Consider the following 122,798-nt stretch of genomic DNA (forward strand, 5'->3'; position numbering starts at 1 on the left):
TATTTATATACTTACTAAATTTTAAAGGTTGGTCTATCAGCTACTGAGAGAGGCATGTTTAAGTTCACCACTGTACCTATGAGTTTATCTTTTCTCCTAAATTATGCCAATTTTTGTTGTAAAGTGATTAGTTACCAGGTACAAACAAATTTTGAATTGTTTTCTTTCTGGTAGATTTATGTGGTTAGCAAAATCAAATGTCTGTTATTGACTCTATTAACATTTTTTGCCCTAAAGTTCATTGTATCTGATATTACTAAAAGTATACAAAGAATATCTTTTTCTATCCCGCTGCAATCTTTTTATATTCTTACATTTAAAACTTGTATCTTTTAAGGAGCATATAGTTTAGTGTTGTTTACTTATTCAGTCTGGAAATCTTTGTTTTTTAACTTGAATATTTAGTATATTCATAATGCAATTATTGATAATATTGCTTTTATATCTACCAACTATTTGTTTTCTATTTATACAATTTGTTTTATGTTTCACTGATCAAGTATCTTATTATTCTAATTTTCCCTCTCTTAACTTGTAAGGTATGTAAATACAGGAATAGATGTATATATTTTATGTAGCTTCATATATCTAAATATATTTACATATAGATACATAGTTATGTTTATAGATAGGTATAGGTATAGTTACACTATATATTTCTATTTATCCACACACATACTATATATATTTATATATACATATAGTTACCTCAGAAATTACTATATGCATCCTTTGAAACTTAGACTTATTATCATCTCATATAATAGTTTTTACTCTATTTAACAATGAGAAAAGTTATGATTTTTTAAACTTCTTTTAACATCCTCTGACATTTTGTTACTATTACGCATTTAATTCTCTACATGTTAAAATCCCCAAATATTGCTATTTAGTTTTTATTATAATTTTTTTATATTTATACATGCATTTTCCAATATCACTGATATTTTTCCTTCTCACATTTTTGTTCTTTTGTCAGGGATCATTTTACTTCTGTCTTAAGAATCCCCTGTAGTGTTCATTGTAATGTTTTTGCTGATAGTAAATCCTGTTTTTGTCCATTTGAAAGCTCTTTATTTCTTTTGCAACTATAAATAATAGATATTTCTAAAGCAGTTATTTTCTTTCATCATTAAATGTGTCATTACACTGTCTTCTGGCTTCCATCATTTCTGTTAAGGAATCAGCTGTCCACCATATTGTTACTGTTTTAAAAGTAATGCATTTTTTAAAAAAGATTTTATTTATTTATTCATGAAAGACACACAGAAAGAGAGAGAGGCAGAGACACAGGCAGAGGGAGAAACAGGTTCCATGCTGTGAGCCTGATGCAGGACTCAATCCTGGGACTGCAGGATCATGCCCTGGGCCAAAGGCAGGCACCAAACCGCTGAGCCACCCAGGGATCCCCTTTCTCTTTGCATACTTATAATGATTTTTTTCTTTCATTTTCAGCAGTTTGATTCTGACGTGTCAAAGTGTGGCTTTCATTGTATTTACCTTGCTTGGACTTTATACACTTCTTTTTTTTTTTTTTTTTTTTTACTTTATACACTTCTTGATTATATTATTTATCTCTGGTCAGATTTATACAATTTTGGAAAGATTATCTTTTGAAATACTAATTTTTTCCTATCATTTGTCTTTTTCCCTTCTGGAACTCCAATTTCTTATATGATAGACCTTCCCTGAAACATCAGTTAAGAAATATGTTTCCAGAAGAAGGAAATGTAACCTAAAAAAAGAACTTCAAAGCAAGAATCAGTGGTAAATAAAGGAGCTGACAAATATTGGGGTAAATATGAATAAGAATTTATACATAAAGTATTATAATTATTATTTACAACTTATTTAAAGTATTTTGAGAGAGGGATAAAAATACTGATTAACATTCAACTTTCCAGAGTCGCATGTGTGTGTTTAAAATGTACGACTGCTGGGATCCCTGGGTGGCGCAGCGGTTTGGCGCCTGCCTTTGGCCCAGGGCGCGATCCTGGAGACCCGGAATCGAATCCCACGTCGGGCTCCCGGTGCGTGGAGCCTGCTTCTCGCTCTGCTTCTCTCTCTCTCTCTCTCTGTGACTATCATGAATAAACAAATAAAATCTTTAAAAAAATAAAATAAAATGTAAGACTGTTTATTTACAAGGAGAAATAGAACAAAAGCTTTAAAAGTGTTATTGGGTTTTTAAATAAAACAATCTACTAAAGCTTGAAAGGAGGGGAAAATGGAGCACAGAGTAAAAGCAGATAAACAGAAATCACAAAATAAGATGGCAAAAATAAATGACGAATATGTCAGTTAAACTGAATTTGGCAGTTAAATAATGCAAAATATTTAATGCAAAATAAAAACTAAGGTTGGATTCAATAAAATGAAGCAATATTCTATTTAAAAGAGACACATTTAAAATATGAATATGCAGAAAGATTATAAGTAATAAAATATATACCATGCATTCAGTAATCAAAAGACATTCTACTGCAGAAGTCAGCAAAATTTTTCTGTAAAGGGCCAGATAAATATTTTTGGCTATATGTCACAACTACTGAACTCTGCAGGTGTAGTAAGAAAGCAGCCACAGACATTACATAAACAAATGAGCATACATGTGTTCCAGTAAGACTTTTATTTTTTACAAAAACATGTGATAGGTCATATTTGGCCAATGGGCCATAGTTTGTGACCTTTGGTCTATTGAAAAGTCATCATTATGGGCCTAACATATATACTAAGGAATATTTTAAGATACAAAGAAATAAATTAAGATATCATGGTTTTATAAGAAAAATTAATCTCAGAATTTGGAATAGGTATTCAGTAAAAATAGAGGAAAAGGGACTAGCAAAAATGGTAGATAGCCTGAATTTTTACCCTCTTCCTCATCATTAACTCATCATTTCTTCCCTTTTCCCTCATTCCCACCTCATACCAGTTCTAGACAAAGTAAAAATTAGGACATAGGCTTAGAGAGTGATTTCAGACAGCAGAGTTTATAAGACTAGAATCCCCAAGACGCATATGATGGAATGTAAGTGATCTTACTGGCTTACAATTCTGGGGCAGTGTTTAGCCAGCCACCTTTACGATATCACAGCTTGTGATAAAAGAGATTCCTAAAACTAACTGACTCCACAAGCATCCATGGGTAATTATTTAGGAAAAGATCAGAGGACACCAATACCATGTATACTTAGCATTATAATAATAAACTATAAACCCTGTGTAAAAGTTACTTACTGTCTCTTAATTATCATTTTTACCACTAGGTGGCCTTCATCCAAAGTTGTATTTACCCAGGAAGATGGCTTAGAAGTTGCAAACTGACAAGGCCTGACTCTCACCCACAAACGTGTTTTGATTGGCCCAAGATGTTTTCAAAAATTTGTAGTACTGGTCTATGTTTAAGATTCGAGAGTTCCATGTTATAAAACTGTATTTCTTGCCTCTCTACCTGCCAACGGCCGGTAGAGACTGACTCTACCAAATCCTTTCTATAAAGAGAGCATGTGTTCTCACATGAGGCCCTGCTTATTTTTTTCATCTTGTCTGCTTTAATCACTTATAATCCCATCTGGCCTCTATAGTTGTTTAGCTGTGTGATCTGTACATTATAGTTGTACCGGAAAGTCTCAAGCAATAGCTATTTATTCAACAAAACCAAACCAAACCCAAGAAAAATATAACTTAATACTGAAGTGTATTTCAGAAATATAGATGTAAAGTCAAAAGAGAAGAAATAAGGCAGAAATTAAGATCTGGTTACTACCTTATGGAAATAATACTGAATTAATGAAAGTAAAGGAGGCTTAGAGCAAGGTAAGCAGCAAGACATCATAAAAAGGTAAAAAACCAACAGCATACAGCAAATGTCAGTTGACTGAATCCAGTACTGAGCTAAGCATTTGATATAGATTCATGCATTAAATTCTTAAAATCATTCTATGAGGTGTGTTGTTTCCTTCATATTATACAGATAAGAAAGGTGTGTCCCAGAGTTTACATAACTTCTCCAAAGTCAAACACAGTAAGTGGCAGAAGTCGGTTTAAGCCCAGGTAAGTCTGAAGCAAAGGCCAAGCTTTTAGTTTCTACTCTAAGGCCCCTGCTGCAGAGAAATTATGTGGTAATTAGGTAGGCATGTAGTTTGGTTTGCTTTGCCATTCACACTGGATCTTTGTGAGCCCTAAAACTGGTTATCCTGATTTTCTCTGTTGAGTGACATCATTCCAGAAGGCAGACAGTTAGGAGTGCCCCTCTGTCTTCTCCATTTTGAAGAAAAGAAAAGGCTCCCTTTCAGGTAGCGCCATGGTCCATCTGGATGCAATCCTTCTTTTCCTTCTCTCTCAAGGATTCTCCTTCCTGTGAGAACTCCAAAACACCCAGTGATGCTTACCCAGGCTGAAAGAACCAGAAAATCTGCTCCCTCAGTGGCAGAGGCCATTCTTTTTTTTTACAGTTGCTGCCACACGGTGTCGCTATTGAAACACAGGGAACACAGCCACCCAGGTAGGGTTCCTGCTGCTTCATGTTGTTGCTGAGTCCCGGACAGGTGCAGTGGCAGGAAACCACTGCAAAAAAAAAAAAAAAAAAAAAAAAAAAAAAAAAAAAAAAAAAAGCTTCGGTGTTTGGTGACCTACAACCACTATTGCCATCCATCATTTATCCACAGGGAGAAGAAAACTCTCCTTAGTATCCTTTTCCACTATGATAATTCTGCGCCATTGTAGGCCTGAGTACCCCCATGACTTCAGTCTTATTTATGAGACTAATTGAGTATACATATAAAGACATTTTTACAAGATCCACACTAAATTTCTGGGGTGGTTGAATTTGGAGGGATTTTTAGTCACAGCCATGTAATTGCTTACAATTACCACTCTACCCTCCTACCTTCTTTACTAACCCCTAATGTGAAAGAACTTCCTCTCTATCTTTGTCTCAATGACCATCCCCTTTTTCATCAAAAGTAGAACAACATTCCTTTATGGCAACACTCGACCTTGTTACAAAAGTATGGTTCATCTGGATTCAGTGAACTTTATGCCTATTAATCTCTCTATTGTTCAATAGAATTACTCTGCTGGATTCAATCACCTTGGCTTCAGAGATTTGATGTGGACTATTTGAAGCATCCTCAGTAGTTCAATGCCAAGTGGATGATCCCCAAATCCCTTCTTGGTAAAAAATAATTGATGTGATTATTATTTGCCAACTAAGAGCTAGGGGAGTATGCTGTGGAACAACAAATGATATTTAAATGAAGTTTCCATTTCTGCAAAATATTTTTCTCTTATAATTCCACTATATGCCAGTGTTCTTACTCATGAAAATATTTCTGTATCTTTAAGTACAGATATGAGATAAAGAGTAAATATGAAGAAAATGCTGAGCATGGATTTGAGGATCATCAAACGATTAGATCAGAAACAACCTTGGTAAATTTCCATTTTGTTCTGGACATAGAGTAATACAGACATATATTCAACCGTCAACTAATCTGAACAAAGAGAAATTCATAAATAACCCAAAGTCAAAGTTGAAATAAACTATGCATCATCTTCTACTGCTTCCCAACTCCCTTCTACCAACCTAGAAGCAGCCTATCTCCAAGGTTTGGCTCAAATTTCCCTAAAGCCACCATCCTTGCTCTGGTCCTCTGGGGAAAGGAGAGGGAGGTCTAGTGAATATTGGTGGCAATAATAACTAATTACTGTCTAATTTCTGAGTCCTGCTTCATTATCCTTTAAGTAGGAATTCGATTACTCTATCCCATTGTAATTGAGAAGTACCTGTATCCTAATCTCTGATCTCCCAGGAAGTAGAACTGCATATCCCCTCTAGTCAATCAGTTCTAGAAGTAATTAGCCAAGGAAATCATTTTAAAAAATTAGTACATTGATTAATTTCCCTAGGAATTAAGAAAAATAATTTCTTGAGAAGTCATATATCTTTAAAATGGAGGGTATTAAGTAACTAATACTTTTTACATCAATGATACAACCCCTCCCAAAGCAAAAAGGGAGAGTTTAGCATTCTAGAAAGTTCTTATAGACCATGATATTCAAAGTTTGATTTTTTTCAGTTACAGATAAGGAAACTCATTGTTATCAACATTAATTTTCTCATCTGTTAAATGAAGGGCTCCAAATGATTTGACCTCAATTGCAGGGTTAGTTACTGGGGTGGAAAAAAAGTTCCTATCTAAGGCACTTTCTATTACCATACATTGCATTAGAACTAATCAGTCATTGTCTTCTAAAACCACTACCCCCCCCCCCCCCAGAAATCAATGATATTCCACATTAGAATTCCAGGATACAGCTTTTAGAACATTTGGCTGGAGCTGAGAAGGAAAGTTGCTGGCATTGCGGCTATTCTTTTGTGGTTTACAGGCAATCCAAACAACAGTTGTGTGCTGTTATATTTCAGTTCTCAAAGACTGGTGGGATCCCATGTTATGGTATGCTTAAAATAAAAACAGAGAGACCTCCTTTCTGAGGCTGTGGGATGACATGCAGTTTTGTGCCACTTCATCAGAACTTGGGTCTTTTGACCAGAGCGTTTATTACAAAGTGCAGTAAAGCACAACACAACCACAAGAGAAACATTAGAACTCTCTCTCCCTTGTGAATTAGTCTAAAGAGATTTTCCTTCAGAAATCACATGTCTGCCTCTGTGCTCACTATGCCCTACCCTCAGTCTCACTGAATTAATCTTCCATAGGCTTCTGCAAAGAAAAAAGCCCCACTGAGTTGGAAAGCAGGGAAATACACATTGTATAGCCTTTTTCACTGAATATCTACCCTTCTTTGGAAGGCAAACTGTGTTATCGAGTTATCTTTAGGAGTGAGAGTTGGGTTGGAAGAGATGCATTCAGATTTAGTTCCAGTGAATTTGAAGTAGAGGACAGAACATGTAAACAAAGATCTCCTTTGGTGACTGGGGAAAAATTGAGCAATATGTTGGAGTTAGAAAAACTGAAATAAAGGAATTTATTGTGTGGGGAGTTAATTCACATACACACAGAAGGCTTCTGAAAGTCTGTCACTAGCTTTCCAATCAGTTCTTGTACCACCCACTGGTTTAGGTTCATGATGGCCTACTTTGCATCTCTATTCTTTTTCTGTGACCCTGAGACGGTAAGGAATTTCAATTTGCCCTTTTTAAATTTTAATATTTATTTTCCCCTTATTCTTAAAAGAAAAAAAAAAAAGAAATGTCGCACTTGGCTGGAACTTCGATTACATGGTTGCCTGAGGCTGGGTTGGAGCTGGAAAGTTGCAAAATAAATCAAAACAAGCTGTGTTCTTGTGTTTCTAAATTATTAAACATTTACATTTGACTGGTCAAACAGTGTCTTTTTCCTAAATGTATACACCCTTGATTGAGCGGCAGAGTTTGGTGTCAGTAATTTGGAGGATACCTCATTCTATCAGAAGGCATATTTTAGGCCCCATTCAACTAAACTTTGCTGATGGAATAGAAAATTTAACTACAAGGGTGGACTTTTTAAAAAATTTATACCCATAGAGTACATAAACACTCTAAACCAGCAAAGCAAAGAAAATGATGTGTTTATGATGCTAATTACTGAACTTCACCAGCTCAGTCTAAGATATATTAAAAAGTTGCTTAGATTGGCAATATACCTTATTCCATTAAGCTTTAGCCTTATTTTCCCCCTAAGTCAGAGTACCAACCCAGAAGGAAGAGGCTAGAAAATCTGAATAATGTTATAAAGTGATCTAATAATAAAAGAATGTTTAAAGCAATTTCTACTCTAGGGTCATATGCTTTTTAGATTGAAAAAAGTTCACAAAGCTTTGAAAGATGACAGACCTGTAACCAAAAGAAAAATGCAGTATAGTATACTCTACTTCCTGTGTGAGTTGTAGGGGATAATATTTAAGGGTACAATGGAAAACCAAGTTAAATGCTAATAATCTCCTCTGGAAGAAAAATCATTTAGATTATCTACATCTTTGTTACCATTTTCCAAAAACATTTTTGTGAATATTCTACAATTTGCATACTTTGCAGATTGAGAAATATAGTGGTTATCCACAATAGTTAATGAGAACAACCCAAGATTTCCATTTTTTCCGTAGTGTTTCAAAACCTCTAGGCTAAGTCATCCTCTCTTTGACGTATCTTTAAACATTACACCTAGTATCAGATTATTCCATCACATAGCATTTTGTTAAAATATACTGAAACAAGTACATAATACGATATTTCCTGTGGTACAATATTCCCACCTTGCAAATGTTCCCACTAGAGACCACTCATAATCACATTATGTCTGAGTGGTGATTGAGGGAATGTCTAATAGATTAACTTTCCCATTCTCCTGCATAGTCAGCTCTTCCCAGGCTCCCATTAATGGTTGTTTTTAACCAGATTTCTCTTGAATGATAAAAGAGGCAGGAATCAGAAAAGTTGTAAATAGATAACCACTGTGCTACTTTATCCTCCAGTATTTTTTTTTCAAAGATTTATTTATTTATGATAGACATAGAGAGAGAGAGGCAGAGACACAGGAGGAGGGAGAAGCAGGCTCCATGCTGGGAGCCCGACGGGGGACTCGATCCCGGGACTCCAGGATCGTGCCCCGGACCAAAGGCAGGCACCAAACCGCTGAGCCACCCAGGGATCCCCTATCCTCCAGTATTGATCTAGGGTATTGATGAAGATTGTTACATGGGATAGAAATAATTCTTTGGGTCTTCATCTTCTATCCCGAAGCCCCAAAACCAGTCTGTCCCATCTTGGTCTGAAGAATGTGTTCAGGCCTTAGAAATCATAGATTTCAATATCCTACATTCTTACCAACACCTCCTGACCTTCTTGGAGGATCTCCTTATCTTTACCCTAGAAACGTCCCTCTCCTCAGTTCTTCATCTTGTCTCACCCAAGTGTCCCCTCACTAGTAGCTTTCCTACCTGCCCTGAACCTCATGATTGATCTTCTCTACCTTTTTACAAGCCCCTTGGGTTTACCTATACTCTATTCTCCTGCTATCCACTCTGCATACTATCTGACCCTTGGCTAAAAGACAAGGAATAATCTACTTTTTTTCCTACTTTATCTAGGGGACTTAGCCCTTAATTGAACAACTCTGCAAACTGATAAAACCTGACTTCTGGGCTCTGACTTCACAAGTCACTGGCCTTCTATCTGCACTTTTATTAGCTAACGTAAGTTTCCCCTTTCATTCCATTCAACGATTCTTCTTAATATAAACCGTGACTTTTCTGCCATTAAATTCACAATATAACTTGTCCTCACATATCTTCTCAATGTTAAATTCTACTCAGAGTATATTCAAAGCTTTCAATGGTTGGTTTGAGTATTTTTAATTTTTTTTCTCATTCTGAATTTTCCATCCTATCTGCAAATTTATTTATCACCTATCCAGTTTTACCTTCTTTCCTTTGGTCTAAGTTCTCCCTACTTAGGTGATGGGCAGCCACCCAGCCCTTGACCTCATGCACTTCCTTCTATCATCCACTGTCTCTCTTAAATGTTTGATCACTTCTGTCCTACTTGCTCTTTTACCACCCTTCCTCCCCACAAAAAGCACCATAATTAATGATCCACAGGTCCTAGATTGAAGGATGAGATGTGCAATGTATTTGCCATTCAGATCTGCTGAATTCTGGCTTCCACTCTCAGCACTCCATTGAAGTTGCTCTTGTTGGGAGTCCATAATAGTATTGTCACCAAATAGTCATTTTTAGTTTCTATCTTACTGGATCCCTGTACTTTATGTAACACTGTTAATGCTATCCTTTTTTGAAATGTGTTATGCCATTATTCTCCAAGACACACTACTTTCTTACTTCTATCTCCAATTCTATGGGTGAATCTCTTTCTATCACATATTCTTTAATTTTGGATTATTTTCTCAGCCCTCTGCCCATAACCATGGACAAAAAAAGTATGTAAAGTTAACTCATCCTATGCCATTTTTAACTATCATCAGTATGCTTTTGACTTCCAATTCTATATTTCCAACTCAACTTCCTCCCCTTCTTGAGATTTTCACTAGCTGGCTGGACCAGTTATTAATTTTTGAGAGAATCTAAATCTAGTATTTCTATAAGCAATCTCTTCCTACTGCATTCTTTCCTCAAGCATTTTTACATAACCTAATATGCACTGGCTATACAAGCAGCCACCCAAATTCAAGCTTAAAGTCTGCTGTACCTTTTAGCTCCTTATTTCCTCACTATTTATACCACACTCTTAACTTAGTCGTGGATTATATCCCAAATATTCTGCTACCATAACTCTCTTCTCCAACTATAGTTTCACTGCCAGGGATCAGGCTGCCATCATAACCCTCAAGGAGATGCAGAAGATGCCTACATACCCTCTTTGCTACTCATTTTGTCCCTTCATTTTCATTTTCCTCAAAATTTCCAATCACTCTTCTTAGATGAAGACTGATTACATCATTTTCATGCTTAAGACTCTTCAGTGAATGCCCAGAGAATAATGCCTGGGCAACTTACTGTGGTATTTCATGCTCTAATCCTTACCTACCCCTTTAGCTATGAATGTCAGAACACCCTCCTTCAAACTTGCTGCTGCTGCAGCAACATGGGATGGATGGTATTTTCCACATTCTTAAAATTTTCTTTCTTTGTTGCTTTCACTCACATTGTATCTTTTTCCTTTTTTAATTTTTAAATTTTTTTCTTTTTCCTTTTTTTAAAAGGAAGCTTTATAAGGAGACTATCCTGTAGAAATTGTATTGTAAAAGATTTCCATAAACAGTGGGAGTTAGAGGTAAATATTCTTTTTACTTTTGTCCTCCAGTATTCCATTACATGCCTGCCCTCTATTATTTTCTATAAATGTAGCTATTCAGCAAAAGTTTGTCCATAGTTTTTGTGAGACTAATTTCCCCTACTGGACACACACACACACAGTGACATGTAATTTTGTGTCAGTTTTGCAGTTATTCAGCAAAAGTTTATCCATCGTCTTTGTGAGACTAATTTCCCCTAGTGTATACATATAGTGTATACACACACACACACACACACAGAGTGACACATAATTTTGGCACACACTGAATCTAATAATTATTGAGAAGTTATAATCCTCTTCTGAGTTGTCTGCTAAAGTCCAGATCCTTCAGTGCTTGTGGGAGGATGCTAAAAATCATAAGGACCAAAGAGAGAAGAGAAACTATGACAGATTTCCAAGGATAAATGTCCCTGCTATAGGTGAAGAGAGCATGTATCCCTAGTTCCTTCCCTCTTCCCTAATGCTGGCCCACTTTCTTATTGTTATGCTGTGAATTTTAACAGCATTGGGTGGATCCTGAAATAAGGACGTAATGCAAAAAAAATGGCAATGAGAAGAGGGTTTTGCTTTTGTCTTAAAGATTTTATTTATTTATTTATGAGAGACACAGACAGAGAAGCAGAGGTATAGGCAGAAGGAGAAGTAGGCTCCCTGTGGGAAACCCAACGTGGAACTCAATCCTAGGACCCCAGGATCACGCCCTGAGCCAAAGGCATATGCTCAACCACTAAGCCACCCAGGCATCCTGAGAAGAGGGTTGCTTGTATATCTTGGTCTAAAATGTATTCCGTTGAATCAGATTTAAGTGTTGTAAGGAGCTGTTTTCACCTGAGACTTATTTGGATAGGTTATTGTCTTTGTAAAGGCAGGTAACAACAAATAGGACCTGTCTTTGCTTTTATTAAGCTTCTCTTATGTCTCATGGGAACAGTATCTGCAGAAGGAGTCTCTCTAACATCTTTTGCCTGAAATTTCCTACCTCATTCCCTATATCAGATGTCATTTGTACCTGTCTTACACTTTCTCAGCCTTATCCCTGATTTTAGCCATGTTATGGCAAAAAACTCTGTGAACATTTTGTCTCATGACATACTAACATGACTAATACCTCAGCTGCCCATGCTCCCTTTTCAGGACTTCTCATTATTGCAGCATAGGACACAAAAGACCACTCTGCATGAATACATTTGCAGACCAAAAGCTCAGGTATTAGTAACCTGTTGAGGAACCCTCAACCAATGGGGATCAGGAAGTGATAGATAACAAATGCTCTCTGTTACTCTGCAGGAGGATAATCCTGATAGGCATCTACACACTCTTTAGGGATCCAGCCCCAGGAACTCATGAAATGATTTATAACATATGAGCATGTAGCAGTACTACCTGTGCCTAACAAAAAAAGAGTGATGGAGACTTTTGCTAAGAATCAAGTTGGTGCCATGTTGGCAAAATAAGAAGAATGGTGGGGAAAACTGCATAAAAGAAAACTAGCTATTAGCCACCCCATCGGTCAGTACATTGCATCCCTTCCTTATAGTGAAAAGAGGAAGACTGCCGTAAAACATGCTATGTCCACAGAAGGCTAGCAGGGAAATGCAAATAAATGTGAGCACACAACAGTAATCACAATATTATCTGTGGGAAAACTACAAAGTAATGGAGTTAAAAGAGTAAACTGAATGAAACTTTAGAAAATGTATAAATGCAGACAGCTGAAGAACAAAAAAGGGCTCTTAGAACTATTAAAAGGACAATCCAAAGATTGAAAGATAAAAATTAGGAAAATCTCCCAAAGAGCATGACCAAAACCCAAAAATGAGTGGAAAAATGTGATAAAAAAAAGGATCAATTCAAGAGGCCTAATATCTTAATAATAACAAATTCATTAAAAGGGTGGAAAAGAATGAAAGAGATAAATTATTAACAGAGTAATCCATTCAAAGTTCTTGAAGAAATTTTTCTCAAATCAAATGTCCCACAAAGTATCAGGCATGACAGGTAGCCTTTCATTCATTTAATATTATACTCAATTAATATGTTAGTAAGTAAAAAGGAAAATATTAACTAAATTTCTTAAAACACAAAATAATAAATAAATTTGAATCACTATTTGTAACAAATGTGCCATCTAAAATAGAGACATGGTATATTCATTTTTGAACATCAAAAACTTTCAGAAAACTAATCTTTCAGAGTTAAACTAAAACTGCTATGGCAAATCAAATTTGCAGTCATTTTCATACAACCTGGAACTAAGCGAGTTTTTACATTTTTAAATAAAAACAAAACAAAATTAAGAATATATGACAGAAACCATATGTGGTCCACAAAACCTAAAATATCTGCTACCTTGGTTTGCTGACCACCTATACTAAGCATAACGATGAAGGTTATATGCTGTCCCTCCATTATGCTAGTCTTCTTCAAGAACATGAAAGAGATTCTAAAAGACTCCATCACTAAGAAACTGAGAATCTTAGATTTATGAAATGTCTAAAAAGCTTCTGCCAAGTGGACACCATGGGGAGTTCCAGTACTATGGATTTGGTGATGGGTTTGTTAGTTACGTGAGAAACCACTTAGGGTTGTCAAAGGTCCAGGAGCAGTGAAGGGGTCAGTAAGGAATCAGAAAGAACATACTTTAAAGACATTCACATTAAAAACATAAAAAATGTGCTGTGCTGACCAATCAACATATCCTGTTTATATAAACTGATGTGATTTGTACTAAAGTCATTGATGTATGGATGTCATGTTTCAGAATTTCTGCTGCTTCTGTAACTTTATAATTTTCACACATATCTAAGAATGAAAATTTTGCTTATTTTGAGGCAGTCTCCTCATAGATTTGTGAATTTCTGGGCTTAATATATTGCAGGTCAAAGATTTTCTTGTGATGTGGTAGAAAAAAATCTTAATGCAAAAGGAAATGTGGCTTTGGGCTGAAGTTTATAAAGACCTAATTCAATAGACCAACTTCCCAGATGACCCCAATAACCCCTGCCTCTTGGTAGTCACACTCTGTGTAACGCCCTTTCCCAGAATGAGGGCTGAACCTCTGACTTGTGTCTAGTGAGTAGAATACTTTAACTGATTAGGTTACAAAAATGATGACTTCTGTCTTACTAGCAGACTGTCTTGCTGGCTTTAATGGCAAGATGGCTGAGAAGATCACATCACTAGGAACTGGGAGCAACCTTTGGCCAACAGCCAGGGACGAACTAAGTAAGGCATTTAGTACAACAGCCAGTGAGGAATTGATCCCCATTGGCAACGGTCAAAACAGCCTAGAAGCAGGCCTGCCCCAGATGATTGTGGAGATGGCTGCCGACAACACTGTGGTTATAGCCTTGTGAAAATCCCTGAGCCAGAGGACCCAGATTGTCTAAGCTCAGATTCCCCCAGTAGAGACTATAAGATTTCTGTTTTGGGACGCCTGGGTGGCTCAGTAGTTGAGGGTCTGCCTTCAGCTGATCCCGTGATCCTGGGGTCCTGGGATCGAGTTCCACATCGTGCTCCCTGTGAGGAGCCTCCTTCTCCCTCTGCCTGTGTCTCTGCCTCTCTCTCTGTGTCTCTCATGAATAAATAAATAAAATCTTTTTTTTTTTTAAGACTTCTGTTTTCAGGCTCTAAGTTTGGGTGTGATTTGTTACACAGCAGTAGATGACTAATACACATATCATAGGAAGAAAATGTTTTGCATGTTGTTCTAGGGCCAGTTTGTGATTCTGCCAGCATCTCAGGATGGTGAATATTCTATAGTACTTATGTGGGGCTGTGCCTACACCAAGTCTTTAGTTCAGTTACATTCTGCATCCAGACATTTCTTCCTCTTTGACTTACCCATTTTTCATATTACTATAACCTACATATCTAAGTATAAAAAAAAAGGGTCATCTCTAGTTTCAGTAGAAATTGATTTGTCTTTTTGAGAAATGAATTAGTACCTTGCCACATACCCCTTACCAAATAACAGATCCTGTGATAACTACATTTATTTTAGAATACTTTGTTAGTCTTTAAATAAATGATTAGATAGTATTATCAAATAATAGTCATTCAAAACATATCAATATTAAAAATGTTCCGTAATTTTTTACTTCTCCAATCATATATTTGAGAGGTAAATAGGAAACATCTGGCAGAAAGATAATATTATTTTATTCTTCTGTTTTAAAAAAATGAAAGTCCACAGCATGAGACTTTTTCACATTTTTGCTTTTTAGATCATATTTATGATCAGTTTCATATCCTTTAAATTGATCTTATTTAATGAGATTAAAGCTGATTAAAATTTTTATTTAATGATATGATTCTGCAATTTGTGCAATATAACTTGTGTGATGGAGGAGAAGAATGGCCCAGGGGCTACATTAGAAAACACTAGCCATGGGTTGATGATTGTTGAAGCTGCTGGTGGACACATTATACTATTCTCTCTACTTTTGTATGCATTTGTAATTTTCCATATGTGTGATGAACTTCTATATAAATATTTCATCTCTCCCAAGGATCTTACTATAGTATTATGTGATTTTTTTTTATAAAACCACATGATGCTTTCAAGTTTTTTGATATACCAACCAGCAACACAAACATGTTTAACATTTTCTATTTCCAACAGGACTGCTCATTTTGAAGGAGACATGCTGTAGAGACAATTTTAATAATGACAACTTTTAATAATGACTAAATTTTATTGGTGACTACAGACATTATGCTACATGCTTTACATGAATTATTACAGTCGAATCCATACTATCCTTGAGTGGTGAGAAGTTACTAGTAACTTACCTGTATAATTTACTTAAATAAGTTACTAGTAAAACTTATACGTGAGAAATTTATCTCACAGGTTGAATATAAGTCAGAATCCTATGAAAGCCAGTATACATTCTAAAACACTGTATGCTATACTGTGGCATTATTTTTTCCTATTGTAATGCTTCTCTGGAAAGTTCTTTGATGTCCCACCAAGTTTGGTATCTTTTCTTTAAATACTTAATAAATTGTGCATCAAAATATTTCCTGACACAGATTCTAGTAGATGTTTATAGTTTATCTTTGAAGGGTAAATAACATAAATGAGTCAGTAGCCATTTTTCACTGAGATCCTGCTTAGGGTGGTATTAGAAAATTATAAAACTGAATAGTTTTATTTATCATTGGTTAAAATTATAGTCAACATAAGAGACCACTAGCTTTCAAAATAGTTAAAAAGAAAAATCTGAAACAATAAGAAGATAGTTTGATATGAGGATCTGTAGAATTAACAGCAGTGGGCAAGATATTGAGAGAAGCTGGAAAATAGTTAAGCCCCATTATTCTGTATTCTGATATAAAATTTTTGACTTTGCTTTTCCAAGAAATTTTCCTATGGTTTGCTTCTGCATGACAAGAGACTAGAAGACAGGGATGTTTATTTTGTTTTTGTGGGACACTGTATTGTCATTGTTTGTTTGCTATAGTTACACTTACTCATTACCCTTGTAGAATTCAACCCACAGTCTGTGATGTCACTGATGTTGCTATAATCAACACAAACGCCAATACAAAATCAGCCTAGATCCTTTAGGAGTTAAAATAAGCATTTGTCAGCTTTTTCTTTCTTGCATATATTATGACAGATTTGTTTTTAAAATACAACATAAGTTCTCTGACTTTCATCTCCACTTAGTTACTGAGCTAGCTGTACTAATAAATTATCTGGGTTTGGATCTTGGCCCATATTATACTCTATGGCCATGGGAAAGCCTCTTTGCTTTTCCCAATCTCCTTCTCAATCAGTAAAATGGAAACCCAAGCCTTGATTTGAAGTTACATGGCATATGGCATAAGAATCATAGTAAGTGCTCAAATAAAGATCATTTCTTCCCTTCATATAAGAGGCAGGTTGATTTTCCTTTTGTTTCTACAGAAACTTTTCTTTTAAACAAATAATAACAGTATTTCATGAAGAATTACTTGGAATTCTCATTTAGTTAAAAGATGACAGTTAGGAAGTTCAATATGATTACATTATTTTTACAGAAGATGAGGCAGAGGGGAAAGTTTATGGGTATGTATATCATCCTCAAACTTAGAAAAGATTTAAGATATCAACTAGACATTCCTTACTTAAAAAGTATGTTTAGTCAATGGGATAGTTATTTCTAAAAACATGTTACATTATTTGTAAGTTGAGTGCTCTACTAGTTTTTTTCTCAGAAATATTTCCCTATATTAGCTCAGTGTTTCCAAACTTGCCTGATCATGAGGCTCTCCTAAATTAAAAACCGATGTTGAGATCCCCTCCCCTGGAGAGGCTGATACATTAGAGCTAGGGCAGACATCTGGACATTTAACTGTTGCCCCAGGTGGTTCTTATGCTCAGGCAAAGACAGGAAAGAGTGCATCTGCTGATATTCCCATTTTGCTGATTGGGGAAAAGTGTATATGTGCAAGTCAACCACTAAAATTACATTTTTCCTGTCATAGTACGCGTAAACTCACTGATTCCTCAGAGTTAACAGTGAGGTAGCAGCCTGCAGGTCTAAAAACTTAATTACAATGAAGGCTTAGACGGTGATTTTGCCTCAGTGTTTTGAGCCAGGGTTAGATTTCAGAGTTAATATATATGTTTTCCAAGCAATTCCCCTCCTCAATGTTTTCTCGCTGGCACACTGAGGATCTCTCTTCATCCTTCCCATCCTCCTTTCTTCTTCCTTCTTTCCTTCCACCCATCTAATCATCCATCAAGTAGGCATCAAAGTAGAAATAAAGACTAAGAGAAACTGTTTTAGTCTTTCTGGGCTGCTATAACAAAATACTATAGATTAGGTGGCTTATAAACAACAGAAATTTAGTTTTCACAGATCTGGAGGCCAAGAAGTCCAAGATTTGATTTGATCTTGGACAGTCATCTTTTCACTGTAACCTCATATGACAGAAGGGGCTAGGGAGATCTGTGGGGTCTCTTTTATATGGGTACTACTTCTCTCATGGTGTAAGCACCTCCCAAAGGCTCTAGATACCATCATATTGGGCACTAGGTTTCAATATGAATTTTGAGAGAACACAAAATCCAGTCTGTACCAGAAGCCTTTGGCTTCAGTGTCACAGTAAAGTAGGGAGACATGCTTGCCAAGATCAGATCAACATAGAAGGCAGAACTAAGAGAGGAAGACAGATAAAAGGGGGTGGAGAAGGAGTGGCAGGCTGAGGGAAACAATATATACTCTCTGTCAAGTTATTTTGTCCCTCCCCTCCATTCAATAACACATTTATGCACCAATTATCAGTCTGATTGCCCTTTATAGTAACAGTCGTGTCTAAATGCCATAATTTTGCCTTGCCAAAATGCTAGAAAGCCCTAAAGAACAAGGCAGCCTCTATCACTATATCTGCTGCACTACTCAGTAGAGGACCTGGCACATAAAAGATGGTCTCATGTTTTTGAAAAATTTAAAGGGCTACACTGTGGAAGGAGCCTCAGTGTCCATCAAAAGATGAATGGATAAAGAAGATGTAGTTTATGTATACAATGGAATATTACTCCGCCATTAGAAACAACAGATACCCACCATTTGCTTCAACGTGGATGGAACTGGAGGGTATTATGCTGAGTGAAATAAGTCAATCAGAGAAGGACAAACATTATATGGTCTCATTCATTTGGGGAATGTAAAAAATAGTGAAAGGGAATAAAGGGGAAAGGAGAAAAAAATGAGTGGGAAATATCAGAAAGGGACACAGAACATGAAAGACTGCTAACTCTGGGAAACGAACTAGGGTGGTGGAAGGGGAGGTGGGCAGGGGGTGGGGGTGACTGGGTGACGGGCACTGAGGTGGGCACTTGACGGGATGAGCACTGGGTGTTATTCTATATGTTGGCAAATTGAACGCCAATAAAAATAAATTTATAAAAATAAAAATTAAAAAAAATAAATAAAGGGCTACACAAAGTGATTCATGTCATTAAATATAAAATAAAAATGTTAAAGATTATCTGTGCCTACCTGGCTCCCAATTTCCACAATCCACTCTCTCCCCATGACCCCAATATTATGGTACTAGAACAAATTGTAACTTTGTCCACAATCCACAATTCCTTCTCTTTTGCTAACAGTATGCTTTGGCAGTATCTCACTTTCTGACCTTTTGCTCCAATTCTTATGACTGGACTTCTATCTTATTCTTTGTCCTCTAGAACATTTCTATGTAACCTAACTACTACCTCTCCAGGACCTCTGAGATAGGGTTTAGTCTTTGTTATGGGGTTGAATTATGTCCCCTATGAATATATGTTTAAGTTATACCCCCCCCAAATCTCAAATATGTCACCTCCAAATGTGACCTTATTTGGAAATAGGGTTGTTGCAGATGTAATTAGTTAAGATGACGTGTTACTGGAATAAGATGGGCCCTTAATCCAAAATAATTAGTGCTCTGATAAGAAAAGAGGGTTGCCTGGAGACAGATACCTAAGGAGAGCACCATGTGATGACAGAGGCAAAGATTGGAGTGACACAGTTGCAAGCCAAGGAACACCAAGTATTGTGGCTATACCAGAACCTTGAAAAGGCAAGGAAGGATATTCTCTAAAGCTGTCAGAGTGAGCATGGTCCTGCTGACACTTTGATTTCAGATTCCTAACCTCCAGAACTGTGAGACAACACATGTCTATTGTTTTAAGCCACTCAGTTTGTGGTACTTGATTAGGGGAACCCTAAGAAACTAATGTGGTCTTGTGGCTAGTTTCTTTGTAGATATTACAGGAATCACTATGCATACACCATCAGAACACCCCTAACTAAGGGATATCAGGGTGAGAATCCTGCACTTGTAGCAGTACTCCTTAGGTATCTGCTGGTCAAAATATCTTTTCTCCAACTTCCACAATGATTCTGTTCTCCCAAGTATGTCACAAATTCCATGGGGGATTGGTCCTACAAAATATTAAAATAGTGTCTCGCCATATATCAACACGTTTTTTTCCTTGCTCATCTTTAATTAGCAGCCCTAAAGTTAGAAGAGCGGAAAGAAAGCACACAAGAAAAAAAACAACAAAAAGGATCACCTACATGACAGAAGGCCTAGTCAGCCAAGGATGGATTTATTTGTAATTCAGTAAAGAGCTCTGTCTGTCCTCTACTTTTTCAAAATGTGATATGTAGAGATTCCTAACTCTGGGAAATGAACAAGGGGTAGTGGAAAGGGAGGGGGGTGGGAGGTTGGGGTGACTGGGTGACGGGCACTGAGGGGGGCACTTGACAGAATGAGCACTGGGTGATATGCTATATGTTGGCAAATTGAACTCCAATAAAAAATGTGATATGTAACATTTTCATGAATAAGTGTGATTTCAAAAAAAAGAAACACTGCATCATTTTCTTTGAAAGAATGGAAACTATTATATGTAGGGAAAATGGTAAATGTTGCATAGATGTGAAAAATCACAACATATCTTTTTTAGAGTAAATCGAATGTTCCTAGTGAAGCTGATAAATTGATGGCTCAGCACATCTGGGGACTTGTTTACTCTGGTTTGCAATTGTCCTTGCCACAAAGGCTAAGTTTTGCTTTCTCATGGTTTGCAGGATATGAGAACATAAAACAGATTTTGTAACTCCTGGGTCATAGAAATCTCCTCATTTTTATATATAACTATAAAACTCTTAGGACTATGGAATACTTTCAGTTTGTGTATATGTGTGTACATGCAAGGGTGTACACTTGTGTATGTGTATTGTGGTGGTGGTGGGATAATCTTTTTTAAAAAAGTGTTGAATTATATCATAAACACACATACAGATGTATACTAACACATTATCCCAACCACACTTACATCCTGCTACATGCTGTAAGAGTAAAGAATTACTTGAACTTGAATATTATAGTAAATTACTCTTTCATGTGACAAAGAATGTGGTGATAAAGAAACCAAAGCAATTCATGGAGAAGCAATTTGTCCCACCTGTGAGAACTTCCTCACAGTTTTGAAATAAACATGAAATAAACACTAGAGATGTACCCTACAAATATTTTATACTGAGGAGGAATTTTAATGTGATTTGGAGAGGATAAAGCTAGGATTATCAAATATTTTTTAATATGTCCTGACATGAAACCCCCCCCCAAAAAAGAGAGAAGTTCCTTATTTGAAGATTGACTGAAGGATACCATTTTCACTATAAAAGCTGAACACAGAGGCACCTAGGTGGCTCAATTAGTTAAGCATCCAACTCTTGATTTTAGCTCAGGTCATGATCTCAGGATGGTGAGATAGAACCCCGCATTGGGCTCTGTGCTGAGCACGGAGCTTGCTTAAGATTCTCTTTCCCCACTGCTCACACTCTCTTTCTCAATTGATCAATCAATCAATAAAAGCTGACCACATTCTATTCTATACATTGTAGGGTTGAAAAACTGCTTGAAAACTCCTGAAAAATGGAAGCTCAAAAAAACATAGAAGCATGTATATTAAACTTCAGGTATAGATACTAGTAGAATGTCATCCCCATCAACAAATTTTCTTGGGTGAATTATAGGTAAATTGTGAATGTACTACTAGTCATGTTTGAGAAAAGATACATGGGTAGGGAGAAGTAATTGAAAAAGGGAGGATAATGATATTGTGATAGGTGGATATTTCAAAGCCTAGCAATGTAAAAAACTTAGAGTTTAAAGTAAAATGGAATAGAGAACTAGAAAGTACCTAGCATATAATGATCATGATTTCTTGGAAAAAGATGGTGAGTCAAAGCATATGTATGACCTCTCTCTTCTCCAATGACATTCTTTTAAAAGTACCCAGAAAGTATGTGTGTGGCGAGAGAGCATAACCTGCATTGTTAGTACAAGAAGTTGATAAGAAATGCCAGCCCCAGAAAGCAGGCATTTGCTAACAGCTATTCTAGATAATGAAATCTCAAGATTATATATTATACACAGTGCCAATCAGACCATATTGGAACAAACAAATAAGCAGAAATGCTCTGAATTCTAAAAATGTACTTTAGTTATGAAGCAAAGGCTGGAAGTAGGGTTTGAAAGACTGAGAGAGACTCAGACCAATGTCCTTGCCCATAGTGAAGGGAAAAGTCAGGGACCACTGGGTAGTAAAGTCAGATGCAGCAGAGGATTTCCTGAGTAGCAGGCAAACAGGGAAGCAGTTCTAGAGAAGTGTTTCAGGCAAATGCCTTGTTGAAGTCAGACCCCTGGGAACAGGCATTTACTGAGAAAAGAAGAGCATGGACAATGTAGCAATGACTTTGAGGTATGGTTTTCCCAGTGATCAGGGTTTATGGCTAATATATTCAAGAGCTTCTTGGTAAATTAAACATGGGACTGAGTATATGTGTAGTAACACCATAAAACAGGCCAACAGGAAAGGACTGTCTTTCCCAAAAGACAAGGCTGTTTTACACCTAACAAAGAGGCCTGTGTACACTAGGGCTACATCTGGCAAGGTAACTTTACCAAAGAGGAAATGAGTGGATGGAAAAGGACAAGGACTAACAGATGCATCAATGGTCCAGGTCTCTTTCCTACCTGTCCAGGCAATGCTGGAGAACTAAGAGAATGCCTAAGATAGCATCAAAATGGAAAATTAGAATCTAGGAAGAATCCACTCACCTGAGAAAACCAGATCATGGTAGAAAACTCATTTAAGAATAAGTAATGAAAAAATATCAGGCTATGGAAAATGTTTTGTGGCTTAAAGAGCATCTAAGAAAGGATATATAAGTGACTAAAGAAAACAAATTTTTTAAATAAATTTTTATTTATTTATGATAGTCAGAGAGAGAGAGAGAGAGAGAGAGAGAGGCAGAGACACAAGCAGAGGGAGAAGCAGGCTCCATGCACCGGGAGCCCGACGTGGGATTCGATCCCGGGTCTCCAGGATCACGCCCTGGGCCAAAGGCAGGCGCCAAACCGCCGCGCCACCCAGGGATCCCAAGAAAACAAATTTTTTAAGAATACCTTTTCAGTATTAAAACATCTTCAAGGAATTACAGAGCCCTTGTGGACTCTGTATACAGAAGTACTATATACTTCTTTGATCTTACCTTTTGCCATACTCAATCACTTCTGGAATTCCATCCCTTGTCTGGTAATAACAAAATATCTGTCCTACTCCATACTGGGGTAGTGTCAGAGAAGACCCAGTGAGTAGTTAGATACTCATCAATTGTGAACACAACTGAAATGAAGTGAAATTTGGAATGAAAAAGATAGAAGTCTTAGCAAAGAAATAGAAGATAAAAAGTAGTAGAAACTTTGTAAGTGAAAAACACAATAACTAATGGATAGACTCAACAACTATCAATTCTGAAGAACATGTAGAGAAAAGAGATTGAAGAAAACATAGATAATTACAACTCTGTGGATGAGTCTTACACTGCTGTAATCAGAATCCTGGAAGATGAGGAACAATGTATGGGGCTGAAAAAATGAGAAAATAAGGCTGAAAACTTCCTAAGTTAGGGAAAAAAAACCTTTCTTACAGATTTTAGAGCTAAGGGGATCCCAAAGAGAATGAGCCAAAAGAAATCCATACCAAAATATGTCATAGTCAAACTTATAAAAACTAAAAACAAAGAAGAAATCTTGAAAGCAGTGAGAGAGAAGTGACACCTTACTTTTAGGGGAAAAACAATTCAAATGGTGGTAGATTTCTCATTAGAAACCAAGGAGGCCAGGAGGAAGAGACACAGCACTTTAAAGAGCTGATAGAAAATAACTCAACCTAGAATCCTATATCCAGAGATATTATCCCCTTCAGGAATGAAGGGGACATTGAAAAACTATTATATGAAGGAAAACTAGAATTCATGCCAGTAGAATTATTCTCAAAGAATGGCTAAAGAGGTCATCAAAACAGAAAGGAAATGATAGAAGGAAGAATTTTGGAACATCAGAAGGGAAAAAAAGAATAAACGAAAATATAGATAAATACCATAGATTTTCCTTCTCCTTCTGAGTTTTCTAAATGATTTTTGCTGGTGTAATCAAACTATTTGTAACACCAATGTGGTTTGTAACACCATCCACATTGGTGTTATAAATGTATAAAGAGGAAATACTTAAGTCAATTATATTATAAATGGAAACAGTAAAGGGATGTAAAGAGAAGTAACTTTTATACTTCACTCAAAGTGATAAAATAATGACACTAATAGATTGTTATAAATTATGTATAAATATAAAGTACTACCCGGAGAAGCCACTATAAAAGCTACACAAAGAAATATACCTCAGGGTACCCTAAACAAATAAAACTGGAACCCTTAAGAATGTTCAAGTAACCCACAAGAAGTCAGGAAAAAAGAAAACAGAAAAAAACCAACAACAAACATAAGACAGAAAATAATAGACTTAAGCCGTAACACATCAACAATTACATTAAGTGTAAATAGTCTAAATATGCCATTCGAAAGGTAGAGATCAGCAAAGATTTTTAGGAGAATAAAAGGATAATAAAGAAATACTACAAATAAATTCTTTTTTTAAAAAAGATTTTATTTATTTATTTATTTATTTATTTATTTATTTATTTATTTATTTATTCATGAGAGACACAGAAGAGAGAGGCAGAGACATAGGCAGAGGGAGAAGCAGGCTCCATGCAGGGAGCCCGATGTGGGACTTGATCTCAGAACTCCCAGATCACATTCACCTGCTGAGCCACCCAGGCATCCCTACGAACAAATTCTATACTCATAAACTTGACAATTTAAATGCTATGGACCTATTCCTTGGAAACACAAATTGCCACAACTCAGCCAGTTTGAAATAGTTTTCATAGTCTATAACTATTTTTTTCATAGTCTATAACGATTAAAGAAATTGAATGCAACTTAAAAGAAATATCCAGATCCAGATGGTTTCTCTGGAGAATTATAAAGCTACACAAAATAACACACTGTGTTTTCTGTATAAAGATAGACATATAGATCAATGGAGTAGAATAAGGTTTCCAAAAATAGATCCACATACGTAGAGTCAATTGATTTTCAACAAAGGTGTCAAAACAATTCAATATGGAAAGGATAATTTTGTAATATATTATTCTAACCATATACATTGATGCATAAAGATAAATCTTAAATGTCATATTGGGTAAAAGAAGCAAATAGGAAAACAAGCAGTTCACTTACATTATCTTCAAAAGTAGACAAATATTAGTTTAAAAAAAACAAAAAAAACATTAGTTTTGTTAAAGGATACAGACATAGATAGGAAAGAAAAGCAGTAAAAGTTAGGAAATAAAGAATTAATATAAATTCTTGTACATTAACTATCACTAAAAAGGAGCAAAGGAGACTAATCCAAGAAGGCCTCATAGATAGATTATAAGGCATGATGATATTCTTTTTTTTTGTCTTGATATTGGTAAAGATGTAGACATTTTATAATTGTTCTTTAAACAGAATGAATATATTCTCATATACTTCATTATTAGAATGTTACATTTCTCTGCATTTAAAAAACTTGGGGTGCCTGTGTGGCTCAGTTGGTTTAGCATCTGCCTTCAGCTAAGGTCATGATCCCAGAGTCCTGGGACTGAGCACTGAGTTGGCCTCCCTGCTCAGTAGGGGACATTGCTTCTCTCTCTTACCTGCTTGTGCTTTGTCTTGCTATCCCTGTCTCTCTCTCTCAAATAAATAAATAAATAAACAAATAAAATCTTAAAAAAATAAAAAAAACCCTTAATGATAGCCATTAAGGAACAGAAATACAAGCTACAGCTTCCAAATTAATAAAGGGGAAAAGGATTATAGAAATTTTATTGATTCAAGGCAGGGGAAGATAAAATATGAAAAGACACAGCTGAGATTGAAAACAAGATAAACATCTCTCTGGACCAGAAACTGAAAAAAGAAAAATGCAAGTGGTCAGCAGGGTTACACCAATAGGCCTGCAAGGCTCTGGGTGTGGAAGCAGTCTGGGATTTTCAGCTATGTAAGGTAACATACAAGAAAAAGATCCATCCAAGACAAGAAATTAGAGAGCTAGACTCATGACTTAATGCCGGATATTGGGGTGGAGTTGTGCTGGTCATGAAAGGGCACTGAGAAGAAAAAAAACCCAACTGTGGTTGCCCAATACAGCATGTGGCTATAGCTTTTAAGAAGCTTTGGGCATAAGGAAATGGGAAGACTTGTAAACAACCTCATACACAAGAATGGAAACCAACCACCTGCTGGCTCAGATCTTGATCTGCTTTATGTCTGTGTCACAGAAGAATGTGAGCATTAACTCATTGTATTACACAGACCTGGTTCTAGACTGGGAAACCAGATGGTTCTACTGGAGGCAACCTGAGACAAAGAGACTGAGAGACAGAAAGGGAGAGTGAGAGAGACCTTTTCACTGCAAAAGAAGCTGCAAACTGAATTCTAAAACATATAAAATAACAAAAGACAGTCAAAAAAATTACTAATCAGAATGTTTTGGGTATTGGGAGGCCTGGGTGGCTCAGTGGTTGAGCATTTGCCTTTGGCTCAGGGCGTGATCCCAGAGTCCTGGAATCGAGTCCCACATCGGGCTCCCTGCATGAAGCCTGCTTCTCCCTCTGCCTATGTCTCTGCCGCTCTCTCTCTCATGAAAAAATAAATAAAATATTAAAAAACAGAATGTTTTGGGTTTTGAACACACCTGAAAATAAAAAGGAATTCTGACACAAGCTATGATATGGATAGACCTCTTAGATGTTATGCTAAGTAAAATAAACCAGATGCAAAAGGACATATGATTCCAAGTGGTATCCAGAATAGACACATAATTGGAGACAGATAGTAAATTAATGACAGTCAGAGCCAGTGGAAGGAAGAACGGGGAGTTATTGTCTAATGGTTATTGAGTTTCTGTTTGGGCTAATGAAAAAGTTTTGGAAATAGCAGTGATGGTTATATAACATTGTGAATGTAATTAATGTCACTGAATTGTACTCAGAAATTGTGAAAATTGTAAATTTTATGTTACATATCACAATAAAATAAAATGCATTAGGCAAAAATAGAGCTATAGGGAAAGAATACACATCCAGTTACAGTGGGGAATGGTTACATGCACTTTATAAAATGATAGAGCCAGTGAACAAAAATTAGAATACAGTACACTTAACAGAATTAACAACTTGATTTCGTATATTTACACTCCTGTGTATATAACGATTGCTTCAGAGAAACATATAAAGTATATTAATGTGTAAATGGAATATTTAGAAAAGCTGCAATGCATAGAGTATTCTTTGGTGGTATTTGGTTAAAAATCATTAGCATGTAAATTATAATCTTTGACTATAATACAATAAAATTAGAAAAAAATTAAGATTATTTAAAAGCCAAACTTCCTTTAACCCTCCATATTTGAAACCTTTAAAATATAAAGAGGATATCATAATAGAATAATCATAAACGAACATCTATGAAAGTACTACATATCAAAGTTCATGAGATGCAGTTAAGTGGGGTTTAGAGTTTAATGTATATAATCAACTGTATATATTTTAGAAATGAGATGATTTAAAGTTAAGTAGTTCAACATTCAAATCAAGACATTAGAAAAGGAACAAGAATAATATGAAGAAAACAGAAAAAGAAAATAATAAACATGAGAGCAAAAATCAATGAAACAGAAAATCAAACAAACAAACAAACAAACAAGAGGGAATTCACATTGCCTTTGTTTTTGTTTGTTTCAGGTGCAGGATTTAGTGATTCTCCTTTCCGGCAACTCTCACTCAGTTTGTTCTCTATAGTTAAGAGACTGTTCTATGGTTTGCCTCTCACTTTTTTCCCTCTATGTTCATCTGTTTTGTTTCTTAACTTTCAAATATGAGTGAAATCATATGGCATTTGTCTTTCTCTGACATATTTTGTTTCGCATAATACTCTCTAGCTCATTCCACATCATTGCAGATAGGAAGATTTCATTCTTCTTTATGGCTGACTAATATCCCAGTGTGTGTGTGTGTGTGTGTGTGTACACACCAACCACATCTTCTTTATCCATTCATCAGTCAGTGGACATTTCGGCTCTTTCTACAATCTGGCTATTACTGATAATGCTGCTAACAATATCAGGGTACATGTATTCCTCTGAATGAATATTTTTGGGACACTTGGGTGGCTCCGTGGTTGGGTGACTGCCCTGGGTTCAGGTTGTGATCCCGGGATCCAGGATCGAGTCCCTCATTGGGCAACCTGTGAAGAGCCGGCTTCTCCCTCTGCTTATGTCTCTGCCTCTCTCTCTGTGTCTCATGAATAAATCTTAAAAAAAAGAATATTTTTGTATCCTTGGTTAAATACCTAGTAGTGTAGTTGCTGGATCTATGGTAGTTCTATTTTGAACTTTTTGAGGAATCTCCAAGACGTTTTCCAGAGTAATTGCAAGTTTGCATTATCACCAACAGTAAGACAGTTCCCCTTTCTTTGCATGTTAATTTTAGCCATTCTGACTGGTATGAGGTGATACCTCACTGTAGTTTTGATTTGATTTTTCCCAGATGATGAGTGATGTTGGGCATCTTTTCATGTCATATTGCCATTTAACATTAGTATGCTAGTTAAATCAATAAGAAAAATAAACACGTGATGCAAGAATTGAGAAGAGCCAAAACTTTCTGTTTCAGATTCTATTATTGTCTATATAGAAAATTCAAGTATATCTACAGATAAACCCTTAGACTCAGTAAGAGTGATTAATGATATTTCCAGATACAAAGAAAAGAATCTATAGTATCCTCATATATGTCCAGTTATATATTAGACTGTTTCTACTATTAGGGTAGTAGAAAAAATATTCCATTTATAACAGTGACCAAAATTTATGAGTGTCCAGAAAAAAAATCTAATGAGTTTTTACAAAATAAACCACACACACACACACACAAATAAATAAGCCACACAACATTTTTGAAGAATGGAAAAGAAAACCTAAATTAAGAGGAAAAAAATAGCAACTCCAAAAATTAGAAGCCTCTCTAGAAATTCTCTTTAAATAAATATACAAATTAAATATAAGCACAAAATCCCACCAGACTTTCCATTGGATACTAATAAAGAACCAAAAATCTCAAAGGCAAATTTGATAAAAAGGAAGGGAAACATGTTATGAAGCAATAGACTTTAAGACAGTCTAGTATTAGCTCAGGGATAGATAAATCAAGCAAATAAAATAGAAATGAGGACTACTCAAAATAGTGCATATATATATATGCACTATATATATATATATATATATATATATATATATATATACTGTGTGTGTGTATATATAATATATATATACATATACACACATACACAAATACATAATGACAAATATGTGCAAATGGGTTGACCATTCAAAAAAAGAGTCCAATTGGCTATGAATATAGAATGAAATTATATTACTACCTAATATAGAGAATAAACCCTAGTTGAATAAATATCTAACTGTAAAAGGCAAACTAATGTTTTAGGGAAAAAAGATAACTTCTTTATGACATTATTGATATTGATAATTTTTATTTACAGTGCAGGTAAAGACTTGTGATAAACCAAGACTTTAAGGTAAAATGACTGTCCACCACCATCTTTTAGCAATTCTATCATAGCAACACTTTTATTTTTTTGTATAATTTTTTATTGGAGTTCAATTTGCCAACATATAGCATAACACCCAGTGCTCATCCCGTCAAGTGCCCTCCTCAGTGTCTGTCACCCAGTCACCTGATCCCCCCGCCCACCTCCCCTTCCCCTACCTCTTGTTCGTTTCCCAGAGTTAGGAGTCTCTCATGTTGTCACCCTCACTGATATTTCCCACTCATTTTCTCTCCTTTCCCTTTTAATCCCTTTCACTATTTTTTATATTCCCCAAATGAATGAGACCATATAATCTTTGTCCTTCTCCGATTGACTTACTTCATTCAGGATAATACCCTCCAGCTCCATCCACGTTGAAGCAAATGGTGGGTATTCCTCATTTCTTTTTTTTTTTTTTTTTTAGTATTCCTCATTTCTAATGGCTGAGTAATATTCCATTGTATACATAGACCACATCTTCTTTATCTATTCATCTTTCGATTGACACCAAGTCTCCTTCTACAGTTTGGCTATTGTGGACATGATCGTAGCAACACTTTTAAACATATGGCCTTTGACGCTGCCGAGAAAGGGAAGTGGGAAGGTGATAAAAGCTCACCAGCCTTTAGCTGGCTTGGAAATAACACCCTACTGGCCATGATTAGTCTCAATTCAACTTCAGGGAAGCCTGGGAAATGTAGGGGTGCACTTGGAACCTAGGTTGTAGGAGTGACTAATACCTGGCTCTTCCACAGGTTATTGATCTATGATTTCTATATTTCATTTAATCAAACACTTATTACTTTTCTATTGCTGCTTCAACAAATTACCAGAAACTTAATGCCTCAAAACACCCCAAATTTTCTGCATTGCACTTCTGGAGGTCAGAAGTTCCAAATGGATTTCACTGGTCTGAAACCAAGATATTGGCAGGGCCATGTTCCACTGGAGGTTCTATGAAAAAAATAATTTTTCCTTGTCTTTTTGATCTTCTAGAGGCTGCCAACATTCCTCAAACCACATCCCTGACCAGCAATCAGATAATTTCAATCTCTGCTCCTATCATCACATCTCCTTCTCAGACTCTCACATATTCCTCTTTCATTTGGAAGGGCCCTCATGATTACACTTAACTTAATCACATCTGCAAAGTCTCCTCTGCCAGGTAAAATCACATATTCACAAGCTATGAGCATTAGGATGTTGACATATTTGTAGCACCATTATTCTGCCTGCCACACATGGTATGATTCCATTTTTGTAAAACATACAAATAACACACATGAACACACACATAACTGGAAATTTATATGCACCTATAAATGCAATTCTATATGTGTAAATAGGATGTTAAATTTAAAGATATGAGATTGTCTTCTAAAAGAGTTACCTAACTGTATTCAGAATTTGAAATAGGGTAAGTAAAACTCGTTAAAGCTGAGAGAAGATTTTAGAAGAAAGAGTTCTTTAGAACAAATTATACATGTTTGTCACATATACAGCAAGTGGAAGGGTACAGGGTATTTTAGAGGATACTAACCTTTCTCAAGGAGGAGTCCTGTAAGAGCACTCAGAAGGCATGATATAAGTTCTATGAGAGTTGTGCAGTTGGGTGTCACAGAAACCTAATACTTGGCAAACCCCCAGGACTCTAAAGGAGAGGGGCTGCAGCTATCATGCTGGAGGTGCAGAACAGAGACAGAGAAACTGGGCTCTGCTGGGAGCCTGCTAAACTTACACTGCCATGGTGCAAAGGATGCAAGAATATTTCCTGTGGATCACAATAAAAAGGAGAGAGCTAGCCTCTACTTGTGAGGTTGACCTTGAGATGGGACCCCAGAAGAACATCAAAATGGAGTGCATACTAAAATAACAGAGACTGAGGAGTAAGAAACCCAAAGATAAGAATGCATTACTAGCCTTATGGGAACTTCAAGTCCATATGTGTAAACAGGATGTTAAATTTGGAGATAAAATAGATGTATATTCCAAATTATTTACTAAACTATATAGAGAATTTGAAATAGAGAAAGTAAAATTGTCAGTGAATGAAGAACACACAAAGAATACCCATGCTCAGGAGTGACACCAGTATGATGGTGAAATAGGAAGGCCCAGTCCTCTGTTTTCCCACAGAGACACCAACTCAATAATGTATAGGCTAAATTGCCTTTGTGAGAACTCAAGAAACCAGGTAAGAGTTTGCAGCACCCCTGATGTGGGCAAAGCCAAGAAGAGCCACATGAAATCTGGTAAGAAAGTTTGTTGCATTGACCTACCATGTCCCCTCCCCTTCTGCAGCACAGAACAGCACATTGGTAGAAAACTTCCAACTTGTAGCTTCTCCCTAGGGAGACATAGAGCATGGAACATCTGTCACTTTGACTTTCAGAGGGCTGTTCCAAGGACTAGTTTTTGTCTTACTTCACTCAGCTCTGACAGGAACCAATATAGTTGGGATGCCTAGAGGCTACTGAGAACAAAGGCTAGCATGGTGGCTTTTTCAACACTAGGGAGACTACACTACCATAGACAGGAATCAGGGAAAGCAAAATATTACAAGTTCCTGAAAAAGAAACAAGGTCAAACTTCTTTAACATAGAAATTACATGTACAAGCCTAAAGAAGTCACATATACATAAGAGAGTTGAGATATTCCAGAATCTCTAGTCAGCTTCATTGCTGAAAATCTTCCCCTGTACAAAGTCAGGCCAAAAAGACTGAGAAGTGGTGTTTTTTTCAAATGTCCCAATTTCAAAAGAATCACATGATATACCAAAAAAAAAAAAAAAAAAAAAAAAAGGAAAAAAAAAAAAAAAGGAAAATATCCAGAAACCAAACTTAGAAAATGGGGATCTAGAATTCCCCTGGGAAGCCATCTGACCCTGGACTCTTGTTTGAGGTGAGATATTTTTTATTACAGCTTCAATTTCTTTCCTGGGTATGTGTCTGTTCAGGTTTTCTGTTTCTTCCTGTTTCAATTTTGATAGTTTATACATCTCTAGGAATGCATCCACTTCTTCCAGATTGCCTAATTTGTTGGCATATAGTTGCTCATAATATGTTCTTATAACTGTTTGTATTTCTTCAGTGTTGGTTGTGATCTCTCCTCTTTCTTTTTTTTTTTAAGATTTTATTTATTTATTCATGAGAGATACACATAGAGAGGAAGAGACACAGGCAGAGGGAGAAGCAGGCCCCTTGCAGGGAGCCCAATGTGGGACTTGATCCCAGGATCTCAGATCATGACCTGAGCCGAAGGCAGATGCTCAACCATGAGCCACCCAGGTGTCCCAATGATCTCTCCTCTTTCATTCATGATTTCCCTCTCTCTCTCTCCCTCTTTTTTTTTTTTAATTTTTTTTTAAATTTATTTTTGATAGTCACAGAGAGAGAGAGGCAGAGACACAGGCAGAGGGAGAAGCAGGCTCCATGCACCGGGAGCCCGACGTGGGATTCGATCCCAGGTTTCCAGGATCGCGCCCTGGGCCAAAGGCAGGCGCCAAACCGCTGCGCCACCCAGGGATCCCTCTCTCTCTCTCTTTGATAAGTCTAGCCAAGGGTTTATCAATCATGTTCTTTCAAAGAACCAGCTCCTGGTTTCTGTTCTACTGTTCTTTTGGTTTGTATTTCATTGATTTTTGCTCTATCTTTATTATTTCTTTTATCCTGCTGGATTTAGCCTTTATTTGCTGTTCTTTTTCTTCCCTTAGGTGTATGATTAGGTTGTATATTTTGAGACCTTTCTTGTTTCTTGAAAAAGCTTTGTATTGCTATATACTTCCCTCTCAGGACCACATTTTTTGCATCCCAAAGGTTTAGAACAGTTATGTTTTCATTTTCATTTGTTTCCATGAATTTTTAAAATTCTTTAATTTCCTGGTTGACCCATTCACTTTTTAGTAGGATGTTCTTTAGCCTCCATGTATTTGAATTCATTCCAGATTTCCTCTTGTGACTGAGTTCAAGTTTCACTCCATTGTAGTCTGAAAATATGCAGGGAATGATCTCAATCTTTTGTACTGTTTGAGACCTGATTTGTGACCCAGTATAAGAGATCTATTCTGGAGAATGTTCCATGTGTACTAGAGAAGAATGTGTATTCTGTTGCTTTAGGATGGAATGCTCTGAATATATCTGTAAAGTCCATTTAGTCCAGTGTGTCATTCAAAGCCTTTGTTTCCTTGTTGATCTTCTGCTTAGATGATCCGTCCATTGCTATGAGTGGGATGTTAAAGTACCCTGCTATTAATGTATTATCAATGTATTTCTTTAATTTTGTTATTATTTATATAATATTATATATATAATATTATATATATTTATATAATATTTATATATAATTATATATAAATATTATATATAATTATATATATATAATATTTATATATAATTGGCTGCTCCCATGTTAGGGGCATAAATACAATTGTTGTATCTTCTTGTTAGACCCTTTAATTATGATATAGTGTCCTTCCTCATCTCTTATTACAGTCTTTGGTTTAAAATCTAATTTGTCTAAGGATTGCTACCCCATTTTTCTTTTGATGTTGATTATGTCATTGATGATAAATGATTTTCCACCCCCTCACCTGCAATCTGGATGTGTCTTTGGGTGTATTTTTTTTTTTTTTTTTTTTATTTTATTTATTTATTTATTTATTTTTATTGGTGTTCAATTTACTAACATACAGAATAACACCCAGTGCCCGTCACCCATTCACTCCCACCCCCCGCCCTCCTCCCCTTCTACCACCCCTAGTTCGTTTCCCAGAGTTAGCAGTCTTTACGTTCTGTCTCCCTTTCTGATATTTCCCACACATTTCTTCTCCCTTCCCTTATTTTCCCTTTCACTATTATTTATATTCCCCAAATGAATGAGAACATATAATGTTTGTCCTTCTCCGACTGACTTACTTCACTCAGCATAATACCCTCCAGTTCCATCCACGTTGAAGCAAATGGTGGGTATTTGTCATTTCTAATAGCTGAGTAATATTCCATTGTATACATAAACCACATCTTCTTTATCCATTCATCTTTCGTTGGACACCGAGGCTCCTTCCACAGTTTGGCTATAGTGGCCATTGCTGCTAGAAACATCGGGGTGCAGGTGTCCCGGCGTTTCATTGCATTTGTATCTTTGGGGTAAATCCCCAACAGTGCAATTGCTGGGTCGTAGGGCAGGTATATTTTTAACTGTTTGAGGAACCTCCACACAGTTTTCCAGAGTGGCTGCACCAGTTCACATTCCCACCAACAGTGTAAGAGGGTTCCCTTTTCTCCGCATCCTCTCCAACATTTGTTGTTTCCTGCCTTGTTAATTTTCCCCATTCTCACTGGTGTGAGGTGGTATCTCATTGTAGTTTTGATTTGTATTTCCCTGATGGCAAGTGATGCAGAGCATTTTCTCATATGCATGTTGGCCATGTCTATGTCTTCCTCTGTGAGATTTCTGTTCATGTCTTTTGCCCATTTCATGATTGGATTGTTTGTTTCTTTGCTGTTGAGTTTAATAAGTTCTTTATAGATCTTGGAAACTAGCCCTTTATCTGATATGTCATTTGCAAATATCTTCTCCCATTCTGTAGGTTGTCTTTGAGTTTTGTTGACTGTATCCTTTGCTGTGCAAAAGCTTCTTATCTTGATGAAGTCCCAATAGTTCATTTTTGCTTTTGTTTCTTTTGCCTTTGTGGATGTATCTTGCAAGAAGTTACTATGGCCGAGTTCAAAAAGGGTGTTGCCTGTGTTCTTCTCTAGGATTTTGATGGAATCTTGTCTCACATTTAGATCTTTCATCCATTTTGAGTTTATCTTTGTGTATGGTGAAAGAGAGTGGTCTAGTTTCATTCTTCTGCATGTGGATGTCCAATTTTCCCAGCACCATTTATTGAAGAGACTGTCTTTCTTCCAATGGATAGTCTTTCCTCCTTTATCGAATATTAGTTGCCCGTAAAGTTCAGGGTCCACTTCTGGATTCTCTATTCTGTTCCACTGATCTATGTGTCTGTTTTTGTGCCAGTACCACACTGTCTTGATGACCACAGCTTTGTAGTACAACCTGAAATCTGGCATTGTGATGCCCCCAGATATGGTTTTCTTTTTTAAAATTCCCCTGGCTATTCGGGGTCTTTTCTGATTCCACACAAATCTTAAAATAATTTGTTCTAACTCTCTGAAGAAAGTCCATGGTATTTTGATAGGGATTGCATTAAACGTGTATATTGCCCTGGGTAACATTGACATTTTCACAATATTAATTCTGCCAATCCATGAGCATGGAATATTTTTCCATCTCTTTGTGTCTTCCTCAATTTCTTTCAGAAGTGTTCTATAGTTTTGAGGGTATAGATCCTTTACATCTTTGGTGAGGTTTATTCCTAGGTATCTTATGCTTTTGGGTGCAATTGTAAATGGGATTGACTCCTTAATTTCTCTTTCTTCAGTCTCATTGTTAGTGTATAGAAATGCCACTGACTTCTGGGCATTGATTTTGTATCCTGCCACGCTACCGAATTGCTGTATGAGTTCTAGCAATCTTGGGGTGGAGACTTTTGGGTTTTCTATGTAGAGTATCATGTCATCGGCGAAGAGAGAGAGTTTGACTTCTTCTTTGCCAATTTGAATGCCTTTAATGTCTTTTTGTTGTCTGATTGCTGAGGCTAGGACTTCCAGTACTATGTTGAATAGCAGTGGTGAGAGTGGACATCCCTGTCTTGTTCCTGATCTTAGGGGAAAGGCTCCCAGTGCTTCCCCATTGAGAATGATATTTGCTGTGGGCTTTTCATAGATGGCTTTTAAGATGTCGACGAATGTTCCCTCTATCCCTACACTCTGAAGAGTTTTAATCAGGAATGGATGCTGTATTTTGTCAAATGCTTTCTCTGCATCCAATGAGAGGATCATATGGTTCTTGGTTTTTCTCTTGCTGATATGATGAATCACATTGATTGTTTTACGGGTGTTGAACCAGCCTTGTGTCCCAGGGATAAATCCTACTTGGTCATGGTGAATAATTTTCTTAATGTACTGTTGGATCCTATTGGCCAGTATCTTGTTGAGAATTTTTGCATCCATGTTCATCAGGGATATTGGTCTGTAATTCTCCTTTTTGGCGGGGTCTTTGTCTGGCTTTGGAATTAAGGTGATGCTGGCTTCATAGAACGAATTTGGAAGTACTCCATCTCTTTCTATCTTTCCAAACAGCTTTAGGAGAATAGGTATGATTTCTTCTTTAAACGTTTGATAAAATTCTCCTGGGAAGCCATCTGGCCCTGGACTCTTGTGTCTTGGGAGGTTTTTGATGACTGCTTCAATTTCCTCCCTGGTTATTGGCCTGTTCAGGTTTTCTATTTCTTCCTGTTCCAGTTTTGGTAGTTTGTGGCTTTCCAGGAATGCGTCCATTTCTTCTAGATTGCCTAATTTATTGGCGTATAGCTGTTCATAATATGTTTTTAAAATCGTTTGTATTTCCTTGGTGTTGGTAGTGATCTCTCCTTTCTCATTCATGATTTTATTAATTTGAGTCTTCTCTCTCTTCTTTTTAATAAGGCTGGCTAATGGTTTATCTATCTTATTAATTCTTTCAAAGAACCAACTCCTGGTTCTGTTGATCTGTTCCACAGTTCTTCTGGTCTCGATTTCGTTGAGTTCTGCTCGAATCTTTATTATCTCCCTTCTTCTCTTGGGTGTAGGATCTATTTGCTGTTTTTTCTCTAGCTCCTTTATGTGTAAGGTTAGCTTTTGTATTTGAGTTCTTTCCAGTTTTTGAATGGATGCTTGTATTGCGATGTATTTCCCCCTTAGGACTGCTTTTGCTGCATCCCAAAGATTTTGAACGGTTGTATCTTCATTCTCATTAGTTTCCATGAATCTTTTTAATTCTTCCTTAATTTCCTGGTTGACCCTTTTATCTTTTAGCAGGATGGTCCTTAACCTCCATGTGTTTGAGGTCCTTCCAAACTTCTTGTTGTGATTTAGTTCTAATTTCAAGGCATTATGGTCCGAGAATATGCAGGGGACAATCCCAATCTTTTGGTATTGGTTCAGACCCGATTTGTGACCCAATATGTGGTCTATTCTGGAGAAAGTTCCATGTGCGCTTGAGAAGAATGTGTATTCAGTTGAGTTTGGATGTAAAGTTCTGTAGATATCTGTGAAATCCATCTGGTCCAGTGTATCATTTAAAGCTCTCGTTTCTTTGGAGATGTTTTGCTTAGAAGACCTATCGAGTATAGAAAGAGCTAGATTGAAGTCACCAAGTATAAGTGTATTATTATCTAAGTATTTCTTCACTTTGGTTAATAATTGATTTATATATTTGGCAGCTCCCACATTCGGAGCATATATATTGAGGATTGTTAAGTCCTCTTGTTGAATAGATCCTTTAAGTATGATATAGTGTCCCTCTTCATCTCTCACTACAGTCTTTGGGGTAAATTTTAGTTTATCTGATATAAGGATGGCTACCCCTGCTTTCTTTTGAGGACCATTCGAATGGTAAATGGTTCTCCAACCTTTTATTTTCAGGCTGTAGGTGTCCTTCTGTCTAAAATGAGTCTCTTGTAGACAGCAAATAGATGGGTCCTGCTTTTTTATCCAGTCTGAAACCCTGCGCCTTTTGATGGGGTCATTAAGCCCGTTCACATTCAGAGTTACTATTGAGAGATATGAGTTTAGTGTCATCATGATATCTATTCAGTCTTTGTTTTTGTGGACTGTTCCACTGAACTTCTTCTTAAAGGGGAATTTTAAGAGGCCCCCTTAAAATTTCTTGCAGAGCTGGTTTGGAGGTCACATATTCTTTTAGTTGCTGCCTGTCTTGGAAGCTCTTTATCTCTCCTTCCATTTTGAATGAGAGCCTTGCTGGATAAAGTATTCTTGGTTGCATGTTCTTCTCATTTAGGACCCTGAATATATCCTGCCAGCCCTTTCTGGCCTGCCAGGTCTCTGTGGAGAGGTCTGCTGTTACCCTAATACTCCTCCCCATAAAAGTCAGGGATTTCTTGTCTCTTGCTGCTTTAAGGATCTTCTCCTTATCTTTGGAATTTGCAATCTTCACAATTAAATGTCGAGGTGTTGAACGGTTTTTATTGATTTTAGGGGGGGATCTCTCTATTTCCTGGATCTGAATGCCTGTTTCCCTTCCCAGATTAGGAAAGTTTTCAGCTAGAATTTGTTCAAATACATATTCTGGCCCTCTGTCCCTTTCGGCGCCCTCGGGAACCCCAATTAAACGTAGGTTTTTCTTCCTCAGGCTGTCGTTTATTTCCCTTAATCTATCTTCATGGTCTTTTAATTGTTTGTCTCTTTTTTCCTCAGTTTCCCTCTTTGCTATCAACTTGTCTTCTAGGTCACTCACTCGTTCTTCCACCTCGTTAACCCTCGTCGTTAGGACTTCTAGTTTGGATTGCATCTCATTCAATTGATTTTTAATTTCTGCCTGATTAGCTCTAAATTCTGCAGTCATGAAGTCTCTTGAGTCCTTTATACTTTTTTCTAGAGCCACCAGTAGCTGTATAATAGTGCTTCTGAATTGGCTTTCTGACATTGAATTGTAATCCAGATTTTGTAACTCTGTGGGAGAGAGGACTGTTTCTGATTCTTTCTTTTGAGGTGAGGTTTTCCTTCTAGTCATTTTGCTCAGTGCAGAGTGGCCAAAAGCAAGTTGTATTGGGAAAAAGAGAAAAAGAGAGGAGAGAAAGAAGGAAAGAAAAGAGAAAGAGAAAAAAAAAGGGAAGAAAAAGAAAAAAAAAACGAAAAAAAAAAAAAAAAGAAGAAAAAGAGAAAGAAAAAGAAAGGAGAAAAAAAAGGGGGGTGGGGGAAGGAAACAAATCAAAAAGCAAAACAAAACAAAAACAAAAACAAAAACAAACAAACAAAAAAAGAACCACCGGGGAGTATCTTCTGATTCTGTGTACTTTAAGTCCCTTGGCTTCTCCTGGAAGTTGTCAGTCTAGCTGGTGTTCTGGGGGAGGGGCCTGTTGTGCTGATTTTCAGGTGTTAGCAGTTGGGGGAGCTGCTGTGCCCCTGCCTGGTGCAGGGCTCAGTGGGGGTCGTTTACCCCGTGAGGCCGCAGGAGGAACAACTCCAGTGGTTGCTGCAGCTCTGGAAACCTGGATTCAGCCCCCGCAGTAACTCCGGAGCTCTCCGTCTGCAGGGCCTGGAGGCTCCGGGGCGGGGCCGCTGATCTGCTCAGCTGGGGCAGGAGCGTCCTTGCTGTCCTGGGCCCTCCCGGCCTCTGCCTGTCCCGGGGGAGGCGGGATCCTGGGCTGTGTCCCGGCGCCCTGTGCTCCCGGTCCGCGCAGCCCCCTCCGTGGAGCCGCCGCCCGAGCCCCTCCGAGCTGCTCCTGGAACCGCGCAGGCCCCTCCGCACGGAGCCTCTTCCTCTGCCCGAGCCCCTCCGAGCTGCTCCCGGGGCCGCGCAGCCCCCTCCGCGGAGCCGCCGCCCGAGCCCCCCGAGCTGCTCCGGGTCCCGCCGGGTCCCGCGGTGCGCGCTGCAGCCCTTAGGGAGCTCGGCGCACTCTCCTGGGCGCGCAGTTGCTGTTACTGTCCCCGGGAGCCCGAGGGCATCCCCGCCCTCCTGGGTCCTGCTCCAACTCCCCGCGAGCCCCTTTCCCCCGGGAAGGTCGGTGCAGCTCCTGCGTCTCCGGGACGGGGCTCTCCTGTCCTGGGGACACTCGCCCCGGCCTCAGCCCGGCTCCTCGCGGGGCCCCTCCCCCTCGGAGGCCTTTGTTTCTTTACTTCTTTTTCCCCGTCTTCCTACCTTGATAGAAGCGCGAACTCTTCTCACTGTCGCATTCCAGCTGGTCTCTCTTTAAATCTCAGGCCGAATTCATAGATTTTCAGGATAATTTGAAGGTTTTCTAGGTAGTTTGGTGGAGACAGGTGATTTGGAGACCCTACTCTTCCGCCATCTTGCTCCTCCCCCTGTCTTTGGGTGTAAAATGAGTCTCTTGCAGACAGAATATTGATGGGTCTTGCTTTTTTCTCTAATCGATACCCTATATGCCTTTTGATTGGAGCAGTTAGCCCATTTACGAGTAACTATTGATAATGGCACGAATTTAGTGCCATTGTATTATCTGTAAAGGCATTGTTTCTGTATATTGTGTCTGTTCCTTTCTGATCTATGTTACTTTTTGGCCTTTTCTTCACTTAAAATGATCTCTTTTAATATTTCTTGCAGGGGTGGTTTAGTGATCACAAATTATTTTGGTTTCTGTTTGTCCTGGAAGCTTTTTATCTCTCAGCTGTATGTTTTTCTCATTTAGTACTCTGAATACATCATGCCAGTCCTTTCTGGCCTGCCAAGTCTCTGTGGAGAGCTCTCCTATCAGTCTAATGTTTCTACCATTGTAGGTTATGGACACTTGTCCTGAGTTGTGTTCAGGATTTTCTCTTCTTTTGTCTCTGAAATTTGCAACGTTCGTTCTCATATGTCAAGGTGTTGATCTATTTTTATGATTTTGAGGAAAGTTCTCTGTGCCTTCTGGACTTGGATGCCTTTTCCCTTTTCCAGATTAGGGAAGTTCTCAGCTATAATTTGCTACAATATGCCTTCTTTCCTTTCCTTTTCTGGAATCCAATATTCTAATATTGTTTCACTTTATGGTATCCCTTATCTCTCAAATTCTCCCCTCACAATCTAGTAGTTGTTTATCTCTCTTTTTCTCAGCTCCTTTATTCTCCAACATTTTGTCTTCCATATCACTAGTTCTCTCTTCTGACTCATTTATCCTAGCAGTTAGAGCCTCTATTTTTTATTGTATTTCATTAATAGCTTTTAAAAAAATTGACTTGATTAGGCTTTAGTTCTTTTATTATTCCAGAAAGGGATTCTCTAGTATCTTCTATGGTTTTTAAGAAGAATTAATATCTATTTTTCTGAAGTGGTTTCAAAAAATAAAAAAGGAAGGAAAACATGCGAACTCTTTCTATGAAGTTAGCATTCCCTTGATCCCAAAATCAGACAAGACCTCACCAAAAAGGAGAATTACAGACCAATATCCCTGATGAACATGGATGACAGAATTCTCACCAAGATACTAGCCAATAGGATCTAATAGTACATTAAAAGGATTATGCATCATGACCAAGTGGAATTTATTCCTGGGTGGTTCAATATCTGAAAATCAATCAATGTGATACACTATATTAATAAAAGAAAGGAAAAGAGCCATATGACCCTCTCAATAGATGAAGAAAAAGCATTTGACAAAGTACAGCATTCTTTATTGATTAAAACTCTTCACAGTGTAGGGATAGAGAGAATATACCTTAATATCATAAAAATCATACACAAAAGCCCATAGTGAATGCCATTCTCATTGGGGAAAAACTGAGAGCTCTTCCCATAAGGTCAGAAATAAGACAGGGATATCCACTATCACCTATATTATTCAACATAGTACTACAAATCCTAGCCTTAGCAATCAGATGAAAAATAAATCAATAAACTAAGGGTATCTGAATCAGCAAAGAAGTCATGATACTCTACGTGGAAAACACAAAACACTCTACCCCAAAATTGCTAGAACTCATACAGGAATTCAGCAAAATAGCAGGATATAAAATCAATGCACAGAAATCAGTTGCATTTTTATACACCAACAATGAGACAGAAGAAAGAGAAATTAAGGAGTCAATCCCATCTACAATTGCACCCGAAACTAAGATACTTAGGAATAAACCTAACCAAAGAAACAAAAGATATGTACTTAGAAAATTATCAAACACTAATGAAAGAAATTGAGGAAGACACAAAGAAATAGCAAATTGTTCCATGCTCATGGATTAGAAGAACAAAAATTGTTAAAACATATATACTGCCTAGAGCAATCTATACATTAAATGCAATCCTATCAAAATACCATCAATCTTTTTCACAGAACTGGAACAAATAATCCTAAAATCTGTATGGAACCAGAAAAGACCCTCAAATAACCAAAGGAATATTGAAAAAGAAAACCAAAGTTAGTTGTATCACAATTCCAGACCTCAAGCTTTATTACAAATCCATAATCATCAAGAAAGTATAGTTCTGGTGCAAAAACAGACACATTGATCAATGGAACAAAATAGAGAAACCAGAAATGTACCTTCAAATCTGTAGCCAACTAATCTTTGACAAAGCAAGAAAGAATATCCAATGCTAAAAAAGTCTCTTCAACAAATGGTGTTGGGAAAATCGGACAGCCACATGCAGAAAACTGAAACTGGACCATTTTCTTACACCATACACAAAGATAGATTCAAAATGGATAAAAGACCTAAATGTGGGAAATCCATCAGAATATTAGAGGAGAACACAGGCAGTAACCTCTTCAACCTTGGCCATAGCAATTTCTTGCTAGATACATCTCCAAAGACAAAAGGGTAACAAAGGCAAAAATGAACATTGGGACTTCATCAAGATAAAAAGATTTTGCACAGCAAGGGAAACAGTTGACAAAACCAAAATGGGAGAAGATATCTGTAAATGCTTTATCAGATAAAGGGCTAGTACCCAAAATCTATAAAGAACTTAACAAACTCAATACCCAAAGACAAATAATTCGATCAAGAAATGAGCAAAAGACATTAACAGACATTTGTCCAAAGAAGACATACAAATGGCTCTAACAGACACATGAAAAAATGCTCAACATCACTTGGCATCAGGGAAATATAAATCAAAACCACAATGAGATACCACCTCACATTAGTCAGAATGGCTAAAACTAGCATGGCAAAAAAAAAAAAAATGACAGATATTGGCAAGGATGTAGAAAAAGGGGAAACTTCTTACACTGTTGGTGGGTATGCAAGCTGTTGTAACCACTCTGGAAAACAGTGTGGAAGTTCCTCAGATAGTTGAAAATAGAGCTACCCTAAGACCGAGCAATTGCACTACTAGGGATTTACCCCAGCGATACAAATGGAGTGATTCAAAAGGGTGCCTACATCTCAATGTTAATAGCAGCAATGTCCACAATAGCTAAACTATGCTCTCCCAGTGAGAGCATGGAGCAGGCACCCAGTGCTCATCCTCACCCACCTCACAGCTCTGGCACCTCTCTGTCGACAGCTGGAGACATTCACAAGCAAGAATGTACTCTATAAGAAACATGCCGGGATTCTCCTGAGACAGATCTCAAGCCCAGCAGTTTCTGAAATAATGTTCACTGAGTTCTATACTTTAGAATCCAGTTCACTGGATTCTATACTTTTATGTCTTATTTATATAGTTCATTGACAGATCTCCCAAAAATCTATAGGTAATTTGAAATTAAAACTAAATGGCACCTGCTCACACTGGCAGCCAAATCAAAAAACAAAAACAAAAACAAAGAGCTCAGATGTCCATTGACAGATGAATGGATAAAGAAGATGTGGTATATATATATATACAACGGACTATTACTCAGCCACCAAAAAAATGAAATCTTGCCATTGCAATGATTTGAATGGAAGTAGAAGGTATTATGCTAAGTGAAATAAGTCAATCGGAGAAAGACAATTGTAGAATTTAAGAAACAAACAGAAGATCATAGGGGAAGGGAGAGAAAAATAAAACATGATTAAATCAAAGAGGGAGATAAACCATAAGAGATTCTTAATCATAGGAAACAAACTGAGGTTGCTGGAAGGGATGGGGGTGGAGGGATGGGGTAACTGAGTAATAGATATTAAGGAGGGCACATGATTCAATGAGCACTGGGTATTATATAAGACTGACCTCTCCAACTAAAAGTAATAATATGCTATATGTTAATCAATTGATATTTAAATTAAATTAAAAATTAATTAATTGAACAAGGAAAAAAAGAAATGAGAATCTATGAATTAGCTGACGAAGAACCATTACAAATAGCAATTTTAAAGATGCTTGATAAGCTAAAAGAGAACACTGATGGAAAACTAAATAAAATCAGGAAAAAAATGCATGAACAAAATGAGAATAATTTCTTTAATGAAGAAATAGAATATACTGAAAAGGGATCAAGGAAAAATTCTGAAGCTGAAGTATACAGAAGTAGAACTGAAAAATTCACTAGCAGGATTCAAAAACAGAGTTGATGAAGCAGGAGATAGAAACAATGAACATGAAGATAGGTCATTTAAAATTATGAGTCAGACCTAACACTGGGGAACAAATAAGGGATAGTGGAAGGGGAGGCGGGCAAGGGGTTGGGATGATGGTGACTGGCACTGAGGGGCCACTTGATGGGATGAGCATTGGGTGATATGCTATATATTGGCAAATTGAACTCCAATAAAAAATAATATACAATTATATGTCAGAATTATAAGAGAAAAAAGCGTGAGAAGTGATAGGAGTCAAGGGACTTACGGACATGATCAAAAGAGTAATGTATGCATTATGGGAGTCACAGAAGAGACAGGGAAAGGAACAAAGAGTCCTTTGAAGAAATAAAGGCCAAAAATGTCCCAAATTTGAGAAATAAAATGGATATAAAAGCTCAAGAAATAAAAAGAACTCCAAATGGGATAAATACAAAAAGGGTCATGCAAATTGTCAAAAGTCTCAAAGAAAGAATGTTGAAAGCAGCAAGAAAAAAGTGACTCATCCCATATAAGGGAGCTCTCATGAGATTATCAGTGGATTGCTCAATAGAAATCTTGCAATCCAGAGGGCTTAGGATGATATATTCAATATGATGAAAGAAGAAAATTGCCAAACAAGAAAAATGGCAAAGCTGCCTTTCAAAAATAAAAGAGAAATTAAGCCCTTCCTAGACAAATAAGGGCAGAAGGTGTTCACTGATCCAATACCTGCCCTACAAGAAATGCTAAAAAATAGTTCTTTGTGTTGAAGCAAAAAGACATTGGATACCAATCTGAAAACCTACACAATTATAAAACTTTCTGGTAAAGAGAAACATATAGGCAAACATAGAATCCTCAATGTCAGCACATAAATCACCTTTAATTCTGGCACAGATTTTAAGTGACAGAGGCATTAAAAATAACTATAAATCTATGTTAATGGATAAACAGTATAAAAATGTAATTTATTACATCAAAAACATAAAGTGAACAGAGATGTAAACACAGAGTTTTTGTATGCAATTAAAGGTAAATTGCTATCAGTTTAAGACAGATCGTTATGTAGAGGGGGGCAGGTAGAGGGGATTAATAGTAGGATTAAGAGTACTTTATCTTGAGGAGCCCCGAGTAATGTACAGAATTGTTGAATTACTATATTGTACACCTGAAACCAATATAATACTGTAAGCTAAATATACTTTAATTAAAATTAAAGATAAATAAAATAATAAAATAAAATGGATTGTTATAACTTTAAGATGTTTTTTGTAATCTCCATGGTAACCACAAATAAAATACTATAGAAGATACATAAAAAGAAATGAGAAAGGGATCAAAGCATGTAACTACCAAAAAAAATATAAATGAAACACAAAGGAAGGTAGTAAGAGAAAAAGATGGACAAAATAGTTACAAGACATATGGGAAACCACTAACAAATGGCCATAATAAGTCCTACCCTATTGTTAATTACTTTAAATGTAAATAGATCAAAGCTCCCAATAAAAAGATATAGAGTTATTGAATGGGTTGAAAAACATAAGGTCTATCTATATGATGTCTATAAGAAACTCACTTTAAAATCTAAGGGCACATATAGGGCTGAAAGCAGAAAGATAGGAAAATACATAATGGGCAAAAAGTAAATAGGTGAGGTGACTGTAATTATAACATAAAATAGGTAAGACAGAAACTGTCTTAAGAGATAAGGAAGGACAATTTATTATAATTAAAAGATCAATTCATCAGAAAATATAAGAATTATAAATATATGCACTTAACATCTGAGCTCCCTTATATTTAGGAAAAAAGTTGACAGAATTGAAGAAAGAAATAGCAATATACTATAGAAGGAAATTTTAACAGTCCTCTATATTAAAAGAGGACTTTATTATGAAATGGCTGAAATAACCAGACAGAAAAGCAATATGGAAACAGAGGTCTTGAATAACACTATAGACCAATAAGATCTAACAAGTATATACAACATTATACCCAAAGACAGCTAAATACACATTCTTCTCAATTGCACATGAAACATTCTCCATAACAGATCACATGTTGGGCCACAAAGCAAGTTTTAACAAATTTAAGAAGACTTAAATCATGCCAAAGATCTTTTCCAGCCACAATGAGATGAAACCAGAAATCAATAGCAAAAAGAAAACTGGAAAATTCACAAATACATAGAACTTAACACACTCTTAAACATCCAATGGGTCAAAAATGAACAAAATATCCTGAAACAAAGAATAAAAGAAAACACCATACCAAAACTTAAGGGATGCAGTGAAAACAGTATTAAGAGGGAAGTTTATAACAGTAAACAATTACATTAAAAAAGAAGAAATATCTCAAATCAACAACCTGACTTTCCATCTTCAGGACTAAAAAGAAACAAACTTAATCCATGTTAGTGGAAGGAAGGAAATAAAGATTAGAGGAAAAATAAATGAAATAGAGTAACATTGAAAAAGACAAAACAGAGTTGTTTTTTTAGGACACCAACAAAATTGGCAAACTCCGCTAGACTGAGAAAAAACAGAAGACCCACATAAATAAAATAAAAAATAAAAGACAGGTGCCTGGGTGGCTCAGTTGATTAAGCATCCAACTCTTGGTTTTGGCTCATGTTATAATCTCAGAATCATGAGATGGAGCCCCATGTAGGGTTCTGTGTTGGGTGTGGAGTCTGCTTAAGAGTCTCTCTCCCTCTCCCTCTGCCCTTCCTCTGCTACTTGCAAGGTCTCTTTCTCTCTAAAAAAATTAAAATAAAAGTAAAAAAATAAATTAATAAAGAGGAGATATTACACCTGATGCCATAGAAGTAAAAAGGACTGTGAACAGTTATACACAAACAAATTGGGTAATCTAAAAGAAATGGATAAATTACTAGAAATATAGACTCTAACAAGACCAACTCATAGAGAAAAAAATTCCTAACAGACCTATAATCACTAAGGAGAGTGAATCAGTAATCAAACATCTCCCAAAAAAGAAAACCTCAGAACCAGATGGCTTCTCTGGATAATTCTACCAATATTTACAGGAGAAAACACCAGTACTCTTCAAACTCTTCCAAAAAAATTGAGGAAGGAACACTTCCAAACTCAGTTTAGGAGGCCAGCATTACCCTGAAACCAAAGCCAGAGAAAGACACTATGAGAAAAAAAAACTAGAAGCAAATATCCTTGATTAATATTGGTATAAAAATGTTCAATAAATTACTAGCAAACTGAATTCAACAGGACATTAAAAGCATTCCACAGTGACTATGTGGGATTTATTCCTGAAATGTCAGGATGGATCAACACATGAAAACCAATCAATTTAGTATACTATATTAACAAAATGAAGGGAAAAAAACCCCACATGATCATCTCAATTGATGAAAAATCATACAGCAAAATTAAACACAATTTCATGATAAAACACTCATAAAACCAGGAATCAAAGGAAATTACTTCACATAATTAAGGCCATATAAGAAAAGCCCACATCCAACAGTATACTCAATGGAGAAAAACGGAAAGTTTTTCCTCTCAGATAAGGAACAAGAGAAGGATGGCCATTCTCATCTCTTCTATTCACCATAGTACTAGAAATCCTAGCCAGAGGAATTGATCAGGAGAAAAAAAAAGACATGGAAATTGGAAAGGAAGAAATAAGATCATCTCTGTTTGCAAATGACATGAGCTTATACGTAGAAAACTAAAAAATAAACACAGACACACAGATAACAGACATACAAACGCTGTTGAAATAAATTCAGCAAAGTAGTGGGATGTAAAAACAATACCCCCAAATCAGTTGTGTTTCTATATGTTAACAATAAACAATCCAGAAAGGAAATTAAGAAAACAACCACAAAATTAAAAAGAACAGAGTTTGTAAGTTCTTTTTTTTTTTTTTTTTAAGATTTTATTTATTTATTCATGAGATACAGAGAGAGAGAGAGAGAAGCAGAGACACAGGCAGAGGGAGAAGCAGGCTCCCTGCAGGGAGCCCGACATGGGACTCCATCCTGGGTCTCCAGGATCACACCCTGGGCTGAAGGCAGCACTAAACCACTGAGCCACCCAGGCTGCCCTAAAAAGAACAGAATACTTAGAAATAATCTTAACCGGATCCCTGGGTGGCGCAGCGGTTTAGCGCCTGCCTTTGGCCCAGGGCGTGATCCTGGAGACCCGGGATCGAATCCCACGTCAGGCTCCCGGTGCATGGAGCCTGCTTCTCCCTCTGCCTATGTCTCTGCCTCTCTCTCTCTCTCTGTGACTATCATAAATAAATGAAAAAAAAAAAATTAAAAAAAAAAAAAAAAAAAGAAATAATCTTACCCAAGATGGAAAAAAAAAAGAAACTTGTACACTTAAAACTACAAAGCATTGATAAAAGAAATTAAAGAAGACACAAATAAATGGAAAGGCATCATATGTTTATGAATTGGAAGACTTCATATTGCTGAAATCTCCATATTACCCAAAGCAATCTACAGATTTTTCTTAACAATTTTATTTATTTATTTATTCATGAGAGATACACAGAGAGAGGCAGAGACATAGGCAGAGGGAGAAACAGGCTCCATGCAGGAAGCCCGATGTGGGACTCGATCCCAGGGCTCCAGGATCAAGCCCTGGGCCTAAGGCAGATGCTCAACCGCTGAGCCATCCAGGCATCCCACAATCTACATATTGAATGCAATCCCTATGAAAATCTCAATGACAATTCTTTAGAAATAGAAAAAAATCTCAATATTCATATGCAATCTCAAAGCACCCCAAATAAATCTTGGAAAAGAACAAAGTTGGAGTCCTCACACTTCTTTCATTTCAAAACCTTACAAAACTATACAGTTATCAAAACATAGTGGTACTACATAAAGATAGACATACAGGCGAATAGAACAGACTAGAGGGGCTAGAAATAAACCCTCATGCATTTGGTCATATGACCTTGGACTAAGGTGCCAAGACCACACAATGGGAATAGAATAGTCTTCAACAAATGATGCTGGGAAAACTAGGTATTCACATGTGTTCTATATGGATGTTTCTGTGATTGGTCTGGCATAACCGACCACCTGGACCTCCATATTCATAGGCAGGTTAAGAAATGGTTGTGAGACTCATGCTGTGTGAGTAATCTTGGGAGCCTGGTTATTTAAAACATATGATCTGGCCTCCAGGTCAGAACTGGACCTTCTGTTCTGGATGCAAAGAACTACAAATCTTGTCTCACATCTCCTGCTCCAGGCTGGGCTTGCCTTCCAGAATTGAATGTGGGAGGGCAGTCATATCCATATAGTCCAGGCTACTTGAAAACATAAAAACCGTGATAACATAGAAATGCAGCTCACTCCAAACTGCACGTAGGCAAACAAATGTTTAACTTCAAACCCTGTCATTTGCCTATAAATATTGCCCTTATGGGGATGGTCAGTTGGAAGTCTCACTTGACATGAGGATACTCCACCCAGGCTTCTCAACTGGGACTCCAGCCTGGCTGTTTCCATGGGGCTTCCCCAGCTGATGAGGTTGGATATCATAAGTAGCTGATTTGATGTAACTTTGCCTCATTCTTATTTATTGCCTATATGTAGATTCCTTTCCTCTTCTGTTTCTATTAGGTCTCTATAATAGTAACAATGTTTTCTTTCCTTTTCAAAACCAAAACATGGCTGTTATGAATCTTTGTTGTTCAGAACAACATGCAAAAGAATTTTACCTTATAGTATACATGAAAATGGACTAAAAATGTATTAAAGACCTACAGGTAAGACATAAATCTGTAAAACTGTATTAAAAAAAGCATAGGGGAATAACTTTGTGGCAATTGATTAGACAATAATTTCTTAGATATGACACCAAATGCATAGGCCACAAAAGTAAAAATAGATAAATGTGTGTACACCAAACTAAAAAACTTCTCTCCATCAAAAAAAGTAATCAGCAGAGTGAAAAGACAACGTACAAAATAGAGGATAAAATACTTGCAAATCATATATATGATAAGGGGTTAATATCTAAAATATAAAAAGAACTCCTATGAATCAACAACAACAACAACAACAAAACCTTGATTTTAAAATGTGCAAAGCACCGAAACAGACATAAACAAGTGGCCAACAAAGATATGAAAAAATAGTAACCATCACCAACCATTAGAAAAATGCAATGAAGTATCAGTAAAAACCCCAGAAAATAACAAATGTTGGTGAGGATGTAGAGAAATTGGAACCCTATGCACTATTAGTGGGAATGTAAAGTTTCTCAAAAAATTAAAAATAGAATCACCATAAGACCCAGCAATTCCACTTCTCAGTATTTTTCCAAAAGAATTGAGACAAGGAATTAGAATGCTCTGCATACTCATGTTCATTGTAACGTAATTCACAATAGCCAAAAGGAGGAAGCAACCCAAGTGTCCATTGAAGAATGAATGGATTTAAAAAAAAGTACCATATATATATATATATATATATATATATATATATATATATATATAAATAATGAAATATTATTCATCCTTAAAAAAGAAGGAAATCTTGATACATTCTACAACATAAATGGGCCTTAAGGACAATATGCTAAGTGAAATATGTTAGTCCAAGAAGACAAATAGTGTACGACTCCACTTACACAAAATATCTCAAGTAGTCAAACTCATACAAACAGAGGGTGGAATGGTAGTTGCCAAGGGTTGTTAGAAAGGGGAAATGGGGAGCTGTTGTTCAACGGGTACAGAGTTTCAGATTCGCAAAATGATAAAGTTCTAGAGAGCATTGCACAACAATGTGAATATAGTTAACACTATGGGGTACACTTAAAATTGGCTGAGATGGTAATTTTTACTTTTTTAACCACAGTTCAAATAATACAAAACACCCAAGACCAGAGACCATGAAGCCTTCATGGTCAATAAAAATTAACACTTTCCTACCTACCTCCCATAGCCATTTCTCTTTCTTCCCTATTTCCCATCCTTCTAGCTCCAACTAGAGTGGGTCACTGCCAGTAAGAGGGAAAGAAGTACTAAAAAGAGGAGAGAAGAGGAGCACCCTTTCTCTAGCAGCAGGTGGTCCACTTGTAATGAGCCCAGTCATTACAAGGAAGGATGGGATGGTTTGTGATTGGGGGAAGGAGGGATGGTTTGTGATTGGGAGACTCAAGTGCTGATCAACATGTAGTGTTTAGCATTCTAATTTCTAAGACAGGACCATAATTTATAATTTAGAGTTAACTAGGAAGGAGCAGAAGAGTAAATAGATATGCCCAGTTTTAACCTATTGGCAGAGAGAGAAATTTCCCACTGAGCTTGTATAAAAGACACAATAGGAAATACGAAAATGAAGATCTTTTAAATGTATATCCAATGTGTTTTGCCTGTCCAGTATATTAGTTTCAAATGCTAATGTACTTAATATTAATATAGAGAAAAGCTGTATACTAAGTGATTAATAGCAGCCATCTTTGGGGATGGATTAAAAAGGGGATCATTTGAAAGATCAAATGGGACACCTGGGTGGCTCAGTGGTTGAGCGTCTGCCTTTGGCTCAGGTCATGATCCCGGGGTTCTGGAGTGGAGTCCCATATTGGGCTCCCTTCTCATTGGGGAGCCTGCTTCTCCCTCTGCCTGTCTCTGCCTTTCTTTCTCTTTCTGTCTCTTGTGAATAAATAAAATCTTAAAAAAAAGAAAGATTTTTCTTCTTCATGCACTCTACATCTGTCCTATTAGAGTTATTTGCAAGGAGTATATATTTATATATCACTTACTGATTTTTAAAGTCAGAATTTGGAATTAACAGGTTATGTACGTTTATTTTGTACAGGTAATGAGTCTGCCTAAATACTGTCCACTTTGTTATAACCAGACATTAGTGAACCTCGTGGGAAAGAACTTTTTTTTTGAAATTATCAATATGCAGCATCAAAAATGAAGCCAGGTGTGAAGTCTGTGTTTTCTTTTTTCCTTTTTCTGTAGCAAAAAGAGGAAGAAGGAAGCAACACGTGGAGGAGAAGGGGAAGGAAGGGAGCATGAGGTACGTCCAGGCTTCTTTTCCCTATAATTTTTAAATGGAAAACAACCCCAAACCCTTACTAACTCGATCAGTTTCTGCTGATAGTGAATTTCACCAAGCGTGAACGTTAGCATTATAGTTCTGTCTGTATTCTTTTTCTTTTTTCTTTTAAACCTCTTTATGGATAGCACAATTTTATGGAGAAATTTTACATCAATATGGTGCTTTCCAAAGTTAAGAATTACTAACAACGCCTTTACTTCTTTGTTGTGACATGGAAAGGCAGCCCTTACAAAAAGACTAGGAGAACCCAACAGGTCAAAGAAGCAAACTGGAAAACCCTCTTTGAAAATGGTAAGCATTGCTTTCCTGCATATACTGCCATTATTTTGGCCCTTCCTCACGTTACCACTAGAATCTTATAGGAGCTGCTTCCTGCCAACATAAGCATTGTGTGAAAACTTTACAAACATCACTGGGAAGAATAAACCAATGAACTCTGTATGACTTCTTAGCAACTTTGCAAGACAGAGGCCTAATTTGACATGTGGATTTGGTGGTTTGCCCAGCCTTGGCTAACATCAGGTCCACATGGAAGAGGGGTGTGCAGTGGCTCCATACCCCAGGGGACCAGCTCAGTCTCATGTGCCATGAGTCACAGTGGCAGAAGAGAGCCTCCTTCCTGGCTGTCTTGACTCACTCTGGAGCAGAAGAGGATGCTCATTGGGGTTGTGGTCCTGTTACGTGAGAGACCGCGGTGAGCTAAACAGCTTCACCAAGATGCAACCAAATCCCTCAAATTAGGAGAGAACAGGATGAGAAAGGCCAAATTCACTGATGGTTTGAGTTGGCAAAATTCTATCAAGTTCTAACATTAGCTCTGGGCTCATAAATCATGTTTTCCTTTGTCTTCTCGACTTCTAGTAATTAAATTGCTACAAATGAAGTTGTCTTTTCAATAATTTCTATAGGAATTTCCATTCTGTTTAAGGGTGAATTAACATTTAAGGTCTATCCTGGATCAGACTCAACGTCCCAACTTGCCTCCGAGCCCATGTCTCTTTGGACAGTACACATACTGCCCTTCCCAACAGCCATCCACTACTGCATTCTCCAGGATTGGGGTGTTGGTGTTGTGTGTATGTGTTTTTTTTTATTGAAACCTCCAATCCCAGGTTTTTAACTTTTTTACTTATACAGTAGTAGTATTTTATGGGAACTTAACTGTAATCTATACTCGTGATTTGTCAAATTCCTAATTTTGTCAAATTCCTAAATACTAGGATTCCTAAATACCCCTTTTAGATAAACTCCAGACTCTTGCAGTTGCAAACTAATAAATAATAAAGTGAAAACATCAGAACAAAATGTGTTAATCCCTCTTGTCATCATAGGACCAAACATAGCCTCTCTCAGAATCTAAAGTGATTTACCAGCTTAAATAATAAAAGGACCTATTGTTCCATGTACCATTCAGTCAAGGCTACCTTCAGGCTGCTCACACATTGCTACCTCCATTTTTTTTCTCTAATGCTTATCCTTCTCCATTTTCCACCTACTTTTTTACTGCTTTATATTACTTACTCCCTAAGATCCAAGTTACAATTAATCTCTTATGTATATGTACATATATATATACACATTCATATTTTAATATTTATTTATTTGAGGGAAGAGGAAGAGAGGGAGAGAGTTTGAGTGGGGGGTGGGGGCAGAGAGAGAGAGAATCTTCAAGCTAGGCTCAGTCTCATGACTCTGAGATCATAACCTGCACCAAAACCAAGAGTTGGACAATCAACTGACTGAACCACCCAGGTGCCCTTGAACTCTCTAGGTTTGTAATCTAGATTATAAAGACACACAAGACACACAATTCCAAATGAAGCATACCTATTTCAAACACAAAATGTTCAAAAGAGAGGCTAGAACACAGACCCTGTCCAATCTAGCTTTCCTCCTAAATTCCGAATAGTGAAATTCTCTAACCATTCCCCTCTTCCCAATTTTTATTTTCCCATTTTTCCAAATAAAGACAATAGTCAAATCTTGTCCATTCTATTTCTTTAATAGCTTACATACATATTCATTACTTCCTTTCTAATCCATACTGATGTATTTTACTGATTTCCATTATAAACATTACTGCAAGCCTGCAGGCTTTCCTTATATCCCATAGAGACTACCTAGTGGCAGGATAGAGGACAGATTAAACAGCAGCATTGTACTGCCTGAACATTGTAAAATGCTTATTCATTGTGTCATCATTCAACAAATATTTCTTTTTTTTTGAAAGATTTTATGTATTTATTCATGAGAGACACAGAGAGAGGCAGAGACACAGGCAGAGGGAGAAGCAGGCTCCATGCAGGGAGCCCGAGGTGGGACTCAATCCCGGGTCTCTAGGATCATGCCCTGGGCCGAAGGCAGCGCTAAACCTCTGAGCCCCCCGGGGCTGCCCTCAACAAACATTTCTAAGCCCCTGACCTGATCTAGAACAGAAAAAAGGTGTAGCTAGCCAAATGGAAAGTTGGAGGAGGAGGGCAGATAAGTTGGGCATATAATGACAGAATTTTCTGTGTTGTTCTATTTTTACACTTATATAGCTTAAGTAGAATACTGTAATTTAGATAATTCTTCCCTATTTAAAACAGCTATAGGTCTGTCTCTTCATTACCTCAAATCCATGGGATTTGGGGAAAGAAGAAAATTCTTTTAACCATTTTTCTTTGGGGCAGGGAGAGGTTAGAAAATTGCTATTTTTTAAACTGAAGTGAAATTCACATAACATAATTAACATTTTTAAGTAAACAACTCAGTGGCATTTATTTAGTGCATTCCACGTTGTACAATCACCATGTCTATAGAGTTCTAAAACATTTGCACCACTCCAAAGGAAAACCTCTTATCCCTCAAGCACTTGCTTTGCTCCCATTCTATCACCCTCTCTTGATAAGCATAAATGTACTTTCTCTCTATGGATTTACCTATTCTGGACATTTCATATAAGTGGTATCATACAATCTTTTGTGTCTGATTTTATTCACTTAGCATAATGTTTTCAAGGTTCATTCAAACTGTAGCATGTTTCAATACTTTATTCTTTTTATGGCTAAATATTATTTCATTGTGTGTGTATACCAAATTTTGCATACCCATTTACTCATTGATGTGTTCTTTTTAGCTCTTTCCACCTCTTGGCTATAGCGAATAGTGCTGCTGTGAATATGCATGTATATGTATTGATTTGACTTGTTTTTATTATTTTGTTTATACACCTATAAGTTGAAATGTTGGGTCATACTATATCTATATATAACTTTTTTGAGGCATGCCAAACTGTTTTTCATAAAAACCATGTCATTTTACACTCCCAGCAACAATGGACAAGGGTTCTAATTTTTCCCTATCTTTCCTAATACTTTTATTTTCCATTTTTATTGGGGGGGGGGGTTGTTCTTGTTTTATTTGTCATTCTAGTGGGTATGCAGTGGTACTTCACTGTGATTTTGATTTCATTTTACTAAAATTAATGATGGATATTAAGCATCTTTTCATGTCTTATTGGCCAATTGTAGATTTACTTTGAATAAATGTCTATCCATGTCCTTTGCCTATTTTTTTTTTTGTTTGTCTTTTGTTGTTTAGTCATGGGAGTTCTTTATATAATCTGGATACCAGCCTCTTATCAGATACATTATTGCAAATATTTTCTCTCATTCTGCAGGCTTTCACTTTCTTGATATGTTATTCACTTTCTTGATATATGCACATAAGTTTTTAATTTTGAGGAAGTCCATTTTATCTATTTTTTTAAAAGATTTTATTTATTTATTCATGAGACACAGAGAGAGAGAGAGAGAGAGAGAGAGAGAGAGAGGCGGAGACACAGGCAGAGCAGGCTCCATGCGGGGAGCCTGACGTGGGACTTGATCCCGAGACCCTGGGATCACGCCCTGGGCTGAAGGTGGCGCTAAACTGCTGAGCCACCTGGGCTGCTCCATTTTATCTATTTTTGTTGTTTTTCACACTTTTATTATCAAAGCTAAGAATCCGCTGCTAAATCCAAGGACATAAAGATTTACCCCTATGTTTTCTTCTAAGAGTTTTAGCTCTTATATTTAGATTATTGCCTCCTCTTGAGATAATTTTTGACACACCAGTGAGGTAGGGGTCCAATTTTATTCTTTTGCATATGTATGTCCAGGTGTCCCAGCATGATTTGTTGAAGAGACTGTTCTTTACCCTATTAAATGCTATCGGCATCTTTGTTGAAAATCACTTTGCTATAGATTTTGGGGTTTATTTCTGGACTCTCAATTCTATTCTATTGCTCCATATGTCTCCATTCCAGCGTCACATGGTTTTGATTATTGTAGCCTTGTTCTAAGTTTTAAAACCAAAAAGTATGAATTCCCCTCTTCGTTCTTCTTTTTCAAGACTGATTTGTCTATTTGGAGCCCCTTGCAATTCTATATGAATTGGAAGATCAGCTTTTCCCTTTCTAAAAAAATGGTATTGACATTTTGGTTGAGATTGCACTGAATCTGTAGAGAGCTTTGAGAAATACTACCTATGAACATGAGATGTCATTCCATTTATTTAGTTCTTAAATTTCTTTCAGCAATGTCTTATGGTTTCCAGTATATAAGCCTTTCAGTTCATTAGTTAAATTCATTCCTAGCTTTTTTTATGTGAATGTAAATGGAATTGTTTTCTTAATTCCATTTTCTCACTGTTTATGCTAGTGTAGAGAAACACCTGATCAGAGACACATTTGATTTTTTTGTGTTGATGTGGTATCTGCAACTTTGCTAAATTTATTTATTAGCTCTAGTAGGGTTTTTAAAAAAAATTCTTTGGATTTTCTATTTATAGGGTTATACTATCTGTGAATATCTATAGTTTTACTTCTCGCTTTCCAATCTGGATACCTTCTATTCCTGTCTGTTCTTTTCCTACCCAGGGACCAGAGTCCCACACTGGGAACACAGGCTCCCATCTTCAAGACCACTACAGAACCTGAAGGGGCCTGGTTGAGGGCAAGTAAAAACAACCCAAACTATTTTACCATTACACAGTTGCCTTTTCTTTGATTCAACACATGTTTGTATTGTAAACTTTTGTCTGTTTTCCAGACTTCTGAGAGAGTTGATTTTGACAGTTTTTGCTTAATTTTTTAATGTTTCTGTGGACGAGTAAGTTATTGGAGCTGCCTACTCCACCTTTTTCACCTATGTCTTTCCAAATATTTTTCTTGTGGTGCACATCACTATTCTAGGCTAAGGGACACCAAAATAATATTATCCACACCTGTCAACATACTTGATCCATTTTGAGCTATAATTTACTATTTGGTATCAAACCAACTTCCTACCAAGAATAACCACAATGCTGGATTAAGTTTGAAAAGAAAACAGTTGCATCAGAGAGTCACCAAAACAGCCAGGAGAGACAGCATAGGTATATCATCTTAGATAGCCAGGATGTCATCATTAGCAAATCAGCAGACATACTCTAAAACTGTTTAACAAAGAGCACAAAAAATTCAAATGTAATGTCAGAAAAGCCAAAAGTAATAAAAGAGAGAGTAAAGGAAAAATATATGGATAAATCTAAATTTCTCTCTACATAATAATATTTTGCTGGGTTTTTCAATTTAATAGAATTTAAAATGCATGACAACAATTGCCCCCAAATCAGGAGTTGGGTAAATGAAATTTATGTTCTAAAGTCCTTGAATTTTCCAGAAACTAGAAAAAATATTAATTTGTTGTACATTCTAGTAAAATGAATATTTTATAATTATAAAGTAAGTCACAAAGTGAGAAAAAGATACATAATACATATATCTGACATAGGACTCATACCTAAAATATAGAAAAATCTCCTAGAAATAATTGACACAGTCTAATTTTAAATTGGGCAAAAGACTTGAACAAGTGGCATATAGACATATGAAAAAGTGCTAAACTCTTTGTCATCCAGGAAATGCAAATTAAACCTACAATGTGATTCCTCTACGTATGCACCAGAATGTATAACATTCTGTATAACAGACTTCCATGCTGTTTTCCATAGTGGCTGTACCATTTTACATCCCCACCGTGTACAAGAATTCTAACTTCTCCACATTCTGTCAATATTTGCCATCTTTTGTTCATTTCAATCCCAACTGGTGTGGGGTGTATATCTTAATGATTTTGACTTGCATTTCTCTGATTAGTGATGTTAGGCACCTTTTCATATATATGTTGGCCAATTTAATGAGTCTTCTTTGGAGATATAGCTATTCAAGTCTCCTGTCTCTTTTTCAACCGGGCTATTTGTTTTTGTTTTCTTTGTCAGAGAGTCGTAGGAGTTCCTCATATATATGTTATGGGGAGAGGGGCTAACCTCTTATCAGATACGTGGTTTGCAAATATTTTCTTCCATTTTTAGGCTGCCTTTCCATTCTGTTTTTCCCTTTTATTGTGAAGAAGCTTTTGTTTGTTTTAGTTCTACTTTTGCTTGTTTCCTGTCTTTTAGATGTCCAATCCATATACCCATGAAATCATTACCAAGACTAGTGTCCTGAAGGTTTTCACCTGGAAGTTTTACAATTTCAGGTCTTCTGTTTAAAGCTTTAATCTTATTTCAGTTTATTTTTGTGTGTGTTTTGAGGTAGTTTATTTTCATATTTTTACATGCAGATATCTAGTGTTCCTGACTCCATTTGCTGAAGACACTAGCCTTTTCCCACTGTGTATTCTTGATACCACTGTTGAAGATTAGTTGCCTATATATGTGTGGGTTTATTTTCAGGCTCTCTAGTATGCTCTATTAGTTTATGAGTCTTTTCATGGCAGTATCATACTGTTTTAACTATGGCCGCTTTGTAATATATTTTGAAATCATGAAGTGTGATGTCTCCAGCTTTGTTCTTCTTTCTCAAGGTTACTTTGGATATTCTGGGCGTTTTGTTGTTGAACATAAATTTTAGGATTATTTTTCTATCTCTGTATAAAATGCCATTTGAATTTTGATGGGAATAGAACTGAATATATAGTTTTGGTAGTATGGACATTCTAATAATATTAAGCCTTCTAATCCATGAATGAAAACTCTTCCCACTTATTTGTGCTTTCTTTGTTTCACTAGTATATTATTTTCAGTGTACAAATCTTTCATCTCCTAAATATTTTATCATTTTTGATACTAAGGTACCTGAGAACGTTTTCCTAATTTCCTTTTTGGATAGTTCATTGTTACTGTATGGAAATGCAACTGATTTTTCTATGTTGATTTTTATACCCTGCAACTTTCCTAGATTCACTTATTCATTCTAATAGGTGTGTGTGTGTGTGTGTGTGTAATTATTAGGGTTATATATATATGATCATATAATCCGCAAACAGACAATTTACTTCTTTTCCAACTCGGATGTCTTTTATTTCTTTTTCTTTTCTAATTGTTTTTACTAGGACTTCCAGTATTATGTTGAATAGAAGTGGTGAGAAAGGGCACTTTTGTCTTATTCCTGATTTTAGAGGAAAAGGTTTTAGTTTTCCACCACTGAGCAGGAGGTTAGCTGTGGGCTTCTCATATGTGGCCTTCATTATGTTGAATGAATTCTTACTATACCTAATTTGAGATGTTTAACCTAAAGTGATGTTGAATTTTGTCAAATACATTTTCTGCATCTATTGAGATAATAATGATTTTTATGATATGATCAATAAACATCTATTGATTGCATTTCAGCATCCCAGGAATAAATTCTATTTTATTGTGGTATATGATCCTTTTAATATGCCATTGAACTGTTTGCTAGAATATTTGTCACAAATTTTTACACTGAGCATTCTTTTTTATAGATTTTTGCATCTATGTTCATCAGAGATATGGAGCTGCAATTTTCTTTTCTTGTAGTGTCTTTTTTTCTGGTTTTGATATCAGTGTAATGCAGGGCTTGTACAATGAGTTTGGAAGTGTTGCTTCTCTTTAATTTTTTGGAAGAGTGTGAGAAGGATTGATGTTAATCTTTTACATGTTTGGTAGAGTTCACCAGTGAAGCTTTCTGGTCCTGGGCTTTTCATTGTTAGGAAGTTTTTGATTACTGATTCAATTTCCTTGCTTATCTATTAGTCTGTTTATATTTTCTATTTCTTCTACCATATGATCCAATAATTCCATTCCTGGGTACATATCTAAATTGAAATAAGGATCTCAAAGAGTTATCTGCACTGCCATGTTTATTGCAGCATGATTCACAACAGTCATGATTCAGAAATAATCCAAATTGCCATCAACAGATAAATGAGTAAAGACAATGTGGCGTATGCATAAATAAAATGTTATTTAGCTTTTAAAAAAGAAGGAAATTCTATCACTTGTGACATCATGGATAGACTTAGAAAATATTGTGCATTTTTCAAGCATTTAAAAAGTAGAAGGGAATATTCTGGATTAAGTTTTATCATTTTTAAAAGATTTTATTTATTTATTCATGAGAGACCAGAGAGAGAGAGAGAGAGAGAGAGGCAGAGACACAGGCAGAGGGAGAAGCAGGCTCCATGCAGGGAGCCCGACTTGGGACTGGATCCTGGGTCTCCAGGATCAGGCCCTGGGCTGAAGGCGGCGCTAAACCACTGAGCCACCCGGGCTGCCCCATTTTTCATTTTAACTATCCTTTCATCTAAGTAATAATTGCTTTAAGCCAAAAGCTAAAGAGATAATCCATGCATTTCTGGCCTTAAAAACTTACTCGGGTCACAAATGATTGCATTTTGTAGTTTTGATTACCTAAAAGTCATGTGAAAGGCCAGTTGCAGAACCAGAGACAAGTTCTTACTCTGACGTTGTCTCACTTAGGTTCAAACATCACTCTTCCTTTATAGCATCTGTCTTGCTCAGACAATTCCTAGGGATTTGTGGACTACAAAATCCAGGGCCAAGACTTATCCTGGACATCTAGGCAAACATGGGTCCCCGGAACCTGAATGGGGCGGCTACAGAGAAACTTTTAGGTTTAGGTGCCAGGTCTAGGGAAGTCTGAGGTGGGGGCTAAGAGGGGCGGCAGGCAGAAAGGAGTAGAAAGTGACCCACACTTACCACAGTACCTCTTACCTGCTTGTGGTCCCCTCGTGATGATTATCCTCAGGGCAGACACTGAAGACTAGCCCGGTTTGGGGTTTTCATGAGGTTTGGTGTGAGGAACAGGAGACATTGTATCATCATGGAAAACATGCCTGGAAATAAGTCAGTCACAGAGGAACAAATGCTGCATGATTCCACTTATATGAAGAGTCTGGAATAGTCAAACTCATTGATGCAGAGACTAGAATGGTGGTTGCCAGAAGATGGGAGATGGGAAAATGGGGAATTTTGTAATGGTTACAAAGTTATAGTACAAAATGAATAAATTCTAGAGATCTGCTGTCCAACACAGAACTCATAGTTAATAATAGGGTGCTGTGCACTTAAAAACTTGTTAAGAGGGTAGAGCTCATGCTATGTTCTCTTACAGGGAAGAAACAAAAAGCAACAAAATCAAGGGGGCACAAGAAATATTTTGGTGATGATGGATATGTTTATTATCTTGTTTGTGGTGATGGTATCATGTATATACATACTGTCTAAACTCATTACTATTTAGACATTACACACACACAACTTTTTTGTATGTTCAATTTGTCTCAATAAAACTGAAAACAAAGAAAAAAGAGGATGAGCACAAAACAAAACTGAGAATATCAAGTGTCAACAAAGATGTTGAGCAACTGGAATTTTTACTCACTACTAGTGAGTTGTAAATTGGCAAGCCAAAACACTAATTGCCAGGGTCTACTAATAGTGAAAATATGCATATCCTGTGGCACAGTAACACTACTCCCAGGTATATGCCAAAATCAGATGGGTAACTAGGTGCATCAACAGAGATGGACAAGGATATTCATAGCAGTATCACTTGTAGCCACTGCAAACTTCAAACAACCTAATGTCAAGCAATATTAGAATCAATGGAGAAACTTTGGAAGCGTATACAAAAACGAAAATAAACTACTACCTTTTTAAACACGGATCAGTATTACAAGCATCTTGTTGAGCTAAAAGAGCCATGGGGGAGTACATACTATCTGTTGTCCATTTACAAAGGTTCAGGCAGCCAAAACTAATTTTGGTGGAAAATTTTGCAATAGTAGCTATTCATCTGTAGAACAATGACTGTGACAAGTATGAGGAGAGATTCTATATTTCTGGTAAACCTTTAAAATCTTAGCCTAGGAGATGCTTACACAAGATCACTCATTTTCCTACCAAGACATACACTCATGATCAGTGCACTTCTTTTGCACATGTGTCATCCCTCAAAACTTTTTTTTCACACCGATCATCCCAGAATTTTTTTTTTAATTTTATTTTTTCAATTTTAGCAAGGGTGCAGGGAGTTGCTCATCATATACTACGGGTAGGAATGCTAAGTTGTAACAGCTACTTAAAGGAGCAAATGAAGAGAACCCACCATGGGGATTTAAAATGTACATTCTCCATGCAGCACCCCGACCTGCTAGTATTTCTACCCTAGAGAACACTTGGATGTGGGTCACAAAAAGGAGCATGAACTTAGGTGGAATGTAGCAACGCTTTTTTTTTTTTTTAATTGTAGTTCAATTTGCCAACAGATAGCATTAACACCCAGTAGCAACGCTTCCAATGGAAAATAAAGAAACCAAGTACATATTCAAGGAATGAATGAATAAGGAAATCATAAATTGTATCTATTAGTTCCGAGGACTACCATGCAGTATTCCAAAAAAAAAAAAAAAAAAGAGGAAGGTTTATATATAATACGGAAAAATCCCAAGGATGTAATGTTGATGGTCGGGGGGGGGGGGGAACCCTACACATATGCAAATGCATGGGAACTAGGTGTCCTCCTATAGGGACCGGGCTTGTAACTAGCGGCGGAAAAGGATTTCAGCCCAATTTGCAACGTGCCCATTATTATGTGTAACTTAATAACTAATAGCAGCACTTAGGGTGCCTTTGGAAGCCTATCCATCCAGAGAACAACACGGGTTCCCTCCAATAGGCGAACTGACCGCGGGAGGGCCTGGAAGCCGAAGAATTTTCACTCTAGGCCTTTCTTCTTTAAATGTAGCATCTTTTTGGTAAAAAAAAAAAAAAAAAAAAAAAGTTCAATTAGGACTTAAAAGGTAATTGAAAGGCGCTCCATCTCGTGGGAAAGCAGAAGACGAGGATAATTAAGCGTGACGACACGGAGGTCGGGCGCCAGCCCCGCCGCGGGGCGCAGAGCGAGGCCGCCCAGCCGGGGCCGACCTGGGTCACCGCGGCCGCGGGCCCGCGCTCAGGGGCGGAAGGTCCCACTTTTGCCTCCCGGAGCGCTCGGTGCGACGTGCCAGGGGCCCCGAAATCCAGGCCAGGACCATTTTCCGCGAACTGGAACCTCAATCCCCACCGAGACACTGTAGGAAAGCCCAAGAAGCAGAATCCCCGAAAAAGGGGAAGCGGCCGCTTCACCCAGCGGCGCGCGGCGACCATCAGGTCCGAGCAGCTCCGCGCTCTCAGGGTCCGGACGCCAGATTCCCACCCTCCCCTCGGGGCAGGCCAGCCCGCCCCTTTCCCCCGGATCCGCGCCGCCTATTGGGCAGCGAGTGATCGACAGACGTTCCCGCCAATCGCCGGCTCTGTGACGGCCCCGCCCCCGCCCCCGCCCCCGCCCCGTCTGCGGTCCCCCTGGCGAGAGGGGCCTCTGTGCGTCGACGTCAGCGTGTTGACGTCACGGGCCGGGCTCTGGAGGAGGACCGGGGGTGGCTGACGGCGGGCGGTGGGCTGCGCGTCGGCTGCGGGGCTCGGTTCCCCGGTCCCGCCCCGCCAAGCCCCGCCCCTCCGCCCGCTGGGGCTCCCGCGGGCGCAATCACGGAACCGCTGTTCCCGGGCCAGCCTGGGGCGGCCGGCCCGAAGCCCCCCGATAAGGTAGGCTGGGTTTCCCGTGACCCTATTTGACAGATTGGAAAACTGAGTCACCGGGGGGGGGGGGTCAGATGACCTGCTGGGAGCTCGCGGGAGACCGCGCGGACGGAGGCCGGAGCCCGAGCGTCGGGGCGTTTGCGGAGCGCTGCGCGGTCCTCCGGGAGGAGGAGGAGGAGGAGGGGCTCGGCTGTTCGTAAAGGATGCACGGGTGAAGTTGCAGATTGCAGAGCCCCACCTCGTTTGGGCGCCCGGGCCGGGATGCGGGGCTGGATGCAGGCAGTGAGGTCTGCATCCCTCACCCTCCGGAGCCCCCGCTGGGGTCCCGCCCCACCCTCCCGCCCGGGGCCCTCCAGAGTTACCAGGAAGGGAGACTAGGGCGACGCCTGGGCTCTGCAGGCCGGGACGGTCCCTGGCCTCTTTTACTCATTTAAGACAATCTGTGTTCAAAAATTTTAGAAATTAAAGCACAAGTTATGGGTGTCGTGGTGGTAGTTTCATTTCACTGCCTTGCCCACCCATGGTATCCGGCCATATTTTGAAATCTCAGTAGCATGATGATTTTTGTTGAGGATTTTCTACAAAGAGATATTTTTTTTTCCCTCCCCTCTCTTTTGTTCAAATATGGGTTAACATTGTGGAGCTTTTCTTACCCTTCCATTAATGCGCCAGTTATTCACCATGTCATTTGTCTTCTATTTCACAGATGGAATCACTGAATTCATCACTTGACTCAGTTAATAGTTTGGATAAGTTTAGCAAGGTAACAAACTAACAGGTCCAATCCCTCAAATATACTGGAACTAGTTCAGATGGTTTCCCTTAGAATCTTTGTTGAGAAGGGCTCTGAAAGATCATTCCCATCTATATACCCTCTCTTTCTAAAAGCTGGATCTCAAAAAATAAAACTTTCATTACCTTTGCTTTATTGATGGATTCATGCCCATAAAGTGAAAAATGTGCACTACACAATATATGCATACATATATGATGTTTTCTTCTTTTCATAAAAAAATCATTCCCTTTAAATCTTGCTGTCGAAAACATTGGACTTTTAAGTCTGCATTATTGCATAAAACTGCATTAAAAATGGAATTGAAGTCACTTTTGGGGGGACTTTTCCTTCCTGATGTTCACAGGATGGCCATTTTAATCATTTGAATTTATTCTTTGAACAAGTTTATCAGACGAGTACCTCATCTCTGCCGCATTTTGCCTGAAGACGTTGAGGATTAAGTGCTGAAAAATTTACATCCTTAAAGACCTTCCATTTTGGTGGAGACACAATAAACATGTAAACGAAAATGACAGTTTTAGGTAATGATAAATGGTAGAAGAAATAGTTCAGGATAAGAGGATAGAATGTGACTGGGATGTGGGAGAGTAGGAGGGAATTTAGGTATGGTAATCAGAGAAGACTTCCTTGAGGAAGTGACAGTTTCATGAGACGTGAATGTTTGGAATGAGTCAGCCCACAGGAAGATCGGTGGAAGTTTCCAGGCAGACACTGCAGTGCAAAGGAGCATGTTCCAGGGGTAGAAGAGAAGCTATGTGCAATGGAGTGAACTTTGGAGAGAGTGAAGGGGGGGAGATGACAGTGGAGAGCTGGGTGTGAGCTGCATCATCTGAACCCCGTGCAGACAGGCAGAGGACATAGGATTTGTGTATTGCCAATCCCTCTTTATTTAGTGACATTCATAGACTCTAGCCAGCTCTCTGCTTTATTTTGGTTATGAAATCATTGCAGCAACTCATTACGTATTTTTTTCACCAGTAGTCACCTCTCAATGAAAATATGTCCTCTTCCCTTGAGCACTGTGTCCCATGCTATTTTTTTGTGTGTGTTCATTATTATGTGCAGGACTTTAAGCCTCTGCTTATTCTCAGCTCCCTGCTTTTATCCTTCCTTCCTATGAATCCTCCAGTATTATCTTTATGTGTTGGCCCTTTGGAAAGAACTGGCTGTCAATCCCAGCTCTTGTCCAAGCTGAGTTCTAGGAAACTGCACTGTCAAGTGGATTACCATTTTCCATGAGAGCTTTGAACTGACCAGAGACTTAATGCCTGCCTTTATTTAGTGCCTACAGTGTGTCAGGTGCATTACATACATTCTTATCCTTCCAACATATTGCAGAGGTAAATATGATCCCTTCTTGATCAGAAAGGAAGCTTACCCTTTGGCTGTCCAGCTTGTACTGAGTGAGTAAAGATTTGAACACTCCAGTTAGCCTGCCCCCAAAGTCTAATCCATGCTACTCCACCTCACTGCTTCCCTGAATATATAGCAGTAGCTACAAATCTCTGTTATTTGAAATTATATTTTTGAAATGATATTTTAGAGGTCATGATGATTCAGTTCTCTCATTTTATAAAGATTTTATTTATTTGGGGGGGGGAGAGCACAGGCATGAGTAGGAGGAGGGGCAGAAGGAGAGGGAGAAGCTGACTCCCCACTGAGCAGGGAGCCCAATGTGGGGCTTGATCCCAGGACTCCAAGATTGTGATCAGAGCCGAGGGGAGATGCATAATGGACTGAGCCACCCAGGCGCCCCCAGTCCTCTCAATTTAAAGGTCAAGTTGTGGAGGCCCAGATTTTCTTTTTTTTTTTTTTTTAAATAATTATTACATTTTAATGATCAAATAACAAGTCACACATCTTCTACACATTAGCTGAAGAGCAGAGAGATTCAGAAATACAAATGAAGAAAATTACATTCTGAGTTTATTTCCTAGTTCTTGTAAGTAGTGGTTGGATAAGAAGTACAGATTGCTAAACTGGAAGATATAAGGATGACTTCTTTTTTTTTTTTTTTTTAAATTTTTATTTATTTATGATAGTCACAGAGAGAGAGAGAGAGAGGCAGAGACACAGGCAGAGGGAGAAGCAGGCTCCATGCACCGGGAGCCCGACGTGGGATTCGATCCCGGGTCTCCAGGATCGCGCCCTGGGCCAAAGGCAGGCGCCAAACCGCTGCACCACCCAGGGATCCCCAGGATGACTTCAAATCGATTGATTTATTACGTACCTATTACCGTTCCTTTTTAAATGCAAAAAAATACTAGTTTGCTTTGTCAACTTTACAATTTATGAATATCCTTGAGGCCCAGATTTTCAAAGCATAACTGGCACCAAGTTCTTACCTTACTGAATCTCAGCCAAATATTTTTTTCTGTTATACTTCATAAAAGTTCCATCACAATGGGTTTCTACATATATGAAAATACAATATTTCTTTTTTTTTTGAGAGATCTTGAATGAGCAGGTGGGAGAGTGGGGAGGGAGGGACACAGAGAGGAGAGAGAATCTTAAGCAGTTTCCAGGCTCAGTGCAGAGCCTGATGTGGGGCTCAATCTCATGACCCTGAGACATAACCTGCAAGAGCCAGACACTTAACTGACTGAGCCACCCAGGCGCTCCTGAGAATACAATATTTCAACATGGTGAATTTATTGTCCATCAACTCATTCAAGGTAGTAATATTTCTTGGGCTAGTACAGTCCATTGCCTTATTTTCCTTACCTTTTCTCAGCAGGGAGCAGCTGCAGACTTTCTGAATGAATCCTTGATTTTTGTTAGAAGAAAGATAGTAGTTTCAAAATGACTTTAAGATTTAAGGATTAATTGCATACATCTTTTAAAAAATTTTTTTAAAATAATTTTGTTTGAGAGAGAGAGAGAGAGAGGGAGTCACAGTGACAGTGAGAGAGGGAGAGGGAGAAGCAGGCTCCCTGCTGAGTAAGGAGCCCGACATAGGGCTCCATTCTGGGACCCTGGGATCATGACTTGAGCCACCCAGGTGACCCTGATTGCCCACATCTTTGAAATGGAGTTCAAAACTTGTTACTGGTTTTCCAGATTTAACCGTGTACTTCCAAGTATGAGAACATTGTCTAGAATTGCAGGCTCATAGTTTCTGTTAGCAAGTGGAGTTTCTTCCTGGAATTGAGGAAGTCCTCGGGTTAGCTCAGAAATATAACTTCTCTTTCTTGGTAATATATAATCATTTTTTAAAAAAAGTAAAAATAATTTCATGAGTTTCATGGTTGAAAATGGGTTACTATGTTCCTACAAATTTAAAAATACTTATTATTCATTTCCAGGCTTAGTTCATTATGATTGGGATATGGCAGGTGAATAATAGTAAACTAACAGTGTACAAGAAAGTACTTTCTGGTGGCTTTTTGACTCTCCTTATATAAGTTAATAGAGATTGTCTTTCATTAGTCAAAGTAGAATTATATTACCTGGTATCCTTGGTCATACACTCTTATACATATATGTTTGCTTGAGTCTAAAAGACACTTAAGGATTCATGTTATAACATGCAAACTTTTTTGTGGTTTGTAGAGCCCTTTAGTTTTATTTATCATTTCATCTTTGAGAGAGGCACTGTTATGGTTTTCTTGGCTTTGATTCAACAGAACCTCTTTACCGTTTCAGTTAAGGATCTGACTTCTGACCCTCAATTCCCTTGAGAGGAGCTCATGTTTATGGGGTTATAGATGTTGAAGGCACATTGTCGCAAGTAAAAATCGTTATTGTCTGTCTTGATGGTATTGGAAAAAGTAATATCAAGTCCACTTTTTAATATTAAAGATTAGAAAAGGCCCAGAGAGCCTAGCCAGTGGTGGGTGTCCTGCTGAGCTAAGAAGCCTAGTCCACATCCCTGGCTCAAGGCAGCAGGGGCTCCCACCAGCTGTTGCAGGCTCCCATGTCCTGCAGAGCTCGAGGCTTTCTGTGCTATTTCACTTGTTTGGCTTGTTCTCCATCTGGATCTGGAAGGTACCTGTTGTGGTGACTCCACATCAAAGCAGGACATCTCACCCAGGATCCCTGCCTCAGCTGTTTAAGCCTGCAGGATGTTCCTGGGCAGGTATTGGGGAAGTAAGTAATGGATTTGGTCAGCCCTCTAGTTTAAAACCCTTCTCCTCTATTTCTTCTCGTTTTCCAAAAAATATCCTGGGACCAGTGGGTATCCTCAGTGTGTAAAACTTGGGAGTTGAGAGGAATTTTGCCTAGTGCCTTCTAAGTTATGGTAATCACAGGTTTCCACGACCCCTGTTTTACAGGGCAGGATACTTTTCAAATACTGTGCATTATTGCTCGCCCAGGTATATTCTTGTTTGCTTTTCGTTTTAGGAAAATATATTTGCAGGTGTTCGTTTGTTTGTTTTTTTTAATTAACTACTTGCTTGTTGAGCTAAAGCTGTGGAACCAGGGAGTTTCAAGTACATTTTCCTATTTGTATAGTAGTTAAGTTCATCAAAGCAAGGAGCTCCTGAGCTATTAGAAATTTCTCCAGCCGAGGTAGGAAGCCAGCCAGGACTTTGGGCATTATTGATAAGAGCCGACACTTAGAGAGGCCTTCTCTGCCAGCTGCTGTTCTGATTGCTTTGTGTCTGGATTTCTCATCCTGTTGACATTTTGGGCTGGGTATTTTTGTGTGTAAACATTGCAGCGGTGTGAGATGATAGAGAGGTGTGTGTGCATTTGATGGCAGAAATATGTGTGAGGGGCATGTTTCCCTTTGAAGGCTCTGGAAATGAGGGTGGATGGCAAGGGGCTCCCAGACTAGAAGTGGGTGTCTTGCTGCTTTGTAAGCCAGCATGAGAATGAAAGCTGGCCATCCGACACCCTTTGAACTTTCAGTGCTCTGCTGCTCAGTGCAGACCATTTGAAAGTTCTGTACTCTCTGGCCCTTCGGCACATTGGTAACTGTTTCTCTCATGCCCTCTACTTTTCCAGGTGGTAAAATAGATATTTTTATAGGACATTGAGAAAACATAAATTCTGGAATCCCGGAACGGCTGTATCCTGGAGAAACAAACCCCAACTATACCTCTCTTTGTTGACAGCCAGAAATCAGTTGAGTCCACATTTAAAACAGTTTTTTTAAAATTTATTTATGATAGTCACACAGAGAGAGAGAGAGGCAGAGACATAGGCAGAGGGAGAAGCAGGCTCCATGCACCGGAAGCCTGACGTGGGATTCGATCCCGGGTCTCCAGGATCGCGCCCTAGGCCAAAGGCAGGCGCTAAACCGCTGCGCCACCCAGGGATCCCGAGTCCACCTTTAATGCTTTGAATAACCAGTACCTCTGCTTACATTTCAGTAGCAGATGGATGGCTGTGGTCTTCAGTGCATTATCCTCATCCTCAGACTCTGGCCTCTTTAGTTGAGCCTGTGTGCCCTCATGCCTCTGCTCTCAGTGTGAAATCAAGCCCATGCTCCCCTGTTCCCCATCCATGGGCCTTGTCACCTGTCCTCCTTCCTGGTCCAGCTGTACCTTCTGAAGCTTCCTCACGTGGGGCCCCTCCCAGACCATCCGTGGCTCACTGCTCCTGGACGTGCTCCTATGCCTCTTTTTAATCTATTCTACTCCTCTTCTTCCTCAAAATATACTATCTTTCCGTTTCTTGCAAGGTCATGTTTCCTTTTGGGCCAGCTTTTTCATGAAGCCTTTTCTGGTCACCACAACCTAAAGTTCAGTGTTCTCTGTATTATAATTATCTTAGGCTTTGATTCCTCATTATTTGTATAACTATTTTACCTCCTTTATAAAACTAATTCTACTTGAGGATCAGAGTCACGTCTTTTCCATCTTAGTTTTCCTCATAGCTCTAGCATAGTGTCTTACTTGTGGTAGATACTTACATATCTGTCTGTTTGGGTCCCATTCACATAGTGATTTCTTTCTCTTTTTCCATATATTTGTTTCAGTTTATGTAGTGTGTTGTTTTGGAGTAACTTCAGTAAATAGCATTCAGAATACACTGTAAGGGTCCCTGTGTGGCTCAGTCGGTTAAGTATCTGGCTTCGGGTCAGATCATGCATGATCTCAGGGTCTTGGCATAAAGCCCTGTATCCAGCTCCCTCTCCCTCTGCCGCTCCTCCTGCTGGTGCTCTCTCTGTCTCTGTGTCTCTTTCTGTCAAATAAATAAATAAAATCTTTAACCCCCTTTCCAAATACCTTGGAAAAAGAGATGATCAAAATCATTAAATCAGGGCATTCTGATTGTTTTGTCAGTTATAATAATTCAAGAAAGTTCAAGTATTTTTGGTTCCTTTAATGTAATATATTGAAACTCCAGACATGTGTGTAAACTTGCCTAATTTTGGTTAACAAGTACCCAGACCCCAGACTTCTTTACAATGATATTAGTGATTCATGAATTGAACAAACAAATGCTTAACATATGACCAGGTATTTCCCCAGGTGCAAAGGATATAGACGTGTCTTGTAGGAACTCTTGATAGCACTGAGAAAAGGACATGTGAAAAAATGTGTGAAAGATTAGAGGTGCCATTAAAGATATGTGCCATGTGTGTCATGCAGTGGGGCCACAGAAGGTTTCTTTGAGGAAGTGGTACTTAAGCTTCCTTGAACAATGACTTATTGTTGTTGTTTAAGGGCTCAGACGAAAAGGCTCTCTAGGAAGAGGGAGCATTAGGGCAAAGGCATACATGTTGAACTTCCTCCTGTATTGGGAACTAAAAATAGGTTCCTATGGCTAGAGCCCTGGTTCTCTATGGCTAGAGAGAAATTGAGTTTGGAGTAGAGGGATGAAATGAACATTCAAGTTTTCATTTTTAAAAACCTAGCATGATACCAGCATGGAGGGTGTTTCGAGGATAAGTGATTCTGAATTATTGGAGTAATGTGAATAAATGATAATTGGGAAAACTGGGAAAGTCCAATAGAGATCTTAGGGGAATGACATGGTCCCCAGTTCGGAGGATGGAACTCATGGCAGAATGAAAATAAATGCATTGTCTTTGTAGTAAAAACTGTACACAAGACCTTATGGGTTATTATTTGTTAGTTTTTTCCTACCTTAAACATGTTTGAAATATTTACAGGTAGTATATATGTTTTACATCGTTATCTGTATTTTTAAGTCATTCTTATAATTTTCTTTTTGATTTTGTAATTGCTTATCTCTTGTTACATTGAGAGCAAATAATGGAGCTGGTGTCAAACCTTTATCGAGAACCTTGAGAGCTTAAAGAGATCCTACTACTTTTGTGATGTCCTCTGCCTCTGTAACGTTCTCTGCATCCATTCTCATTATGAAGCTATAATTCAGTTTTCTGGGTATATCACCCTATAGTTGCATTGAGTCTTATAATTAGTTGGTCTTTGCTTTTGTGATTCTGTTTTCTGAAGCGTAAGCTAGGTTGATAAAGTCTACTGGTGCTGATCTCCTGAAGGTCAGTTTCCTGTGTGACCACCTAAGAAGTCAGATGACAAAAGAAAAGATTACTTTTTTAAAAAATCCAGGCATCACGATTTTGCCATTGATTTTCCTTATCTGTCATATGCACCAAGCTGATCTTCATCCACGGTAGAGATTAGTAATTATATTAGGAACTGTGTGCCATATCTGTATGTCAGAGTGGAGGAGATAACACGTGTAACGTCTGCCTGTTGGCAGATAGGCCTGGGCAAAGATGTGAATAACAAATCCTTTTATTGGCTTGCTCTCGTTTGTGAATTAGAAAGTTGGCCTTGGATAACGCCAGGGGCGGTTGATACTCTGTCTTCCCTGGCGTCACTCCTAGGGTACCAGTTCTCCCTGCGTCGGAGCCACTATAGGAGCGGTGAGTAGAGGATGGCTTTGTCAGCTAGAGTGATCCTTGCAGGAATGCTTATTTCTCCTCTTTCACAGAAGGAGTCTTGTGTTGTTGAATAAAAAGAAACCCTACTCGCTTCTGGATAGCCACCTGAGGTTTGCTGTCTACTCATCAGCTGGCTACTTGGAATTTAGCTGCTATTTCCCTCCTGTGTAGAGAACAGAAGTTTGGAGAGGCCTATGGAGAATGTGTGATGAACACATTCTTAATTCTAGTCATTGAGATGAAGAAAGATGGTTACTAAGAGAAGTATACACTGGTAACCCCTTGCCTGTGATTCCCAGGCGACCAGTGAGCTCACTGCCTTGGGCTATTAACTGATTTTCAGATCTAGATCAATAAGATTATAGTTTGTTCTGAGAACCAAAAGTCTCCATTTGAAAATTGCTTGCACTAAGCACTAAAGAAGTTGCATTACGTGGTGCAGAGATGTCCTCAAATGCACTGAAAAATATTTCAGGTTTCTTAATTGAGGGATTTTGTTGGTTTACAACTTCCTCTGGAGCTTCCAGAGTGTAACCCGAAACTGGCCCCTGTGTGTATAGGACAGGGACAGAGTGAAGAAGGAGTCAGTTCACTTCACATTGGCTGTGGCAGTTGTAAGGAACCAAGGAACTTAACTTACAAGGCTTGTTTGAGCAGCTGCAAGATGAATAGTTTTCCTCACCCAGCCTCCAGAATCTTTAAAAGTTTACATCGAGGCCTCCAGCGAGTTTAGTCAGTCATACACCCAGTCCAGATGGCTTCAGCACCACAGTTCTATTTCAAGGCTGTATCTTTGGAGCAGCTTCTGGGAGTGAGGAAGGCAAGCAGAACACACATTCCAAGGACAGGAAAGGGGATGGGGAGCCTCCAGTTGGCCAGGTCCAGCTCACAGGTTGGCTGGTGGTCACGTCTTCTTGATGATCTCCTCCAACAGACCTCAGCTGTCTAGAAAATAATGACTGTTGACTCCATGATAGCTAAAGCTGGCAGCACATCCCTAAGATGAAGTTTTAAATATTCATGAGAATGTGTGTGGTCAGGAGCAACATGGTTGTCCGAATTGCCGACTCCTGATGGTTGAGAGTACTAATGAATTCAAAATTGGGAAAAATAGTGCTAACTCCATAATAGCCATAATAACTGATCTCTTGTGATTTTTTAGGAAAGCTAAAAGTAGATTTCCTTCTGTGGGAACAAGAACAAGTTCTGGAAAATGGTGGGTAGTCAGCAACCAAAAAAAATCAGCAGTGTTTTATACCTGTGGAAATGACTTTGACTCATGAAGGGAAATGGGGTTATGTATAGCTTCTGTGACCTAGAAGATTAAAATAAAGTTGTTTCTAGGTGAGCTGTGAAGGAAATATATGAGTTGAGAAGTTAGAGCTAAAGCTGAGAAGGGGAGAAAAGCTGGAAAATCCATTTGAGCACTAGGAGAGCTCTACTAGGAGGAGAATCAGAGTTTGGAGAGAGACAATAGAAGCTGCAGGAAGGTAGCTATAAAGACCATGTCATTCCAGTTATTCTTGGCCACCTGATAGCAGTTTCTGAAAAAGATGAATGTTCTTGTTTGCCAGAGCCCATCTTGAGAGAGACTTTTTTATTTTTTATTTTTTATTTTTTTTTAACACTGATGAGATGTAGCTGTAACATACCAGCCATCTGACTCGCCAGTCGGGGGGCATAACTCCCTACCAAGTTGTCAACCCCTGCAGAGGTAGTGAGCTAACAATATGAACTACCCAACATGACTGGCCACTCCATGGCATGCTGCCATTTTGCCAACCTGTGATCTATGGAAGAACAAATATACATTGTCAGATGTCCTTCCTCTCTCCAACTGGTTCATCTTTTCCTGGACCAGGCCACACCCAAGGACATGGTTATTCTCAGGGGGACATACTTGACTTCCTTCCTTTCTTTTTCTTTGGTCATTCCCTTCTCTTATTTATCTGTCTCCTCAATTAGATGGAAGTTCTGCTGAGAGTAGGTGATGATCTCTTGCATTGCATTTTGAATCCTTTTAAATATCCTTGGGGTTTTACATTTTGTAGGTGTTCAGCGCTTATTGTTTAACAAAATGGGAACTTTTAGTGGACCTACTTTCTTATTTTCTGCTCTACAAATAAAGGCACTTTGTTATTTTCTCACTTTTATGGAAAGAAGGGAGAACATTCAACTTTCTGTTCTGTCTCATGGTTTGACCTTCCATCTGTATGCTGTCGACTCTCAGATTTCTATGTCTAGCTAAGATCTATCTCCTGAACTCCTGACTTATTTCCAGCTACTTTAATCATAAATACTGTCCATTTGAATGTTTTTTTTTAAAGATTTTATTTATTTAGTCATGAGAGACATGGAGAGAGAGAGAGGCAGAGACACAGGCAGAGGGAGAAGCAGGCTCCATGTAGGGAGCCTGATGTGGGACTCAATCCCAGACCCCAGAATCACATCCTGGGCCGAAGGCAGACATTCAGCCACTGAGCCACTCAGGCATCCCTCCACTTGGATATTAATAAGTGCCTCACACTCTGTGTGTCGAAACTAAACTGATAGAAGTTCTTCCTCGAAGTTGCCCATCCATAATCTCGATTTCAGTAAAGAGCAACTCCATCCCTCTGTGTCCCCCGGCTGTAAAACCCGCAGTTCTTGAGTCCTTCCTTTATCCCATACCCCGTACCCAGTCCATCAACAAATGCTTTTGGCTCCATGTTTAGAACTAGTCTCTTCTCATCACCTCCACTGCTACCATCCCAGTCTGCTGAGTCACTGTATCACCTCTTCCCTGAATTGTTGCCATGTCCGTTGATTGGTCTTCCTGCTTCTATGGTTCTCTCAGCTAGAGAGCCTCTGCTGAAAACCTTCCAGTTTCTTCCTGTCTCCTTAAAGTTTTACAGTGGCCTGCAAACTCCTCTGCCCCTTCTTAACCTCTCTCTTGTCCTCTTCTCCAACTCTATTCTGTTACTTCGTTCCAGCAAAACTGAAAGCTAAAGACCTGTGTGGATTCCTAGGTGGCCAGGCCAGCTGCACCCCACCTGAGGGCATTGGCCTTCTTCCGTCTCCTCACACTGCTCCTTGCAGGTCTTTGCTCCACCTTCCTAGGGAGGTCATCCTGACTGTCCAGTTTAAGAATTACAGTGCTCTTCTGTTTATCCTCAGCCCCCTTACTTTAGAAAGTAAGCTCTGTGAGGGCAGGAACTTTTTTGTCTGTTCATTACCACATCCCCACTGCTCAGAGGAAGACCTGACACATTTTTTTGGTGCTCAGAATGTATTTGTGGAGCAATAAAAGTGGACATGGTATATTCCTGGGAAACTCTGAATTTTCAGAAATTATCAAATGCAATTTTAAAATGTTGTAGTACACATCCAGATTCAGCTTCTCAGTATATATTTTTGTTTGCTTTACAAATTATGGAAACATCATTATGGATTTATCCAGCCATCTGTAAACATTAATATGTCTATATTCAGTGTCAAAAGTTCACAAATATTTTTACTATTGCTATAGAAATAGATCACTTAGAAGTCAGGTTTTCATAAAAACAGCTTTGGGCTTGGGAGATAAATTAGTGTTGTTAGAAGACTGACCTAAGGGGATCCCTGGGTGGCTCAGTGGTTTAGCGCCTGCCTTTGGCCCAGGGCGTGACCCTGGAGTCCCGGGATCGAGTTCCGCATCGGGCTCCCGGCCTGGAGCCTGCTTCTCCCTCTGCCTGTGTCTCTGCCCCCCTCCCTGTGTCTATCATGAATAAATAAATAAAATCTTAAAAAAAAAAGAAGACTGACCTAAAAGCAGCACCATAACATGTTTGTTTTCTACTTTAATTTTTCCCCATCACTAATATTAATTTCTAAATAAATCTTAGTCTTGAAGCATACTATTGAAAGGTCAAATCCTTTTTATGCACACACAGTTACTTTGGTCTGATATTAGCAGAAATTATTGAGTGAGACAAGACTGCAAGAAATGACCGAGGGTTTTAATAGAAAACCTTGAATGTGTGTGTTGGGGACAGGGGGAAGAGAGCAGAAAGTAGCAGCGAAGAGTGAGTAGATTTGTCAGGACAGAATAAAAGCTTTTGTTACATCCCAAGTGAGTAAACAACACTAGGAAATATGAGACCTAAAAAATAAATATTTGGAATAAAACCTTGGAAAATATATATGGAGAGATGACTATGGAGTTGGATATTCTTAAATTCTTAAAGAGAAGTAGGAACAGAAGGAGGTGGTGTTGAAATGTAGGTACAAGTTAGTATAATAAATCAACTGCATGAATAAAACAGTACATGGTATGCCTGGGCCTCGGTGCATGATACCTTGTAAAAAATCCCTTTCCCCAAGTGTCTGGGGAAAGTTTGGGTACTACTGTATGGAACCAAATGTGGGACAGATTTGGCTAGTAAAAGCTTACAGCAAATAATTATCTTGTGCACATTTTCACTAAAGAATTGAGCAAACTTTAGAGCCTAGACTGTTGCTCAATGTACCCTCCATCATTTGATTGGGGCCTCCATCGATGGACAAAAAAGGCCATTAGGTATTTGACACTGGCTGAAAGTTCATACAAATTGACTTCTATCTGCAGTCACAAGTACTTTAGAAGTCTTCAACCAATTTTCATTTGTGTGGGGATAATTTGTTGGTTATATAAAGAGCAAAATGATTTGGATGCCTAGAGATCTTACAGAGGTTTTCCTTTTAGTCTCACTGTCTCAAACAGTCATGTACAGAAGAATTCAGAAGAATTATGCAAATGTATACAAAATGTCTGTTCATTCTGTTTTGTAGAATGGCTTAAGCGGTTTTCTAGGATGAATTTAGTGCCTCTGTGCTCATACTTTGGTGATTTATTTTTTTGTAATGAAAATTTGACTTTGCTCTTTTAATGTCTATATGCTACATATGCATGTACATATTGTATATACATTGTATTTAAGTGTATGTCCTATCTATGTTTATAGGTCCTGGTTGGATGGATAGTTAAAGAGAGCCAAATCTATTACAAAACATCTTTCTGTCCTCATGTATTTCTGAACTATTCATAAGTTAAGCTGTGTACTTCATGACACTACTACAGAGTACTTCAGCATGCATCTACTAAGAATAGGGGCATTCTCTATAACCAGAGTACTGAACTATAATCAATTCCCCAGTTGTCTTCTATAGATATTTTTTCTCTTTCTTTCTTTCTTTCTTTCTTTCTTTCTTTCTTTCTTTCTTTCTTTCTTTCTTTCTTTTTCTTTCTTTTCTTTCTCTTTCTCTCTTTCTCTCTCTTTCTCTCTCTTTCTTTCTTTTCCCCTCTTTCTCTTTTTCTTTCTTAAATTCAACATTTAGTCTAGACTTCTGCATTGCATTTGATAATTGTATCTATGTTTTTTAAGTTCAAAGAGTATGCACACTTTTCCTTCTTTCTGTTCTTGTTTTATTTTTAACCCCGTTGACTTCTTTGAACAGTCCACAATAGTATCTTGGAGAACATCCCAATATGCTGTGGTTTGTCTGATTGTTTCTTTCTTTCTTTCCTTTCAAGATTTTATTTATTTATTTGATAGAGAACGAGAGAGACTGACAGGGGGAGGTGCAGAGGGAGAGGGAGAAGTAGATCCCCCTCTGAGCAGGGAGCCCAGTGTGGGGCGACTGGATCCCAGGACCTGGGATCATGACCTGAGCTGAAGGCAGATGCTTAACTGACTGAGGCTCCCCTGTTTCTTTATGAGTAAAATCAGGTTAAACATTTTTGGCAAGGGTATGTCACAATAGGTAATTGGTGTTATGTATTTCTTACTGCATCACATCAGAGGGTATATAATGTCAGCTGACTCCAGTGTTGATAATGCTGTTTGAAGACTTGGTACAGATGGTGGCTGCTAGATGTCTTCACTATAAAGATATATTATCCTCAAAGGAATTATTAGATAATCTGAAGAATAAGACTTTGGATTATGAAGATCCTATTTCTCAACTATCTCTTAATAATTTTTAGTGTCCATTGAAGATTTTTACATGGCTCAGTTACTCCAATTGTGGGTTACAAATTATTGATTTTTTCCAACTATATTATCTCTTCTTCCTTTTTTATGTGACATTTTTTCCTGTAAAGGAGAACCTCTCTCTCTCTTTCTTTCTCTCTCTCTCTCTCTCACAATAAATACTACTGTGGACTTTTGCAACTTTCAGTTTTTCCTTTTGTTTTTTTTTTTTTTTTTAATACTTTATTTATTCATGAGAGAAACAAAGAGAGACAGAGACATAGGTAGAGGGAGAAGCAGGTTCCCCATAGGGAGCCCGATGAGGGACTCCATCCCAGGATCTGGGATCACGCCCTGAACTGAAGACAGATGCTCAACCCCTGAGCCACCCAGGCAGCCCTCAGTTTTTCCAACATATCTTGTCATTACTTGTTTTCATGTTGAGGTTTTCCTACATTCGCCAGTGGGAACCCTTCAAAACAGCATATACAAATTTTTTTAATGATTATAGATTTGTGTCTTCTATAAGAAATCCTTGCCTGTGAAAAGGTTGTAAAAATATTCTCCCACACATTCTTATTTTTTGTACAGTGGGAGTCAGGATTCAAAGTTCTTTTTTTTTCCCGTTCAGTTTTGATACCTGGTTGCCCTAGGATCATTCATTAAAAACAAACTTTCTTTTTTTTTTAATTTTTTATTTATTTATGATAGTCACACACAGAGAGAGAGAGAGAGAGAGAGAGAGAGAGAGAGGCAGAGACATAGGCAGAGGGAGAAGCAGGCTCCATGCACCGGGAGCCCGACGTGGGATTCGATCCTGGGTCTCCAGGATCGTGCCCTGGGCCCAAGGCAGGCGCCAAACCGCTGCCCCACCCAGGGATCCCCAACAAACTTTCTTTTTACCTTTGGATTGCTCTGATATCTTGGTTCAAATGATCATAGAAGTGCAGGTCTATTTCTCTCCAGAACCACTCATACTAAAAATCATAAGCACTTATTAGCTCCATTGATCTATCTGTTGATCTTATGCTGGTACCACACCATTTTCATGACTGAAGCTTTATAGAAAATCTCAAAGTTAGGCCATGTGAGTCTTCCAATTTAGTTCTTTTTTCTCAAGATTACTTTGGATATTCTCATTTCTTTGCATTTCTATATATATTTTAGAATTACTTTGTCAATTTCTACCAAAAAAAACTTGATGGGATTATTATTAGGATTAAGTCGTAGCTGTAGATCAATTTGGGAAGAATTGAAGTTTTAACACTATGAATTCTTCTAATCCGTAGACATCATATATCTCTCCATTTATTTTCATCTTTATTTTCTAAGCAGTGTTTTATAGTTTTCAATGTTGGGATCTTGTATCTATTTTGTTCAATTGAGTGTTTTTGATGCAATTTTCAATAGTCTTCTGTATTTTCTTCTAAGGTTTATTTACTTATTTTAGAGAAAGAGAGAGCGAGCACACACATGCAGAGGGAGGGACAGAAAGAGATAAGCAGACTCCTTTTCAGCAGGGAACCTGATGAAGGGCTGGATCCCAGCACCCTGAGATCATGACCTGAGCCAAAATCAAGACAGACAAGTGGGTCAGACACTTCATTGACTGAGCTACCCAGGTGCTCCATGTCTGTCTGTCTTTAATTTCTCCCACTTTCACTGTCCAGAATGAAGGGACTGGTAAATAGATGAATCCCAACATTTTAAGCAAACTTGCTTTAAAAAAAATGAAGAGCAAAAATAATCTTGATGCAGTGAAATAAATGTCATTATAGAAGTTCCGGAACTGCAGTTGCCAATTTTTTTCTCAGGGCAGAGAGGTGTGAAAGAGTGGAAGAAGCCAAGGCTTCCTGAGAAAGTAACCTTTGAGTTAAGGCTTATAGGATGAGTCAGCCATAGAGATGACGAGAGTAGCACTCCAGGTAGAGAGAAAAATACAAGTAGAGCTTCCAGAGAATGTGATTACTTTAGGGAAGTGCTTATGATTTTTAGTATGAGTGGTTCTGGAGAGGGAGGCAGAAGTAGACCAGGTGGTAGGTTAGGCAAGATTTAAGAGTTTGATGTCTACCTGAAGGTCTGAGGAAATTATTTAATAGATGATCTCATAAATTTAATTTGCTTCTCTAAAAAATTTACAGGTATCGGATGAGAATTCTTTTTTATTAGAGTATCAATACATTCTTTTCTTATGTGTCTTGTCTTTGCCCATTTTTCTTTTTTTATGTAATTTTAAAAAAATTTTTATTTATTTATGATAGTCACACACACACACACACACACACACAGAGGCAGAGACATAGGCAGAGGGAGAAGCAGGCTCCATGCACCAGGAGCCCAACGTGGGATTCAATCCCGGGTCTCCAGGATCGCGCCCTGGGCCAAAGGCAGGCGCTAAACCGCTGCGCCACCCAGGGATCCCTTTGCCCATTTTTCTAATTGAATTTTAAGATTTTCATTATGTCTTTAATCACTTTTAAGTTTCACTTCTTTTTTTTAATAATAAATTTATTTTTTATTGGTGTTCAATTTGCCAACATACAGAATAACACCCAGTGCTCATCCCGTCAAGTGCCCCCCTCAGTGCCCGTCACCCATTCACCCCCACTCCCCCCTCCTCCCCTTCCACCACCCCTAGTTTGTTTCCCAGAGTTAGGAGTCTTCATGTTCTGTCTCCCTTTCTGATATTTCCTACCCATTTCTTCTCCCTTCCCTTCTATTCCCTTTCACTATTATTTATATTCCCCAAATGAATGAGACCATATAATGTTTGTCCTTCTCCGATTGACTTATTTCACTCAGCATAATACCCTCCAGTTCCATCCACGTTGAAGCAAGTGTGGGTATTTGTCGTTTCTAATGGCTGAGGAATATTCCATTGTATACATATACACATCTTCTTTATCCATTCATCTTTCGATGGACACCGAGGCTCCTTCCACAGTTTGGCTATTGTGGACATTGCTGCTATAAACATTGTTAAGTTTCACTTCTAATGTAAGATAGAGACACCTTTGATTTTTATATACGGATGTTTCTCTTTGTAGATGTTCTTACAAATTCCTCATCCTAAAATCATTTATTTACCTGCAGTTTCTTTTACTACATAATGCGTGCAGGTGGTTTTGTTTCATTAACTTAAATGGAACCTTCAATATATTTTGACATATAAATTTCTTTCTCTGTGAGCCAGAAAGACTAGTTATTTTCTTTTGCAACTGAATTTTGATGGCATATTTATCATCTGTAGATGTTTTTTGCAGAAGTACAGGCCAGATGGTTTATAAGTAATGAGTTTTCCGTGATCTTTAGTGGCTTTATTTATTTATTTATTTATTTATTTATTTATTTTTGATTAAACTAACACTTGGTGTTTGGTTTATTTCCTCTTACAGTCCAGATTTCTGACTTATACTGATAGATCAACATTATAGCCTCTCTGTCCACACGTGTGTCCCTAAGGATGGGCACACACTCCTCTTCTGATGCCTCTTGTTCCCTGCCACACAGCATTGCAGTTGTTAATTTTTTCTTTCAGTTTACGCTTTTTTCTTATATCACTAATATATTACCCTGTCTCTTTCAAAACATGGAGAAGGAGAGACTTGAAAGAGCCATACTTGAAGGAAAGTGGAAGACAGTAGATGTCAATTTGGAGATGAAGAGTCCACAAAGTTTGAAAGTATGCCAGGCCTCCTAAACTGAAAACCAGTCAAAATTCATATAATTTCAAAGCTTTTTGTCTCATGTGAATCATGTTTTTGTTCATGCATACTTTTGAAATGCAAAGAAACATTTTTTTTTTTGCAAATAAACATTTTAATGGGTAGAAATATCTGCCTTATTGCGTTTAGTTTTTATTTGTATGAGTTTTGACTTATGTATGACATGTTTCGGAAATACATTTGAATATAGGAATCCTACTCATGGGAGCTATTGTGAGGCTTAAATGATTCCAGTGTAAGTTAAGTACCAGTACTCTGGGTAACTCAGTCTGTGCTAAGGAAATTATTCATTTTGCTACTAGGCTAATATATGGTATATACAGTGTTATATAATAACATCTTCATAGATAGGATATGTTTATACTTGTGTTCTTTGTCCTTGTATATTCTTGGTCAGATAATGTCAGGATTATGCTAGCCTTATTTAATGATATGATAGCTTTTTTTTTTTTTAATGTTCTGGAACAGTTTGCAATATTTTACCCTTTTTAATCAAATTTTGAAATACTGAACAAGCTGTCTGGCTCTAATTCCTTTGCTGTGTAATTCTTTTTTTTTTTTAAATTTATTTTTTATTGGTGTTCAATTTACTAACATACAGAATAACCCCCAGTGCCCGTCACCCATTCACTCCCACCCCCCACCCTCCTCCCCTTCCACCACCCCTAGTTCGTTTCCCAGAGTTAGCAGTCTTTACGTTCTGTCTCCCTTTCTGGTATTTCCCACACATTTCTTCTCCCTTCCCTTCTATTCCCTTTCACTATTATTTATATTCCCCAAATGAATGAGAACATATAATGTTTGTCCTTCACCGACTGACTTACTTCACTCAGCATAATACCCTCCAGTTCCATCCACGTTGAAGCAAATGGTGGGTATTTGTCATTTCTAATAGCTGAGTAATATTCCATTGTATACATAAACCACATCTTCTTTATCCATTCATCTTTCGTTGGACACCGAGGCTCCTTCCACAGTTTGGCTATCGTGGCCATTGCTGCTATAAACATCGGGGTGCAGGTGTCCCGGCGTTTCACTGCATCTGTATCTTTGGGGTAAATCCCCAACAGTGCAATTGCTGGGTCGTAGGGCAGGTCTATTTTTAACTCTTTGAGGAACCTCCACACAGTGTAATTCTTTGTCAACTTTTTTACTTTTCTTTTTTGGGATGGTTCATTGTAGTCAGGCCATCTACATCTTCTTGATTTAGTATTTCCAGTCTAAGTTTACCTATTTTCCTATTTCTTGGGTTTATTTATATATTTTAAATTTGTGGAATTTTTCATCCATTTGCAAAGGTAGAGAGTTTAGTATAATTAAACCTATTGTATCCATCCCCCAGCTTGGAACATTTATCCTTCTCCTTTAGGATTTATTTATTAATTATACTCTTGTTTTTCTTTTCTTTAATATTTTTCCCTGTAGGATACTTGTGATTTTTGTAACCTTATAATTTAAGTTTCTAATTTTTTTATAAGTATTTTATTTATTCATGAGAGACAAAGAAAGAGAGAGGCAGAGACACAGGCAGAGGGAGAAGCCGGCTCCATGCACGGAGCCCAATGTGATACTTGATCCCGGGACCCCAAGATCATGCCTTGAGTCGATGGCAGACACTCTCAATGGCTAAGCCACCCAGGCATCCCAAAATGTCTAATTTTTAAATTTTATTCTTTATTTAAAAAGTAATTAAAGCACTTGAAGTGAATTTTATAAGTGCAACTTTCCACTATTTTTGCTGTTATTTTTTTTTATACAAATGAATTTTTTTTTTCCAGAGTAAGATGTTTTACTTCCATTGTATCCACTTTTCATCCCTGATATAGGAAAGGAAAAAATGGAACTTTACATTCAATATCAGAGAGTTTCACGTGTTCTTACTTCAGTGATTCTATAGTAGAACATTTTCAGAATTTTTTTTAGATTTATTTATTTATTTATTTATTGAGAAAGAGCAGGTATGCACATGCAGGGGGGAAGGCAGGGCAGAGGGAAAGGGAGAGAGAGAATCTCAAGCAGCTGAGTGTGTGGAGGCTGACGTGGGGCTTGATCCCAGGACCCTGAGATCATGACCTGAGCCAAAATCAAGAGTCAAATATTTAACGGACTGAGCCACCCAGGAGCCTCTTCAGAAGTCTTTTATAAACATCTCCATATGAACATTTTCCTAAGGTCTAACTATCAGTTTTTAAATTTAATTACAAAAATTTTTATATATTTATCTCAGTAGTTATTTTAGAAAGTACTGCTCTGAGTGTCTATTATGCATTATTTTTTCTATATACAGTTCCAAATTTTAAGACTTATTGAATTAGATTTTTTTAGTAGTATAGTTTTATGCTGAAAAAAATCTAATTCAATATAAGAATATTATATCTTCAAAATAACATATAGTCTATGACGGAGCGGTTAAAAAATAATTATCAAGCTTTAAAAAACTTATGTATTCAAATAATCTGCATCCATATGTATGTCATTAAAATACCAATAGATATTTTAAAAAAGTAAACTATTAAACCTCCCATTTTGATTGTAATCTATCATTTACTTAGCTTTTACATTTTATTCATTTTTAAGATGCATGTTTTATCTCTGTTCTTTCTGGTAAGGCATACATTATTGATACTGAGTGGTAAATCTTACATCTGATTTCAAATGTATTACACTTATCTAAATATTAGCTATATTTGCTTAGTTAAGAGGATATATGTCAGAATCTATATCCTTATTAAGAAGCTTTAGCTGAACTTCCCCTGCCTTTTATTGGTTATGAATTAATATTCATACTCAAATACTAGTAAATTAGATTTTAAAATAGGCAAATGTACTGTATTACCATGACAGAGTCAAGTTCATTTATTCTATCTCTGTTTTGAGCCTGATAACTGTGGTCCTCTTAATAATTTACTTACAGAAAATTATTGATAATTGCATATAAGTCCACAAATAAATCTGTGTGATACACCGCATTAATAAAAGAAAGGGTAAGAACTGCATGATTCCCTCAGTAGATGGACAAAATACATCATCCTTTCTTGATAAAAACCCTCCACCACATAGGGACAGAAGGAGCATACGTCAACATCATAAAAGCCAAATATGAAAGACCCACTGCGAATATCATCCTCAATTGAAAAAAACTGAGAGCTTTCCCCTCGGGTTAGGAATATGACAAGGATGTCCATTCTCACAACTGTTGTGTATCTTGTAAGTTTATAAGGAGATATTGGAAGAATAATCGAGTGAATGTATGACTTTCTATAAATCTCTTATTTTTGGAACGTCACTAAACAAAATATGCTAATATTTAAAGATGACTACCATTCAGAGTTGGTATCTCTAGGAGTTCTCAAAGAGCAATGCTTTTGAGGATCATCAGGTGACATCCAGACATCCACTTCCCCCAAAATTTCTCAGCAGCATCATATAGTCTTTGTTATAGTACAGCTCTTTCTCTTGATGCGTGAGAAACTCGATTTGTCACCATCTGTTTATAGAGCCCCATGGGTTAATTCACATCTCACATCTGCAGTGAATACTGTAGCTGCTATGTAGACTGTTTATTTCAAGCTGGTCAGTCTATTGTTTATCTATCTACACTATGACATTTTAATAAGAAACAATTTTTAAAAGGTAGTAGGAGGCATGCAAGGAATTATTAAATTGTTTAGTGACAAAAGGCACTGATGATACCTTTATACCATCATATTAATCATAGAAATAATCTGGCCTGTGGACTGGAGATACTGAAAATCCAACAGTCAGGGTACTCCCACTTGAAGATGCCAGGCTAAATACAGCTTCCATATGTCGTGATAGTCCTTTTCTGTCTTCTGGACTGACCTCCATCCATCCGTTTTCTGATGGGCACATTTCCTCTTCCCCTCTTGAGGGATGAACATATGTCCTGTCAGTGTTTTCCTATCTTGGTCTGCGAACCATTTTACTTCTTTAGGAACACAGTATTTCTACTCTGATTATTGATGTGTTGAATTTATTGTTTATCAGAGAGCGGTATTAATTGTTTCAAAATTCTCTTTCCTCCCCCATTGTAGCCCTGATGATATGGGCAGATCTGTAAAAAGCTTTGCAGAGTTTTTATACATGCACATACATTTCTTTTTTTTTTTTTAATATTTCACTCAATTGTTAAACTTATAGGGATCTACTGGCAAAATTTGACTTGACTGAGGAAAGATTTTTTTTTTTTATTTGAAGTAATACCAAACAACAGGGTGATTTAATTTAAGTGCTTTATAGAATTTTTTACTAAATTTTTTTACTAAAATTCAATCCTAGGATAATTGTCTTTCTCTGACTGACTGACTTACTTCACTTAGCATAATACATTCTAGCTCCATCCGTGTCCTTGCAAATGGCAAGATTTCATTCTTTATGATGACTATAAAGAACATACTGAAGGATGCTGAAGAAGACATGGGTGAGAGATGGGCTAGCTGGGTGGTGGGCATTAAGGAGGGCACTAGTGATGACCACTGAGGGTTATATGTAGATGATGAATCATTAAATTCTACTGAAATCAATATTACACTGTATGTTAACTAAAATTTAAATAAAAACCTCAAACAAAATAAAAGATAATAAAATTCAATCCAATAGCCTAGATTTTAGAAATATTTTTGTAGACATTGTATTTAGTTTGAAGTATTATATGGCATAAAGTAAACCAAGACTTTTGAAATGTGAACCAATAGGTAGTGGGCTATTTGCCCCCCCAAAAAGGGTTTGTTTGACCTTGATTTTTTTAAACTGCCTGTAGTACTTTGTAATCCTGGTTCTCCAGCTCAGGAAGCCCAAGTGTTGCACAGACGCGTCAGCTCCTTAACTTTGCCCACTGCCAGTCTTTCTAAAGCCACTTTCATCAGCATTGTACCAGGCCTTTACTTTCCAGGCTAAGATCGACATACCTCATAACACCAACAGCATGAAGTACAGGGCAATGAATTGTACTTTTTCCTTGTTTAGAACATCTTTTCTACAAACCACTTTGGAGGTTTTAAAAAATATAAGCTTCACTTAAGCAAACATGAAGTAGACATTTTTATTTATTTATTTATTTTATTTTTATTTTTTTCTCTTTTATTTTATTTTATTTTATTATTTTATTTTTTTTAATTTATTTTTTATTGGTGTTCAGTTTACTAACATACAGAATAACCCCCAGTGCCCGTCACCCATTCACTCCCACCCCCCGCCCTTCTCCCCTTCCACCACCCCTAGTTCGTTTCCCAGAGTTAGCAGTCTTTACGTTCTGTCTCCCTTTCTGATATTTCCCACACATTTCTTCTCCCTTCCCTTATATTCCCTTTCACTATTATTTATATTCCCCAAATGAATGAGAACATATAATGTTTGTCCTTCACCGACTGACTTACTTCACTCAGCATAATACCCTCCAGTTCCATCCACGTTGAAGCAAATGGTGGGTATTTGTCATTTCTAATAGCTGAGTAATATTCCATTGTATACATAAACCACATCTTCTTTATCCATTCATCTTTCGTTGGACACCGAGGCTCCTTCCACAGTTTGGCTATCGTGGCCATTGCTGCTATAAACATCGGGGTGCAGGTGTCCCGGCGTTTCACTGCATTTGTATCTTTGGGGTAAATCCCCAACAGTGCAATTGCTGGGTCGTAGGGCAGGTCTATTTTTAACTCTTTGAGGAACCTCCACACAGTTTTCCAGAGTGGCCGCACCAGTTCACATTCCCACCAACAGTGTAAGAGGGTTCCCTTTTCTCCACATCCTCTCCAACATTTGTTGTTTCCTGCCTTGTTAATTTTCCCCATTCTCACTGGTGTGAGGTGGTATCTCATTGTGGTTTTGATTTGTATTTCCCTGATGGCAAGTGATGCAGAGCATTTTCTCATATGCATGTTGGCCATGTCTGTGTCTTCCTCTGTGAGATTTCTGTTCATGTCTTTTGCCCATTTCATGATTGGATTGTTTGTTTCTTTGGTGTTGAGTTTAAGAAGTTCTTTATAGATCTTGGAAACTAGCCCTTTATTCGATATGTCATTTGCAAATATCTTCTCCCATTCTGTAGGTTGTCTTTTAGTTTTGTTGACTGTATCCTTTGCTGTGCAAAAGCTTCTTATCTTGATGAAGTCCCAATACTTCATTTTTGCTTTTGTTTCTTTTGCCTTCATGGATGTATCTTGCAAGAAGTTACTGTGGCCGAGTTCAAAAAGGGTGTTGCCTGTGTTCTTCTCTAGGATTTTGATGGAATCTTGTCTCACATTTAGATCTTTCATCCATTTTGAGTTTATCTTTGTGTATGGTGCAAGAGAGTGGTCTAGTTTCATTCTTCTGCATGTGGATGTCCAATTTTCCCAGCACCATTTATTGAAGAGACTGTCTTTCTTCCAATGGATAGTCTTTCCTCCTTTATCGAATATTAGTTGACCATAAAGTTCAGGGTCCACTTCTGGATTCTCTATTCTGTTCCACTGATCTATGCGTCTGTTTTTGTGCCAGTACCACACTGTCTTGACATTTTTATTTTACAAAAGGTTAATAATTGAGTTTGACATGTAGGATATCCAACTCTTAGGCATAGCAGAGCTTTGCTCACCTCATACTGAGATCTTTAAAATAGGAAGGTTGTTTCACTATGTTTTTTTGACACTCCGGGTTGGCTTTAGCTCCCTTCCCACATCCTCTCTCTCTGCATGTTTATTCTTTTTTTTTTTTTTAATTTTTATTTATTTATGATAGTCACAGAGAGAGAGAGAGAGAGAGAGAGGCAGAGACATAGGCGGAGGGAGAAGCAAGCTCCATGCACCGGGAGCCCGACGTGGGATTCAATCCCGGGTCTCCAGGATTGCGCCCTGGGCCAAAGGCAGGCGCTAAACCGCTGCACCACCCAGGGTTCCCTGCATGTTTATTCTTTAAAGCGTCTGTTTCTTAGTTACCATGCCTCTTTCTCTTACTGGCAGGGCATGTTTGTAAGTGTCAGGTTATTTTCTCAATATTCCCATTCCCCAGTTCTAGCTGATTAATCTTGGAACCTTTAGACTCTAGATAGGACTTTTGCCATCATAAACTAGGTCTTATTATATGTGGGCCTTACAAGAGGATAGCCAGCTGAGGCTGCTTCTTCCTCCCAAAGAAACCCAGTCCTATGATAGAGTGGGCACAGCGAGGCAGCCCGTGTCTCTACGGACTCTCAAATTCATTGCCTGCATCCCTGGGTCCATTTAAACACTAAGGAACTCCTAGTTCCTTTTAGTAATCTGGGAGGAGGCAGAGTGATGGAGAGGAAAGAAGTAGAAGACCCAAATTTTAATCTTAAAATATATTTTAAAGTATCTCTTAGATGGGCACATCCCTATAATCCACATAGGCCTCAGATTCTCTTTTCTTTATTTTTTTTCTTTTCTTTATTTTTAATTTATCTTTAAGAATACATTTGTTTTATAGGCAAGAATAACTTTGGTAACAAAGATGAAAGCTTTGAAACAATATGATGAGACTAGTCTTCAAGTGTTAATTCATCTCCTTGTCTATAAAACAAGGAAATAGGTCAGAGTGGCAAACTCAAATGCCTCCAAGCTAGGTCAAAACCTAGGCCAAGTAGAAAGTGCATGCCCCATCTAAAGAGGTCAGCAGCTTCTTGACTTTATTGTCATGGTAAGGAAATGCAGGCCTGGGGATTCTATTTTTAACTTTTCAAGGGAAGCTGCACATCTGGATTTTTATATGAAAATTTATTATTTAAAATGTTAGCGATTAGTTCAAAATCTTGAGAAACAATGTGCAAGACCAATCAAAACATGCCTATAAGCCAAGTCTGCTCCCTAGCCCTTTGGTTAAGATGATGACTAAAGTTTGTCTAAAATTAAGTGATTTTAAAGTCTGTCATTCTGACACTCTCTTGGAGAACATACAGTGTCCTGGCTGTTGCCAGAAGTAGTACAGAGAAGAAGCTTGGGTGGTTGGGTTGAAAGACATGGTTTGGCACCGGCAATAGGTGCCTAGAGGCTCTCTCTACTCCTCCTAGGAAGGTACAAGAATGTGTGGGACTTTTGTCTGATGCTAGCAGTGGTAGTGAGTGCTCAGAGCAGCTGCTGTTTACCATCTGGATAGTATCAGTTCTGTGCTGAAGCAGATGGAGTTGAAGTTTTGGCTCAGCATTTGCACCCAGCCTGGGGATGAGTGCAGTAGAAGAATCCCAAAGATGTAAGCATTTCTCTTTGGTAGCAGAAAGGATCTTTGTTCTTTTTGTTTCGGTTCTTGCATGTGGGAAGGATATCATAATTCATGAAGCTACCAACATAAATGGGGCATAGTTTTTCTCCAATTCTGGTAGTGTGAAATTAAGGAAAGAGAATTAAGTCAAAGAGCAGCATATTTATGCTGTAGGCACTGCTGAAGTGGCCCTCGGGTAAGCCACCATTAAGGTGTATACCTAACCTGTGGTGTCACTAGAGCAACTTGTGGAAAAATTAGAATGAATTACAGGTTTTTGCCAATCACGCAATCAGAGCATGTGTCGGAAAAATTAATATTCATCAATTAACCTAGTTTTGCTAATCTAAACAACTCTAAATCTTACATGGGTCTTCTTTGTGAAGCTAATGAAAACAGTAATCCCTCTTTCTAGAAAAATGCCCATAGTAAATATTGTAGTATATGGTTTCTGTTGTGACAATTCACCTCTGCCATCATAGTGTGAAAGCATCCATAGATAATACGATTGGGTGTGATGGTGTTCTATTAAAACCCGATATTCAAAAACAGGCAGCAGGCCATTATTTGACCTTCAGGCTATAGTTTGCCAACCCTGGTTTAGAACCTTGATAGCTGTGCTGGATTGGAACGTTAACCAGCAAATACTCCTTCTCCTCTTCTTTGAATGGAGCGTACATCCCAGCTCTGCTGCCTTCGGGCATGGCCTTGAGATATACTTTGGCTGATAGAATATGAGCAGACGTGTATACAAAGATTGTAAATGTATTTACATGATCTAGCTTGTCTCATGTGCTCTTGCCACTTGCCATGAAAATAACATGACCCAGATAGTCCTGGTCCAAGGAGGAGGACAGACAAAGATCAGAGTAGATGGAACACACAGTGTGAAGCCAAGTTCTACTGTCCCCAGAAGCCTCATTGCCCAGCTGAGCCTCAGAAGCCTCATTGCCCAGCTGAGCCTCTACTAGATAAGCTGAACTTCAGGCAACCTATAGACCTGTGAGCTTGAGATTAAATGTAGATTGTCTTAAGCCACTGAATTTTAGGCAGTTGTTAAAACAGCATGATTATAAAAATAGCTGGCTAATATTATAGTATAGGAAGATATTCATCTAGGCAGGAAGACAGGAATCTCATTTTCAAAAACTGAAACAACAAAAGGGGATTCTCATCTTATACAAATCCAAGAAAAAGATAAGGAGATGTTTGTCTTTTTTTTAATAATTCTCCACCCCACTCCTCATCCCCCATATTTTTTCCCTATAGTTGGAAAAAATCTTGAATTGTAGATTTAGGTTCCTGTGCATACAGCTAATCAATGCGTAACACCCACGTTAGAGAGGCTTAGCTTTCCTCAAGCCAACCCCAGAGGCTCTCAGTACCAAGAACTGAATATTCAATAGTTCCAAAATTATAACTGGGCGAATATCCAAGCTCTTCCTTAGAAAAAAACAGTTGTCGTCTCTTCCATTCAGAGAATTTTGAAAGCCAACTGTGCTAGATGGTAGAATTGACTTAGTCAGCAGTTGTTTTGTTCCTGCCATGTGCAATATACTGTGGTAGTTCCTGGGGCACAGAGGTATGCAAGTCAAACTCAAGGCCTTTATGGAGCACACTGACCAGCAGGAGAGAGAGGCGAGTAATGGGTAATTAGGGCACATTGTGGTAAGCAATACCGGAAGTGGCATGTCTACAGTCCCAGGGGAACTTGAAGATGTGCTTGACCCTGCCTGGGGATTGGAATGTGGCAAGCATTTCAGTGACGTCTTCCTAGAGGAATCCACACTTGAATCTTGGGAGAACAAAGTTAGCATGAAGTCCTATGATTGTAGAGTTGGAAGGGGCTTTATGTAGTACCCTTCTCTTTTTTTATACATTAAAAGGAAACTCTCCCCTTTAAGATTTCCCTCTGTCCTAGGGAAGGATCAGTCTGATAAGAATCAATCTGCTCACGACAGTCTGTGCTTTGAGTAACTGTTGTTGAAGGTATATAAATACCTATATATTTTAGCTAGTTAGCAGTTGTGCACATGAATCTAAAAGATAATGTAATGATTCTCATTTCTCAAGGCAGGTGCATACCATTGTATGGTGTCAGGTTTTAGTTTGAAATAGGCTCGATTTCTAGGGTTCGCCTTTTGTTACCATTTTTTATTCATGAGGAATGGGCTCAGGGAAGGAGGAATGAATGAGCCTGAGAAAATGATCTAATTACCTTGGAAGTGATTTTCTTCCTAAAAACAGCCCTGAGTTTCAGTTGTGAATTTGTTGGATTGTCTGTACAGTTTAGTAGACTTGAGAATTTAATTTTTAGATACAGTTGCTAATAGAATATTAGATTGGTTTAAACGCTATTTAGATTGCTTTTTCTTACTGTAGAATGTATTATTACAGAAATAGGTCTGTATTTATCTGGGTTCAAATTTAGAGAGCATTTCTGGTGTCTTTTTGAACTCTGAAATGTGTGTTTCATCACAGAAAACACAGTTGCTTTCCTTTTTATTTATTGTTTCAGAATGAACTCCTAGAAGCCTGGCATGTAAATTTAGTGTTTTGCAAACTTTGTTTTAAGAGCAACTATACTGGGGAATATGCCAATGGTATTCCTTCCCCTAGGATGGTAATGATCTCATTGAGAAAGAAATTGTGTATAAATAATTTTGGTTTTTGGAATTTTTTATTTTATTTTACAAAGCACTGAAGTGGACTTCTTTGAGCTTTTCAGAACGTCCAAGATGATGTTATCTACTGTCACCCGGATGTGTTGAAAAAGTAGGAAAGAGCCTCATAAAGTCCTGGGACATCTGTCCAGGACTATAAAAATATTACGTTTGAATTTAGTCCTTCCTGTTGTAAATACACTATGAACAAAATAGGGAATCTGAAAATATGGAAAAGGAAAAGGGGGGATATAATATTATCAGGGAGAGATAATCAGTATTAACGTTTAATATGCTTTATAGGTACATTCTTTTAAAAATTTGGTTTTATTTTTACAAAATTGTGAACATACTCTGTATGTGTATGTGTGTTCCATTTAATATTCAGATTTTAGGCTAGTTACTATTGTAATATAAGCCTTTTTCTGACTTCTAAATACTATATAAGTATTTCAATGACTACTGTGTCTGTACTATGATTTATCTATTTATCTATGATTATTACCTTTCTGTTAGATATTTAGATTGTTTTCTAACCAGAACTATTATAGATATATGATGATAAGGTCTGCTTAACAGAGACACATACACAGTTCATAAATAGGTAAGTGTACATAAGTGTATAGCATTTTGAATATTCACAAATCAATATACCACTGAAACCACTACCTACATCCATGGTAGTACTACTCAAGCCAAGAAATGGAATTTGATCAAACTTGTGAGCTCTAGTCAACTTCTTGCTCAAGAGTAATCACAAACCTGACCTCTAATGACATAGATCAGTTTCTGTCCTGAAGGTCTACAGTTAATTTTCTCTAGGTTTGCTGAAGTAAGGTTACTAGCCCAAGAAGGATGAATATTTTAAAGCATCTTAGTTTATGTAACCAAATTGCTTTCAAGAATGTTAATTCATTTTATTACCACATCTATGAAAATGTGGGAAGGACTTTTGTTCCCGAATGTGGGAAGGGAGAGAAGTGAGGGTCATGTGTAAAGAGATAGTTCTGGACTGTGAATAGGACCAAGTGGGAAAACAGTGCTTTAGGAAAATCTCAGCAGTCTGTTAACAAATTCTATTTTACTCACCTTGAAAATGCTTTTCTTTATCTGGACATCACCAGTCACTATGCTAGAAAGAAAGGAATCAATGCATTTTTCCTAGATCTGGACAAAAGTGGCACACAGACTTCTGCTTGCGATACATTGGCCAAAGAAAGGCTCATGAGGTTGATAGAGCCAGGGGTATAGAATCCTCCCATGGGGAGAGATGCTATGGGAGGGAAACGGGAATATTTGGTAAACGACACCGTTCACCATACTGTTTCATGACTTTGCATCACCTGTGAGGTGATCAGACCACTTAGATTACTAATCTTTTACCTTTATTATAGAAGCACATCCTGATCTTGGGGAGAGATGGCCCTGGATCTCTAGATAGAGCTGTAACTTGTGTAATTAGCACAGAGGTGTTTGCATAATGCTGAACTTTGGTGGTGGTGGTGGTGGGGGTGTACTTCTTTTCCAAGAAGAGGCCAGGAAACATGCTTACTCATTCAGAGGTGATGGGGAAATGCATTTCCTCTTCAGGAATATGTTTTTCCTGTCTAGTTTAGATATTCTGGTTACCTACTGTCTGGGGAGCTTTCAGAAAATGTTTTCCTGGTTCAGGAGAAATGACACAGAGTTGGAAAGGTTTTATCCCTGGCACAGCAAAGGACGGGTCTGCTCTGGATTATCAGTTATACCTTTCTCATGTGGTTAGCATCCTGTCTTCTCTCTTTAATACTGTAAATTTGCATTCTTCTTTATTTCATTCATTTCTGTAACAGCTCTTTTGTGGTATTGATTGATAACATCTAGAATTGCTTCCCATTTCACTTTCTCTTTATTGTCTTCATCAAAACAAATGTCTTCAGTTAAGACACTGTTGCTCATTAAAGAAACAGTTGCACGGTGGTGGGTGGTGGGGCTGGCATGGTGGTGTTAGGTGAGCTCTGATTTAACACAAAGCTCTCCTTTCTCTAGGGATGGTGAAGTTGGAAAAAGGCTCCTTTAACCTTCCTTCAGGATGAACCCCCTGCAAGAAGACATGGAAAACGCTCTCACAGGGAGCCAGAGCTCTCACGCTTCTTTGCGCGACGTCCATTCCATCAACCCTACACACCTCATGGCCAGGATTGAATCCTATGAAGGAAGAGAGAAGAAAGGCATATCTGATGTCAGGAGGACTTTCTGTTTGTTTGTCACCTTTGACCTCTTATTTGTAACATTACTGTGGATAATAGAGTTAAATGTAAGTGTTTTTTTCCCATGACTTTATATAAGAGTTGTTTCCAGAGACAGGAAACAATTTTCTTATTTTTCTCATCATTTCTGTCTCATTTTGTGAATTCCATGCTCTTTTCCAGCTGATTTTGACTTTTCTTGTGCTGTATTGGCATGTTTTAAAGCAAAGCCAGGTCATTTAAAACTCACTTTGAAGTTTGAATTCATGGTGTTTTGCTCTATACCAGGAGTGAACAAACTGCAGCCTGGGGGACAGATTCATCTGGCCTTTTTTATAAAGTTTTATTGGAACACAACCCTGCCCATCCACTTACCTATTGTTCATGACTGGCTTTAGTGCTCAGTGCTTGACTTGAGTATTTATTTCCTGACCCTTTTCTTGTTCCAAAAAGGTAGTAAGCCTCTGGAATATGTTTTAGCTGTTAAACCTACTTTTCTAATCCCCATGTTTGAGATTTTTCATGCATTCTTTACTGTTTCAGAAAGGGACTATTCATATTTTATGGAAAAAAATGTTGTAGAAACATTTGGAGGTTTATCTCTGTCTTGTCAAGTCTATGCAGTTATATTGTCATATAATTATCTGGACTAATACTGTCCAATGGAAATATAATGCAAGCCTCACAGATGATTAAGTTCTCCAGTTGCTACATTAATAAAGGTAAAAATACATTTAAATAATATATTTTATATAACTCAATAGATTTGTTTTCTCCCAAAGCCTTGGCTCTGTTTATATTCCTTACCAACAAATAGGAAACTTCCAGAATGCTTTCTTCACAGGCAAGAGTTGTTTAAAACCAATCAAGCCAGTGATAAGACATCGTAATTTAGAAACATCGTAATTTAGAATATTTTTTATTATTTGTCCCACATGTATATTTTAAAGACAATATTTAAATTAATATGTATTTCAAAAGAGTTAAAGTTTCCAAAACTAATGACTGTGTATTAAGAAATGAAAAGAAATACATCTTTTAACAGGAAAGCATAGCAGTAGTTTTAAGGGAACTCACTTAAAAATTTTAATTTTAATTTAATTTAATTTTAATTTTAATGACAGCACAAAATCAAAGCATTTATTGATTTACCAGTAATATCACTATCTGCTTTTAAGTGTGTGAAATTGTGGGGGGGGGGGAGATCACACTCTCTCATCCTTCCTTTCTTATTGCTTCAACAAAATTGAAATGGAAGTGAAGTGGACTGTGCACTGTTATTGTTCATCAGAGAGGATCGGTTTTTGCCTCTATGCAACATGTTATAAATAAAAAAAAATCACTAGGCCTAGCAATTAAGAAAGGTATTTTTATTTAATTTTTTTATTGAAGTATAATGAACATATACAATGGTATATTAGTTTCAGAACATAATGATTCAACATTCCTGTACATCACTCAGTCCTCACAATAAGCATAGTCACCATCTGTCACCAGACAACAATATTGCTGTCTCACTGACTATATTTCTTATGCTGTACTTTTCATCTCTGTGACTTATCTGTTTTGTAACTGGAAGCTTATGCCTCTTAATCCCCTCTGTTTCATGCATCACCCCACCCACCTCCACTCAGGCAACCATCAGTTCTCTGTATTTAAGAGTCTGTTTTGTTTGTCTCTTTTTTTTCATTTGTTCATTTATTTTGTTTCTTAAGTTCCACATGTGAGTGAGAAATCATATGGTATTTGTCTTTCTCTGACTTATTCCACTTAGCATAACACCCTCTAGGTCCATCCACATTATTGCAAAGGGCAGGATCACATTCTTTTTCATGGCTAATATTCCAGTGTGTGTGTGTGTGTGTGTGTGTGTGTGTGTGTGTGTATACACCACATCTTCATTCATCTGTTGATGGACACTTGGGTTGCTTCCATTTCTTGGCTATCTTACAATGCTGCAGTAAACATAGGGGTGCATATATCTTTTCAAATTAAGATATGTGTTTTAAGACTCAACTTTTCCACTGACTACTAGTTACCCCTGTTGGAAAATTAAAAGATCATATAAGAATATAGTAAAATAGCACATCTTGACCTTTTAAGCAAAGATTTATTTATTTATTTATTTATTTATTTATTTATTTATTATTAATAAATGATTTATTAACATTTAGTTTCTAATTCGGTTTGTTTTATATTGTCAGTCCTGACCTGGGTTATTCATCCCTTTAATTTGTGGTCTGTCTCTAAATCTCTAATCACTCACATCCATTGTTCTTTTTACATGTCTCTACGTTTCTGAGTGCTAGGGCATAGGGCATGGTGAACTACACAAAAAAAATTATATAAGATTTGAAGTTTGGCTGAGGAGATAAGACACGTATCTTATACTGCCTTGTAGTGTTGGTCTTGAAAAGAGGAAAGAAATAGCACAAAGGGTGTTAGGCTTTTGGCAGAGTAATGGGACTCAGCTGTCCTCTGCAATCATAACAGTAACCAAAATACTTTGCCCTCATCTATGACTTTCAAAGTAGCCAGTTTTCCTCCTTGCTTCAAGGAAGCAGGATTCTCAGGCCAAAAATGAAGACTCATCGTTTATTAAGTTGCTTGTTTGTTTTGTATTTCTCACGCTCCACATCCAGGGGAAAAGTAAGCCCTGTCAAATCTGCTTGTAGAATATATTCAAAATGTGACCTCTTCTTTCCATTCCTATAGTTGGTCCCCTCAACCATGCCGGTGCTAGCACTCATCCAAACTACTGTACCAGAGGCCCAGCCGATTTGCCTATTTCCACTCTTGTCCTCCTAATGCCCATTCTCCTCACAGAAGCCAGAGGGACTTTTAAAAGTAAAAACACAAATCAGATAATGTTACTTTCTATTTATAACCCTTCACTGACCTATCAGAGCACTTTGAATAAAATCCAAATGCTGTAACATGGCTTGCACAGCCCCAAGGAGCTTCCAGACTTCCTTCCCTACTCTCTCTCTGTTCTGGTCCACCCAGAGCAGCCCAGACGTGCCTCCTGGTCTCACAATGTAACAAACTCTCTTCTGTTTGGGGCCTTTATACTAGTTGTTCCTTCTAAATGAAATGGTTAATTGCCTTTATCTTGATGCAGATTCTGACTGCTTATCATGCTGGTAATCTGTCAGTTTAAATATTACCACAGAGAAGCCTTCCATTTACCACTGGACCAAAAGAAGTCAACCATTACAGTGTCACCCTGCTCTGCTTTGTTCTCTGCATGGCACTTATTTTCTTGTTTGTCATCTCTCACTGCTTGGTAGAATATAAGTTCCATAAAGACAGAGATACTATTTTGTTTACTAAAGTATTCATTGTATTTAGAACCATACTTGACGCTTAATACGTTTTCATTAAATATTTGGTGAATGGATAAAGATCTTGTGGCAGTGGTTTGCCAGTTGGATTACCTTACGGACAGATCGGTTCTAAAGCTGTTAAAGGAATCCCATGTACGGTGGTGGGACTAGAAAAGAAAAAGCTAACCTTAGAGAAATACTAAAAAAATAAGTATGCTGATAGACTTACCGATAGGCTGGTTTTATCATCCCCGGTGTCCAAAAACGACTCTGAAGATTTCTCGTGTTGGAATGTAGAAGAACAGGATGAGCTCTGTCAGAGCTGTGAGGAGAGGTTCCATGTGAAACTAAAGACGAGTCTATAGTGGACACCTTGAGCTAGAGACAAAGATTTTGAAATAAGATTTAGAGTGCAGGTTGGAGCTACAGATGTAGATTGAGATTTCTCTATTTAAAGGCAAGACAAAATCCGTCTTTTTAAAAAAAAAAAAAAAGATTTAGAGAGAGGGAGAACATAAGCAGGGGGAGAATCAGAAGGAAGAAGGAGAATCCCCAGCAGACTCCATGCTGAGTACAGAGCCTGACATGGGCCTCGATCTCACAACCCCAAGATCATGATCTCAGCTGAAACCAAGGGTCAGCTGCTTAGCCAACTGAGCCACCCAGGCACCCTCCAAATCAGGGTCTTTTAAAGTGTGCAGATACTGTAGAAAACCTTTTTTCTACTGTCTGTTGATTGAAGAACTTCATGAGCAGGTTGTTAGCTGTTCTTAGCAAGGAGGATAGAGATTAAGAACCCCTCTTTACTGTAGGTCAGTTGGAATAATCATTCTTCTAATATTTGAGATAGTGCTAAGTGTCCTTAGTTTGGAGACACACAGTGATAACACTGCATGATTGTTTGGCTTTTAATAATTATTTTTCTTTGCTCCCAAGTTTTCCATTCTATATGCTATATAGATCTATATTCAAGCAGGTCAGTAGCTAGTCTGCACAAATTACACAGAAACCGAAACCTCCTTAAGGGATTTTAAAGTACCAAATGTTTTTTATGGTATATTTGCATTTAAACAACAAATACAAATACTTGTAAAAGTTTCCAAGCCAAGAGGATCCATTCCTTGTGGCAACTTTAATTCCAGTTTGACCAATTAGCAAACCTTACAAAGGCATTCCTTAATTGATTTTCTCCTCATTTATCCAGGTCTTTGGTCCATCACCCTTCAGTTTGTCCTTTTTCAGATCATCTCCATCAGTTTGCCAGGATAAACAATGTCTATACTCCAGATTGGAAATGCCAGTTTACTGTTGCATGTCATATTCCCTAATCCATTGGCCCTAATGATTCTAGTGTCCGCTTAACTGCTGCATTAACTGTCAGACACACGTTCCTTTACTTGATTTTTTAAAAAAGATTTTATGTATTTATCCATGAGAGACGCAAAGAGAGGCACAGAAACATGGGCAGAGGGAGAAGCAGGCTTCATGTGGGGAGCCCAACGTGGGACTCGATCCCAGGACCCCAGGATCACGACCTGAGCCAAAGGCAGACCTGAGCCAAAGGCAGACACTCAACCACTGAGCCACACAGATGCCCTATTATTTTATTTTTTTTTTAAAATATTTTCTATAAGTGTAATATGTAGAGTTCTGAACTTGATCATTTAAAAGTCATCTTGGTAGGAGAATTGGCAGAGGAAAGTTTGTAATCTTAGGTCTGATTTTCATCATTTATTGTAACTTAAGCACATATGATTGTAGGTCTGGTTTGTCCCTCATTTCATTACCACGTTAAAAATATATGTTGATAAAAGTGCAGGGTTTTCATATGCCAGGAGCAAATAAAAAAGAAAAACCAGAGAGAATATCTACACTTCTGTCCCATGTTATTGATCTTTGCTAAGATTAGAGGACCCATTGGCCTTCCAAGAGCTAAAACAATGGAAAGTGGGCAGAGAGTGAGGGCAGCCCTGGACGAATGTGAATTGTCTCCCTTAAAATTATACATTTGTATAATTGAAGATTTTATTTAGAAGAAAAAAGAAGCGGTTTTAAAAAACATTTTAGTTTGCTAAAATAGGAACTACAAACAAGGCATTGTTTTTCATCATACATTTATATTTGTTGAATAAATGAATTCAGAATTGAAGTGGGAAATGCTATTCAATATTTTTTCTATTAGAGTTAATGAGTATTTGTTCTTCCTATTTTAACATTTCAGGGTTCTAAGAAGGTAGGCAGAAAAGTGTGTACAAAACCTTACATGTATGTTTTCTTGTATTATTTTCACACGTAAATGTCTCATTTTTACTTTTCACTCTCCTTTCTAGGTGAATGGAGGCATTGAGAACACATTAGAGAAGGAGGTGGTGCAGTATGACTACTACTCCTCTTATTTTGATATATTCGTAAGTATTTCCTATTTTACATTTCACTTCAGATATGATGAATCTAACCACAAGTGAATTTCTTCTGAGTCGATCACACACACTATGCCATTCTCTCTTTCCCTCTCTTAAACCCTGGCTTTCCTTCCCTCTCAGTTTCCAGACCAGTCAGTGCACTCTCACTCTCTTTGTAATGAATCGTCTTGTCACAGGAAGGAAAGAAAATGATTAATGAGAGATAAGGAAGGGCAACAGAAGGAGCCTTTTTTTTTTAATATATATATTTTTTATTGAAGTTCGATTTACCAACATATAGTATGACACCCAGTGCTCATCCCGTCAGGTGCCCCCCTCAGTGCCCATCACCCAGTCACCCCATACCCTCACCCACCTCCCCTTCCACTACTCCTTGTTCATTTCTCAGAGTTAGGGAGTCTTTCATGTTTTGTCACCCTCTAATTTTTCCCACTCATTTTCCCTCCTTTCCCCTATAATCCCTTTCACTATTTTTTATATTCCCCATATGAGTGAAACCATATAATGATTGTCAGAAGGAGCCTTTATTCTTTTCATAGAAGCCAGTGACCCACCCTAATCACTAACAGGAAAATTGACCTGTTTATATAACAACACGATGAAAATGCCATTCCTTTCCTGCCTTGAGATAGATTTCTGAGTGTACTTCTATTAATATACAACATTTCATTTTTCTATAATTGGAGTTTTCAAGGAAAGTTATCTGTTGATAATTCTGGGCAACCTTAGTTAGTTGTAGAACTACACAGATGTGATTCTCTATAGACAAGGCCTTCATTTCATTCAAAAGAATGCTTACAATCTTTCAGGGCACACTGTAACTCGCACTGGGTTTGGTATGTCTCCCCAGTATCTTTTTATAGTTGATAGTGTAAGTAAATCAGATTGTAACATCATGTTAGATGTAGTGTGGGCAATTCATATTCACAGTGAATTCCTCCAAATTCATTTTATCTACTTTGTTCACTACCCTCAGAAGCTTTATGCACAGTTGTTAAGAGCACGACAGTCAGAAAAACTTGGGTTTGATTCACACCACTATCACTATTTGTACATCTTTTAATGTATTGGGTCTAAACTTCAGTGTTTTCATATGTAAAATAAGATTACCCTAGTTCTGAAAAGTAAATAAAATAATGCATGGAAAACATTTAGGCCAATGATTGATACATCCTGGAAGCTCAGAGAACCACCTGCTGTCACTATCATCATCATCATTTTTGGTTGAGAATTTTAGTAATTGAGTAATTATATTTTCTAGTGGTTTTCAAACTACACTAGAAGGCTTTTTTGTTGTTGTTGTTTTATTTCTGAAGGGGCCTGCAGAAGTGTGTATGGGGAAGGAGCTGTGACTCCCAGTAAGCAGAGGTTAGGGTTCCCTGTCATTGACATCTTGCAACCCAAGTAGTTCCATTTTTCTCTGTATGATATGTTTGACTTCCAATAAGATTGTGTTGAAAAAGTGTTTGGTTGCTACAGAATATTTGGAAAATCACTAATATAATTTTAATTCCCTCATTTTTCCAAGTGAGGAAATTGAGTTTCTTTGGTTCGGTGTCTTGACCCATCCCAGGTCATTAAAGTTCGTGGCAGAGGTGATAGATCCCATATTTCTTGACATTTCTGTCTTCAAAAACAATTGACCTATAATAGCAAGATTTATTTCCCTTTTTCCTCTTCTTTCCCTTGCTGAATCTATCTTAAACTAGCCTCAGCCAGGAAACCAGGCTAATCTATCAGCCAGATCTCTGAGAGTTGTCTGTTCTTTATGCTTAGGAAGTCAGTGGTCCTGGACAAATAGTCAGGGCCCATTAGCTCAGACTAAAAGGACTGATATGTCTGGCCTGGAAATGGACACAGCCTCCAGGAAACCTTTGGACCAGGGAGACTTTGACATAGAGGGCTGAAGAAGACTTATCCTTTTGCCAAACCCAGAATGCAGGGCTAGAATTAGAATGAATAGAGAAGCTAAACAGTTTGCAGATTGTTGGAAAATACATTTTTAATGAAAACAGCAAATTAAAACAAAACATAACCTGTGACCTTCATTTACGTAAAAGGATCTTAAGTGTGGTCCTCTGGTCAGTGGCTGCAAAAAGGCTGTCAGCCTCCAACCTTTCAGTAGTTTTGATTAGTGAAAAACTTTTGGCTGACTCCTGCCCTCAGGCACTGCTCAAGAGTCACCTGACTTTTCTCTATCCACAATAGGCATGTCTTCCAAGGAAAATTGGTAAAATCTTACTCTATGTGTATTCCTTACTAAATGAGAATTACAAAGACAGCTGTGACATAGTGGTTCAGTAGAGCCCGACCACCTGGTTTCAAGTCCTGGCTTCCTCCCCAAGGAGTTGTGTGACCTTGTATAATTTTTCTATCTACTTTATGTGTATAGTGGGATTAATGACAGTAATTGATACATGGGATTGTTGACAAAGGGATTACATGGGATAATAATACACATGAAGGATTTCACAAATGTTACAGAGCTACCCTAAGTAATCGGGTGGTAGCTACTTGGATAGAACTCTCCCAGTACCCCTGTAACCCAGAGATTTACAGTGGACTTTACTAAGAACCTGTCTCTTTCAAAAGTGAGTGTCTGTACCAGGAGTGGGAAAGTCAACTCTGAGAGCATCCTCTCCAGTCTTAACAGCATATCAGAAATATATGTGTACTCAAATAGAAAGGAAAAATAAAATGGTGTTTTATTTTTATAAAAATAAAAATGGTGTTGATAATGGGAAGTGAATTTGAATCCTTATTTGGGCAGTATTCCATAAATTCTAAAGCAGAGATCCCAAATATGGATCTATAGCCCAGTGCCAGTCATCAGTTAAGTCAGAATAATAAAGATGCTTTGGTGAGTTCTTCATAAAACTCCATTATTTTATATTTGTATCTGTTTTTTAAAACTTACTTTGTCTTTTTCTTAATACAGCTTTTGGCAGTTTTTCGATTTAAAGTGTTAATACTTGCATATGCTGTATGCAGACTGCGCCATTGGTGGGCAATAGCGGTGAGTATGTCTGTGCGAGTTGTTCATCTTCTCCAGTGCTGGTGGCCCAGGCCTGCTCACAGCAACAGGTTGGGAGAAAATGTGCTTTTCATCTGGGTTGAATTCTTCTAGCTTCAGTAGGTTCAACACTCCAGGGCTTCTTTCCAATGGCAATGAGTAACTAGCTTTGTCTCAACGGATACTGAGCCAAATGAGGAACATAGAGACCCAACAATGGTTCTTGGCCAAACACCAACACACCCTCTGCCTCATTTTGCAAATGAATGATGAAATCAGTACTTCTGTCATAAAGATACTTGTGAAAATTTCCCCTTTGGTTGAAACTGCTTGGTAATTCTTCATGACTTGTTCTCTGCTTATTTTGATCATTGCCTTTCTTGCTATTTTATTCCCCTCCCTCTAATATCAAAGGGAAAAGTTCCTGTGCTCCTTTTATATTGTTACCTTCAGGCTTCTTGAAGGCAGTGGTGTTTTTTTTTTTTTTTGGCAGTGGTGTTTTTAAACATTTATTTACTTTAGAGAGCTAGAGCACATAGCGGGAGCAGGAGAGGGAGAGAGAACTTCAGGTGCACTCCCTGCAGAGCTTGGAACCAGAAGTGGGGCTCAGTGTCTCAACCCTGAGATCCTGATCTGAGCCAAAACCAAAAGTCAGACACTTAACTGAAGGTGAAGGAGCCCTGAAGGCAGTGGTATTTTTCCTCGTCTCTGTTTCTTCACATCCGGCACGGAGCTTTGGCACTTGCTCTTCACCATCAGTAAATATTTACTGATTAAAAGAAGAATTATAAGCCATTCTGCCTCAGTTATTTTTGCTACTTCCACAGATGTCTGAATACTGACCTTTTGAAGAGCTCTAATAAGGCAGGTGTATGGGGATAACATTGAGCTCCCCAAGCTGGAGGGAGCGGCTCCAGAATACTTGCAGTTCTGCTTCTGGAGTGAGGCCTCGGTGTGTGTGTGTGGGCCAGCAAAGCTTGCCCAGCTGGGGATGGACCCTCTTCTAAGACGTGGTCCTCCAGGAGCCAGCTCTTCTGAGCATCCACAGAATCACAGGTGGGACATCAGACCCTCAGCTGAGTCCCAAGCTAATGTGTCTCAGATGTAGGCTGACAGCATTAGCCAGATTTGACTCCCTGTCCTGAATATATTTTTACTGATAACAAATAGCTGTGATTGTGTCTTTCTGATTTTCTTCAGCCATCCCATTTGAGACATTCTACTCCAAAGTTTCTTTAACGTACACTAGTGTTTGTCAGACCATCTGTCTCGATATTTGTTTCAGAGGCGTGAGTGATACTCAGTGAGTTTTTATTATTTATTTATTTATTTAAAGATTTTATTTATTTATTCGTGAGAGACCCAGAGAGGCAGAGACACAGGCAGAGAGAGAAGCAGGCTCCCTGCGGGGAGCCTGATGCGGGACTCGATCCCCAGACTCCAGGATCATGCCCCAGGCCGAAGACAAGCGCTCAGTCACTGAGCCACCCAGGGATCCCCGAGTTTTTAGAAAGTATCCAATATCTACTCCAAATTATGAAACGATAGGTCATGCTTAGCACATCCATTTGATTATTTTTTATTTTTCCTTTTAAAAACATTTGCAGAGAGGGGTCAGCCAGCTGGAAGGAGGACTCACCTGGTACCTAATAAGGTACTAAGTGTCAGCCTATAAAATTAATTTGTGTCAGAATGTAAAATGCCTCCTCTCTTTCAGATATAGCTCACTCTGGCTGGGGTGTGTGTGTGTGGAGATATATATATATATATATATATATATATATATATATATATATATAATGTTTGCGTGTAGGGGGGTGATTTGCTAAAAAATACTGACTCTGCAACTGTGTTTATACTCACAGAGCTTGACACCTCATGTCCCCTGATCCCTGTTCTGTCAGGCTCCTGCTGGTATCACCCTGGTCAGGGGTCATGTTGCTAGGAATCCTCTTTGGGGGATGGAGAGACTAGGCCCAGGTCCTGTGGGATGATCCCTGGGCTCCCTAACCACTAGGGGGAGCCCCGGCTCTGCATTTCAGGGGTCCCTTCTGTGGGGACAGTGCCTTTGCAGGTTGGACCTTGTGGGGACAAAACTCGGTTCCCCCCCCCCCAAACACACACACAGTGGCCTGCTAGACCCTGGGAGGAGGGAGAGCACCAGCAGCCAGTGGGGTCGGGAGCCACGGAGACGCCCATGTTGGCCAGTGTCAGTTCAGGGGCCGGGGACAGAGTGGTGTGGGCAGAGCTTTTCCAGGCATTGGGAGCTTCTGGCTCAGACAGGGATCTTTGGGAGCAGGTGCCTTCCCAATGTAAAAGGTCTAATGCAAATGATGTTGGATGATGTGTCTTTCAGTTGACGACAGCAGTGACCAGTGCCTTTTTACTCGCAAAAGTGATCCTCTCAAAGGTACAGCCTCCCATGTTCTCTTACCATTACCATCTATAATGGCGAAGCCTTATTTTCCATTGTGAGCTCCTGGTAATTGCATTTCCCTCTCCTGCTCACATCTGTCCTTCCAGCTTTTCTCTCAAGGGGCTTTCGGCTATGTGCTGCCCATCATTTCCTTCCTCCTGGCCTGGATTGAGACCTGGTTCCTGGATTTCAAAGTCTTACCTCAAGAGGCAGAAGAGGAAAACAGTGAGTGTCTCCCCAGATTAGCTTCCTGAGACCAGCTAGGTACCAAGCTAGAAGGGAGACCCTGAAAGTCCTGATTTGAACAGAACTTACCTTTTTGCTAAGCCTTCCTTTAATATAATGATAACAGCATTTTATTGTGATTAACCTTGCCCAGAAGCTACCAGAAGTATGACATCATTCCCAGCATTTGAATTTCTTCTCTTCCAGGACTCCTGATAGTTCAGGATGCTTCAGAGAGGGCAGCACTTATACCTGGTGGTCTTTCTGATGGTCAGTTTTATTCTCCTCCTGAATCCGAAGCAGGTAAAAAAAAATTGTGATTCTCCTTTGTGTTTACATTCATCACTCAAAAGCCCAGTCCTCCCTCCGTCTCCTCCCTCCCTCTGCTCTCAGAACACTGAGCAGACATGGAGCACAGCAGGCATGGAGACAGGAAAGTAACTGAGACCTGGTCTTGCTGTGGGACCCGTGGTAAGACCCAGAGTGTAAAACAAATGTCTCCAAGGGCCACAGACCCTGTGATGTGCCCTCTGCATCTCAGAAGACAGGCAGACCAGGGGAAGGGGCTGGATGTTCTCTGATTACCTGCCATGCCCTCACCTGACCATCCTCCAGGACCCCCTGTGTGAGGATGGAGCTCTGTCTACCTGGTTGCTGGTGATGGAGACCAGAGCCTCCTTGGGGACCTGCCCTTTCTTAGAGGCTCCCATCCCATCACTCACTAGGCCATGTCCACCCTCTGGATTTCTGCCTCCTGTGTCTCATCATTGTCCCACCTCCTGTTTCTTCACCTTGCATTCAGCATCTCTTGCTTCGGTTTCTGCACCAGCCTCCTGCCTCCTGTCACAGTCACCCTGTCCCAGCCCCATGTGAAGTAGAACACTAGATTTATTCCATGGGTTCCTCAAGCCACTCTAGGATGTGAAAGTCTCATTAACCCTGGAAGTCATTTGTGCAAAGTCATACAAAGAGTAAGAGATGGAGCTGGGATTTGAACCCGGCTCAGGGCTGGAGTCCATGCTCACAGCTAATCCATGTGTGGCCTTTCAGTATTAATGGAAACACAGTGTTGATCACATCTTCTCCTGCACAACAGCCTTCAGTAGGGGAAAGGATTAAGTAAGTCATGGTCCTCATTCTGGTAGAAAGCACCATTTGACCTCCCATAGGCAGTTATCCAAACTCCCAGTCCTGTCTCCTTGTGTCTCTTAGTTTTCTGAAAACACTATGTACCAAAACCCCCAGGCCATTGCTCAGCTTGCTTTTTCTATCCTTCCCACTGTTCCTCGGGAGTCCTACTCTCCACTCACAGGAGAGAAAGCTTCTCCCACCCCACCCTCACCCCCAGGCTGCTGGGAGGGTGTTCTCTGCATTTCCTTAGGAACCTCTCCTACACCCTGTCATCCGTGCTGGCTCCCTGCCCTCAGCGCTGACCTCGCTGTTCCTACTGTGGGGATGGGGACCTGAGTTAGAGACTGCATTATTGTATTCCCAGCATTGAGCTCAGTGAGTAATTGAACACACACACACACACACTGTACAGCAGTTTCCAGGCAGAAAGACTCATGTGAGTGATCAGTGAGACAGCAATGAGACATAGCAAATCAGGGGAACTCCAAGTAACATGGTATTCTGGACTCTTGGTATTGCTTCTAAAAGCAGGTTAAAATATGAAAGCATAGGATCAGATGAAATACAGATATGAATTAGCAGAAAATGTGTTTCTCAGCCAACAGAAACTCAAGTAAGTACTAACCTTTTGTATACCTCATGAGAGTTATTTCCTTGAGTTTTTTTGTTATAGGACTCATTCTTTTGGAAAGAGGAAGTTTGCATTCTTGTTCATGCTTTTGTATAGCTTTTATTTTCCTAAGAGTAATAAAAGTTCTCAGTAGTGATGTGTTTACTTAATTAGAAGTTCAGAGCGGCAGGATAAACAGGAGGAATCCCACCTTAGACATTCTTCATCAAGCTCCCAGGTCTGAATCCACTGGCTTCCTGCCTCTGACTTGTACTCCCACCTAGTGGTGGTTGGGAGCATTTCCATTTCATTGGGTTCCGGAGCTGATCTGGAACAAACCTGGTCAGGGTGCTCTGCTGGGAAGCTGCTTTGTTCAAGACAAAATGCAAGTGTGTAGTAGGAGAGAAGGAGTGTTCAAAGTGACTTACTTTATTGTATTATATTTTCATTGGCTGAACCTTCAAGTTAGGAAAGAATTATAATTAAAAACTGTTATTGGAATTAAAAACTGTACCTAGAAAAGAAGATTCAACTCTAAAGCACTGTTGGCTCATGAGGCCAGTGGTTGAAAATTAAACAGAACAGGCGTCTGTGCTTCTGCTGCCCTGGGACTGATGCGGCGCTGGTTGGCCCCTGGTGGAGAAGAGGGCATCTGGGGGCTGCTTGCCTTCTCCTGACTTTCTCCTGCACCTAGTGTGGTGCCGGCACAGAGTACATTTATTTATAGCCGTGGAAGGAATGGATGAAAGGAAGAGAAATAAATCAGAGTCAACAAAAATTAAAATGTTAGCATTTTTCCTTGTGAAGGATTGGCCTGAATTTTAGTATCACAGAGATTCTGAAAGTTAGCACCTTTTGATAGATTACTTTTAAAGGCTATTAAGGTGGTGTGTTTGCAGGTTTACATATTCGTCTAACCATATCGTGCTTACCTGTGTATTCAGTAGAAGGAATGAGGAAGCACAGTCCTTTGTCAGGTGATTGGGATGAAGTTGTTTGTGTAGTCAGACAGCTGAAGTGAACCCATTGTGATGTTGAGGAAAAGTTAGTCACCTCATCATCAAAAGACTTCATTTGAAGAGTAGTTCAGTTGCATAATATACTCTGTGCTAAGCAAATCTAGGGAAAGACACTGTAATTCTGCTTTGATACTTTCTAATAGTAACCAGCCACACATGCTTGTTTGCCCTGGACAGTATTAGCTTACTCCTGTGGGTCCATGTAATTATTATTATACTCCTTTGATCTCTAGGAAATGTTCTTGTTTAGATGATCAATTCTGTAGTCACCTTACAGATAATCAATAAATTTGACACACAGTTTTTCTAGTTTTTATTAAAAATTTTGAAGTGTATTAAAACATCACCACTGAGGATACTACAAATCCTTGATTTAAAAAAAAGAATAGCTTTAATGAGTTATACTTTGCATACCATAAAGTTGATCCATTGTAAATATGCAATTGTATGGCTTTTAGTAAATTTGTACTTTTTAAACCAACATCATAGTATAATTATAGGGCACTTTTATCATCCAAAAATAGTTTTTTTTAATCAAATCATCACTCCTATTTCCTAGATAAAATGCTGATCTACTTTCTCTCCTGAAAATATGCCCCTTTTGGATAATTAACATAAATATCACAGAATATGTAATTTTTTGCATGTGGCTTCTTTCTCTTACTATAATATTCTTGACAAGCCACTCATGATGTAGCATGTGTAAGTAGTTTCCTCTTTTATGTGACTCAATAATATTCCTTTTTATGAATATATATACAGTGTTTTCTTTACTCATCAGTGGTTAGCCATTGGAATGGTTGGCAGTTTTTGCTATTATGACTAATCCTGCTATGAACTTTTATGTGCGTGTCCTTGTGGAGACATTTGTTTTTATTTTTCTTAAATTCCTAGGAGAGGACTCTCTGTGTATGATGGTGAGTTTCTGTTTAACTTTTCAAATCATTGCCAAAGTCTTCTCCAAAGTTACTGTACCATTTTTCATTCTCTCCAGTAGTATCTAAGGATTTGTTTTTCCACGTACTCACCAGTGCCTGGCAGAGGCTGTCTTTTTCATTCTACTTATTCTAGAAGGTGTGAAGTACTTTCTCCTTGTGCTTTTCATTTGCCGCTGAGGACTGATGACCTTGAGAACCTTTCCATGTGCTTGTGAGAGTTATTCATTTATTTCCTTTAGAGAAATGTCTGTTTTTACCCCCCACTCCCCCCCCCCCTTTTTTTAAGTTATGTTGTTTGTCTTCTTATTGAGTTGTAAAAGTTCTTTATACATTCTAGGTAAGAGTCTTTTATCAGATAAAAGTCCTTTATATGATTCACAAATATTTCTTCCCAGGCTGTAGACTTTTCAGTTTCTTCATGGAGCCTTTTGAAGCACACGTTTTGAATTTTGGTGAAGTCCAGTTTATCAGAATGTATTCTTTTATGGATAATGTATTTGGGGCCACATCTAAGAATACCTTGCCTTAATCCTGTATTGCAAAGATTCTCTGTTATATTTTCTTCTAGAAGATTTTATAGTGTTGGCTCTTCCATTAAGTTTATCATCCATGGTGAATTAATTTTCATGTATGGAGGAGGTAGGGAATTAAGTTCATTCTTCTGCCTTCAGATATCTAGTTGTTGGAGTACCATTTGTTGAACAGACTATCCCTTCCTGCACTGAATTAATGTGGCACATTTGTCAAAAACCATTTGACCATAAATGTAAGTGTTTATTTCTGGGCTCTCAGGTCTCTCTCAGTGACCTGTGTGTTCTCTTTGCACTCATAGCACACTGGCTTGTTACTGTAACTTAATCTTTCTGTAAGCCTTGAAATCAAGTCCTGCAAGGCCTTACTTGAAAGGCCCACCCTGCTGTCCTCAGAACTCCATGTGTCAGTAATAAACCTTTCGACACCCTCTGTGTGTGTGGCATCATCAGTCTCCTCATCCAAATCAAATTTTGAGTGTGCCCTCCTACACTGCTTTTGCAGGGTGACCATATCATCCCTTCAACCTTGTTCTTTTTGAAAATATTTTGTCTATTCATGTCAATTTTTGGTCTTCATGTCAGTTTTGAGATGGGCTCGTTAATTTTTGTGAATGAAGACTGCTACATTGGATTTATAGCTGAATTAGGGAAGAATTGCCATCACAACAATTTTGAATCTTCTAATCCATGAATGTGGACTCTCTCTGCATTTATTTATTCTTTAATTTTTTGCATTGTTTTTTTCTTCTTTTTATAAATTTATTTTTTATTGGTGTTCAATTTGCCAACATATAGAATAGCACCTAGTGTTCATCCCATCAAGTGCCCCCCTCAGTGCCCGTCACCCAGTCACCCCCCCCCCCGCCCACCTCCCTTTCTACCACCCCTAGTTCGTTTCCCAGAGTTAGGAGTCTCTCGTGTTCTGTCTCCCTTTCTGATATTTACCACTCATTTATGCATTGTTTTGTAATTTTCACAGTTTTGCTCTTCTTTTATTGAATTAACTCCTAAGTGTTTTATCCTTTTTAGTTCTACAGTAAATGGAATTGTTTCCTTAATTTCACTTCCATATTGTCATGCTAGTGTATAGAAATGCAACTGATATTTTGTGTATGTAATGTGTACCTCGTGACAGTGCTAACTAAGCTGGCTCATTAGTTCTAGTTTTGGTTTTGTGTATATGTAGATTCCATGGCATTGTCTACATACAGGATTATGTCATGTGTGGTTAAAGACTTTTTAAATTTTCACTCTGTTAAATATCTTCATTCTTTTTTCTAGTTGCACTGTCTAGAACTGTAAAACTATGTTAAATAGAAACGTCAAGAACAGACATCCTTATCTTGTTCCTGATCTTTGGGGGGATGCATTCAATCTTGCAGCATTAAGTATGATGTTAGCTATGGGTTTTCACAGATGTCCTTTATCAGGTTGAGGAAGTTTGCTTTTATTCTTAGAGTGAAAGTTCTTATCATGAATAGGCATTAAATTTTTCACATGCTTTTTATGCATCTGTTGAGATGATAATGCGGTTTTTATCTTGCATTCAATTAATTAATATGATGATGTACATTAATATTTGGATGTCACATCAACTGTTTATATAGTATTAATCCCACTTGGTCATGTTGTATAATCCACTCTTATTTTTGTAGATTTGATTTGCTTATATTTTCCTGAGAATGTTTGTGCATATATGTACATATAAAATATATACTCATGATATTTTGCCTATTGGTCTGTAGTGTTCTTATGTCCTGGGCATTAATATCAGTAAAGGTGATCTCATAGAGTACATTAGAAAGTCTTTCCAAACACACTGTTTTCCAAATGAATTCTTATGAATGATTAATATTGTTTCTCCTTTGAATGTTTGATAGATTTGTCAGTGAAACCATCTGGGCCAAGAATTATCTTAATGACGAATTCAGTTTCTTTGCCTATTACATACAGATATATTCAGATTTTTTATTTCTTTTGATCATTTGTGTTTTCCTAGAATTCATCATTTCTTCTGAATTATCTAGTTCTTGACAAATTATTCATAATATTCCCTTATAATCATTTTAAATTTCTATAGAATTGGTAGTGATGTTCCTTTTTTTTTTTTTTCTTCTAGATTTTGGTAATTTGTGTCTTCTTTCATTTTCTCTTTGTAACTCTAGGTTGAGGTTTATCAAACCTGTTGATACTTTAGAAAACTGACTTGTTTTCATTGATATTCCTCTCTTGTTTTTCTTTATTCTACTTCAATTATTTCTGTTCCAATTTTTATTTCCTGTATTCTATTTGGGTGAGTTTAGCTTGCTTTCTTTTCTATGATTGATTTTAGATTTTTCTTCTTTCCTAACGTAGGCATTTAAAGCTATAAATTTGCTTCTAGGCATTGCTTTAGCAACCTCTTATGAAATTTGATGTGTTATATTTTTATTTTCATGCACTCATGGCTTTCAGCAGGTTTACTGTTAGGTGAATCTCTTTGTGTATATCCTAATCTTATTTGTTTTACTAGATTTGTAGATTAATATTTCTCAACAAAATTGGGTGTTTTAGCCATAAGGAAGTTTGAGACGTTGTTTCTTCAAATCATTTTTCATGTTCTTTTCTTTTTTTTTTTTCCCCTTTCTGTTCCATCTGGGAGTCCCATGCCATTAATGCTATCTCATTTGTCTTTGAGCTCTGTTCAGTTTTTCTTAAGTCTTTTTCTCTATGTTACTCAGCTTGGATAACTTATACAGCTCTATCTTCAGATTCACAGATTATTTCTTCTGCCAATTTGAATATATTTTTTAAACTCCTAGAGAATGTTTCATTTAAAGTACTATATTTTTCTATTCTACGTTTTACTTTAAAAATATATATATATATTTTACTATTTTATGAGAGAGAGAGCGCGCGTACAAGCAGGGGGAGCATCAGGCAGAGGGAGAGGGAAAAGCAGATGTTGAGCAGGGAGCTGAATGAGGGGCTTGATCCCAGGACCCTGGGATCATGACCTGAGCTGAAGGCAGACTCTTAACTGACTGAGCCACAGGCACCCCCCACATTTTACTTTTTAAAGTATCTTTTTGGGACGTTTGGGTGGCTCAGTGGCTGAACATCTGCCTTTGGCTCAGGTTGTGACTCCGGGGTCCTGGGATCAAGTCCTGCATCAGGCTCCCTGCAAGGAGCCTGCTTCTCCCTCTTCCTCTGTCTCTGCCTTTCTTTGTGAAATAAATAAATAAATAAATAAATAAATAAATAAATAAATAAAATCTTAAAAAAAACTATCTTTTCTCTTTTTTTAATAATTTGTCCCATCCTTTAGAATATCTCTTTGTTCATTTATTATTGTCATACTTTCTTTTACGTCTTTAAACATGGTTTTCTATACTTTCTTGAACATATTTATAATAGCTGCTTTGAAGTCTTTGCTAAATAAAATGCTCACACTTTGCTGACACACTCAAAGACAGTTTCCATTGAATTGTCAGGATTTCCCTCCCCGTCCCCTGAGAATAGACACAGTTTCTGAATCTTTGCCTTTCTTTTTTTTTTAATTTGAAAATATTTTGTTGAAAAAACATAGTAGCAACTCGAGAATCTAATTTTGTTCTCCCCAAAAGTTTGCTTTTATTGTTATTTTTTTAAATTAAAAAATTGTTTAGGCTAAACCTGTGAAATTGTGTCCCTTGCAGTATACGATTGTTGATGGCTGTACCCAGTTTTTTCTTTTTTTAATTTATTTTTAAGTCTAGCTCCGTAGGTTCACCTGTGTGTCTGTATAGTTTAGAGGTAGCCAAAGATTGGATGGAGATTGTGCTCAAGCACCTTGATAAGATCTCCATCCTCTGTTAAGTGAAATAAGTTAGTCAGAAAGACAAATAGCGTATGGTTTGGTTTCATTTACTCGTGGGATTAAAGAAAGAAAAAAAAGATAAATAAAAAAAAGACTCTTAATTATAGAGAACAAACTTTTTACCAGAGGGGAGGTAGGTGGGTAGATGTGTAGAATAGATGAAAGGGATTAAGAGTATATTTATCGTAATGTATTGAATTGGTAAATCACTATTTGTACACCTGAAATTAATACAACAGTATACATTATACTGGAAATAAAAAAAAATTCCATTCTCTGACAAATATTATGGGTGTATATAGAATAGCATATTCAGATTTTAGAGATTTTCAAGTTTTCCTCTGCTTGTACTCTCTCCTGAGTCTTTTCACATCTCCTCTGCATATGTCCAAAGCCTCAGGATTGACCAAGCTGGCTTGGGCTCTTTTGGGTCTCTGCTAATCATGCACACAGCCTCAGCCAAGCATATGGTTGGTGCAGCCATGACCACAACCGCAGACCAGCAGAGCCCATGACCTTCCTGCTTGCACACCACTGAGTTTGTAGTTCACCATCACATCACTCTCCACCCCAAAGTAACTCAGCTCCCTTCAGCTGTGTAATTTTGCTGCCAGTCCTCCTGGCCTGGCCTGTCTTAAAGAACCTTCATACCTATTGACTTGAATACTGGGAGGTCGGGAAGGGATGGGATCAGCTCTAGGTAAGAGCACTACTGTTGTTCCTTTCTGCAGTTTTTCAATCATAAACGCTTCTTAGATTGTTGTATGTCTTTGGACATTTCCCAACTTTTGAAATGGTTGGTTTTGTTCATCTAGTCCAGTTGTATAGCTGCTTTTCAAGATTTGTTAGCCTCACTTGACCATAACCAGAAAGCCCTGCTAGCATGTACTTTTAAATTAAGTAAAACATACCTGTTATTATGTTTTAATTAAAAGTTTGGCTTTATTTAGAACTCCCAAATAATTTCAAGACATGTCAGCTCTTTGTGGTTCAAATGCCATTAGCCTGACAAGTGGGGTGGAACGTAAGCCCAGAAACAGGAAGATGTGGTATGATCATCTGCCTTAGACTCATTTCAAAGTGAGAACGCAGTCACCCGCCCCAGTGTGACTATGATTTACAGCAATTTAACACACTGGATAGTGAAACCCTCCAACCACTGTACATTTATCTATTTATGTTACCACAAACTTAACCTGAGCCGTCTGATATTTATGAGGTTAAGATGTGGGGCACGATCTTTTCTTAAGGTTCTCTGCTGTTCATACTCCTGTACCAAATTTGTTATTGCCTGTAATGCAGGCAGACATTCTCAGAAGAACAAAATGTCTTCTTTGAGGCCTATTATCTGGCCAGAGGAAAGCAGCTATGAGGCAGACTGCCTCCTCTGTGTGAGGAGGCTTCATCCCTCACCCACTCCCTTGTCTTCCCACCACTCCTGTTTTGTGTCCCTTCCCTGACAGTAACACTTGCCTTTTATAAAAACGTGCACAAAAAACAAACAAACAAAAAAGCAAAAAAAGTGCACAGAAGAGCAATCGAAGATCTTGTCCTTCCAACTCTACGGCCACATCTGTGTTGACAGTTCAGTTTGTCTCCTGCTGGTTTTGTGTTTGTAATTTCACATCATTGTGGCCATGCTACTGGTATTTATACAACCTTTTTGAAAAAATTATAATTTAAAAATTATGAAGTCAGTTTGTTGCACATATTTTGGAACATCCAGAAATGATTCGGGCCATCTGGTTATTTTCTTATAGGCTTTCTGATTGGTGCATATATACTTAGGTTTTTATTTTTGTAATTATGATCCTATGTAATTACGATCCTAATTTTTCATTATGTATATGCTTTTACTTTATAAAATGTGCACTTCTAATGCTGTAATGAACTATATAAATGTAAGGGGGTACAAGATACTCAGTGAAAGTAAAATAATTTTTTAACTTTTACCCTCAGACATCTAGATTTTTTCCCCTGATTTTTAGCAGCAGAATCTGCTTAATGGAAAATGAATGTTATTTCGTCAGACATATTTTCTAAAGAAATAATTCCAGAGTGAAATTGTGGGCTCAAATGTACAAGTAACATAAGGTTCACAAGATAGGACCCAGCACAGTGATACCAGTGCTCACTGGTAACAGCCTACAGTGCCATCACCCTCAGCATTAGGAAGTCTTCACCATGCCTACTCACTGGGTACAGTGATTTGTAAAAATAAGTAGATTGAATGATTTGTACCAAAGGTTAAAGTTATTTGCACTTGATAAATATTCAGGCTTGGGGATCCCTGGGTGGCTCAGCGATTTAAGCACCTGCCTTTGGCCTGGGGCATGGTCCTGGAGTCCTGGGATCGAGTCCCATATCGGGCTCCCTGCATGAAGCCTGCTTCTCTCTCTGCCTGTGTCTCTGCCTCTCTCTTTCTTTGTCTCTCATGAATAAATAAATAAAATCTTAAAAAAAATATTCAGGCTTGTCAGCAAAGAGATGGTTAGGGAAGGGCAGTAGGTAATTAATTCTTGTTCTCTCTGAATATTTTTAGTAGTACCTCATTGATATCTGTTTAACAGATTAGTATGAGTCATAGATTCTATTTTAAATATTTCTTCCTCCAGGAAATAAGTAAAACTTTATTTAACAGTTACAGTTTTTTAACCTAAACCTTTGATACTGAGGTTAAACATCGGTATCTCCCACTTAAAATTTGGTGCCCACATAGTATAATTAAAAAAAATTGTTCATTTCCTTAATGGAATACAGTACTTTTTCTCTTTCCCTTTCCTAGGATCTGAAGAAGAAGCTGAAGAGAAACAGGACAGTGAAAAACCACTTTTAGAACTATGAGTACCACTTCTGTTAAAGTGAGTCTTTGAAAGCAGAAACATTAACAAGAAACTGGGTACATATGGATCACTTCTTTGAGTAGATTCAAGGTCAAATTCAAGAATATGAGTATAAATACATAGCCAGATTTGTCCTATTCACTTGAATTTATAGTTGTAGTTTATTCATGTAAAATCTCTTAACATTCTTTTGCATTGGTATGAATTTGTCAAGTGTGAAAAATGCCTCAGAGTTCAAATTTCTTTTTCTTCTTCTTTTTTTTAATTGAAGTAAAATTGGCTGGTAACATGAAAGTTTCAGGGCACAACATCAGAATTCGGTATATGTGTATACTACAGATCACTACTGCAGAGTGATCCCCGTCATAAGTCTAGTTACCATCCACGTAGACAGAATAAGGATGAGTTCATTATTCTTCACTTGGCCAGAATGTCTCCATGTCAGGTGTTATTCAGTTACAAACCCTAACTCAGTGTGTTGAGGGGAGCAGTTGTATGAGAGGCGGGACTGCTAGTCTCTGTCTACACCCGAGCACATGGTACTAGGATGCTGAGTGATTTGTCCTGAGCGGCAAAGCTGACAAGTGGCAGAGCTGGGACTCAGGCTCACCCAGTATGATACCAGGGTCTGCCAAGTGCTGGGGAGATGCCTTAATGAAAGGTATGTTCTGGTCAGAACAGTAGCCTGATGGGCCTCAAGTGGAGCCACATTGTTGAGTTACTTCAGATCCTCAATGGAAAACACTTCAGCCTCGGACATGCCAGCAAATAAACACAAAGCGAATTGTAGTAACAGCAGCTCTGCCTAATTAGTGATGAAGGAAAGTGGTGGCTGTCTCAGAGCTGCCGAGCAAGTGGGACAGCTGGGGACTGGCCGCAGAGGCAGCCTGGGGCCAGTGAGCACACCCTGTTTCTACACCCCCAGGGCCCCAACACGCTCCAGCCTTACTTTGTGCATTGGTGGTTGAGACACAGCCAAGATGAGGACATGTGAATAGTAAAGTTCTAAAATGCCTTAAAATAAATTCTCATGTGACCACATCCAGGTCTTTACGTATCTATAACAGGCCATCTTCATGGACTTTCTTATAAAATATATAAGGCATGTAAATATATATAAAAATATAAGGCAAAGTGCAGGACTTTACTTTTTAACACTATATCTCAAATATTTTTATGTTCTCTTTTTCTAAGTGTGAAAATCCATCATTGAAGGTCACTGCAGGGAAAAAAAAAGGACCAGAGCTGGGGTCTCCCTATTAAAAGTTGAAGGTGACATCCACTGCTGACTTTAATGAATGGCTAATAAAGAATTTATTTATTGTAATACCTCATAGACATTGTATAGACCATGTACCTTGAGGACCTGCCTGTGGCTGGTAAGATAATGTGATGATCCATCCTGTGTTCAGTGTGACGGAGTCTGATCTGTTCATGAATAGTTGGAGCAAAGTCTTGTGCTGTATTCCCGATCAAAAGACTTCTTAATATATTGGAATAACACTTTTTTAGTAAGCAAAATATCTTTTTATTTGATTCGCAGTTTGGAATGTTTTGTTTCATGTCTCAGATTTCTTTTGTATTTCTTTTTTAACATCCGACATTTCCCTTGTGTTTTTTAACTCACGCTTATGCGCTCTTTGTACAATTTTACAGAGTAATAAATACAACATATCAAAATGGTTCATTTTATTTTTTTGGTTTTGCATTATGCATTTGGCTTGAAGTGTTGGAATTACCAAATGGGGCAGGGAGGGAATGCGAGTACATGTACAGTGTAACCAGACATTTTTGTATTATTTTCATTATGAAGTAACATCTTTCTCTTAGAAGTATGGTTCTGAAATAGTGTGAGATCCTTATTTTGAACCCAGATTGCCATCATTTCCCTTTGTGTGGCTAATTTGAATTAAAATAAACTAAATTATATTGTGAACTCTTTCTTTCCAACATGAATATTTACCTTAATGCTTCATAGGAAGGCAGTGTGTCTCCAGTTTTCTTTCCTCATTCATTGTGCCCTTCAAGAAAAACTCAATTGTGTGTACTGACTGGTGGTCATTTGGCTGGAAAGCAGCCATTTGTGCAGGTCAGATCAGCTCTGCTCCACTCCCAGCACACTTACCTGATGGGCATGTCTTCTACTGAGCCTTGCTCAGCCTCACTTTGCAGTCATTTGTTCCATTAGTGGGACTGAGATGACTCAGTCTGACATTAAATTACACACTTGAACTCAGGGCCTCCATATGTCTGTGTTCTTGTGGGGAGAGAAGCAACTGCTGTTGTGACATCTACAGTCTCCCTGTGCTAGTAGCTTCATGGGCAGGAGTCTCACGTCACCCTGCCTATGCTGACAAAACAAGACCAAAAAGTACGAACCTCAGTAAAACACCTGCCATAGAAGAGTGCAGATCCTGGTGGAATGTCAGGGATCACCTAGTGCTACAGGAAGTCTGCATGCTATTTCCTTCAGAACAGTGTCTCGAGTGGACTGAGGGTGCAGTGTCTCAACAGTCCTGGTCAGAGGATCCCAACTCATGTAGCTCCTACTTGGAGGAACGTGGTATAAAATAGGGGACCCCTCAAGCACAGCCTGAGTATGTTTGACAGCAAGACCATGTGTGTGTTGATGAATATTTTCTTTCCATTAGCTGTGATCTTTTGGGAGTGAGCAAAGCTGGCTGTGGTTTAATTGCCCTTATTTCATCTTACAACAACCAAGCCACTGCTTGCACAGCCCCAACCAGCAGAGGCCTGTTTGACTTCAAGCATTTTCCATGACTTGACCACATTTGACAGGGCACGTAGGCAGAAAAAAAAAAAAAAAAAACCAAAACCCAAAACAAAACCAAAAAAACAAAATAAAGCACCACCACCACACCAGCACCCTCCTGCCACTCACGCCATCTCCTGTACCACCACCCTCCCCCCAATTTGTATCTCCAGGGCAGCCGAGGTTGGGTTGGAGAAGGAAGGTGCTAAGATACTGGAAGTCACAGGAGACACTGCCTAGGAGCCCCAGCAGGGACATCAGCCCACTCAGCTTTCCATCATTTGCTGGTTTCCCCTCTGTGCCTCCGTGCTTTCCACATGCAGAAACAGTTCTAGATCCCTAAGCAGAGGCCCAGGCATTTGTCCTAAAGAGGTCTGAGAATCAATGAGTAGATCGAGATTAAATTTCCTCTTCCTTGCATCTGGTGCATCTTATATTGCTTCCACATAGGAACCTTTACTTGGTTTTCAAAAGTATCTGTTTCACTGAAGCTGATTGTAAGTAAAAAATCCTTCCCAATTTTAAGTGAGACATTGTTTTATTCTAACACATAAAACTTCTAGTTTAAAAGGATTAATAGAAAATGAGAAAAATTATCACATATTCGTTCACTCACCTACTATGCATTGAACATTTTGTTTTACACACGTTTGAAGAGATACACACATGTAAATGAATATCATACTTGGTAGTATTATTACTTAGTAGAAATCATGGTCAAAAGACTGGACAAATATTATACAAAAGAAATATAAACAGACTCAATATATGAAAATATGGTTATACTCATCAGGGAAAAATTCAAACCATGATAGGATATTATTTTTCATGTGTCAGATTAGCAAAATCCTGATATTTGATAGCAGTGTCCTGACATCCACCTACATCGTGGCAGAAGTACACAATGGTGCTATATCTATTGGAGTAAGTTGGCAATACTTCTACCAAAATAACTAGTACACAAGTCCAAAGTGACATAAAACTATTATAATTTCAGTATATTTTATAATACTAAAAGATTGGAAATAATCCATTGGTGTATCACAAGGAATTGATCTTAAAAAGTCACCAGTGAAATAACTGTGCAGCTAAGTGTCCTTCTATACTGACATAAAAAGAGCTCAAGGATGTGCAAGAATAATGTATATTGTACTCTACCTTCGTGTTAGAAGGAAGAAAATTAGTTTATGTGCATTTATATTTTATCTATAAATTCATATTCACATACATAAAAACTGGAAGGATGCACAAGCAATGAATGTGACCTGTAAGTGGTGGGAAGGTAGAGACAATGGTTGGAGGAAGATTTCTTAGTTCAATTTTTAGAGTGTTTTGATTTTGGCCACATGAAGGTATAATCTAACAATTTTAGTAGGGTCATGCCATGCATAGTTCTTCAACAACACTTTCTGATTAATTTTCCATTTTTTTTAACAATCTACATTTTTTTGTAGATGCAAACTACTCCATCATACGACATCATTTAGTTTGTTTAGTTTCTTATCGGGCATTTGAGTTGATTGGGACTGTTACGGATGGTACTATGGTATTGCACATAAATCTTAGTGCATACCTTTTGTGTATGTGTGTGTGTTTGTGTGGGTGTGTGTGTGCTAATGTGTGTGGGTATATTATCTATTGTTTCTAAAGTAGAGCTGTCAACAGTAGATGCTAATGCATTGAGGACTGGCATGTACCCCCAAATTAGATCATCTCACCCATACAACTCCAGGGACAGAGCACACTATATCTTTATTTTACAAATGAGAAAATTATGGCACAGAGAGTTCAAATATCTATAGACCCAAGATTTAAACCCAGGCACTTGAGTTTCAGAGTCCAAGCACTTAAACCTCCACCATTCTACTTTTCTGATGTTAGT

General features: G+C 38.1%; 1 protein-coding gene and 1 long non-coding RNA gene across 3 annotated transcripts; one reads left to right on the top strand and one right to left on the bottom strand.

Moving 5' to 3' along the window:
- Positions 1 to 1,520: 1,520 nt before the first annotated feature.
- On the bottom strand, positions 1,521 to 64,015 carry LOC140613122 (uncharacterized). Its single transcript, XR_012014255.1, has 3 exons — positions 63,520 to 64,015; positions 61,544 to 61,665; positions 1,521 to 4,569 (listed from the first exon to the last, which is right to left on the bottom strand). It is a non-coding gene; the product is annotated as an uncharacterized lncRNA (long non-coding RNA).
- A 184-nt stretch (positions 64,016 to 64,199) lies between these two features.
- STARD3NL (STARD3 N-terminal like) lies at positions 64,200 to 120,079 on the top strand. Of its 2 annotated transcripts, XM_072791611.1 has the most exons (10): positions 64,265 to 64,414; positions 65,115 to 65,171; positions 95,629 to 95,896; positions 101,485 to 101,562; positions 104,516 to 104,593; positions 106,947 to 107,000; positions 107,114 to 107,231; positions 107,439 to 107,534; positions 118,086 to 118,161; positions 119,338 to 120,079. In XM_072791611.1, the coding sequence occupies exons 3-9, from the start codon at positions 95,672 to 95,674 to the stop codon at positions 118,142 to 118,144; spliced, it is 708 nt and encodes a 235-aa protein (XP_072647712.1). In that variant the 5' UTR covers positions 64,265 to 64,414; positions 65,115 to 65,171; positions 95,629 to 95,671; the 3' UTR covers positions 118,145 to 118,161; positions 119,338 to 120,079. The 2 variants fall into 2 exon arrangements, with proteins under 2 accessions (XP_072647711.1, XP_072647712.1); XM_072791610.1 differs by lacking the exon at positions 65,115 to 65,171 and having other exon boundaries at positions 64,200 to 64,414.
- Positions 120,080 to 122,798: the final 2,719 nt, after the last annotated feature.

Source organism: Canis lupus, chromosome 21 (assembly GCF_048164855.1).
Source record: "Canis lupus baileyi chromosome 21, mCanLup2.hap1, whole genome shotgun sequence".
Classification (NCBI taxonomy): Eukaryota; Metazoa; Chordata; class Mammalia; order Carnivora; family Canidae; genus Canis; species Canis lupus.

Bases quoted from the DNA above. Each gene is read 5' to 3' on its own strand.
- STARD3NL (XM_072791610.1), top strand. From the start codon at position 95,672: ATGAACCCCCTGCAAGAAGACATGGAAAACGCTCTCACAGGGAGCCAG. The intron at 95,897-101,484 runs GTAAGTGTTTTT...TCTCCTTTCTAG, and splicing joins TGTGGATAATAGAGTTAAAT to GTGAATGGAGGCATTGAGAA. The intron at 107,232-107,438 runs GTGAGTGTCTCC...CTTCTCTTCCAG, and splicing joins AGAGGCAGAAGAGGAAAACA to GACTCCTGATAGTTCAGGAT.